Source organism: Hyperolius riggenbachi, chromosome 2 (genome assembly GCF_040937935.1).
Source record: "Hyperolius riggenbachi isolate aHypRig1 chromosome 2, aHypRig1.pri, whole genome shotgun sequence".
Classification (NCBI taxonomy): domain Eukaryota; kingdom Metazoa; phylum Chordata; class Amphibia; order Anura; family Hyperoliidae; genus Hyperolius; species Hyperolius riggenbachi.
The window spans coordinates 555,834,562-555,978,740 of NC_090647.1; the positions used below are offsets into that span (position 1 = coordinate 555,834,562).

The 144,179-nt window shown below is 46.9% G+C and overlaps 1 long non-coding RNA gene across 1 annotated transcript; it reads right to left on the reverse strand.

Moving 5' to 3' along the window:
• Positions 1-9,994: 9,994 nt before the first annotated feature.
• On the reverse strand, positions 9,995-51,101 carry LOC137545131 (uncharacterized). The gene is made up of 4 exons (XR_011026001.1): positions 51,035-51,101; positions 26,720-26,799; positions 12,352-12,452; positions 9,995-10,060 (listed from the first exon to the last, which is right to left on the reverse strand). It is a non-coding gene; the product is annotated as an uncharacterized lncRNA (long non-coding RNA).
• Positions 51,102-144,179: the final 93,078 nt, after the last annotated feature.

Below are 144,179 nucleotides of genomic sequence, written 5' to 3' on the forward strand. Positions count from 1 at the left end.
ATCTCAAAAAGTTGTGAGGTATGCACTTGAGGGCCCGTGCCTATAGCGGCACCTTGGAAGCAGCACACACTGCTCAGCTATGCGTACATTAAAATATAGCGCCACAAAAATGGCACAGGAGATGTGTCCTAAAACGTTAAACAACCTGAGTAACAAGATGCCATTATCGCCATATGCATTATACATTACCTGCCAATCACGTCTTCTCCTCCACTTCCTGGTTAGTACTTTGCAGGAGTCCTGCAGTTAGCCAATCACCATGCGGGAACGGCAGATGCATGGTGATTGGCTGGCTCCACTAGGAAGTGGAGGAAATGCGATAACTCGGAACCAGGTAATGTATTCATTCACCCCTCCGTACTCTCACACTGAACCCTCCCTCTACCTATGCCTAACACAAAGACAGCAGATCGACCTACATTTTCCATCCAGTCAGATAGATCAAATCGATCATAATCGGCCACAAATCGATTGATCGGCTGATTCGATAGAATCGATTTCCAATCGATCGATGGCGGAAATCGACCAGCGTATGTGCCCCTTTATAAATGCCAAAGCTGTAAAACGACATCTGGCACATGACTGTCACTTGTGTCATTATTCCGATCCTTACTATAAGGAGAGCAATGAACGATACACACAGCAACAAATCTCTCTGCATGAATGGAACAGCAGAAAGCACAGTAGTCTGAAGAGGCCCCATCTCTCTGTGAGATCAGACATATGTCTGACAAGCAGCACATACCAGCTATTCACAATACACATTTGTTTTCTTTTGTTGACTGTTCCGTGGGTAGTCAGCAATGGCAGACATATGCTGGGAGGTAATTTGTATCCAATTTATGGAGATGGAGACATACTGTGTACTTATAGCACAGGTTGGAAATCTTGCTAGCTCTATGCAATCATTGAAGAATCTTTGTTTGTTGTTTTCTTGTAAAGTTTGTTGCTGGGAGATCAGCAGAGCGGATGCCAACATGATGATCAGGGCGCTGGCAGTAAAAAATGGTCCCCCCCAATCATTTGCATCGGATTAATACTATCCCTAATGTAACTGTTACCTGGAACCAAAGGTGGCCATACATCCAGGGCCGGATTTAGGCCAAGGCCACCTAGGCCATGGCCTAGGGCACCGCAGGAGAAAGGGCACCAAAGCAGCAGGCTAAACTGGTGCAGGATTTGCAAGCTTGGGAGATCAGGCGAGCACCTGACCGCGGTACTCTGCTGCTAGCCTCCTGTACAGCAGACACCTTGCTCTCTGTACACATTTGCATTGTGGCCGGCGGCTACGGACTTGGTCAACATTGGAGTTGGAAAGGAAGAGGAAGCTTCTGCACTGGAGATGAGCTGAGAAATGAGTGACACTGATGGCTGCTGCGGTGCAAAGGCGAGCTGGATGCCTATACTGAAGGGGGGGGGGGGGGGAGGGATTAAGGGAGCCATATGGCTACCTATACTGGAGGGAAAGGGGGAGGGGTCATCTGGCTACCTATACTGGGGGGAGGGGTCATCTGGCTACCTGTACTAGAGGGAAGGTGGGGAGGAGTCATCAGGCTACCTATAGCGAAGGGGGCAGCTGGTGACAGTGGCCTTGGGCGGTAAAGAGTACAAATCCGGCCCTGCATACATCAATAGATTTTGCCGCCCAACTGACCCTCCGATTCAATCATTTTATCATATCGGATAAGGATCTGTGTCGCAACAAGCATGCTCAATCAATAACAACAGATTTTGGTTCAAAATTGGCCGACTGTATCAATCAAGCAAGCTGCTGGAAAATCTCAGGCCGATTTGTTTGATCAGTTTCGGTGAAAGTTGGATTACTGCAGTCATTTTATAAAATTAGATTTCTGATAAACGTGATAAAATTATCGAATTAGAAGGTCGATCGGCCCGCAATATCAAGCGATATATGGGAATCCTAACCTTTGTGTGTTCTTCTTGATAAGCGATTATCAGATGGTTTGTTTAGATCTCTGCCTTGAGTTGCACTTCTAATAAACCGTTTTATCGATCCTGACACAAGTAAGCTCAGTCCCAATCAGAAAACCCAAGCTACTCTCACAATGGAAATCTTATTACAATCAGACGCCCTCCAGTCCTCCCCGCTCTTTCGGACGCACTTTTTTTCCCCCTGATAGAATTAAAAGTTGAGATCCAGCGACATCTTCGAGTTTCCTAAATTCATTAAAGAGCTTAATTGGCATGTATTCATTTCCCTCCTCCTGAACTGTGCTGGTGGCCTGACAGGCCTGGGAGGCCGCATCAGAAGCAGATGTAATTACCGTGTGTGCTTTGGTCCAGAGATGTGACATTAATGAGGGATCCCTAGATAGGGACGGGGATTCTCGCTTACTCCAAGCGGAACACGTTTGTCTCGAGATTGGAGATTGGAGACAAGGGCACAGGAAGCGGGCGGCTGTCAGGGAAGGAGCCGCTATGTAACGGTGTGTGGAGGAGACAAGGGGAGGATGGTTTAGGGTGGCCGTGTATCTCTCTATCTGCCAGTGAATCAACCTTTCAATAGATCCTGCTCTGATCAAATCTGATCAGAGGGATCTATTGCTGCCCACACACAGCACAACGATTTCCAATAGACTTCAGTGTTCATCTATTGCAAATCATCCTATATCCCATGTAATGTGTCTACCCTCCATGCCCTAGAGATGGATTAAGATCAATGGGCATAACAATAGACCCTGCAAGGGATGCAGCCGCAGGGGGACCCAGAAGTCACAAAGGGCCGCATGGGGGGAGAAGTTTCTTTTCCCTGTCCTAAGAGACTGACAACTAAGGGCACAGAGAGAAAAAACTTTCTGCTGTCTGCACAATTGTTCTAGTGACGCATCTGATTAGCCACTGATAAAGAATCATATAAAGTTTTGCAGGCAAATATTTGTAGACAGTCCCTATTTGGTGTGCAGCAGGATCTTGTGTACAGCGCCCAGCCCCCAACCTCTCTAACCCTCCCCTAGTGCTGTGTACTGTAGTGATACTGGAGAAGTCTGCAGAGCCAGTTCTGCTCCATCAGAGATGGACAGAGTGAGTGTAATAGGCTGAGGCTGGGAGCACACTCGTCTGTCTGTTTTCTGTATGCGTTTTCTGCACATCATGTGTGTCTGTAGGTGGGAAAACATGCAAGTTTTATCACAGACGCTAATGTAAATGATAGAGAGAATGCCTGCAGTGCTTCACTGCTGTCTGTTTTTATCTGCATGGGGAAAACACATTCAAGTGTGCACCAGCCAATTGAATAACATTCGTTCTCAGTTTACCTGTGCAGAAAGCAAGGCGGGGGGAGGGGGCCCCATCCAAAATTTCGCAGGGGGGCCCAGTGAATTCTCCTGATTAAGATGTAACGGGGCCCTAGGCATGGTAATAGATGTGGGGCCTCCTTGTGGTCTTTTTGGTAAGTTGAAGTGGAGAGAGGTCAGAGAAGGTGGCAGGTGGGTCCCTTGACACCCACTAGGCCCCAGGCACCTGCCCAGGTTGCCTGGTGGATCATCCTGCTCTGCATGCCCATGCGCAGTGTAGAGGAAAGCTGGAACCCGGCAAGGAAGTCAAGCCCCGCTGCTGTATCCAGCTTATGTGGGTCTGTAAAGGCTTGTTAACACCTTGGGCATTTTCTGTATTTTTTTTTAACGCTGGCGATTTCAGAAATCGCCCTAAAAGCGGTGGGCAATGCTTCTCTATGAGAGAGTTCACATCTGAGCAGTTCCGATCCGCTCACCAAAGAGCTGCCTGTACCATTTTCTGGGCGATTTGCCTATAATGGAAGGTATAGGGAAATCGCAAAGCGCTTTGTATAGTGACTTCCCAAACGCTTTCATGAATGAATACATTGTATTTATTCATTGTCACTTGAAAGAGTTCACTTCCTGACTGATGTCAGGAAGTGATAAAAAAAAATCCTCTGCAAAAGCGCTTAGAAAAAAAAGCACTTAGAAAGCGCAGGGAAAGGTAATTAAAAAAGACCCGCAAAAAATAGCGATAGCGCTGGGAGATTTATAATGTGAACAAGGCCTAAGAGGGCTTTCCACCAGCCTGGCATGCCGCCTGTGGTCGCCTTTGGGCCGTCACTGCACTGACCTGCAATCCCGCAAGTTTTTCTCTCAGCAGTAGAAGGAGGACATGGGCAGGATTAGTTCTGTGCATACAGGAATAGGATGGTATGTGGCCAACCCCACCCCAGATCCTTCCTAATTACCTGAATGATGATGAAATGAGGGAGGAGTGTGGACAGGCAACTGTCCAATTAAATTATCAACAGGAAATGGACTTACAGGTTACAGTAAGCCAGGTAGTCACAGTATACACTCACCTAAAAGATTATTAGGAACACCTTCAATTCAATTCAATTTCTCATGAATGCAATTATCTAATCAACCAATCACATGGCAGTTGCTTCAATGCCTTTGGGGATTTATGGGTGTGGTCCTGATCAAGACATTCTCCTGAACTCCAAACTGAATGTCAGAATGGGAAGGAAAGGTGATTTAAGCAGGGCCGGATTTGTGGGAAGGCCGGCATAGGCACGTGCCTAGGGCGGAGCCAAGGAAGGGGCGGGTTGAAAAACAAGCAGTCAACCTTCCAAACGGAGTCGCTGCAGTTGCCGACTCCATTCTCCACACATTGGGTATCATTCATAAAGCATTTCCGCATGCGGAAATGCTTAACACCGGTGACTTTCCCGACCACTCAGCATAAGCCCCATTCATAAAGGCTCTTTCCGCATGAAAAAGTGACAGAGCGATACATTTCCGCCTTGTGCAGAGTTTTTCTAGATTAATCTAGAAAAAGTAACAAACACATCCATTCATAAAGATTAGAGCAAGCGGTATCCGGAAGGAAAATACCGCTTGCTCGACAGTAGCGATAGGCGGGCGGAATACATATAAATGAATGGGAGGGACCTCCCAAGCAGCATCAGACAGAGCAGCGCAGGGAGGGAATCGGGCAGCTTTTAAGTTTCCGCATGCCTACCGCCACGCTGCCGCCAGCTTCCTCCAGAAAACCTCCGCACTTCTTCCGCAACAGGCAGACTTCTTTATGAATGGCCACCCAGAAGTCTTATATACCGGTTGCGGAGAAGAACGGTGTTTTCCCGCACTACCGACAGCCTGTTTATGAATGATACCCATAGATGTATTGCCATTATGCCACTCCCCGCACATGTACACAGCCTCCCCGCTTTGCTCTGCACACAGTAGCATGTCTGTGTGTGTGCAGTAGCAGCGGCTATAGACAGGGACAGAGCGGGCAGTTTATACTTGAGTGTGTGACAGCAGGAGAAGCGGCTGTATCGCTGAAGCCCTGCCTGCTGTCATTCTCTTAGATTAGAAGTAAAATGGTAAGGCTGCCCCGCCCCCGCTTCCTCCCCCTTGCTTGTGTGCCCGGCAATTTCAAGCATGCAAGAAAAGCTCTCCGTTCCAGCGGACATGAAAGTGACAGGAGGCTCCACTCCTCTCCCTCGTTTCCACATGGCTAAACCTGCAGAAAATGTACAGCTGCCGGTGCTCCGAGTCCTGGTCTCACATTCAGCTGTAAGCGTGAGAGGGAACTTCATGATTCAGTGGAGGAGGGGACCCAGGACAGTGAAAGTTGATGAGACCTAAAGCCTAAAAAAACAAAACTCCACAAACAGGATTTACACATTCCTAGCTTCTTCCATCCCCTCACCCCCATAGAGTTCTTGCCCTCAGCTCCTTAGGACTCCTCTCTGTCATATAGCTGTCACCCCTCTAAAATAGCTGCCACAGGGCACAGTCACAGCTGTGGCACATACATGTACTATGTACACAGCACCTCCTCAGTCATGCTTTCCAGTGACTGTGTGCGCAGTAGCCAGCCAGTAAAGTTCTGTGCATGTGCGATTTGGATTATTTCCGAACTATGCATGTGCAGACAGCCATGGCTGTCTTGCCTTGTCACATGGAAGCATAATGGAGGAGATTGCATGTACCACAGCTGTGACTGAGGGCCAGTTGCAGCTTTTTAAATGTGGCTACAGAAGATGGAGAGGAATGTAAAGGAACTGAGGGGCCAGGAGCAGTGTTCCTTCCCCTTTCCCTCCTGCTGAAAGAAGCACCAGGTATGTGTATTTCCTGTCTTGTTTCTGCCTAATTCTGATTGTCTGGAATTTTTTTTTTGTTCTTTAAAGTACACCTAAGCTGTGCTTAAAACTATGCACTTTTACTTACCTGGGGCTTCTTCCAGCCCCCCCCCCCCCCCCCATAGTCTGTGAGGTCACACAGCAATCTCTGATCCCCCTCCATTCTCCCACTCGCAGCCCTAAGTTTGGTGACTGGGACTCCAGGCACTCCGACTGCGCATGCACGGTACCATTCATGCACCTTTCTCAAGTGGTCCCTTACCCATACTGTGGCCCCCAGATTTGGTGCTCCTGTCCCCCTAATGCAGGGGTGGGAGAGGTGGGTCATCTGGCTACCTAAACTGAGTGGAGGCAGTCATCTGGATACCAATACTGCTGTCCAAAACTTTCCTCGTTTGTGGCTGCACTCTCGTCTTTATACAAGCACAAGCGTACTGGGCATGTACAAGTACAGTCCACACATGCCCAGTAGCACAGAAACCGCTTGTGCAAAGCGGAAAAAGCCATAGGCAAGTAGCTTTGTGTTACTGGGCATGTGCAGACCATACTCAAGCATGCCCAGTACATTTGGTCTTGTACATAGAGGGAAGCACAGCCTCAAGGAAGAAGAGGGTCCCGAGAAGCAGTGGTGGGGTCTGATTATGCTCAGAGGGTCCCAGCACTGGAACAGTGGGCCCCAGGGTTTCTACTAAGATAATTTGCTTCAGGTTCACTTTAAGATTATATGCTAGGGTGGAGAAGTGTGTTTAATTGGTGTGTGTGTGTGAGGGGGGGGGTTGGTTGGTTGAGATGCCGTTAGATTGGTCAGGGGGCGGCTGGTTACAGTGGGCCTTGGGCGGTAAAAAGTAGAAATCCGGCCCTGGATTTAAGCAATTTTGAGTGCGGCATGGTTGTTGGTGCCAGATGGGCCGGTCTGAGTATTTCACAATCTGCTCAGTTACTGGGATTTTCACGCACAACCATTTCTAGGGTTTACAAACAGGGCTGTGGAGTCGGTACAAAAATCCACCGACTCCAACTCCGACTCCTCAGTTTAGGATTCCACCGACTCCGACTCCTCGACTCCGACTCCTCTAATTTGCATATTACAATTTTGTTGATTAAAAGTATGTAACATGAAATTCGTCTCTTAACTGCCAACGCTTAGGAATTTTACAAGACAACTGAAGTGAGAAGGATATGTAGACTACTATATTTATTCCCTTTAGACTAAAACTAGTCCTTGGTAAGAGTACTTGTAAAAGGTACAAACCGGAACAGAGAACATCTATCAGGCCCTAGGCAATGTAAGTGTGGGTACATGTAAGAATGATGTGCAGGTACTCTGCAGGGGAATAAGGAGATTGTAAACAGACAACACCTCTGTGTTCAATGTGCACAGCATTCTCAGTGGATTCCCTGCAGCTCTGTGGGGAGTGCATATGTAGAGTATAGTACTACTGTGTAACAAAGTAAACCTGAGACAGATGAAATTAAAGTTTTATACATACCTGGGGCTTCCTCCAGCCGCCTTCAGGATAATCAGTCCCTCATTGTCCTCCTCCACCACCTGGATCTTCTGCTATGAGTCCAGGTACTTGAGCCAGTCGGGCGTAGTGCGCATGCACACACTCCGCCGTCAGGAGCATACTACACCTGTGCAGCACTATTGCGCAGGTGCAGAATGTTCCTGGCTGTGGGAGCGGCATGCGGCCGGACAGTGCTGACTGGCTGAATTACCAGGACTCATAGCAGAAGATCCGGGTGGTGGAGGACAGCGAGGGACTGATTAGCCTGAAGGGGGCTGGAGGAAGCCCCAGGTATGTATAAAACTTTACTTTTCATCCGTCTCAGTTACCCTTTAATTTGTATCAAATTATTTGATTTCATCAGCAAAGGGAGTGCATACATTTTCATAAATCAGCATCAATGCAGAATTATTTCCATCTCGTTGACCATCTCTATTAGTGACACAGCTACACATCAGGCTTTATTCTTACAGCATAGATGTTATTTAGTGTATATATAAGAGATTCCTGTGTACACATCATATATACAGTCACAATCAGATATGTATATCTGACCTTAAAAATATGGGGACTGCTTTATTGAAGCAGCACAAGTAACTAATTTTGATTGGTTTATTTCATTTTTGTGGACTAAGCACAGCTATTACTGTATATATACTGTATATATACATTATTTTTAATAGAACATTTCATCATATTTTCTATTTTAATTACAGTTACAAATTCATTAGGAGTCGGAGTCGGTGCCTTTTTTCCCGACTCCGACTCCAAGCACCCAAAATTGCCCGACTCCACGACTCCGACTCCGACTCCACAGCCCTGTTTTACAAACAATGGTGTGAAAAGAAAAAAACATCCAGTTTGCGGCAGTCCTGTAGGCAAAAATGCCTTGATGATGCTAGAGGTCAGAGGAAAATGGGCCGACTGATTCAAGCTGATAGAAGAGCAACGTTGACTGAAATAACCACTCGTTACAACCGAGGTATGCAGCAAAGCATTTGTAAAGGCACAACACGCACAACCTAGAGGCGGATGGGTTACAAAAGCAGAAGACCCCACCGGGTACCACTCATCTCCACTACAAATAGGAAAAAGAGGCTATAATTTGCACGAGCTCACCAAAATTGGACAGTTGAAGACTGGAAAAATGTTGCCTGGTCTGATGAGTCTTGATAGAGTCAGAATTTGGTGTAAACAGAATGAGAACATGGATCCATCATGCCTTGTTACCACTGTGCAGGTTGGTGGTGATGGTGTAATGGTGTGGGACAGGGGTCAGGAACCTTTTTGGCTGAGAGAGCCATAAACGCCAAATATTTTAAAATGTATTTCTATGAGAGCCATACAGTATGTTTCAATGCATGCGCAGCAGAGGGCTCACATCCCTGTTGCCATTGTGAGGTGTACACAGTTGATCCTCAGGGCAGCGGAAGTGTCAGACACCTCTTCAGCTTTCAGCAACATCACCAATTTCCCTGAGAGCCAGATAAGAGAAATACTGACTGTGACTAACAGCGTGTACAATTAGCTAGCTGACTTGGGGATTGATTCACTTTGTAGGACGAGATCCCTGCACTTTGGCCCAATTGGCTGCCTGTCAAGTGACAGGCAGCTTATTGGGCCAATGCAAATGCAAGGATCTCGTCCTACAAAGTCATTGGACCTGACAGGATCCAGGGTGGGACGATTGGAGCAGCTGTTAGTTTTGGGGTAGCGCGAGTAAGTTAGTAGTGCAGCTACAGCAGTAGTGTGCCTACGTTGAAAATTTTACTTGCGCTGCCACATTAAGCTGCGCTGCTTGAGCAGTGTAGCTTAGTAAATCAACCTCTACTGATTTGTCTGGGAGCCAGATGTAGCCATTAAAAGAGCCACATATGGCTCCCGAGCCATAGGTTGCCTACCCCTGTGGGAGATGTTTTCTTGGCACACGTTACACCCCTTAGTGCCAATTGAGCAACGTTTAAATGCCACGGGCTACCTTAGCATTGTTTCTGACCATGTCCATCCCTTCATGACCACCATGTACCCATCCTCTGAAGGCTACTTCCAGTAGTATAATGCACCATGTGCCCGGGCCCACTTTCCAATAAAGCCAAATACAGACTATTGCATGGGGACAAAAAAAAAAACAAGTTTACTATAACCAATGTTGTGTTATATCCAGGTTTACTATACCCGGTGTTACACCTGTTTACTTATATGAACATTTAGTTTACTATACCCAAAGTTCTACAATATTGCAATTATACTGTATACATATTTTTTTAAAAAAAACTTAAGATTGAAGGAGGACTTAAAGATGAACTTTAACCCAGGATTGCACTTCATCCCAGTCAGTAGCTGATACCCTCTTTCCCACGAGAAATCTTTACCTTTTCTCAGATAGATCATCTGGAGGGGGTTCTGTCCACATGCTCTCTGACACTCCACGGAAGACGTGCTGTATAGAAAGTAAGGCTTTTTATGTCTTCTAGCTTTGTAGACTGAATCAGTTACACAAGAAAAACAACATAAAAGTGTAACTGTTATTACAAGAAAATGTACTCATCCTTTATTGCCTGAGCTTAATCTCTGAAATAAGTCTTCCTATTAATACCTTCATTAAACTAAAAATGATACAGCAATGAAGGTTAGAGAGGGAAGGCGTTGGTAGAACCCTCGGTTGTGGCTTCCAGGCCAGGAGATGAGGAGCGAGTCGGTTTCTGACAGAATCCTCATTCTAATTAAACCCTCCTCTGACAATGTGTTTCATCTCCAAAGTTTAATTACAAGAGTTGGTTAAGTGCTAATCTCCATTCGGCCTTCTGTCTGTCTGCTACCTGAGGCCCAGGGGCGGCGGGCTTTTCTGCAGTTCTTTTAATTAGCATTTGACCTCCATGTTGAAGTCATTAGAGGGGCAGATGACTTCTGCAGGTACTGAAGCGATTCTGATATCCCCTCGCTGGGAACTGGGGGAGCCTATTCCAAATGCACTTATGTTAATAATTTCTGTCCCCAGGGTTTTCACTCCTTAGATAACGGTGTTTTGCTGTATAACTGCAGTATTGTAGTCAGGGCCGGTTCTAGACTTTTTGGTTGTAAGGATGCCCACCCCCCCCCCCCCTCCTCCTCATTTGAAATGATCGCACAGCACCTGACAATTTACTCTGCTTCATTTAGTGTTCTCACATGACATGCTGCAGCTCAACACAATAGCACACTGGCTGGCTGTGAGTCTGTGACAAACTGCTCACCCTCAGCCACTCCATTCCTCCCCCGAACGGCTCCCGACCGCACGGCCCGGGTCGGCTCTCCTGCCTGCACAAAGATGGCCACCAGAGCTGGTCACGGCTGCGCAGTCCGCATAGCCGCAAGTGCGGCTGCGCAGCTCCAGGGCCAACCCCCCGATCCACGTTTCCTGTAGCGTGGATCAGGGGGTTGGCCCTAGACTGATGCAGGTATCTAACTTTTTTTATTTATTTTTTTTTTAAATTTGGCCTCGGAAGTCCTTTAAAGGGACACTTAAGTCAAACAAAAAAAAATGAGTTTTACTCACCTAGGGCTTCCTCCAATGCTTACATCTGAAAATGACGCCTGAGAATAATGGCGCAGTGTTGCCGCTAATCCGTTTGCCGCTTATCGCTATTTAATGTTAAAGCCTTATTGCTATTTAGCGTTAAAGCCTTATTGTTATTTAGCGTTAACACACAGAACCCTCTCTGTACCTATCCCTAACCCATAAACCCCCCCTGGTGGTGCCTAACCCTAACCACCCCCCTGGTGGTGCCTAACCCTAAGACCCCCCCTGGTGGTGTCTAACCCTAACCACCCTCCTGATGGTGCCTAACCCTAAGACCTCCCTGGTGGTGCCTAACCCTAACCACCCCCCTGGTGGTGCCTAACCCTAAGACCCCCCTGGTGGTGCCTAACCCTAACCACCCCCCTGATGGTGGCTAACCCTAAGGCCCCCCCCCCCCCCTGTGGTGCCTAACCCTAACCTTGACAGTGTTACATGAAATCCATTCACCGTTTTGCAGTTAAATAACGTCTGCAGTTTGGCTTATGTAGGGCGCTATTGATAAATAACATTAGTGTGTGCCACTATTGATAAATAACGTTAGTGTGTGCCACTATTGATAAATAACGTTAGTGTGTGCCGTTTTTCTTCTTTTTTCCCTGTGCGCCATTATTATGCAGTACTAACGATAAATAGCGATAAGCGTATCTTTTTAATGCGGCGCCATTTTTATGCATAGGCGCTGTGTGCCATTATTCACTGATCCGCTTCCAATAGCCCCCTGCAGCTGTCCGGTGCCCTCGCCGTCTCCCTCCGATCCTCCTGGCCCCGCCGGCAGCCACTTCCTGTTTCTGTGACAGGAGCTGACAGGCTGGGGACGCGAGTGATTCTTCGCGTTCCCAGACACATTAGCACCCTCTATGCTGCTATATGGTATATGATATATGCTATAGCAGCATAGATGGCGCTATTGAGGCCAGGAACGCGAAGAATCACTCGCGTCCCCAGCCTGTCAGCTCCTGTCACCGAAACAGGAAGTGGCTGCCGGCGGGGCCAGGAGGATCGGAGGGAGACGGCGAGGGCACCGGACAGCTGCAGGGGGCTATTGGAAGCCCCAGGTGAGTAAAACTCTTTTTTTTTTTTTGACTTAAGTGTCCCTTTAAAAACTCAAAGCACAAGCAACCATCGCATAATACCATTTAATAGCTAAAACAATTGTACAGTAGTGCACTCACATTGAATAAAAGTTAATGCGCATATAAAAGTCCATAGGACGTCCTCACTGCCGCTGCTGCGAGATCAGCTTCTCCACCACCGTGCCTGTAGTGTGTAAAACCTGATATATGAAAACAAAAGCCTGTCAGATAATCTGTTTCAATATTACACTGTTCTTAGCATGTCAGGTTGCAGAGATTCTTACAGATTCACCTCTGCAAATGAGACATTCCAAATGTAGCTAAAATCTACACACAATGATTTACAGCTTTTGCCTCTGATATTTAACATGAATAGTAGGAAAATGTTTACACAGCTACTGAGACATTATTTGTGCATTGTTATTTTAGAACATATGGTTTGATAGAGTTCATTTAAGGCTTACTGGTTTTAAAGTACTACTGAAGTGAGAAGAATATGGAGGCTGCCATATTTATTTCCTTTTAGTACAGTAACAGTAACAGTACCAGTTGCATGCCTGGCAGCCCTACTGGTCTATTTGGCTGCAGTAATGTCCAATAACACCTGAAACAAGCATGCAGCCAGAGTCGGGACAAGGTCCTCCAGCACCCAAGGCTGAGACACCAAAGTGCGCCCCTCCATCCCTTCCAGCCGTCACACACTGATAGACTAAGAGGCGCCCCAGGGCCCACAACCTCCCCAACACCTTAATATCTAGTTATATGGCTTGCAGTCACTGCTATGTACCCCCTTTTCTTATTTCTTTCTGCTTCAAACACAATTAGGAATGACAGCTGAATGAATTCTGCGCCCCCTCCTACACTGCGCCCTGAGGCTGGAGCCTCTCCAGCCTATGCCTCGGCCCGGCCCTGCATGCAGCTAATCTTGTCAGATCTGGCAATAATGTCAGAAACACCTGATCTGCTGCATGCTTGTTCAAGGGCTATGGCTGAAAGTATTAGAGGCAGAGGACCAGCAGGATAGCCAGGCACCTGGTATTGCTTAACATGAAAAAATATGGCAGCCTCCATATACCTCTCCTTACAGTTGTTCTTTAAATAAACCACGTTTTCCTCCGTAATGAAGTTTGGCTCGTCTCTCCCCAGAATCGCCGTACAGTTTTCTGGATTAACAGAGATTGACGGTTGCCTCCAGCATAAATCCTCCGCGCAGTGATATCCCCCTTGTACTGCGTGATGTCCGCTGTCCATGCCTGACCTTTCCTGGAATCAATACTGACCCGACCCCTGGCATATATCACTAACATTTATTTTTGTCTGTTCAATATTTTAAGCCCGGGGCAAATCCTTAAAGAGCGACTCTGCGACGCAAGCAAAATGAAACGTCAGGGAAAATTAACCCCCTCCGTGAAGAAAATCAATGCAGACATGATGCTCAGTCTTGTTTTACAAGACATTTCATGTGTAACTGAGCGATCGTGGTACTACAGCCATCAGGCAAATATTACTTTCTAAAACTTTTTAAAAAGTTTAATTTAAAGAGAACCTGAGGTGGATCTTCAGTGGGCAGATGGCACACGGAGGCATGTTCTCTGCCTAATGACATGGCTCTGTGTCCCCCAACCGCCACTCTCTGCCCCTGAGTTTAGCAACAAGATCTGAGGTTAACTCAGAGGTAAACACAGGGGAGAGGAATTCCCTGTTCAGAGCCCAGGGGCGTTCCTGCAGGGTTCCCTGAGCTGCCATTGAGCAGCTCTCCGCCCCATGGCCACGCCTCCTGCAATGCCCCCACCCACCCCCCTCCCTGCACGCTATGATAAACAAACAGTCTCTCAGTGCAACATCATGACCTATAAGGCACAAAAGTGAAAGTGGGCCATTGTGGCCCACAGGAGCGTCGGGTAGAGTTTTTGCGGCTACCTGATCCACTCAGCCCTGCGGATCAGATAGCCTACTTTCTTTTCCTTTTTTGAGCCCACCTCAGGCACTGTTTAAAAAAAAAATCAAACTTCCAAATCACAGGGAGGCTGCACTGTCCAGTTTAAACCAGTCCTCTCTTTCCCTGCTCGTATCATTGGTCCTCTGCTTTCCCAGAAACACACACAATGCAGGAAGCATCTAGAAAACTGCATGTATGTTTATGGTACTTTTTATAACCAAAGTGGTATTTCCCCTTCAAGAACAACTGTAGTGAGAGGTATATGGAGGCTGCCATATTTATTTCCTTTTAAACAATGCCAGTTGCCTGGCAAACCTGCTGATCTGTTTGACTGCAGTAGTGTCAGAATCACACCTGAAACAAGCATGCAGCTAATCTTGTCAGATATGCCAATCATGTCAGCAACACCTGATCTGCTGCATGCTTGTTCAGGGGCTATGGCTGAAAGTAACAGAAGCAGAGGATCAGCAGGGCTGCCAGGCAACTGGTATTGCTAATGAGGAAATAAATATGGCAGCCTCCATATCCCTCTCAATTCTGTTGTCCTTTAGAGGCCCACAACAGTTTCCTCGTCCTACGCGGGCCTTTGGTGGCAGAGCTGTGTAAGAAGCTTCCTGATTAATGTCAAATGAATTCACTGGTCTGGAGACCAGACACTGGCTACTTCCTGATCCACAGACTGGCTGTGCTGTAAACTGCAATCTTTCTAGAGGGATTCAGTCTGTGCCCCCTGACTTATTTATATATGTGTACTTTTTACTGATAGGTACTTGCGTTTGGATAGCATTGACCTGAGGAAGCAGGTAAAGCCAGCGAAATTCGTTGTCATACTCTTGTTTTTCGGTATAAATAAATTGTCTAGTTTAAAGTGAATGAGAATTGTTTAAAAAAACAAAGCCAGATACCTAAGGAGAGGGAAGGCTCTGAGTCCTAATGAGCCTTCCTGCTCCGCTCTCGGTCCCCGTTCCAGCGCTGGCGCCCTCGTAGCAGTATTCGACCAATTTGCTCAAATACTGCTGTGTCCGCCACCAAAGCCACCAAAGGGAGCCTTCAGAAGGCCTGAGCGCTCCCGAAGACATGCTGCTCCATACTGCGCAGGTGCGAGCGCCCTTCCCCCTCATAGGGTAAGTATTCCCCAGAGGGTTTTTTTTTTTTTTTTGGCTTGCGTAATCTCTTTGAGGCTCCCTGCACACTGCAAATCCATTTCTGTTTCCGATTCCGATTTGCAATTCCGATTTTCCTTGAATGCTATCAACAGAAAAACGCAGAAAAAAAACGTAGCATGCTGTAACGATTCAAAATCGGAATCGCAAGTAAAAAAACGATAAAAAAAATCGGAATCGCATGCAGTGTGCAGGGAGCCTCAGGCCTTGTTCACATCTACAATTGAAATCGCTGACGCCAGCGTGTTTTGATTTTTTGCTCGATTTTTTTTTCCGCCTCCCGGCGCTCACCTGCGCTCTGCGATTTTTTTATAAAGCGCTTTTGCACAGCGATTCTGTTTGTTCACTTCTTGACGTCAGTCAGGAGGTGAACCCTTTCACCCGGAAATGAACAAATACAATGTACATATTCATGAAATAGATCGGGGAGGTCACTATACAAAGCATTTTTGGTGAGCGGATCGAAATTGAACCGCTCAGATGTGAACACTCTCATAGGGAATCATTGCACAAGCTCTTTTAGGGCGATTTTGAAAATCGGCAGCACTTAAAAAAGGCGTAAAAACGCCCTAAGTGTGAACAAGCCCTAAATGATGTACTTAGTGCCTGATGACAGTGGCATAGCTAAGGAGCTGTGGGCCCCGATGCAAGTATTACAATGGGGCCCCCCAAGCACTCTCTACATAACAATTGATATGGCGCACCAAACCTGCCAATGGCAACTACAGTGTCAGAGGTGCAAGAAGGGGATGGGGAACTGTTTGTTAATGATTACCACTATTCAAAGTATCTATAGAAGTGATTTTGAGCACAGGACCAATAGAGAGCTAATACTGTAGTTCAGGGAGGGCCCTTCGGGGCCTCTTTGGCTCAAGGGCCCCGATGTGGTCGTAACCTCTGCAACCTCTATTGCTACGCCCCTACCTGATGATAATGAAACTGAAACCTACACATAGCCATAAATACTTAGATTGCTTTCTATACAGCCTACTGTGTTCTGTTTAGTGATGGGAATTCCGGCTCTTCTCAGAGAATCGGCTCTTCTGAATCGGCTTCCATTAAAGAGCCGGCTCTTATGGCTCTCAATCGGCTCTTCATTAAATATCACTGGACACCACTCAGAATCGGAGTAAAAGCCCCGCCCCCGTCTCCATGACAACTCCAGACTGCTTCGCTGACTGGGGCAATCCCTCCTGCTACTGCTCTGCTCCGCCCCATACACTCCTACAAGCTGCAAGAGGAGGACTACATCTCCCAGCATGCCTCAGCGCCCTTTATTGCAGAGCTCTGTGGGGCGGCTGAGGCATCGGCTCTTTTAAAACTGAGAGCCGGCTCTTGTCGTTCACAGCAAACGACCCATCACTAGTTCTGTTCCATCTATGGCCTTCACAATCCAGCAAGGTACGAGCTAAAGGCCCCAGAGCACCCCGACATATCACAGCCGCCCCGGGTCATAAATAAAGGAGGGACAGGAAGGAGCGGTCCTTGTTATACAGGAAGGGGGGACGGTCGGTGAAGCCTGAGAATGATGGAGGCGCTTAGTCAGCTCTGAAGCCAGCTGACACCTGACCCCATCAATTCGACAAATTGAAACAGTCTGTCATCGGCGGAATCAATCCATACAGAATACTTGTTGCAGCATTTTTCATTCTCGGCTGAAAACACATCAAAGCCGAGGCGAAAAATGAGCCGTTTTTATGAAGTCTCCAGCTGAGACATTTCCCACCTCTTGTCTGAGATACAGAGGATCCTATCAGTTTATTAGCAGTGGCGATCAGCGCAGTAAGCCTAAAGGGGCCCATACACTCAGCCGATTTTCAGCCAATCGATCTATTGAAATCGATCAATCGCAAATCAATTGACCAATCGATCGATTTTCGGACGATTTCGATCGATTTCAATCGATCTGATATGTTGGAAAATTTAGGCTTATCTCTTGGGATAACTTACTATTTTGCATTGGACCTAATGGAAATCTGATGGCAACAAAATGCCATCAGATCGATTTTCAATAGATTTCATACTGAAATGTTCCTAAACACATCAGATAGATCAGAAAATCTACTGATGATCTATCTGCTGCTAATCTAACGAGTGCATGGCCACCATTAGAACGACATGCAAAGTGCAGGCAGCCAATCATAGGACACAGTACTGTGGTGAGACGTCACATCTGATTGGTAGCTGTGAGTGATGACACTTTGTACTGTATCATTGCACTTTGCATGGACTTAAAGAGAAACCGTAACCAAGAATTGAACTTCATCCCAATCAGTAGCTGATACCCCCTTTCCCATGAGAAATCTTTACCTTTTCACAAACTGATCATCAGGGGGTCTGTATGGCTGATATTGTGGTGAAACCCCTCCCACAGTGTGATGTCAGGACCATGGTTCTGACATCACACTGTGGGAGCCTTATTGCATTGTGGGAAATAACAGCTGTTTCCAACTGCCAAAAAAGCAAGCAGCATCTCCTTCCACTGACATCACCTACCAGCAGTAAAAATGTCACCATGTGATAAATGTCAGACTATAAATCAGGGAGAGGAAAGAATTTACAATGAGCAAACACTGACTAAATCATTTATACATAATTATTATAAAAATTAAGCACTTTTTTATTACATTATTTTCACTGGAGTTCCTCTTTAACAAGTTACGGCACTGCGGGCAGTATAGCTACGCCCTGCAGAACTTCATCTGAAGTCCCAGGCACGTAGATTTTAGTCTATTGCTGCGATCGCCGCTGTGCACGCTCCCGTTTGGCCGCACGCGCAGTTCTCGTCGCCGCCCGTTAGTGCTGGGATCAGTGAATGGGAACACAGTGCTCATTCACCAATCTAAGGGCCTGGGATAAATAAATACCGGCATCAACAAGATGCCGTGTTCATTGACTAAAATGAAAGTATAGCATAAACGCGTTAATTCCTGTAACATTATTATTATTATTATTTAGTATTTATATAGTGCCGACATATTACGCAGCGCTGTACAGTGTATATATATATATATATATATATATATATATATCTATATATATATATATATATATATCTTGTCACTAACTGTCCCTCAAAGGAGCTCACAATCTAATCCCTACCATTGCCATATGTCTATATTATGTAGTGTAAGTACTGTAGTCTAGGGCCAATTTTTAGGGGGGAGCCAATTAACTTATCCGTATGTTTTTGGGATGTGGGAGGAAACCAGAGTGCCCGGAGGAAACCCACACAGACACTCTTTGCAGATAGTGCCCTGGCTGGGATTCGAACCAGGGACCCAGCGCTGCAAGGCGAGAGAGCTAACCACTACGCCACCGTGCTGCCCCGTAACATGTGAATGCAGTGAAAAGTAAATAATCAGAATAAAGTGTGGAGGACATCTAGAGCCAAAAAGTAAAATTACTCGGACAAACTTCCCAATAAAAAATAATATACTATCCCATTAATTAACCCCTTACCTCTCCTCCTATACTGTAGATAACAAAATAAAACACTTTGATATAAAAAAGGGACATTTACAAAACAATACATAAATAGTTACCTTAGGGACTACATTTTTTTAATATGTATGTCAAGACTGCAAAACTGAAAAAATACACCTTTATTTCCAAATTAAATATTGTCGCCATAGATTGTGATAGGGACAGAATTTAAATGGTGTAATAACCGGGACTAATGGGCAAATAGAATACGTGGGTTTGAATTATGGTAGAATGTATTATTGTAAAACTATATTGGCTGAAAACTGAGCAATAATTAATGTTTTCCATTTTCTTTTCTTATTATTCCTGTTAAAATGCACTTAAAATAAAATAATTTGTAGCATCATTTACCACCCAAAGAAAGCCTAATTGGGGATGAAAAGTTATTGGGAGGAATGCTGTAAAGTGAAAATTGCTCTGATCCTTGAGGCTTCTTTCCCACCAGGACATTGCGTTTAGGGGACGTTATAGGGCACATAACGTGCCCCTAACGCAACGCCTGGTGGTGTTGGAGCAGGACGCTACCAAGAGCCGCGTTACAAGCAGCTCTTGGTGCGCCTGCTCTGTCGGAGGCGCTGCGGAGACCATGTGAGCGGAGCTCTCCACATCACGTGGTCCCGCCAGCCAATCAGCGGCCGCTCCAAGAAGTAAACACTGCAAGTGCAGTGAATGGCAAGTAGCCATGTGCCTGGCTACGTAGCGGCCTCTCCTCGCCTCCTCTCCGCCCCTAAAATAAATAAAAAAAAAACATACTGAGCATGTGCAAACAGTCTAATGCGGCTTAAGCCGCTAGAACGCATAGTACGCTGCACTTTAAACAAACGTGCAGCGTTACTGTGTAACGCAACGTGGGCACTGTGAACAGCCCATTGATTTTTCATTACTGTGAGTTGGGCTGCGTTACAGGCTGCACTAACGTGCGCCTGTAACGTCTAACTGTGAAAGCAGCCTAAAGGACAACTGAAGTGAGAGTTATATGGAAGCTGCCATATTTATTTCCTTTCAAGCAACACCAGTTGCCTGGCTGTCCTGTTGATCCTCTACCTCTCATACTTTTAGCCATAGACCCTGAACAAGCATGCAGCAGATCAGGTGTTTCTGACATTACTGTCAGATCTTACAAGATTAGCTACACGCTTATTTCTGGTGTTATTCAAAATCTACTTCAGCCAAGTAGACAAGCAGGACTGCCAGGCAACTGGTATTGTTTAAAAGGAAATAAATATGGCAGCTTCCATATAACTTTCACTTCAGTTGTCTTTGAAAAACAAAAGTTTGCTTTCCTAAAACAGAAAGAATTTGCGATAATTCAGGTTGGAGTGAGCTTGAGATGTCTCCCAGTGCAACACTGCTGAATATATGCAAATTAACCATTCAGTTGTCCTTTAAGGGGGAAAAAAAACCCTAGTGGTTAACTAGTTAATGAACAACCATCACAGAAAAATGTTAAAATATAAAACACATACATATAAAATATAGATTTCACCCAAAGTAAAATGCACTATTAATTACTTTTTTTTCCTATGTTGCTGTCATGTACAGAAGCTAGTGAAAATCTGACAGGTTTTGGACTAGTCTATCTCCTCACGGGGCATTCTCAAGGTTCTCTTCCTAAATAAAAACACTTACTTGAACAGCAGTTGCTCTCAGTCTAACTGCCAAAATAGTGTGCAAATCAGTAGAGATATCTTTTTATAGATCGTTTTCAGGAAGTGCTATTGTAAAGAATAAAAGTAATACTGATAATCCCCCATATGAAATGGCCTAGTCAACAATCTGATAGGTCTACCAGCTTTTGAATACCTACTGACAGTGACAGCAACACGGGAAAAAAAAGTAATTGATACTGGTGCATTTCACCTGGAACGCTGCTCCCTAGTGGAGACAAGCCCTAATGTCAGCATATTATGTTATTAATCACCACCTTTCTCCCAGCCTGAACTACATCTTGCGGTGGACTCTACTCCCCCCAGACTTGGGTATGTGCATTACTATTTATTACACGTACAGCCACCAGCTCATATGCTGGCCTGTTAATCATGTTATAGGATCATACAGTGTTCACAGGTTTATTATTAAATTGATTGCTCATCATGAGCACATGCTGTTGCATTGGTACTTTATCTTCCTTTCTTGTGATACATTTGTTTTTTCTTCCTTGCACGCTGTTTATTTTAGGTACAACATAGGACCCGGGCAGAGCAGGATCATCCAAAAGACAACGTAGGCAGGTGCCCGGGGCGAAATCTGTGTCAGGGGGCCCAACTGCCACTTTTTTTTTGAGCCTCAGCATCAGGCTTCCTGCCTTGTCTCATCTTACGTTGATGCTTCATCTTCACCTTCCTGGAGATGCATCATTATTACCAGGGCTGGTTGTAGAAAGTTGTGAGGATGCCCCCCCAACTGTACCCCCCCTCCCCCCCCCACACACACACAATCATATTTTGCCTCCCTCATATCCTCCCACTCACACAATCCAAAGCGCCTGTTCAGCACTTTCAACTCCTTTCTCTGTCCACCCCTTCCTCCTCCTTCTTCATGCTTATCAGCTGAAGAATTGGCAACATACTTTACAAATAAAATTGCCAAAATCCATAGTGTGTTTTCCATGCAGGCATCAAACTCCATCTCCACTCCTCTTGTTGACTGCTCTCTTTCCACTTTCTCTCAACTCTCTGAACATTCTCTCTCCTCTCTTATCTCCAAATCGCATCTAACCACCTGTTCTTTGGTTCCTATCCCATCCCATCTTATTCCACAGCTATCCTCATCCCTGATCTCTGCCCTAACATCGCTGTTTAACCTATCCCTCTCCACTGAAATTTTTCCATCCTCACTCAAGAATGCTGTTGTAACACCACTACTTAAAAAAACATCTCTAGACCCCACTGAACTTGCTTACTACCGCCCAGTGTCACTTCTCCCATTTGCATCTAAATTACTTGAACTTAAATTAATGCTAAACTAAGTCAGTATTTATCTTCAAATTTCCTGCTTGATCAGTTCCAGTCTGGCTTCTGGCCAAACCACTCCACAGAAACAGCCCTCACCAAAGTAGCTAATGATCTCCTCACAGCTAAATCCAAAGGCTATTATTCCATACTCATCCTTCTAGATCTGTCATCAGCATTTGACACTGTCGACCACACTTTACTATTCATCTTTACTATTTACTATTTCATCTTTACTATTCATCCTATTCATCTATAGGAATAAAGGATCTCGCTCTGTCCTGGATATCTTCCTACCTCTCTGGAAGGTCTTTCACTGTTTCTTGTTTAGATTAGGCCTCCTCTTCACATCATCTGTCTGTAGGAGTACCTCAAGGCTCTGTCCTTGGTCCCCTCCTCTTCTCCATCTACATGCGCGGTCTTGGTAACTTAATCAACTCATTTGGTTTTCAATACCACCTATCTGCAGATGATACACAACTGTACCCCTCTGCCCGAGACCTTAACTCCCTCCTCACACGGGTTCCCGACTGCCTTTCCGCTATTTCATGTCCTCTCGCTTCTTAAAACTTAATATGAATAAAACAGAACAAATAGTCTTTCTACCATCTCTGTCCACTTCTTTGCCTGATATTACAATAAAGGTTTTAACACGCCTATAACTTCAGTTCCCAAAGCACGGTGCTTAGGGGTAATATTTGATTCTTCTCTCTCATTTATTCCTCACATTAACTCCCTAACCAGCTCCTGTCATCTCCAACTCAAAAACATAGCACACATCCGACCTTTTCTCTCTCATGACACAACCAAAATGTTAGTACATTATATCTTGTTTGGACTATTGCAATATATTGCTTGGTGGACTTCCAACTAACCGACTATCACCGCTCAATTCTGTACTGAACTCTGCTGCTCAACTCTTTCATCTCTCCTCTCGCTCTTCCTCTGCTGCTCCTCTCTGTCAAGCTCTTCACTGGCTACCAATCAACCAGAGGATCCAGTTCAAACTCTTAACCCCAACCTACAAAGCTCTCCACAATCTCTCTCCCCTGTACATCTTAGTTTCCAGATACCAACCCAACCACAATCTCAGATCTGCACACGAGCTTCTTTTATCCTCTTCTACAATTACCTCCTCACATTCACGTATACAAGACTTCTCACATGCCTCACCCCTCCTCTGGAATGCCCTTCCACAGCACATCCGCCACTCTCCCACCTTTGAAATCTTTAAACGCTCCCTCAAAACCCACCTTTTCCGACAAGCATATTCTCTAGCTTAGGCCATGCACCCTTCAACCTTGCGTCTACATTTACTCCTTACTAAATAACGTAATTACGCACCGCCTGTACATATACTGTATACTTCCCCTACCTCTTGTTTCCACCCCATTCCTTTAGAATGTAAGCTCACAAGGGCAGGGCTCTCACCCTTTTGTGTCTTGGAATGTTATTAATTTAATTGCTTACACTCTGTTGTTAGTCATCATGTTAAATTTGCTATTGTAATCACCAGTTCTGTATTTTGTACCAGTGTTTATATTTGGATGTATATCATTGTCTGTTACATTATGCATCCCTTGTTTGTTTTATTACCTTGTACAGCGCCACAGAATATGTTGGCGCTTTACAAATACATAATAATAACAGAGTGCATCCTAGTCATGTAGACTGTTTGGGCCGTGGCAGCGAGCTGATCCCGCTAGGAATGTGACCGCAATGATGCAGAATGCGGCGTCTTGCATGTGCGACGTGTGTAATAAAGTAAAGAGAACCTCGCATTAGACGGTGACTCATCGCTACAGACCTCGCTGTTTACAAGGCTCCCGAGACCTTCAACACTTTAATCTCTGGCAATATAAGAAACGCCAAGGCGAGCTCAGGCTCTACGCCGCTGCTCCCTGGGCTTCTGTTGCCATGGATACCAGTATACGGTCACTTCCTACTCAGACTAGTAAATGAAGTTGGTAGAAAAAGGGCATCATGTTGACAGGGCCCTGATATTGCTTCCTGGCCCCTGGAAATAATATAGCCTATATTTCTGAAGCAGCAACACTCTATGGCATCTAATTTGTATGCGAAGGGCGGTGATGTCAGGCTTGTGAAGTGTAATGTATACATGTGTAAAAGCAATGTCATTCCTCAACATCTGAAATATATAGAAAATTGGAAAGAGGACCTGTAGTGAAAATAACAATGAATTAAATTGCTTTTTTTTTTATTTTTATCTTTTTACAATCTTTCCTCTCTCTGAAATTTATCACAATGGCAGCATCTTTAGAACTGCCAGGTGATCTCTGTGGAATGTTTGTTAAATGATAGTTCTAAAGCCAGTAAAAAAGATCTCTAGTCTCCCAGAATTCCCAGACTCACTGGATGTTACTGTGAGCAGCGCTGTACACAGAGCAGCCTGGCGGCACATGAAAATCGCCTGGAGCCCAGAAGGTGAGTTATTACTAACACCACGCCCCCGCTGCCAGACATTTCTTCAATGAAGGGGGAGTATGGAGGGGGACCCGAGGAGAGGGAGGGAGGAGTCGGGTCCCCTGCCCCCCTGGCTTAGTCCCATTGTGCTGCTGCTACCTCCTCCCCCCCCCCCCCCTCCTTCGCTGTAATCCCACGGCCTACAGGGGAAACATATGGCTGGTTAACCAATACTGGGGCACCTAAGACTGGCTAACTTGTACTGGGGAACCTATGGCTGGCTAACCTATACTGGGGAACCTATGGCTGTCTAACCTGTACTGGGGCACCTATACTGGGGAACCGAAGGCTGGCTAATCTATACTGGGGCACCTAAGGCTGGCTAACCTATACTGGGAAACCTATGGCTGGCTAACCTGTACTAGGGCACTTATACTGGGAGGCTAAATATCGCATCATCAATAACATTTTCGAGCCCATGGGGGCAGGGAAAGGGGGCACAATTTTTACACCCTTGCCCTCGGAGCAATTTAGCCTAAAAACTGCCCCCTGGCTGCAGAAGATGTCAGTGCTATATAAATACATAATAATAATATGGTAGGACATTAGACTATGACTATGGTAGGGATTAGATTGTAAGCTCCTCTGCGGACAGTCAGTGACATGACTATGTACTCTGTGAAGTGCAACAGATGTCAGTGCTATATAAATACATAATAATATCATGGTAGGATATTAGACTATAACCATGGCAGGATTAGATTGTGAGCTCCTCTGAGGACAGTCAGTGACATGACTATGTACTCTGTAATGTGCTGCAGAAGATGTCATTGCTATATAAACACATAATAATAATAATATGGTAGGACATTAGACTATGACCATGGTAGGATTAGACTGTGAGCTCCTCTGAGGACAGTCAGTGACATGACTATGTACTCTGTAAAGTGCTGCAGAAGATGTCATTGCTATATTAACACATAATACTACTACTACTACTACTACTACTAATAATAATAATAATAATATGGTAAGGCATTAGACTAGGACTATGGTAGGATTAGATTGTGATCTCCTCTGAGGACAGTCAGTGACATGACTGTGTACTCTGTAAAGTGCTGCAGATGTCAGCACTATATAAATACGTAATAATAATACGGTAGGACATTAGACTATGACTATAGTAGTATTACACTGTGAGCTCCTCTGAGGTCAGTGACATGACTATGTGCTTTGTAAAGTGCTGCAGAAGATGACAGTATTTCAGGTGACAGCACTTCTCTATGTCTCTGATGGGGCTTGAGAAGAGACAGGGTGGATTATGGGATGTTATGCCTTGACAAGGCTGTAATTCTGTGGCTGTTGGTTGCCCGTGGTGAGCAGAGCGGTGTCACTGTCACAGCTACGCTGCCTTCCCTTGTATAGAGACTCCCGGCTGAAGACATGACTGCCAGCACTTTTGTCTCCTGCGTGATGTCTGCACCGTTTCCCCCACAATGCTCTGTCTTTCCTGTGATGAGTTATATTGTGGCTGCGGCGCTGCTATCTCCTCGCGCGGTGACATCTGTCACTGAGGACACTAGTGATCAGCCTTATCTGTCACCAGCAGGGACAGCAGAGTGATGGAGGGACAGTGAGTGCCAGCTGACAGTCACTGCTCTCTGGGTCACAGCAGGAGGCAGAATGACAGTAATGGGGCACCTGTAGGCCAGGCAGAAAGCAGAGCGTGGCTTACTGCACTCTGTGCTGCCTCCTCTATGCTGGCCCCAAATATTCATAGAAAACCAACTTCCCATGTCTATAAAGATACATTGTTCTATTCAGTGGCATGACCGGGGTCGGATTTAGGCCAAGGCCGCCTAGGCCACGGCCTAGGACACCACAGGAGCAACAGCATCAAAGCAGCAGGCTAAACTGGTGCAGCATTTGCAAGCTTGCAAATGCTGCAATGAAGGGAGATCAGGCTAGTGCCTGACTGCGGTACTCTGCTGCCAGCCACCTGTGCAGCAGCCACCTTGCTCTCTGTGCACGTTTGCATTGTGGCCGGCGGCTATGGACTTGGTCAGCATTGGAGATGGAAAGGAAGAGGAAGCTTCTGCACTGGAGATGAGCGGAGAAATGAGTGACACTGATAGCTGCTGCGGTGTAAAGTCGAGCTGGCTACCTATACTGAAAGGGAGGGGGGAGGAGGGATTAAGGGAGTTATCTGGCTACCTATACTGGAGGGAAAGGGGAGGAGTCATCTGGCTACCTATACTGGGGGAGGGGGTAATCAGGCTACCTATACTGAGGGGGGAGGGGTCATCTGGCTAACTATACTAAAAGGAGGGCGGCTGGTGACAGTGGCCTTGGATGGTAAAGAGTACAAATTCGGCCCTGGGCATGACAATAGCCCTTGCAACCCTGGCAGTCACATTGGGGGGAAGGAGGGCAGAGGCTGAGGCAGCCTGGTCCTAACTATCCTGGGGTGCATGGTAGCTTGGCAGTGGAGCTTCATACTGTACCTAGTTCCGTTGGCAGGACAAGTCCTCTTTACTTCCTCTTCAGTGTAGTCGCCGTGAAGTCACTTCTTGTAGCAGAGGTCCTACCAGACAAAGAGACAGAGTCTAAAATAGGGTAGTATTTATCACAGATAGCTATTACAGAGGCACTGTAGTGATATGTAGTAGAATGTAGTAAATTATTTAGGATACACGCTTATATGGACGTCAACCAGCGCGTGTGTGATGTCACCCTGCGGGGGAGTGCCGAGAACTATGGGTTTGGCAGGGGACTGGCATAGCTGAGGGTGACTAGATCCGTCCAGTGGATCACTTGGAGGACGCCAGCTGTCGTACACACGCCTGATTATCGTCATTATCGGCAAAACCAACTTAAAAACGGGGGCAGCAGGCATGTTTAGTGGGCTCTCCTCATGCTCACCGCTCCCCCCATTCTCCTCCATCCCCAGGGGCGTAGTAATAGGGGTTGCAGAGGTTGCAACCGCATCGGGGCCCTTGGGCCAGGGGGGCCCCGAAAGGGCCTCCCTCAACTACATTATTAGCTCTCCAGTGGTCCTGTGCTTATAATAATCACTTATAGATACTTTGAATAGTGGTAATCAGTAACAAGCTGTTTCCCATCCCCTTCTTGCACCTCTGACACTGTAGTTGCCATTGGCAGGTTTTGGTGCGCCGTATTAATTGTTATGTATAGAGTGCTTGAGGGGCCCCATTGTAAAACTTGCATCGAGGCCCACAGCTCCTTAGCTACGCCACTGTCCACCCCCCTCCGTTACCACATACTGATCCCCTGAACAGACTTCCGGGTCAGGGTAGCCGCGGATGACTGCGCAGGAGCTGCGTTGGTGACAGGCGTTCTTGCTCATGCGCCCACTGATGGGAGCGCCCTACACATGCGCACTATGTCACAACTATGTAGTGCACATGCACAGAGCACGCCTGGCCCGTTTTTAAATTAGTAAGGTATCCTTTAAGTCATGCATGTGTACAAGGCTTTAGCAATTTTATCCATCAAGTTATTTTTACAATAGGTCCTCTTTAAATCAGCACTAATCTCTAAAGCGTCACATCTGTGTCATCCGCTACAACAGTTTAATAGTCTAATTCTCTGTGTAAGGAACATCCTATCAATCTGCATTACGCGGCATTACTCTCCCCATCTCACGCCTCTTCTTCCGGTTATAAAGTCCCTCCCCAGACGCGGGAGGCGTTCTGCCGCCAGTAATCGTCGTGATCTCAGCGTTTGTCAGGGGAGGAGAGAGTAAGCGAAAGTATCGGTGACTAATCCGAGCTGCCCTGGGAATAGACCGCCACCAGCAGCCCAGATCCGGGATAATAATGAGTACATCTCGCTTCCACATTATTCCTGGAATTAATTGGCAGGGAATGAAATAACGCCGCGATGTGTACAGAACCGGCTTCTGAGGACAAGAGAGAAACAGGAAAATAAAAACAAGTAACAAAGGCAGGCATTATCTGTCATCAAGTGAAAATGTAGGACAAAAATGTAACAAAATATTTTTGAGCCTAAAACGAGGTGGAATAAAAGTTTTATACATACCTGGGGCTTCCTCCAGCCCGCTCCGCGCAGATCGCTCCCTCGTCAGCGTCAATATCCTCCTAGACGCTCGGGTAGCAGACCCATTCTACGCGGCCAGTTGGCACAGGCACAGTGTGGCCAAGCCCGCTTCCCCGCCTCACTCCTGGCGACAGGAGCGCGCAGCCATGCTGCACATGCGCAGTACACCCGACTGTCCACGGAGAACAGGGCTGCTACCAGAACGATTTGTGCGTAGGGGGCTGGAGAAAGCCCCCGGTATGTATAAAACTTTTATTGTCTTTTTTTTTGAGGGACCATGTACCCAGAAAGCGATGGATGACCTGCTGATGCAGGAGAGATAAACGTACAGATTCTTAAAGGATACCCGAAGTGATATGTGACATGATGAGATAGACATAGGTATGTACAGTGCCTAGCACACAAATAGCTATGTTGTGTTCCTTTTTTTTCTTTCTCTGCCTGAAAGAGTTAAATATCAGGTATGTAAGTGGCTGACTCAGTCATGACTCAGACAGGAAGTGACTACAGTGTGACCCTTACTGATAAGAAATTCCAACTATAAAACACTTTCCTAGCAGAAAATGGCTTCTGAGAGCAGGAAAGAGATATAAAGGGTTGATAGTTCATAGATTTTAGCTCTGGCATACTTCAATGAATGAGTCAATGAGCAAAAACAATAAAACAGTTAAAACTTAAAAAGTACATAAAATAAAACTGTGGAACATTTTAAAAAGTCATCTTTACGAGAAGGAAGATAGATAAAATAATTTATTTAATTAGTTTATTTTTGCATCGGGTGTCCTTTAAAGGATACCGTAGCGCAAAAAAAAATTAAAAACGGATCAGTCTGCGTTCAGGTTGATCCATTTTAAAAACCTGAATGGACGGTCCAGATTTGCAGCATTTTCCCGGACCGTGATCGCTCCCGCATACAGGAGGGGTAGTGAAGGGCAATGTAAAAATAAATCCCCCTCTTTGCAGGCAGTTTTGGACACAGAAAGGGATCCGTTTCTGTCTCACAGCCTGTGGGTGGGGAGGGGGCCACCATGCCGTAGGGGAAGCAGCCAGGACGGGGGTAACAGCGGTCATCAGGGAGGGGTTTTCCCCTACCCTCACCTGCGTCCCCCGCTCCCCCTCCAGCTATTTGTGCAAAAGGTGTTAAAATGTAAAGTATGCGGCGAGTGGGGAGCTTACCTTCTCTCCACTTCCTCCACTCGCCACGTCAGTTCCTGCAATGCTGCCCTCCGAAGTATAGAGGGCAACATTGCAGGAAGTCGAGCAGCGAGCGGTGGAACGCAAGGAGAGAAGGTAAGCTCCCCGCTCGCCGCATGCTTTACATTTTAACAAGTTTTGCACAAATAGCTGGAGGGGTAGCGGGGATGGGGGACCGACCGCTGTCACCCCCGTCCTGGCTTCTTCCCCTCCAGTTCGGCGCCCTCCCCTGGGCATACGTTTCCACAGACTGGAAACGTATGCTCTAAACATATTTAAAAAGTTAAAAAAGGAGGACAAAAAAAAAAATACCAAACCAGATCCGCTTCAAACAGATGCGATCTGTAAACGGAGTAGTGTGGAACTTACCTAATGGAGGGGGACGAAGGAGAAGGGGGGGGGGAGCGTTAGGCATGAAAAGAGCCCACTACACATGCCTGCTAGTGCTCCCCCTGTTATTAAATTGTGTTTGGGCTAAGTTATGCTTTAAAGGAATACTGTAGGGGGTCGGGGGAAAATGAGCTGAACTTACCCGGGGCTTCTAATGGTCCCCCGCAGACATCCTGTGCCCGCGCAGCCACTCCCCGATGCTCCGGCCCCGCCTCCGGCTCACTTCTGGAATTTCTGACTTTAAAGTCAGAAAACCACTGCGCCTGCGTTGCCGTGTCCTCGCTCCCGCTGATGTCACCAGGAGTGTACTGCGCAGACACAGACCATACTGGGCCTGCGCTGTGCGCTCTTGATGACATCAGCGGGATCGAGGACACGGCAACGCAGGCGCAGTGGTTTTCTGACTTTAAAGTCAGAAATTCCAGAAGTGAACCGGAGGCGGGGCCGGAGCATCGGGGAGTGGCTGCGCGGGCACAGAATGTCTGCGGGGGACCATTAGAAGCCCCGGGTAAGTTCAGCTCATTTTCCCCCGACCCCCCTACAGTATCCCTTTAAGTCTTGTACACTTGCTTAATTGAAGCAGTTGGAAAACAAATTAATTATTGTATTTGTAAAGTGCCATCATATTACGCAGGACAAATAAATACTTATAATGGTACAAAGGAAGACAGGCGTAACACATAACAAGGTTAATCAACATAGGACAAAGCTGTACAAGGGAATCAGTACAACATATATGATCATGTGATTTGGGGCTGGTTAGGTAGGTCCAGTAATACAAGTATGAGGCTGTCATAGGAAAGGAGCACACGACCATGTAGAATTCACTAGGGAAGGGAGAGGGTACAAGATACATGATCATGTGATTTGGGCTGGTTAGGTAGGTCCAGTAATACAAGTACAAGGCAGTCATAGGAAAGGAGCACACAATCATGTAGAATACACTAGAGAAGGGAGAGGGTACAAGATACATGATCATGTGATTTGGGCTGGTTAGGTAGGTCCAGTAATACAAGTATGAGGCAGTCATAGGAAAGGAGCACACGATCATGTAGAATACACTAGGGAAGGAAGAGGGTACAAGATACATGATCATGTGATTTGGGCTGGTTAGGTAGGTCCAGTAATACAAGTACAGGCTGTCATAGGAAAGGAGCACATGATCATGTAGAATTCACTAGGGAAGGGAGATGGTACAAGATACATGATCATGTGATTTGGGCTGGTTAGGTAGGCTCAGTAATACAAGTACGAGGCTGTCATAGGAAAGGAGCACATGATCATGTATATTACACTAGGGAAGGGAGAGGGTACAAGATGCATGATCATGTGATTTGGGCTGGTTAGGTAGGTCCAGTAATACAAGTACAGGCTGTCATAGGAAAGGAGCACATGATCATGTAGAATACACTAGGGAAGGGAAGGGTACAAGATACATGATCATGTGATTGGGGCTGGTTAGGTAGGTCCAGTAATACAAGTATGAGGCTGTCATAGGAAAGCAGCACACGGTCATGTAGAATACACTAGGGAAGTGAGAGAGTACAAGATACATGATCATGTGATTTGGGCTGGTTAGGTAGGCCCAGCAATACAAGTATGAGGCTGTCATAGGAAAGGAGCACACGATCATGTAGAATTCACTAGGGAAGGGAGGACCCTGGCAGAGGCTTACAATCTAAGAGGAGGGGGGATGGACACCCTATGTAGGGCGGTAGAATAAATATTCAGCAGATAGTTAATGGGCTTATTTCACAAAGCGGTGCTAACTGTTAGCACGCCTTGGAAAAGCCCCTTAGCACGCCTAAAAGAGGTTTTCGCGCACTAATTTGGGTGCGAACCGCATCGCGCGCAAAGTTATGCGTGCAAAACTTTACGCGCGTAAACCTTTATGCGCACAGTAAACCTTTATGCGCGTAATTTGCGTGCGATTTCTTAAAGCTTTGTGCGTGCTAACCACTTAGCACCCTAGTTAGCACGCCCAAAGCCTTTAGGCGGTGCTAACTAGGTTAGCACCGCTTTGTCAATCGAGCCCATTGTGTGGTAGGGGGTGGGTAGGCCATCTTGAAGATGTGGGTTTTGAGGGCTTGCTTGAATGTGTTAAAAGAGGGGGCAAGTCTTATTGTGCGGTGGAAGGGAGTTCCTAAAGGTGGGGACGGCTCTTGAGAAATCCTGCATGAATGGTGAATGACCGACAAATGATAATTGATAAAATTTCATTGCAAATTAGCACTGAACAACCCTGATAAACCACGGTTATTATCAACTGATTCAGCCTGATGGATCCATTCGGACAATAATCACTAATATTGGGTAGAAATCACAGGTATCGAATAATGATGAATGATCATTCCATTCAAAGCCTTCGTACTACTTCCAATTCCTCTGCTTGTAACTTCTGCTTAACAATCGCTTGGTAGACCATCGTTATGCCGCCAAGGGGGGGAGGTGCACAAATTAGTGTTAGGGAATGGGGGAGGGGTAAGTTAGATGGGGGGAGAGAAAGGAAAGTGAGATAGATCGGCTTGAATTATATTACATACGTAGAACAGGAAACTCTAGTTGTCCTTTCCCGGAATTGACTCGCACATGCACAGTGATGAGGTACAAAGAATGGAACTGAGAGACATTCAGCTGAACATAAAGGAAGCTGCGACATTACAATGTGTCCAATAATGGAGACATGACAGAGGGAAACGCTATTAGCGGATTACAGGCCGGTTTATGGCTTCACAGGGCCTCTGAGTCTCCACAGACACGTAAAACCCATATGAGATTCTATAAATGCAGTAACAGCCATTCTCGGGGGGATCATCAGCTTTACGTTTACTTTTCACGTCGGTCTCGCCAGGAAGCGGACAGAGGCAAAACATAAAGATTTATTTTTTTGCAAAGTGAGGTTTGAGTTTCTTTAAAGGGAACCAGAGATGAACGATTCACACAAAATAAACATATCAGTTGATAGCTTGTAAAGAATAAATGCTCTACCCGATAATTTCGCCACTCTGGTGTGCCTTTTTGAGTGCTTTTTATCCATTATTGCTCCAGGAAACATCCAATATGGCCGCTGGCTCATATCCCTTTGCTTCCAGGTTATGAGGTGTTCTGGATGTGCTGTCTAGGCTATATGAGACTATAGACAACCAGGGCTGCTGCTGCAGCATTTCATCTGTGTGCTTTCAACTTCATATTCTGGAATGCTGTGTGGCTGCCTGTAGGAAGTGTCTCTCATAGTAATGAAACTGCATACAGTAGATAATAATGATGACAGGCTGCACAGACAGAGCACACAGATCACACTTGTCTGTTAGACAGAGATTTTTCCTGCAGCAGCAGCCCCTCCCATGTCATCAGAGCTCTCAGTATGTAAAGCAGGAAATCTGAGCCAGGAGGTGGCAGGCTTGGGCTTGAAAAGACTCCACAAAAGAGTGACTCAGCTATAATGATTCCAGGTCAAACCTCGACTGACTTAGTCAGGGATTCTTATCACAGCTGATTATAGACAGATTAAGCAGGGAAGATTTAAACTAAAAGCAGGGTAGGTGTTTACTGTCATGTTCCCACTGATAAATGTAATAAAATACATGAGGGTGCTTCGTCTCTGGTTCTCTTTAAGACCCCCTAGTGGTTCACCAAGGATGTCTCCCGATACCATGGACCTTCTGTTTCCTGTGTTCAGTGTCATCTGAATAGCAGGGTTGGGGTTTTACATGTGTATGTTGGCAACCGATAAGGAAAATATCCATCATGGCACTTTCTATTTAAAATTGACCCCTACAGAGTCTAGATTTTAAGGTAATCAACTATCATGTCTCCAGTATTTCTCTAGATCAATCCCTTGCCCCCCAACACCTCCTTCCCCGTCTCCTTGTCTTTTCTTCATTCCGTCAATTTCCTTCTCACTCCTTCCACTCTCCAACTCCCTAATCTTTCTATTTTTCCTTCCCTCCTTCCTAACCTGTTCCATCCTTTGTCCAGCCACCCCTCCTCCATCAATTCTTCTAGCCTTGTCTCCTTCCTTCCTTCTGTTCTTCCTTCCTTACCTCTTCCACCAGTTGTCCTGCCTCTTCCTCCCCTGCCAACCATTCTAGCCTTTTCTTCTATCTACCTTCTTTTCTTCTTCCATTCCTTCCTTCCTAACTTCTGCCATCCTTTGTTCTGCCCCCCCCCCCCCCACACACACACACACACACACACACACACACCCTTTAAGCCTTCTTTTTTTTTCCTTCCTAACCTCTTCCATCCTTTGACCCACCCTCCTTCCCACCCCCTCCCCCACCAACCCTTCTAGCCTTCTTTCCTCCTCCCTTCTCTACTTTTCTTCTTCCTTCCTTCCTAACCTCTTCCATCCTGTGCCCCCCCACCACCTCTCCTCTGCGAACCCTTCTAGCCTTCTCTTCTTTCTTCCTTCCTAACATCCATCCTTTGTCCCACCCCCTCTCTCTCACCTGCCAATCCTTCTAGCCTTCTGTTCTCTCTCTCTAACCTCTTCCATCCTTTGTCCCCCGCCCAACCACCTCTCCTCTGCCAACCCTTCTAGCCTTCTCTTCTTCCTTCCTAACCTCTTCCATCCTTTGTCGTCAGCCGCCCCCCCCCCCCCCCCCCACCACCACCACCACCACCACCACCTCTCCTCTGCCAACCCTTCTAGCCTTCTTTTCTCCCTTCCTTCCTAACATCCATCCTTTGTCCCACCCCCTCTCTCTCCTCTGCCAATACTTCTAGCCTTCTGTACTCTCTTCCTAACCTCTGCCATCCTCTCTCTTGCCCTCCCCCAACTTACTCTACCAATCCTTTTGGCCTCCTCTTCTTTTTTTCTTACTTCTTCCATCCTCCCTCCTCTCCATTCCATCCTCCCTCCTCTCCATTCCTCTGCCAATCCTTCCCTTTCTTTTATACTTCCCTTCGATTTCTTTTCTGTAATGTTTTCTCTTATTCCTTATTTCAATGTTTTCTCTTATTCCTTATTTCCATTTCTTTTCTTTTATGTTTTCTTTTTCCTCTTCCTTTCTCCTGTCATTCCTTCGTGTCTTCCCTCCCCATCTCTCACCCCCAGAATGATGTGGGAATCCTCCATCCTATTCTTAGCAATGCCAGTGCCCCCCCCCCCCCACCCCCTCCAGGCTTCCGGCACCCCCTCCGCCTCCCCTGCGTTCAGACGCAAATACTGATTTATGTTATTGAGCTGTATTCTCATTTTGCTGGGTAATTACTTTGCCGGCGTGCTGGCGGTTCGCACTCGATGCTTGGCACTCTTATCTGCGAGGATATTACTGATCTCTTTCCCAGGTAGATAGATCGCTGGGGATTACACTGGCTTTGTGTCTGGAAAAAGTCGAGTCTATATGGGGAAGCCATTAGCGATTTAACACAGCGCTTCAGAAAGGCCGCACACTCCTCTTCCATATCGCGTCTCCCTGGAATTATTTTCCACTTCTCCTCTAAATCTGCTTACGGCCTCAAAGTATTTAAAGGAAAGACAATCAGAAATTACAAGTCGGCTGATATAAAAGGAGGTTTCAAAAACAAATGACCCAGGTTATCTGTATCCATTAGAGCAGGAGGGGCGTCAAACTTAAAGTGTACCCATAGGTTCAGCAAGATGGCCCATTTCATTCCCTTGGACGGACTCCCCACTGCACAGGAATTGGCGGAGCTCTTCATCCACCACATTTTTGGATTACATGGGATTCCAGAGAATGTGGTGTCAGATAGGGGAGTCCAGTTCGTTTCCAGATTTTGGAAGGCCTTTTGTCATCATTTGGGTATGAATCTATCATTTTCCTCCGGCTACCACCCACAGACAAACGGGCAGACCGAAAGGGTTAATCAGGCTCTAGAGCAATTTCTTAGGTGTTACGTGGCAGAGGCTCGGATGGATTGGGTCAAATTTCTGCCCTTCGCAGAATTTGCCCACAATAATTTGAAGTGCGCTTCCTCGGGATTCTCCCCTTTTCAGGAGAGAAACCTTCTGTTAAATTGGGTCCTAAATTTATAGGGCCATACTCTGTATCCAAGAAAGTCAATAACGTGACCTATGTGGTTGCACTTCTGCTCAGCATGAGAGGTGTCAAAACTTTCCATGTGTCCCTTTTGAAACCTGCCGTGCATGTGGATATCTCCGGTGTGTTTTGATCTGGGACAGGGGTCTGCAACCTTTAAGACATAAAGAGCCACTTGGACCCGTTTCCGAAAAGAGAATAAAACTGGGAGCCGCAAAACCATATGCACAAATCGTTAGCAGATATGACCCCCATATGCACAAATCGTTAGCAGATATGACCCCCATATGCACAGATGGTTAGCAGACATGACCCCCATATGCACAGCTCGTTAGCAGATATGATCCCCATACGCACAGATCGTTAGCAGATATGACCCCCATATGCACAGCTCATTAGCAGATCTGAAGAAAAAAAAACATTTACTCACCTAGTCAGGAGACCTCCTGTCACGATGTCCTCCTGTCCCGACCTCCGGTCCCGACCTTGTGGCGCGCAACTCCCACGATCCTCCTACGTCACGTCCTGCCTGCCTGCATTACACTGCAGGGCTACGGGAAAATGGCCGCCCAAAGCCCTGCACTGCACTGGTCCGGCGGCCTCTTTGATAGGCTGCCGGCCAGCGACAGCACACGCGTCACACGTGCGCCGCAGCCAGTCAGCCACTGACACCGGAGCCGCGGCGAAGGTGGAAAAGAGCCGCATGCGGCTCCGGAGCCGCGGGTTGCCGACCCCTGATCTGGGAGGAAACCAGGGATTTCACACAAGACTAGGATTATTGCCTTATTGTATTATTGATACTCTGTGTACGTACGACTCTAGCATATCTCTGAATCTGATTCTGCTCTACGTTTCTGTACTTCTGCCCATCTGATCTAAGTTGCCGAACCTCTGCCTGAATCATTACTATTCTCTTGCCTTCTGATTTTGTACTGCACCTGCCTCTCTGTTGCTGAACCTTGCCTGTCTGACCCTTCTACTCTCCAGTGAGCCCTTGTCACTGGAGAGGTGCTCTGATAGTACCCACCAGCTCCTCTGGTGAGGTCTAGCTAAACTATCTAGTTATTATCATTGATAGTACTCACCAGCTCCTCTGGTGAGGTCTAGCTAAACTATCTAGTTACTATTGTTGCTAGTACCCACCAGCTCCTCTGGTGAGGTCTAGCTAAACTATCTAGTTACTATTGTTGGTAGTACCCACCAGCTCCTCTGGTGGGGTCTAGCTACTATTTAGTTACTGTTGCTGATAGCGCTCACCAGCCCCTCTGGTGTGGGCTCCTAGTTACCCAGCTTCTATCTTGGCTAGTACCCTCCAGCTCCTCTGGTGGGGCCTAGCACAGATTGGTTGCAGATAGTACCCACTAGCTCCACTGGTGAGGTTTAGTCAAACTATCTGCCATTTCCTCTGGTAGTTCTCTCCAGCCCCTCTGGTGAGATCTACCCTCTACTGTTGCACCAAACACTATTGTCACTACATCACTGCTTTCTATACTTGCATTATTGGTGATACTGCAGATCACCACATAATCAGCTATAGAGTCTGCATTATTGGTGATTCTGCAGATCACACAATAATCAGACGTCTGTGTTGCTACACCAATACATTATACAATCGTTACAGCTTTATTTTGCTCCCTGAAAGAGTTAATTTCTAGGCATGGAAGTGACAGCTTCTGTCTTGTCGGGAATATAGTCAATACCACTGATAAGCAAATTACAGCCATTACAGTTTTCCTGGCAGAATACAACGTCTGAGGGCAGGGAGAGATAAAATACATGAACTATTGACCTTTTTCTCACTCTGGGACACTTAATAGGCTGCCGCTGATTATAGACAGTAAAACATTCAACCTACTTTGTAAATGTGTCAATGTAAAATAAAACCATGCGATAACTAAAAAAAAGGTCATTTTTAGGAGTGGAGGATAATTATAATTTTTCTTTATCTCATCTGTTTATTTTTACCTCGGGTTCACTTCACTGAGTGTAAAGCCACCTTCCCCTTCCCCAAAAAAGTCAGATACTTCGATACTATGTCTTGTACCCCTCATTCCACCCAAGTTTAATTTGCCACTTGCCAGAGTACTTCCAAAGGCGGGGGGCTCCATAAAGCGCATGCACGAGTGCGCGCTCCCGCATGCACAGTACGGAGCTGCTCATCTTCGGAAGCACTCTGGAACACGAGAGCTTCTGAAGCATCCCGAGGGCTCACAGGCGTGTATTAGTCTGACTGGTCGAGCACACACAACGAGGGTGACAACACTGGAAGGAGGGGTACAAGAGAAGACAGGGAAGGCCCTATAGGATCCAGAGCCCTCCCTGTTCATATGTAAGTATCTGACCTTTTTTTTGCTGGCATTACATTTACTTTAATCACATAAGGGGCCAAAATCAGAAACACCATCTTATTTGTGGACCATATTGTTTAATAACATTTAATGGGGGGTCTCTGATTCCCGTCGGTCCATGAATGAGCACGGCAACACACAGTGCTCAGACGTTTACACTTACTGCGTCTCCCATAGACTTTCATTACCCCAAGCACTGTGCGTTATGTGCAGTGCTTGCGGTAACGCACTGCAGCCCTTGCGCCGGATTGGAGACTTCCAGCACACCGCAACGGTCAGCAATAGGTGTGAAAGTTTCCGTAGACTTTCATTGCTTTTGCGGCCACTTGTAGTAAAATAGGGTAATGCATTGCAGGTTACACCTACAGGTGTAAAGGGGCATACCTCCCAACTTTTTGAGATAAGAAAGAGGGACACTTAAGCCACGCCCCTGCCACACCACTGACCATGCCCCGGTCACACCCCTAGTCACGCATACCATAAAGATTTCATAAGAAAAATTATGTTGTTTTTTAATTCAAACCACACTGGTCCTTTCTATCCTGGTTCATTTACCTTCTTATAAACATTTGATTATAATAAATCAATTTAAAAGGTGAGAATAACGTTTATAGTCAATAAACCCTTTTGGGACCGGCCGTCTAACCCCCCTTAAGGACCAAGCTATTTTGCATGGGGGTGGGTCGTGTTTGGGGGGGGTCAGGTACGGTGACCATACGTCCCGCTTTACCCGGGACGCGTCCCGCCTTTGGGGGGCGCTGTCCCAGGCTGCATGAGGTCCCGAGAAACGTCCCGCTTTTAGCAGCGGGGCGTCCCGGCCTCGGGACTCTGGCCACCGTACAATGAACTAGCCGCAGCGTCTACTAGACGCTGCGCTAGTTCATTCCCCGCAGCCCCGCTCCAGCCTGCAATGTTCTCCTCCGGCAGGCACAGGCAGAGCAGGGCTACGGGAAGATGGCGTCCGGAGGCGGAGCCCTGTATTGGAGACTATTTGTCTCCAGTACAGGGCTCCGCCTCCGGACGCCATCTTGCCGTAGCCCTGCTCTGCCTGTGAGAGCGGCTGAGCGGGAGATTGAAGATCATCCAGGCCAGGGGGAGCTGCACCTGAGGCACCAGAGGCCGGCTGCGTGAGGGGACGTCTTCTGCCAGGTGAGTAAATGCAATGAAGTGTTTGCCCACATTGTGTACATTTTGTACTGACATATTTGCCCAAATTGTGTACATTTTGTACTGACATATTTGCCCAAATTGCGTTTATCTTGTACTGACATGTTTGCCCGCAGTGCGTTTATCTTGTACTGACATGTTTGCCCGCATTGCGTTTATCTTGTACTGACATGTTTGCCCGCAGTGCGTTTATCTTGTACTGACATGTTTGCCCGCAGTGCGTTTATCTTGTACTGACATGTTTGCCCGCAGTGCGTTTATCTTGTACTGACATGTTTGCCCGCAGTGCGTTTATCTTGTACTGACATGTTTGCCCGCAGTGCGCTTATCTTGTACTGACATGTTTGCCCGCAGTGCGTTTATCTTGTACTGACATGTTTGCCCAAATTGTGTTCATTTTGTACTGCCATGTTTGCCCGCAGTGCGTTTATCTTGTACTGCCATGTTTGCCCGCAGTGCGTTTATCTTGTACTGACATGTTTGTCCGCAGTGCGTTTATCTTGTACTGACATGTTTGCCCGCAGTGCGTTTATCTTGTACTGACATGTTGGCCCGCAGTGCGCTTATCTTGTACTGACATGTTTGCCCGCAGTGCGTTTATCTTGTACTGACATGTTGGCCCGCAGTGCGCTTATCTTGTACTGACATGTTTGCCCGCAGTGCGTTTATCTTGTACTGACATGTTTGCCCGCAGTGCGTTTATCTTGTACTGACATGTTTGCCCACAGTGCGTTTATCTTGCACTGACATGTTTGCCCGCAGTGCGTTTATCTTGTACTGACATGTTTGCCCGCAGTGCGTTTATCTTGTACTGAAATGTTTGCCCGCAGTGCGTTTATCTTGTACTGACATGTTTGCCCGCAGTGCGTTTATCTTGTACTGACATGTTTGCCCGCAGTGCGTTTATCTTGTACTGACATGTTGGCCCGCAGTGCGTTTATCTTGTACTGACATATTGGCCCGCAGTGCGCTTATCTTGTACTGACATGTTTGCCCACAGTGCGTTTATCTTGCACTGACATGTTTGCCCGCAGTGCGTTTATTTTGTACTGACATGTTTGCCCCCATTGCGTTTATTTTGTACTGACATGTTTGCCCCCATTGCGTTTATTTTATGCTGACATGTTGCCCGCAATGCGTTTATTTTGTGCTGAAATGTTGCCCATTGCGTTTATTTTGTGGTGTCTGGGGTAACTGTTGCTGCATTTATTATTTAACCAGCTGAGCGGTCTGGACGAGCTCAGCTCGTCCAACACCGCCAGAGGCTGCCGCTCAGGCCCTGCTGGGCAGATTTTCACCAAATAAAAAGCAGCACACGCAGCCGGCACTTTGCCAGCCGCGTGTGCTGCCTGATCGCCGCTGCAGCGCGGCGATCCGCCGCGTGCAGCGGCGAAAGAGGGTCCCCCCCAGCCGCCCGAGCCCAGCGTAGCCGGAACAAACAGTTCCGGCCAGCGCTAAGGGCTGGATCGGAGGCGGCTGACGTCAGGACGTCGGCTGACGTCCATGACGTCACTCCGCTTGTCGCCATGGCGACGAGGTAAGCGAAACACGGAAGGCCGCTTATTGCGGCCTTCCGTGTTACTTCTGGCCGCAGGAGGCGATCGGAAGAACGCCTCCGGAGCGCCCTCTAGTGGGCTTTCATGCAGCCAACTTTCAGTTGGCTGCATGAAATAGTTTTTTTTTTATTTAAAAAAAACCCTCCCGCAGCCACCCTGGCGATTTAATCAGAACGCCAGGGTGGTTAATGGTCATAGTTGGCTGTGTTTGCTGCTTTGGGGTTATGGCATACTATTAAATAGCATCACACAGTTTCTGCACACCTATGATGTGAATCCACGTTTGACCACATCACGGCGTAAACACTGCTTTCTTATGCCTCGCTGTTGCATCATTACGTTAGCTCCGCCCATAGAATGTCATGGCCACACATTTTTTACCCCATGTTTTTCACCAGCCGCCCGCACCCCACCCCCCCCCCCCCCAATTCCCCCCGTCCCAGGTTGAGCCTACAAAAATCTGGTCACTCTAGGTCAGGCAGCCAGATCCCTGGTAGGGCTAGCTGGGCGTGGTGTCCCCCCTGTAGCCCGGGAGTCACCCCCTGTAGCCAGCAGCCTTTACTCACCTCCCAGGCTCCAGTGATGAGCAGCTGTGGACCCCTCCGCTCTGGCCAGCATCCTCGCTCGTACCGACGCTAAGTTCCGGGTCGCGGCTTGATGATGTCAGCAAGCCGGGACTCGACACTTAACGCAGAGCGAGTGGGGATGCCGGCCAGAGCGGAGGGGAGCGACAATCGCCGGGGGAACGGCAGGAAGGTGAGTGGATCCTCTTCTTCCCCTCCTACTGCTGCTGCTCTAATGGTGATCACTACGATCGGCCAGCGATCATAATGATCACGTGATCGGGAGCCAAGCGTGATGTCAGCTGTTATATGACAACTTAATCTCCCTTCTTGGGTGCGCACGATCGCGTTGGGAGTGGAAACGGCAGGCTTCATAAATCCTATGCTGCATCAGGCTTAAGCCCCCTCTACACCATTCAATTCCTGGAGCGATTGTTTGAATTCGATTGGATTGAATTTGATTAGATCGGTTAAATCCGACATGTCGCGATTCGATCAATCGCGTGATCGATTTTGGCTAGTTTTCAATGCAAATTGATCACACGCTCGATCGAATCCCGATCGGACATGTTGGATTTAATCAATCTAATCAAACTTAATCCAATCGAATTTGATTGATCGCACATGGAATTGAATGGTGTAGAGGGGGCTTTAGACAGCCACAAGTGCAGTGTAGGATTTACCTACGGCGGTCCCCAAATAGTTAAAGGGGAACTGAAGTAAGAGATATACAGAGGCTGCCATATTTATTTCCTTTTAATCAATACCAGTTGCCTGGCAGCCCTGCTGGTCTATTTCTCTGCGGTAGTATCTGAATAACACTAGAAACAAGCATGCAGCTAGTCTTGTCAGATCTGACTTTAAAGTCTGAAACGCCTGATCTGCTGCATGCTTGTTCAGGGGCTATGGCTAATAGTATTAGAGGCAGAGGATCAGTAGGGCTGCCAGGCAACTGGTATTGCTTAAAAGGAACTAAACATGGCAGCCTCCATATACCTCTCTCTTCAGTTCCCCTTTAAACAAGATTGTAGAAAAAGATACATATGTTTACATAGATCTGTACATCAGTCTTGAAAGAGGGACTGTCCCTCCAAAAGAGGGACAGATGGGAACTATGGTACTAAAAGGGGCCTAAAAGTAATTTATTTAGGAGCCTTCGAAGTTATAAAAACAGGCTCTGCACAAAAGTACGAGGCCCTGCGTGTCTAGTGTTTCCTGACATGACGTGCGCAGAACATGTATGATCAGTGACGTGTAACTGAAACGCAGCTATCTGTCAGCCATTTACTGCAGGAATGAGATGATTGCAGCAGAGAGCAGCATTAGGTTCTTAGCTGCACCTACTGACTACGGAGTGCATGTTTGTGGTCACAGAACTCTCCGCGGTATTGATCCCCTCCTGGCTGACGACACTTGCTCTGCATTTCTGGATGCAATCACTACAAAGCCTTTTACTTTAAGTATAGATAAAAGCAGCAAAGCAAACCGCAAGCAAGCTGGAACATCCTGCGGAGGGGTGTCGCTACAAGAAGCTGCGGCGAGTTCCTGGAGATACGGAGATATCGAGGAATGCTGAGTCTACTGACCAGATTCCGGAGGCAGATTCCCCGATCACAGCCGAGAAACTGATCACCCCCAGCTAGATTGTATGACAAACATCCAAAGAAGACGTCACATGTCTATCGTGTCTTATCAGAGTTAACACACCTTATTAGCGTTAATACATCTTATCAGAGTCTACATGCCTTATCAGAGTAGCATAGCGAGCGCTACGAACTTATGCTTGCTAATTGTCCCAATCAAAGGCTGCGTGTCAAGTTTCCTGTCAAGCGACAGGCAACCTTTAAAATGATTGGACCCGCAGGGGCTCAGGGCAGGATGAGTGGAGCTCTCGTCATTGCCAATTAGCAAGCATAAGTTCATAGCACTCGCTATGCTACTCTGATAAGGCGTGTTAACTCTGATAAGGCACGCTATTTGTTATAGTGAATCAACCCCACTTACATAATTTTAAGGAACTGAAACTGAAGTTTCTCTACACAGGATACAAACGTCATTGCACATATTATACAGCAAGCATACTGATCCATAGGTAAATGTTACCAATATTTCACTACAACTAAACCTAACCCTACTCTCACACAACATAAATCCTAACCTTAAACCCCCCCTCTCTCTGACGCCTAACCTTAAAACCCCCCTTCCTGAATGCTAAAACCTACTTTCCAGATGCCTAGCCCTTCTTCTTGTCGCCTAACCCTAAAATCCCCCTTCCTGGCGCCTAACTCTACTTCCCCCCTTCTTGAAGTCTAACCTGAAAACCCCCCTTCCTGACGCCTAATCCTAAAACCCCCCTTCCTGACGCCTAACCCTAAAACCACCCGTCCTGATGCCTAACTCTAACCCCCCTTTCTTGAGGCCTAACCCTAAAATCTCCCTTCCTGACGCCTAATCCTAAAGCTCCCCTTCCTGACGCCTGTCCCTAAAACCACCCTTCCTGACCTCTAACCCTAAAACCCCTTCCTTCCCTGCGTCTAACCCTAAAACCATCCTTCCTGATGCCTAACCCTAAGTCCCTCCTTCTTGAAGCCTAACCCTAAGACCCCCCCTTCCTGATTCCTAATACTAAAACTCCCCTTCCTGACCTCTAACCCTAAAACCCCTTCCTTCCCTACTCCTAACCCTAACCCCCCCCTTCCTGATGCCTAACCCTAAAACACCCCTTCCTGACACCTAACCCTACACCCCCCTTCCTGATGCCTAACCCTACACCCCCTTCCTGATGCCTAACCCTAAACCCCCCCTTCCTGATGCCTAACCCTAAAACCCCCCTTCCTGATGCCTAACCCTAAAACCCCCCTTCCTGATGCCTAACCCTAAAACCCCTTCCTTCCCTATGCGTATCCCTAAAACCGCCCTTCCTGACACCTAACCCTAAAATCCATCTTCCTGATGCCTAACCCTAAGACCCCCCTTCCTAAACTTATACTTTTCAAATTGATACATTTCAAAACAAGTAACTTTCCTATTTTTAAAAATGATAAAAATTTCAAAAACAATAACATTCTATTGTTCTCAAAATGATAAAAATTTCAAAGACTATTACATTCTAATTTTCTAAAAGATATTTATTGGGCGCCCAAATTTCTTGCTTTCAGTGCCCAATAGCCGATATCTGCATTAGCGCCTATGGGGTGCCCAAATCCTCCATGAGCCGCCGCCGCCCATATTTCCTGCTTCCTTTCACCAAACCAATCAACCAGAATGTGATTAACGGCAAAGTGCAGATGTATCACTATGTAGATGTTCCTGCTCCATCAGAGGAGCCAGGCTGTTCCCAGCTGCTCAGTGACCCCGAAACGCCATAGATCTCCCCTCCGGACAGCTTCCAGTCAAAATATTATTGAATGGGAGCGGCAGGAGATTCCCTGATATTTAAACCCCCCATTAATCACCTGTGTGACGGCTTTCTTGTTGTGATCAGGTGTTCCTGGAGATTTATCATTCCCCCGGGTCTCGCAAAACCACATTAGTCGGCAGATCCCTCAGTGAACCGTCAGGTGAAGATTCACGCTTTGTGCTGATTAAACATTGGCATTGTCATACCTGTGGAGGTCAGGAGGGCGCGGGGGGTGGGGGTGGTCTGGCGTACGTGTGGCGGGGGTGGGGCCGGTTCTCTCATGAAGCAAGGTGAAACATTTGCATCAGGCGCAGAGATTTCAGGGGTGGCATTTTTGTACTGTGTGTACCTTTCTGGGGAGGAGGGGCTGAGGGTGAGCAGTTTGTTTGTCACAGACTCACAGCCAGCCAGTGTGCTATTGTGTTGAGCTGCAGCATGTCATGTGAGAACATTAAATGAAGCAGAGTAAGTTGTCGGTGCGATCATTCCAAATCTTCCAAATCCGGGGGGGGGGAACCCTCACAAGTTTGCCTCTGGCAGCAAAAAGTTCTGGGCAGGGGGCAGGAAGCTGTGTGGCGGGGGGGGGGGGGGGGGGCAGGAGGCCGTGTGGTGGGGGCAGGAGGCTGTGCAGTGGGGGGCATGCAGCAGGGGGCAGGAGGCTGTGTGGCGGGGGGCAGGAGGCCATGTGGCAGGGAGGCAGGAGGCCATGTGGCGGGGTGAGCAAGAGGGCATGCAGCGGGGGGGGGGAGGGCAGGAGGCTGTGCCTGGGGGGGGCAGAAGGCCATGTGACAGGGGCAAGGAGATGTATAATGCAGGGAGCTGTGTGTTGGAAGAAGAGCTTGCAGTCAACAGTGCGTCACTTTGAACCAAGGCCGGGTCATGGCTGATTCAGACATGCTTCTGGTGGTGTCTCGTTTAGCCATTGCTTAACGCTTTTCTGCTACCGAGCAAAAAAGCGGTCGGTATTGGTTGCCGGTGTTTCATCGTGGCGTCACATTTGAACCCCTAGGGGAAAACAAACGCGGACGCAGCCGATGTTGGACACTACATGTAGCATCCAAGATGAGACGATGGGATCTACTGCAGAGTTTGCGTGAATGATGACAAAAATTATCACCATTATTCATTTGAATAGAGCACCGGTCGATCACACCTAAACAATTAATTGCTTCCATTGCCCCCCGAAAACGCCCTGTTTACCGCCCATGTAAAAATAGAAATAACTCAGAAGTACTTGGCCAGTCAGAGAATGCAAAAAATTACCCCCCCCCCCCCCCCAAATTACTGCGACTCTGTAATTTTAGGCCAATCATAGAACTCGCAAGCATTGGACCAATCAGAAAATGCAGAGTCAACTCAGAAGTATATGGCCAATCAGAGAATTTAAAAAAATTACTATTGACCAATGAAAAAAAAGCAAAAAATAACAAAAAAAACTTCTGGGAAATGGTAAAACAGAAAATCCAAAATCCACAGAATCGGTTATTGCATTTCCAACCATCCCTAGTGAACAAGCCCCTAGGCCAACTTTTTGTGCCCCCCCCCCCCCCCCCTCCTTCATTTGCAGTTAACAGCATGGCTATAATGAAATTGGATTTCCCCTTTAACAATGCCATATACAGGATGCGCAGGACGTAAGGCGTGAATCAAGCTGTTTCAGTAGATTTCTACTACATTCACATCTGCACGCTGCAATAATAAGGGAGGAAAGTGTATAAGATCGATAGAAATCACATTGTACATAACAGCCATTATCAGCCTCCTCGTCTCCAATCTCCACTCGCAGACCGTCTGATGAAACGCATCCTACACGGCTAACTGCAGCGCTATTCCTCAGAGTGCTAAATGCTTTCTCTTCCCTATAAGACGAATTCCCACATTTCACTGTCAGGGCCAAGGCATGGAGAGCCAGTAGGGGGTGCCGTACTGTCAGGGCCAAGGCATGGAGAGCCAGTAGGGGGCGCCGTACTGTCAGGGCCAAGGCATGGAGAGCCAGTAGGGGGCGCCGTACTGTCAGGGCCAAGGCATGGAGAGCCAGTAGGGGGTGCCGTACTGTCAGGGCCAAGGCATGGAGAGCCAGTAGGGGGCGCCGTACTGTCAGGGCCAAGGCACGGAGAGCCAGTAGGGGGCGCCGTACTGTCAGGGCCAAGGCATGGAGAGCCAGTAGGGGAAGCCGTACTGTCAGGGCCAAGGCATGGAGAGCCAGTAGGGGAAGCCGTACTGTCAGGGCCAAGGCATGGAGAGCCAGTAGGGGGCACCGTACTGTCAGGGCCAAGGCATGGAGAGCCAGTAGGGGAAGCCGTACTGTCAGGGCCAAGGCATGGAGAGCCAGTAGGGGAAGCCGTACTGTCAGGGCCAAGGCATGGAGAGCCAGTAGGGGGCACCGTACTGTCAGGGCCAAGGCATGGAGAGCCAGTAGGGGAAGCCGTACTGTCAGGGCCAAGGCATGGAGAGCCAGTAGGGGGCGCCGTACTGTCAGGGCCAAGGCATGGAGAGCCAGTAGGGGAAGCCGTACTGTCAGGGCCAAGGCATGGAGAGCCAGTAGGGGGCGCCGTACTGTCAGGGCCAAGGCATGGAGAGCCAGTAGGGGGCGCCGTACTGTCAGGGCCAAGGCATGGAGAGCCAGTAGGGGGCGCCGTACTGTCAGGGCCAAGGCATGGAGAGCCAGTAGGGAAAGCCCTACTGTCAGGGCCAAGGCATGGAGAGCCAGTAGGGAAAGCCGTACTGTCAGGGCCAAGGCATGGAGAGCCAGTAGGGGGCGCCGTACTGCCAGGGCCAAGGCATGGAGAGCCAGTAGGGGAAGCCGTACTGTCAGGGCCAAGGCATGGAGAGCCAGTAGGGGAAGCCGTACTGTCAGGGCCAAGGCATGGAAAGCCAGTAGGGGAAGCCGTACTGTCAGGGCCAAGGCATGGAGAGCCAGTAGGGGAAGCCGTACTGTCAGGGCCAAGGCATGGAAAGCCAGTAGGGGGCGCCGTACTGTCAGGGCCAAGGCATGGAGAGCCAGTAGGGGGCGCCGTACTGTCAGGGCCAAGGCATGGAGAGCCAGTAGGGGGCGCCGTACTGTCAGGGCCAAGGCATGGAGAGCCAGTAGGGGGCGCCGTACTGTCAGGGCCAAGGCATGGAGAGCCAGTAGGGGGCGCCGTACTGTCAGGGCCAAGGCATGGAGAGCCAGTAGGGGGCGCCGTACTGTCAGGGCCAAGGCATGGAGAGCCAGTAGGGGAAGCCGTACTGTCAGGGCCAAGGCATGGAGAGCCGGTAGGGGGCGCCGTACTGTCAGGGCCAAGGCATGGAGAGCCAGTAGGGGGCGCCGTACTGTCAGGGCCAAAGCATGGAGAGCCAGTAGGGGGCGCCGTACTGTCAGGGCCAAGGCATGGAGAGCCAGTAGGGGGCACCGTACTGTCAGGGCCAAGGCATGGAGAGCCATACAAACACACACCTTTTGCAGCAAGCTGCAGCAATCTGTTTTGGGCCCGGAAGTCATGTTGGTCTGTGGCGATGCGTGTTTCTTTAAACATGTAGGCGTTGCGACGCCTCAGCACGCATGCGCGGAAGCGTATTATAACAATACGCTTCCACATACCCAAAGCAGGAAGTGACGGCAAGCGTGCGTCAAGCACGCATCACTTCCCGCTTGGTCGGTGGCCAGACAGAAAACACCGAGCGATAGTGCAGTGGTCCTTGAAGGCCTGTTTTTGGCGGTGTGATGCGGTGCAGCGGGCGCAACGCACCGCTAATGCTGGTTTCTAGTGTGAAACCAGCCTCAGGGGTAAGATGCCATTCGGCTGCCAGCTATTGCCAGGCTGAATTGCACTGTTTTTATTTTTCGTAATTCGGGCTCTGTCTTTTGCCAGTGCCCAAATTGCTCTTTGAGCGCTGCGATGGCTGTAATTCACATTACAGCCTATGGTGGCGCTCAAATGTCCAGCGCCTGTCTCATGAAGGTAGGGGCGATCCTGATGGGGGCAGGGGGTGAGCCAGAGAAGTCCTGGAGCCCCGCCAGTGAGCAAATGACATAAGGGGGTGGGGCCTCACATACAGTGGGTGGAGCTAGCAATTGTGCATTGTAGTAAGCTAGGCTAGTGCTTTCTCCCCAACTATATTCAGCAACTATTGTAGCGTTTGTCTGCTTACTATGAACACACACTAAATAAAAATAAATAAATCCCATACACAATGTTATTAGGAAAACAGATCGAAAACATTTATTGATTTAATTCTGTAAGAATATGAGGAGGCACCAGCGACCGTAACATCACTGAGAAACGGCACTAAATGTACAGTTATTTTATGTACATAATAAAATATTTATTAGCCGAGGGTGGATGATGGAGGGGAACGTGGCGTAAGGTTCGACGGTTTTATGGGCGTTTTACTAGAGAAATGCTTAGAAACATATCTTCATTTTATGCTTTAAAGAATCCACTCCGAATCAAACAATGAAGATATGTACACAATGTATATTTGGTTGTGATGAATTTGCTGTACTCGGGGGAAATGGAGGAAGTGTGTTACCAGAATTGGAAAAGTGTTGGGGTGGAGGCGCTCGGAGTATTGGATAATAGTTTTCTATTAGCATAAAATAATAAAATAAAGAGATATAAAGCAGAAAACTGAGAGCCCAATATAGTGTAGTATGTACTGGATAAGGCCCTGTTCACACGGTTCCGATCCAGATCCGGTCAATTTGCATCAGGCATGCATCAGGCTGCCATCCGGATCCGTGGGCAAAAAATAGTTACATTTAAAGAAAAAAATGTTGGGGTCAGCAGAAGGTGCACCTGGTGCACCTGTAGAATCAGGTTCCTCTGCTGTAGGCCTCACCTCCACCTCCGACATACTGCCAAAACAGCTCCAGCACGTCTGTCACTGCTGCTCCACTCCAGACATGCTGGGCCCATGTGTCCCCATCCAAAATGGCCGCTTGGATACGCATAGGAAGTGGGGTAGAACGTCAGGTGTTTGTAGGCAGTGTGTTCTGTGCCTTCCGTTCCCCATTGGTTTCTGTGTTCCTGATGGTGCTGTCAGGCTCAGGTCCGGGTGCGTGGGCCGGAGATCCGGACCCAAAAAATAGGGCATGTTGGAAAACTGTCCGGAGTCCGGATCCGATCCGGCTCCATACTGTACAGATGCAAAGGCTATGTGAACGTCCGCATAGCCTTTGCATTGCTATGCGGAACGTACGTTCCGTTTGTACAGTATGCGGTCCGGATCAGATCCGGAAAATCCGGATAGCGAACGCTAATGTGAACCGGGCCTAATGGGCGAGAATATTGAACGTAAGTATTATACGTACAAACCAGGGTTACCTCCAAGGCAACCACTGTAAGGGCAGGTGGGGAGTACAAGCCTGTCCCCACTCAGGAATAAAACGTCGCTCTCTGTGGATAGAAGAAAATAGGGTGTGACACCCTTCCACCAAGGGATGATATCTTAATTTGTAGAGATATACAGAGGCGGCAGAAGGATAAAATTTGCTAAAAACGTTTAAACCGTTCGGGAGGCGGTGGTGGACCAACCAACCCAAAACAGACACAATGCTGTCGAATTAAGTACAAAATAAATGTATTCACATACTCCCAGAACAATTGGCAACGCGTTTCGCAGGCAGAATCACGCTTCATCAGGCAATAAACAACTGGAGTATCACACAGCTAAGGGTCCAATCTGAGCTTGGCGCCTCTGAACAATTGACCATTTTTATCTCGTTCCTGCTCTCAGAAGCCATTTTCTGCTAGGAAAGTGTTTTATAGTTGTAATTTCTTAACAGTGAGGGTCGCACTGCAGTCTGACCCAGTCCTGACTCAGACAGGAACTGCCACTTACATACCTGATGTTTAACTCTTTCAGGCAGAGAAAAAAAAAGGAACACAGCCTAGTTATTTGTGTGCTAGGCACTGTACATACCCATGTCTATCTCATCATGTCACATGTCACCTCTGTATCCTTTAAGCTGACAATTAACTCCTCCATGTCTGAAAGAATTCTACCGTCAACAACAGTTAAAGCTTAGCTCGAAAGTGGGTTATATCATACAACAGGACAAATTTAAAAACTATGTGGAATGAACCGATTTCACCAGAAAAGAGTTTTGTTCAATTGAAACAAATATAACTAACCTTTTTGGCCATTACTGTATCTGGAGATATACTGAAAGTCATGTGGCCTTGGAAAGGCTTTCGCTGTGATAAGGTAAGGCGTGTGCTTCAAATCTAAGAAAAAACAAAAAGGAGAACCACTAAGTGTAGCAACAATGAAACAAAAGTGAAGGAAAGGATTGATGGGTAACTTCCGGGGCTGTGGAGTCAGAAACCAAAATGATCTGACTCCTCAGTTTATGAAACCACCGACTCTGACTTCAGGTACCCAAAAATTACTCTGACTCCGACTCCTCTCTGAATCTGGTACTCTGAGAGAGCTCACCTGCAAGGCGACCAAACACGAGGTGGATGTGGACTACAAGCCCATCCACACTCGGGTCTGCAGGGATAGCTGAAAGCTGTCGCACTCCCAAGTAAAAGGTGAGGGTAAAAATTACCCAACTTGCCACCAAATGTGGGTAAGCGGAATATAATATGCACAGGTACCTAAAAATGCATAAAATTATTCAAAACATCTCAATGGAAATGGTGGACTAACCTCCTCCATATACGACAACTGTGTTGGCCCAGAATATATCTTTATTAGGCTGTGTTCCCACATGTGTCAGACCACGTGTGGCCAGTGGAAGTGGACAGTGTAGTGTCTGCTCCGATGGTCCATCGTGGTCTAACTGTAGCCTGGAGCAAATGCGTTACCCCTAGAGGCAAAGCATCTGCCTACCCAGGAGGATTATGGGTGACTGCACAGAAGTGCGGACTGCCTACTGCAACAGATCCTTTGCAAACTGAAAAGTGTGAACGGTTCCTATATACTGTATATAAAAAAGGAGCCTTCACTGTCAGTTTAGCAATGAGCAGAGATCTGACTAAAAATGTCCATTCTCCGCCCAAGTGGGAACACAGACATACCACCCAATTTTTTGAGATGAGAATGAGGGACACTTAAGCCACGCCCCGTCACGCCCCATCACACATACTATACAGATTTCATACGAAAAATATGTTGTTTTATAATTCAAACCACACTGGTCCTTTCTATCCTGGTTCATTTTCCTTCATGTTAACATTTTAAAATTAGTAATATATCAATTTAAAGGTTGGGAATACAGATTAGAGTCAATCAAACACATTTTTTAGTAGAGAAATATATTTACATAGAAGGAGGGACAAATGAGGAGGAAAGAGGGACAGAGGGACAGGGCTGCCAAAGAGGAACTGTCCCTCCGAAAGAGGGACAGTTGAGAGCTATGCCTTGATAAGCTGGCTGTAGATCAGACGAAGTGTCCAATTATCTTTTCTGCATTGCAGAGATAAACACACTAGTTTATTGTATTGCATCATATTTCTTTCACATCATTGGAAAAGTTGTTGTTTTTTTTTTCTTCCAGTAAACAGTGACTCACTCCGAGCTCCTCCAGTAGAACGATGATTCACGGATCCACAGCTGTCAATACTTCTGGTAATTGGCCCGCTCTCCTGCTGTAAGCAGGTGAAGCCTCAGAAGAAGAGTCATCCGGGCCAGAGGAAAAAGTGAAGCTCCCAGTCGGAGGGCACAGAACGCTGCTGCAGAAGGTGGGCGGCAGAGCAAGCGACGGTCTAAGGCCCGGTTCACACTTGCGGTTGTTTGCCAAACGGACCGGATGACCTGACCGGATCCGGACCGGATCCGGATCGGAACCGTACGGTTCTGATCCGGATCCGATCCGGATCCGGTCAGGTTGCATCAGGTGTCCATCAGGATGCGATCCGGATCCGTTTGGCAAAAAAACGTTAAAAACAAAAAAAAATGTTGGGGTCTGGGAGGTCAGCAGAAGGGGGACCTGTGGAATCAGGCCCTCTGCTGTTTAGCACTCACCTCCACCTGCGACATGCTGCCAACATCTCCGGATCCGGATCCAGCTGTGCTGCTCCACTCCAAAATGCTTGCCCATGTGTCCCCATCCAATATCGCCGCAACAATCCCCATAGGAAGTGGGGTAGAACATCCGGATTTCTCAGCCAGTGTGTTGTGCGCTCTCCGGTTCCCATTGGTTTGTATTGGCCGGATGGTGCAGTCCGGCTCCGCCCCGGATACGGCTGCCGGAGGAGCCGGATGAAAAAATAGCGCATGTTGGAACGGAGGCCGGAGTCCGGATCCGGCCCGGATCCGGTCCGACTCCGGTTCGGCAGAACGGACGCATGTGAACGGACGCATAGGCTTTCATTGCTATGCCGTGCGTCCGTTCCGTCCGTTCTGCAAGCGGTGCGGCTCCGGCACGGCGATTCCGGAGGGCCACCGCAAGTGTGAACCGGGCCTTAGGTTGTACTCCGATATACTTTCCTATGCTGGGAAGTGGACCTGATTGTTTACTAGGTTGGCCTGGTTCAGATTAGAGGCTGTGGAGCTGACAACAAGAAGGGCTCTTTCACACCAAGTCCGTTACTTTGTGAAAAGATTGCAAAGCAAAGTAGGTGAAAAGTCGCATTGCGCAGTAACGTTGCGGTCCGACCATAAAGTATGCCTCCCTGCCTGTGCAGTAGAGCGGGCCTGTTTGCAGTGTCGGACTGGGAGGTGAAAAAACTGAGGAAATCCACCTGCTGGCCAAGCAGCAGTAACCCTGTGTTATCACACCCAATAGAAACCTGCAACACCTGATTACTGCTGCTTGGCCAGCAGGTGGATTTCCTCAGCTTTTCCAGCTCCCAGTCCGACACTGCCTGTTTGGGTTCGGCTATTTCTGCCTGAGCCCGATCAGAAGCCACTACTGTGCCTGCACTGGCGCCGGGGAAGGTAAATATTGCAGGCGCCGTTGCACCTGCGCCTCATCCGACATCCTTGTTGGCTCTGGTTTCAGGGGAGCCAACGCTGGGTCGCCAGGATGGAGGACAGGGGAAGCCTCATTAGGGTCCAGAAGCATTCAGTCCTGAGGTAAGCATCTCCCAGGAAGGGTTTTTTTCTTACAGTTTTCATTTAAAGTAAACCTGTCATGAGGCATACATGGAGGCTGCCATTGCTGGCCACTAAGAATGGTCAGAAAATTCAGTCAGAATGCAGATTTCAGAGTTTCCTATTGGAAATTAGCTTTGTCGCTAAAGCCTTGTCGCTAATGGAGGGCTACGCTCAGCAACGGGGGACATCAGAGCAGCAAGGGAAGCCTCAATGGGATCCTGAAGCTTATTTTTAGGTAAGTATCTCATTTTGTGCCCAAACTTTGACCTGGAATAGCCTGGAATAGTTGCCCCCAGTGTAGGTAGCCTGGAATAGTTGCCCCCAGCGTAGATAGCCTGGAATAGTTGCCCCCAGTCTAGATAGCCTGGAATAGTTGCCCCCAGCGTAGATAGCCTGGAATAGTTGCCCCCAGTGTAGGTAGCCTGGAATAGTTGCCCCCAGCGTAGATAGCCTGGAATAGTTGCCCCCAGTGTAGGTAGCCTGGAATAGTTGCCCCCAGTGTAGGTAGCCTGGAATAGTTGCCCCCAGTATAGGTAGCAGTATAGGTAGCATGGAATAGTTGCCCCCAGTATAGGTAACCTGGAATAGTTGCCCCCAGTATAGGTAACCTGGAATAGTTGCCCCCAGTATAGGTAGCCTGGAATAGTTGCCCCAGTATAGGTAGCCTGAAATAGTTGCCCCCAGTATAGGTAGCCTGGAATAGTTGCCCCCAGTATAGGTAGCCTGGAATAGTTGCCCCCCAGCATAGGTAGCCTGGAATAGTTGCCCCTAGTATAGGTAGCCTGGTATAGTTGCCACCAGTATAGGTAGCCTGGAATAGTTGCCCCCAGTATAGGTAGCCTGGAATAGGTACAGCCAGTATAGGTAGCCTGGAATAGTTGCCCCCAGTATAGGTAGCCTGGAATAGTTGCCCCCAGTATAGGTAGCCTGGAATAGTTGCCCCCAGTATAGGTAGCCTGGAATAATTGCCCCCAGTATAGGTAGCCTGGTATAGTTGCCCCCAGTATAGGTTGCCTGGTAAAGTTGCTCCAGTATTGGTAGCCTGGAATAATTGCCCCCAGTATAGGTAGCCTGGAATAGTTGCACCAGTATAGGTAGCCTGGAATAGTTGCCCCAGTATAGGTAGCCTGGAATAGTTGCCCCCAGTATAGGTAGCCTGGAATAATTGCCCCCAGTATAGGTAGCCTGGAATAGTTGCCCCCAGTATAGGTTGCCTGGTATAGTTGCCCCAGTATAGGTAGCCTGGAATAGTTGCCCCAGTATAGGTAGCCTGGAATAGTTGTCCCCAGTATAGGTAGCCTGGAATAGTTGTCCCCAGTATAGGTAGCCTGGAATAGTTGCCCCCAGTATAGGTAGCCTGGAATAGTTGCCCGCAGTATAGGTAGCCTGGAATAGTTGCCCCCAGTATAGGTAGCCTGGAATAGTTGCCCGCAGTATAGGTAGCCTGGAATAGTTGCCCCCAGTATAGGTAGCCTGGAATAGTTGCCCCCAGTATAGGTAGCCTGGAATAGTTGCCCCCAGTATAGGTAGCCTGGAATAGTTGCCCCCAGTATAGGTAGCCTGGAATAGTTGCCCCCAGTATAGGTAGCCTGTAATAATTGCCCCCAGTATAGGTAGCCTGGAATAGTTGCCCCCAGTATGGGTAGCCTGGAATAGTTGCCCCAGTATGGGTAGCCTGGTATAGTTGCCCCCAGTATAGGTTGCCTGGAATAGTTGCCCCGGTATAGGTAGCCTGGAATAGTTGCCCCGGTATAGGTAGCCTGGAATAGTTGCCCTCAGTATAGGTAGCCAGGAATACTTGCCCCCAGTATAGGTAGCCTGGTATAGTTGCCCCCAGTATAGGTAGCCTGGAATAGTTGCCCCCAGTATAGGTAGCAGTATAGGTAGCCTGGTATAGTTGCCCTGAGTATAGGTACCCTGGAATAGTTGCCCCGGTATAGGTAGCCTGGAATAGTTGCCCCCAGCATAGGTAGACATGCACAGTATACCTCCCAACTTTTTGAGATAAGAAAGAAGGACACTTAAGCTATGCCCCTGCCACACCCCTAGCCACGCCCCCGGCACACTAGTCACACATACCATAAAGAATTCATAAGAAATATGTTATTTTAGAATTCAAACCACACTGGCCCTTTCTATCTTGGTTCATTATTCTTCATGGAAACATTTAAAAAGAAGAAATACATCAATTTAAGGGATGAGAATATAGTCAATTAAACACATTTTTAGTAGATAAATTATATATCTTTACACAGATCTGTACATCAGTCCTGAAAGAGGGACAAATGAGGACGACAGAGGGATCGGGTTCCCAAAGAGGGACTGTCCCTCCAAAAGAAGGACAGTTGGGAGCAGGGCCGGATTACCGACCAGGCAACAAAAGCAGTCGCTTGGGGCCCCATTCAGAGTCAAAGGGGCCCCATTAGCACATAAACCAGCCCTTGCCATCCTGTCAGCGGTGGCTGGATCGTATAATGGTTAAAGGGACTCTGAGCAGTGCAGTAACTATGGAAAGATGCATATCATTTTAAAGCTCTCTTTCTCCTCTTTCCAATGATATCTAAACGGCTGCTCTATGCCTTTTAGTTTTCGATATTTTCGCGATTGAAATCGCGGCCACAGGACGACTTTTCTCCAAAGTCAGCCGTGGCTGGACGGTATAATGGTTAAAGGGACTCTGAGCAGTGCAGTAGCTATGGAAAGATTCATATCATTTTAAAGCTCTCTTTCTCCTCTTTCCAATGATATATAAACAGCTGCTCTATGCCTTTTAGTTTTCGATATTTTCGCGATTGAAATCGCGGCCACAGGACGACTTTTCTCCAAAGTCAGCGGTGGCTGGATGGTATTATGGTTAAAGGGACTCTGAGCAGTGCAGTAACTATGGAAAGATTCATATCATTTTAAAGCTCTCTTTCTCCTCTTTCCAATGATATATAAACAGCTGCTCTATGCCTTTTAGTTTTCGATATTTTCGCGATCGAAATCGCAGCCACAGGACGACTTTTCTCCAAAGTCAGCGGTGGCTGGATGGTATAATGGTTAAAGGGACTCTGATTCATATCATTTTAAAGCTCTTTTTCTCCTCTTTCCAATGATATATACACGGCTGCTCTATGCCTTTTAGTTTTTGATATTTTCACGATCGAAATCACGGCCACAGGACGACTTTTCTCCAAAGTTGGCAGCTCGATTCAGCACAATGCAATGAAATATAAGGAACCCAGGGGATATAATTACAAACATCATGCTGGTAGGTGTGAGGATGTAATGAATTAGTTGTGGGTATGCTTAAAGGCATATCCACAGGCACTGCTTGGAGTCCCTTTAAGGGCTCTGCCGCTGACACAGGAGACCAGGGTTCGAATCTCAGCTCTGCCTGTTCAGTAAGCCAGCACCTATTCAGTAGGAGACCGTAGGCAAGTCCCTCTAACACTGCTACTGCCTATAGGGTGCGTCCTAGTGGCTGCAGCTCTGGCGCTTTGAGTCCACCAGGAGAAAAGCGCGATATAAATGTTATTTGTCTTGTCTTGTCAAATGATGCCGTGCGCTGCTGATTGTCTTCAGAGCCAGGCTCTCCTCCTAGGTCCCCCTCCTGCTACTGTGCGCTCTGCCGCTGCCCACTCCACCCTCCCTTCCCACAGAGAACCACAGCTGCAGCAAGAATGATAGCAGTAGATGGCAAACGCTCACTCACCTATCCATGATCCAAGCAATAGAGATCCCGTCATCTGAAACCCATCTGTCTCTTCTACAGTGCAGCTGCTCGCTCTGAACTTCCTGATTCTCAGATCAGACATGAAGTAGGAAGTAGTAATAGTAGTAGTAACAGAGCGGCAGCACTCTAGAGGAGACAGATGGGCTCCGGATGACGGGACCTCTATTGCTTGGATCGCAATAGGTGAATGTGATTCATCTGGTGCTGTCATTCTCCCCCACTGCGGCTGCCTTCTCTGCTGGACTATCGTATTCACTGGGATGGAGGCTACATGGTGGCTGTCTAGTTTGGGAGGAAATCGGTTATTTGGTGGTGGGGGTGGTTATGTAATTCTGTCTGGGGAATGGCTTCCGGTTTGGCAGTGTCCAGAGCTTTCTGCTATTGCCAGGCTGGAGATGCAGGGGGAAAGTGCTGCTGCTGTAATATCTGGCGCCCTCTTCACAGGGGTGCCCCAGCCCCTGAGTGCAAATGTCCCAGCCATTCATCTCTCACTCTGCACTTTGCCGCTGCTATTCCCTGCATTGTGCACCCACAGAGGAAAGCGGGCTGTTGCCCATAGCAACCAGTAGCTCGGCTGCCCGGTGTGTGCGACATATTGCTGTGCAGCTGCATCTTCTATTTCTATTACGACATGATGGGGGGGGCCCAAATCAGTTACTTTGCTTAGGGCCCCATTTAGCCTTAATCCGGCTCTGGTTGGGAGTTGTGATATAAAGCAAGGTGGAAGATGTGCCGTTATCTTACCTGCGCCCTGGAATCCACCTGCAGACTTCCTGTCATTGCTCAGCTCTCCCCTACTGCCTGGCGCTGCTTCCTGCATCACATGATTACACGCATGCACATACCTCCCAGACGAGAAAGAGGAACACTTAAGTCACGCCCTGACACACCCCTGATCACGCCCTCAGCACACCCCTAGTCACACAAACCATAAAGAAAAAAGAGAAAAATATGTTGTTTTATATTTCAAACCACACTTGTCCTTTCTATCCGGGTTCATTTTCCTTCATATTAAAATTTGAAAATTAGTAATATATCAATTTAAAGGAAGGGAACAAAGTTTAGAGTTAATCAAACACATTATTTAGTAGAGAAATATATATATTTACATAGAAAGAGGGACAAAGTCCTGAAAGAGGGACAAATGAGGAGGAAAGAGGGACAGAGGCACAGGGCTCCCAAAGAGGGACTGTAGGGAGCTATGCATGCAGCAAGCAAATGCCAGCACTAGGGGGAGAGCCCAGCGGTGACAGGAAGTCTGACATCACTCGACTCCAAAAGCCGGTGAGCAGGGCCGGCCCTAGACTTTTTGCCGCCTGAGGCAAATTTATAAAAAAAATTGTCGCTCCACTGACGTCACCTCCTGCATTGCCGCACACTGTATTGTAAGTGGACGGCGATGCAGGAAGTGACGTCAGTGGAGCGCACGCTGGAACGCGGATAAGGTGAGTCCTCCCCGCCTGTGCCTCTTACGATTGGGCATCAGCTGCTTCCTATTACAGCTGGAGGGGAGCGCAGATCGGGGGACCCAGGCGAGGGAGGGGGGGGTCCGACCCCCCTCCCCACCGCTAGGCCCAATACCCCCGTCCTGCCCGCTACCCCTCCGGCTCGGCGGCCGGCCCACCGCACCCACGGACGGGCGGGTGCCGCCCCTAGAAGTTTGCCGCTCGAGGCAAATGTTTCACCCTGCCTCATGAGCGGGCCGGCCCTGCCTGTGAGTTAACGGCAAGGGGGCGGTGGCGCCGGCCGGAACACTCCAGCTGCAGGGGGCAGTTGTTACCCCCACCTGCGTGCCGAGACCCGGAGTGAGCTGCTCTATGTGCTGCCCCCTTCATACACCACTGAGTAGAATGCAGTAATTTCTCCTAGATATCCACTTTTACAATAATTATCATGGTTTCAGCATCAGAAACACTTCCAATATCTACATACAATAACAAAACATTGGTGCACACTCATGCAGCACTGTGGTGTAAAGGTTAGCGCTCTCGCCTTGCAACTGGATTCCCGGTTCGTATCCCAGCCAGGGCACTATCTGCATGGAGTTTGTATGTTCTCCCTGTGTCTGTGGTGTTGGAGACAGAGTCGAAGCAGTTTGGGTACCCGGAGTCGGAGTCGGTGGTTTTATAAAATTCGGAGTTGGATGATTTTTGCACTGACTCCACAGCCCTGTGTCTGTGTGGGTTTCCTCCGGGCACTCTGGTTTATTCCCACATCTCAAAGACACACAGATAAGTTAATTGGCTTTCCCCTAAATTGTCCCAAAACTACAATACATACACTACAAATATGACTATGGTGGGGAATAGATTGTGAGCTCCTCTGAGGGACAGTTAGAGACAAAACAATACACTCTGTACAGCGCTGCAGAAGAGGTCAGTGCTATGTGAATACTAAATAATAATAAGAAAGCACTTTTACCCCGTAGGACCAAAAGCGCATAGACTTGTCTCAGATCAGTACATAGTGATTTGCTACAGGGGAAAAAGTTATGTGATCATAAATTCCAGAATATAGAGATGACTTTTCAGTTTTGATTTAAACACCAGCGGGGTTGGAGCTGCATACTGAATGTTGCTCTGCACTTCCATTGATGCTTAGCCTAGGCTGATTAGTTATGCGAAATTCTCCCCATTCTGGGAGACCAGGTATATTTTCTACTGGCTTTGGAACTACCAGAGCCCAAACATTCCACAGAGCTGCACCTGACAGGAGTCAGTTAACCATCTGTGCTAAATCTCAGAATGTAAATCAGGGCGAGGAAAGAATTTACAATGGAAAAACACTGGTGACATAATTTTTAAATATAATTTAATGGGCTCGATTTACAAAACGGTGCTAACTTTAGCACTGGCCCTTAGCACGTCTAAACTCAGTTTAAATGTGAGAAGTAGTGATCGTGCGCAAAGTACCGCACGCAAAGCTTTGCGCGCGCACTGCACAGAGCGCAGGGCGCTCCGCGCGAAGTGCCCACCAAAGCCTACGGGACTTAGCGCGCACATTGGACTTTGCGCGCGCAAAACTTTGCGCGCGGTACTTAGCGCACAATCTGATTGAGAAAACCGGTGCTAACCTACTTAGAAGACCTTAGACGTGCTAAGTAGGTTAGCACCGCATAGTAAATCAAGCCCAATATTGTAAAAAGAACAAATACGGTAAGCAATTTTATTCATCACATTATTTTCACTACAGTTCCTCTTTAAGGATCTATGGGTGGAGGGATTGTTTAGTGTCAGAAATGGCCCTGAAGGGTTCCCAGGGAAACCTGATCTAAGGACTTCCTGTTCTTTACATGCGTTGGACGCTGTGACGATCATCGTTTAACAAATCCTTACTGAACTGAATAGAAACGTCAATGCACCTCTCAGATCATTGCTCATGCAGGCAAGTGGCATGGGCCTCTGGGGGAAGTATCGAAATGACTGGAATTATGGGTAATTATTTACGCCTGCGGGATATATTTTAAGCCACGAAGGTCAATTTAATAAACGGTAATTTTTAATTAGACGGCCCACATCGCAGATCGCTCCCGCAGTGTCACGGATGATGCAGAACCGCTGTGTTTAATATTGAAACTATGGCACCCAACAGAGCTGCTGTCGGCAGTCGGCACCTTCGCAAGTCCCAAAAATAATGTTAAAAAGAGCCATAAAGAAATTTAAAACACAAGCAGTTTTTTTTTTCTTTATAGTCTTTTATTTTATTTTTTTCACTTTTGCAAGAAAATCTCATAAAGGTGCCCGTACATCTAGCAATGTATGGGCTGATCGACCAAGAGACATGAGAGCGTGAAATCTCTTGGGAATCGGCCTCATGGCGCTGTCTCCACCGCCTGGCTGCTGTCTCCCCAAATGTGAATGTGCCACCGACCCCACCGACTCTCCCCGGGGCCTGCTCTCACCTGCTCCAGCTGCCATGACTGTTTAGCTGCTGCGGGTCTTGTCCGCTACTACATAAGCACCACTGTCACACACAGCCACCACATACCAATACACGGCAATATACTGTATAGCTATAGGAAATGTTTTTGATGCTAAAGTCAGGATAATTACCATATATACTCGAATACAAGTCAACTCCAATATTCAACCCTCTTAAGCTGGAATTTGTTATTGACTCAAGTATAAGTCTAACCAGAAAAGTTAATGGCTGCACTTGGGGCTCAGGAGGGGTTAATGACTGCACTGCATACAGTATTGCAGCCATTAACCCCTCCTGTCCCTTAAGTGCAGCCAATACCTCCTTCAGGCTACCCAAGTGCTGAAATTATTCACTCCCTTTTATGCAGCCCGGTATTTCCTCCCGGCCCTTTTCCTTGTTAGTTGTTGTGGCCAGGACTTTCAGACCTGTGTTTTCCTGGCATTTACTTTCCTCAAAGTATCACTTACCACTGGGTAAATTGCTGCAAATGGGAATGTCACTATTACCGTAGTACACACATTACTCAGTGTGCTCAGTGTTTCCCGTGACTCGTGTGTAAGTCGACACTTACACTTTTATGAAGTGAATCAGACCTACATTTCTAGACTTATACTCGAGTATAAACAGTACCGTTAAAGAGAACCCGAGGTGTGTTTAAAGAATGTTATCTGCATACAGAGGCTGGATCTGCCTATACAGCCCAGCCTCTGTTGCTATTCCCAAACCCCCCTAAGGTCCCCCTGCACTCTGCAATCCCTCATAAATCACAGCCGTGCTGTGAGGCTGTGTTTACATTTGTAGTGTCAGTCTCAGCTGCTCCTGCATAGCTCCGGTCCCTGCCCCCATCCCTTCCCTCCAATCAGCAGGGAGGGAAGGGATGCAGGCGGGGACTGGAGTTCTGCAGGAGGCGGGGAGAGCAGCAGACTGACACTATAGAGATAAACACAGCCAGCTCTGACAAGCTGTTTGTCAGCAGCGTGGCTGTGATTTATGAGGGATTGCAGAGTGCAGGGGGACCTTTGGGGGGTTTGGGATAGCAACAGAGGCTGGACTGTATAGGCAGATCCAGCCTCTGTATGCAGATAACATTCTTCAAACCCACCTCGGGTTCTCTTTAAAGTGGTTATCCTGAATAATTTACTGCATTCTGCTATAGGTCACTACAGGGCTTCTTTAAAGCAGAACAAGAACCGGATAAGTTAGATGCTTACCTAAGCAGAAGGAAGCCTCTTTTTTGTCTAGAGGCTTCACGTGTTCGGAGGCCACTGAGGTAAGTACGGTATATAACTAATTTAAAAAAAAATTACCTCAGGTTCTCTTTAATTTTTGTGACTTTACCTGTTAATCGAAGAGTTTTGCTGAATTCCAGTGATGGAGAGTAATGATATATTAGTCATAGACAACATAGAAAAGCATATCCAATTAATATATAAGCCTTTAAAGTGTAACCGAGCTGAAGCTTGGGTACAAATTAAGATACTTACCTAAAGAGAGAGAAGCCTCAGGATCCTATTGAAACTTCCCTCAGTGCACTGATGTCCCCTGTCGCTGAGTGCGGCCCGCTGGAAGATTAGCGATAAGGCATTCCTCCAGTGTGGCTGTGCAACAGTGGTGCAAGCCTGCCCACACATGCGCAGTAAGCCAGAGCCATGGGCTCCGTGTTACTGCACATGCGCGCCTTGGCTCGTATGGCTACTACGTGGCCACGCTGGCTACTGCGTGGCCATGCTGCAAGAAGAGGAGCTGCGCTGGCCCGATGTGGAGAGGGTCCGCACTCAGCGACGGGGAGTATTGGAACACTGAGGGGAACCTCAAAGGGATCCTGAGGATTCCCTCTCTTCAGGTGACTATCTTATTTTGAACCTGAGCTCCAGATTGGGATTGCTTTTAGCTGAATATTCACCTTGCGACCCAGGAAGATGGACGTCCCACAGCAACAAGCGCTCCCAGACCCATCTTCCAATAGGCAGGAACGATAGTTCAAGAGATTGCGGTACTTTGAGCAGGAGTTGTCGGGGAGCTTAAAGATCCGATCCGCCATGACAGTCATCACGGGGATGACTGTCATGGCAGATCGGATCTTTAAGCTCCCCGACAACTCCTGCTCAAAGTACCGCGATCTCTTGCATGGAGCATGGCTAAGCATCGTTCGCGTAATCACGTGCCTGTACCCACGGTGCGAGATTGCAGAAAAGATCACTTGTCACTCAAAAAAATCGCCCGTTAATGGAAAAATTTATTAGTAGGTACAGACTCTCACTTAACTTCAAACGTTGGATTGTCAGACGGTGCATGGTGAAATTTGCCTTCTCAAAGGATACCCGAACTGACAAGTGACATGATGAGATAGACATGTGTATGTACAGTGCCTAGCACACAAATAACTAGGCTGTGTTCCTTTTTTTTCTTTCTCTGCCTGAAAGAGTTAAATATCAGGTATGTAAGTGGCTGACTCAGTCCTGACTCAGACAGGAAGTGACTACAGTGTGACCCTCACTGATAAGAAATTCCCCTTTTTACCTCTTTCTTGCTCTCAGAAGCCATTTTCTACTAGGAAAGTGTATTATAGTTGGAATTTCTTATCAGTGAGGGTCACTGTAGTCACTTCCTGTCTGAGTCAGGACTGAGTCAGCCACTTACATACCTGATATTTAACTCTTTCAGGCAGAGTAAGAAAAAAAAGGAACGCAGCCTAGTTATTTGTGTGCTAGGCACTGTACATACACGTCTATCTCATCATGTCACATATCAGTTCGGGTATGCTTTAAAACAGAAGGAAACTTGCAATATTTCAGCTGTAAGTGAACATTTGTGGTTACCCAAAATGCACCACTACTGAATATGCAAATTATCTCTTTTCGCCCCTGTAAGCCAGGCAAGCATCCAGAACCGCTGGTGTAAAGCAAGCGTATAGCTTTAAATATTACACAGCCACATCAACCCCACATGTAGACAGCCTGTTTCGGACTTGTGGTCCTCATCAGTACATGGCACGGGGGTTTGTCAGACGGTCAAACAAAGATGTTCAATGTAAACAGGAGAAATCTGCCACTCTGCAAGTATATTCGGCAAGGACAAACAAACACATTGTCAGATTATATGGCCTCTTGCAAAACCCATTACCAAGCGTTAAAGTGTGTTTTCCAAGATCAAATACAGCCAGTTATTGCAATGGGTGTTTGTTAGGAATGACAAACAAGGTCAGATACGGTTTAGCAGGATGTCTTTTATTAAATTGTTTGGAAAAGGCGATCAATACAGGCAGGTAAACCGACATTCCCCTGTACAGTGCGTGTTGATAAGAATACACACCTAAAGCAATGTAAACAGATGATTCTATAGCAAGCATGTCAACCTCTGGCCTGCGGGGCAAATCTGCAGGCCATGCAGGTGTGTGCACAGGGCGCATGTATATACATTGTAGCTCCCTTGTGGGATTAGTTTGAAGCACCATCTGTCCCAAGAGAGGACACCAGGATTTGTGCTCCTAATCCTTAAAGAGAAACTCCAACTTAGAATTGAACTTTATCCCAATCAATAGCTGATACCCCCTTTTACATGAGAAATATAATGCTTTTCACAAACAGACCATCAGGGGGCGCTGTATAACTGATTTTGTGCTGAAACCCCTCCCACAAGAAGCTCTGAGTACCGCGGTACTCTGGGCAAACTGCCACAATGTAACAATGTTCACAGACAGGAATTAGCTGTTTACAGCTGTCTCTAACAGCCAAAACAGCTAGCAGCAGCTATATAACCTGCCCACAGTAAAAATGTCACCATGTAATACATGTCAGAATGTGAATCTGGGAGAGGAAAGATTTTACAATGAGCAAACACTGACTAAATCATTTATACATAATCATGGTAAAAAATTAAGCACTTTTTTTACTACATTATTTTCACTGTACCCATAGCTCCCAACTGTCCCTTTTTCGGAGGGACAGTCTATCTTTGGGAGCCCTGTCCCTCTGTCCCTCTTTCACCCTAATTTCTCCCTCTTTCAGGACTTTGGCCCTCTTTCTATGTAAATATATATATTTCTCTACTAAAAATGTGTTTGACTCTTAACTTTATTCCCAACCTTTAAATTGATATATTACTAATTTTAAAATGTTACTATAAAGGAAAATTAACCAGGATAGAAAGGAGCAGTGTGGTTTGAATTATAAAACAACATATGTTTCTTATGAAATCTTTATGGTATGCGTGACTAGAGGCGTGGTGAGGGCAAGGCCAGAGTTGTGGCAGGGGCGTGGCTTAAGTGTCCCTTTTTCTCATCTCAAAAAGTTGGGAGGTATGCATGTACCCACCCCGTGATTTGTCAGCCAATTTTTGAGCAACAAGCAGTCGTTTACACGATCTCGCAATGTGGGTACAGGCGCATGATCACGGGAACGACGGTTAGCGCCGCCCGGCGATAATGTCCCTCACAGCAGATCAGATGTTTAAGATCCCCATGCAAAGTACAGCGATTGCTTGAAGTCTCGTTCACGCCCATAATATAACGCCACATGACGTCGCGGCTGCCCGCTGACCGGAAGATGGATTGGGGAAGTGCTTGTCAGTACATAGTTGTAGATACATTCAGTGGCGTAGCTACGGAGCTATGGGCCCCGGTGCAAGTTTTGCATTGCCCCCCCCCCCCCCCCCTTCCCCCCAGCACTCTATACATAACAATTGATATGGCACACCAAAACCTGCCAAGTACAACATAGTGTCAGAGGTGCAAGAAGGGGATGGGGAACTGTTTATTAATGATAAATACCATTCAAAGCATCTATAGAAGTGATTATTGCAAGCACAGGATTAATAAAGAGCTAATACTCCGGTTGAGGGAGGGCCCTGTGGGGCCCCTCTGGCCCAAGGGCCCCCTGCGGTCGAGACCTCTGCAACCCCTATTGGTACACCATTGGATATGTTGATGCATTGTATGTTTGCATATTGCACTATGCAGGTTATAGGGCCAGAGTTAGGACTCATAGGAACTGTACCACGTACATGACTATGCAGGTGAATGTATTCTTTCGTAACCAAGACCGCGGCTTCTAACTTAGTTAGCAGTAGGGACAGTGGCGTGTTTGATTTGCATGCGAGCGTGCAAAGGGTTAACTGATTTTGCGGCATGAAAACTCAGGCAATTGGGTTTTCTTCTCTGAGCAAAAGCCGAATCTCACTTTTATGAGCAGACTAGGGGCTTGATTCACAAAGCCGTGCTAACTGTTTAGCTAAACGGGCGTGCTAAACAGTTAGCACGTGAAGTGCCGTTCGCGGACTTTTGCGCGAACAAAGTGCTTTTGCACGCGAATCGCAGCAATTTGCATGCGCAAAAGTCTTTGATCGTGCGAATCGCGGCACTTTTCGCGCGCAAAAGTAACTGTTTAGCACACCCGTGCTAAACAGTTAGCACGGCTTTGTGAATCAAGCCCCAAAACTTTCAACCATATGAAAACTTTTAACATTTAGGGCTTGATTCACAAAGCGGTGCTAACTGTTAGCACGCCTGTGAAAAGCCCCTTAGCGCGCCTAAAAGAACTTTTCACGCGCTAATTTGCGCGCGAAACGCATCGCACGCAAAGTTATGCATGCAAAACAGTTTACGCGCGTAAAGTTTTGCGCGCAAAAATTTGCACGCGATTTCTTAAAGCTTTGTGCGGGCTAACTACTTAGCACCGCTTTGTAAATTAAGCCCTTTGTCTTAACGGGCTATCATCTGTTGAGCGCATTCCTGCCTTCCTCCCAATGAGATAAAATGCGGGCGCGAGGTGAGTGACTGGCGCCATTTGCCCCCCGCGAGTCCCCCGTCTCTCACCAGCTTATTAATTTCATGGAACGGATTCATCAGCGCACAATGCAGCCGCGACCTCGCTAACACTTCCGCCAGCGTGTTTACACACTAACAGCAGCCTCAGATATTGGGAGCGCGGCAGCGGGGGACGTGCGGGGGAGGCGACGCACGGTAAATACCACAACCATTTTAATTAGATTTGCCCTCTGCGGAGAAGAGGGGGAGACAATAGAAGACGAGAACTTCAGGCGAGAGGGAAAAAAATTACACAACGGCTACTGAAATATCGCTAAACTCATTGTTCAGCTGTGCTGGGCATAGCCGCCTCCCCGAAACTACTGTTCAGTTTAGTTCCTGCTTACCAGCTGAAATTCCAAATCAGGCACGGATGAGGAGCATGTGCAAGACTTGGCCATAGAGTGAAGGAAAATTAGCAGAGAACAGGAGTGAGAGCCTAATCAGATCTGTGATTTTTGTGTGGTTAAAGAGAGTCTGAAGTGAAACTGTAAAAAAAAAAAAAAAAAAAAAAACAGATACTAACCTAAAGAGAGGGAAGGCTCTGAGTCCTATAGAGCAGAGTTCCCCAACCCTGTCCTCAAGGCCCACCAACAGTACATGTTTTGCAGAAACCGCAAACATGCACAGGTGGGGCAATTAGTGTCTCAGCAGAGCTGGTTACCAACCTGTGTGGATTTCCACAAAACATGCACTGTTGGTGGGCCTTGAGGACAGGGTTGGGGAACACTGCTAGAGCCTTCCCATTCTTCTCACGGTCCCCACGTTCCGCCACTGTCTCGCCGTTAGCTGTCGGAAGTCTTTGGAAGCCCGAGTGCTCCCAAAGATGGGCCGCTCTGTACTGCACATGCGCGAGCACACTCTCATGCACACTCACGCATGCGCAGTACAAAGCCGACCATCTTCCAGAGCACTCGGACTCCCAAAGACTTCCAAAGCCTCCCACAGCGGAAGATTTGAACCGGGGAGCCAGTGCTGGAACGCAGGGACAGTGAGAGGAAGGGGAAGTCTCATTAGGACCCAGTCACCCAGAGTCTTCCCTCTCCTTAGGTAAGTATTTTTTCAATTTCCACTTCAGATACTCTTTAACCCCTTCACCTCGAAGAGTTTTTTCCCCTTAAAAAAAACAGCAATTTTCACCTGTCAGCGCTCCTTTTATTCATTTGCCTATAACTTTATTACGACTTATCACAACAAAATAATCTATATCTTGTTTTTTCGACACCAATTAGGCTTTCTTTGGGAGGCACTTTTTGCTAAAAATGATTTTTTTTTTCTAAAAGTGTTTTTACAGGAAAAATAGGAAAAAATTGAAAAAAATCATTATTTCTCAGCTTTCGGCCATTATAGTTTTAAAATATTACATGCTAACGTAAATAAAACCCACACATTTTATTTGCCTATTTGTCTCGGTTATAGCAACATTTACAATTTTTCCCTAGTACCATGTATGGCGCCAATATTTTATTTGAAAATAAAGGTGCATTTTTTCAGTTTTCCCTTATTACAAGTCCATAATTTATAAAGTAATGGTAATATACACTCTTTACATACATATTAAAAAAAAAAGTTCAGTCCCTAAGGCCCCTTAGGATCCTATTGATGCTTCCCTCCCTGCTCTCCTCTGATGTCCCCCGTTGCTGAGGATGGCCCCCAGAAGATTAGCTTATAGCCACAAGGTATTGTCAGTAATCATATCACGGCTGCACACCTTCTCTTACTTCAGCGTGGCTGCGCAGTAGCTGCATGAGCACATCCATGCATGCGCAATAAGCCGTAGCCGCGGGCTCCGTGCTACTGTGCGGCATGCGCAGCTGTGCTCATGTGGCTACTGTGCGCCCGAGCTCGTAGCAGAGGAGGAGCGCAGCAGGGCTCAGCGATGGGGGACATCGGACCACCGAGGGAAGCCTCAATGGGATCCTGATGCTTCCCTCTCTTCAGGTTAATACCTTATTTTGAACCTGAGCTGCGGCTCGGGATTGCTTTAACCTCCTTAGCGGTAACCCCGTGCTGGACACGGGGTAAGCCGCCGGAGGGTGCCGCTCAGGCCCTGCTGGGCCGATTTTCATAATTTTTTTTTTTGCTGGACGCAGCTAGCACTTTGCTAGCGGCGCCAGCACTCTGATCGCCGCCGGCCCCCGCCCGATCGCCGCTATCTGATGCGGCGCGCGCCCCCCCCCCAGACCCCATGCGCTGCCTGGCCAATCAGTGCCAGGCAGCGCCGAGGGGTTCTTCGGGACTCCCAATGACTCGCGGACGTCGGTGACGTCATCTCGCCCCGTTGCCATGGCGACGGGGGAAGCCCTCCAGGAAATCCCGTTCTTTGAACGGGATTTCCTGATCGCCTATCGCCGGAGGCGATCGGCGGGGCTGGGGGGATGCCGCTGAGCAGCGGCTATCATGTAGCGAGCCCTGGGCTCGCTACATGATTTAAAAAAAAAAATAAAAAAAACTGCTGCGCTGCCCCCTGGCGGAATTTTTCATACCGCCAGGGGGGTTAAAGACAGATGCGCATTAATTCATTTTGCAGCTAGTTGTGGTTGCCGCAGTACAAAGTACAACAGAAGACTCCGACTTCTTCTGAACTTAACTCTGCGCTTCCACAACTTCTCAATTATGGATGTTCTGGCTATTTTTGTTCTCAGTGCCATTCTTCTCCCCCGCCCCTCTGGTTTCCATGACGCAAACGCAATGTCACACCGACCTCTGCTGCTTTATGCCAAGTTATTCGGTTATATTTACAGAAGGCTAGCAGTTTCGGGGTTACCTGTCTCTATTTGTACTCTGAAACCCCCACCAACTGGATCAGGTCATTTTGGCACGGAGATTGGACAGCGCCTTACAGGCACCTGTGTTAGAGGATACCCGAGGTGACATGTGCCATGATGAGATAGACGGGTGTATGTACAGTGCCTAGCACACAAATAACTAGGCTGTGTTCCTTTTTTTCTTTCCCTGCCTGAAAGAGTTAAATATCAGGTATGTAAGTGGCTGATTCAGTCCTGACAGGAAGTGACTACAGTGTGACTCTCACTGATAAGAAATTCCAACTATAAAACACTTTCCTAGCAGAAAATGGCTTCTGAGAGCAGGAAAGAGATAAAAAAGGGTCAGTAGTTCATAGATATTAGCTCTGGCATACTTTATTGAATGTGTCATTGAGCAAAAACAATAAAACAGTAAAAACTTAAAAAATTTGTTTTAAACATAAAATAAAACTGTGGAATATCTTAAAAAGTCATTTTTAGGGGAAGGAGGATAGATTTTCACATTCCCCGCTCCATACTTTGCTGTTACATGACACACATCACACCCCTATTACTCCTCACATTCCCCGCTCCATACTTTGCTGTTACATGACACACATCACACCCCTATTACCTCTCATATTCTCTGGTCCTGTTATTACCAATCTATTTCTCCATATATAGATAGGATATACGGTAGATAGGATATAAAGTGGTTTGCACACCCCTTTAAAGGACCAGCTCTCAGTATGCTTTGTCCTGCTATGAAAATGAATTAATAAATTACTGTTTGCCTGTGTGGACTTGAGCACATGATCTAGCAATGTATTCTAATAAGGAGCTTTTATTCAACATCTGACTCCTATCCCTCTTTGGTTATGCATTTCCCATCCGTGTGTCTGCGCCATCTGTTGGCCAAAACAGAAAACTGCATCCATACATGCTTTAGGCGTGTCTCCGACATGTATGTCCCTCAGGATGGTTCTACAGTATCGCCATAAGCAGGGCAGCCATCAGGGGGGGAGGGGGGGCAACTGACACTGCAGTGAGGGGCCCAGGGCTTCTGGGGGCCCTGGGTCCCCCTAAAGTGCTGGAAGGACCGCATGTGCTGGCTGCGGGCCTGTGGCTCACTAACCAGCACACCGCGTTTCAGTACTGAGAGAAGAGTGACATCAGCACTTGAACAGCAGATGAGTGAGCCTGCTACAGCGGACCTTCTATACTGGGGCACCACCTATATCTGGCTACCTATACTGGGGTTGGAACCACCTTTACCTAGCTACCTATACTGGGGAACTATCTATACCTGGCTACCTATACTGGGGAACTATCTATACCTGGCTACCTATACTGGGGGACGAGCTGAGACAGAAGGGGACAAGAGGTAACACAGGGGGATAAAAGAAGCACAGGGGAAACAGAGGCGGACAAAAGAGGCCCAGGGAGAAAAGAGATGAGATGGGAACATGAGGTCACACAGAGGGACAGAAAAGAGGCACAAACTAAAGTGAGACAGAGGGGGACAAAGAGGCACAGGAAGAAAAGAGGGGGACAAAAGAGAACGGATAAAGGATAAGAACGGACCTACAAGTCCTTATCTCATTTGTTAACCAGGGACTACCTGTATTTTGCTAGTATTTGGCTCCACCCACAACATGCCATGGTAACGCCCACTTCTTGCCACATCACGCTGTGCATGCCGCTTTCTTCAGTGTCGGAGCCATGCACATTTTTCGCCACAGCGCACTTTGCGCATGGACACAGGGATGGGGTGGCTAGTGGGCGGGCACAGCAACTAGTGGGTAGGCCCAGGGAGGGGGGGTCCAGGCCTGATGCTGTGTGAGGGGCCCAAAAATTTCTGATTGTCACATGGCACTTGCCATGTGTCACGTGCCACTTGGACGCTGCCTCTCATCCGTCCTGCTGTGGTCGCCGCCTCTTGGACCGCATCGTGGGAGGCGCCGAGGGACGGACCGAAGAAGATGTCAGAGAGGTAAGATTGATCCCACCCACCCCGCACAGGTTTACTGGGAGATATCCAGATAGAACTATCCGGATGTCTCCCGGATTCGGATTTGAGCAGCCCTACTAGCGATTGCCAGCATTTAGCGGTAAATGGCCGCTAATCGCCCTAGTGTGAATGGGCCCTAAGAGGGGTGGGACGGCAGGTCTAGCATTCTCGAGAGCTCACTCATTTATGAAGTTTGTTGAACTTCATCCCAATCAGTAGCTGATACCCCCCTTTCCATGAGAAATCTTTTCCTTTTCTCGCATAGATCATCAGGGGGCTCTGTATGGCTGATATTGTGGAGAAACCCCTCCCACAGTGTGATGCCAGGCCCTAGGTACTGACATCACACTGTAAGAGCCTTGTTGCGTTGTGGGAAATGACAGCTGTTTCCAACTGCCAAAAAAGCAAGCAGCATCTCCTTCCACTGACATCACCTGCCAGCAGTAAAAATGTCACCATGTGATAAATGTCACAATCTAAATCAGGGAGAGGAAAGCTTTTACAGCGAGCAAACACTGACTAAATCATTTATACATAATTATTGTAAAAATGAAGCACTTTTTTATTACATTATAAAAAAGTTTAAAAAAAATGTTTATCTATATATATATAAAATCGTGTGTGTGTGTGTGTGATTTGAACGAAATGGGATAATAGGTTCTGGGGGTCTCGCGGCCCCCCTGCACACGTGGGCGGAGCTACAAACAGCAAATCAGATTTCACCCATTCAAGTCAATGGAAAAAATGTAAAAGGCTGCCATTCTCACAGTGATCAAGCCAGAGTCCCCACACTTGGCACAGTTGGTCACTTGGTGACCGAGGTTACAAATCCAGGAAAAGTGGGCGGAGCATAAAACAGCCAATCAAATTTCAGCCATTCATTTTAAATGGGAAAATGTAAACTGCAGCCATTCTTAGAATGTTAATCACAGGGTTCTTAAACTTGCCACAGTTGGTCACTGGGTGAATGCGATTAAGATTCAACAAAGTGGGTGGAGCCTACAACAGCCAATCAAAATTTAAACTGCTGCCATTCTTACAACTGTTAATGGCAGAGGCTTCAAACTTGCTACAGTCGGTCTTTGGGTGACTGGGGGTCAAAATTCACAAAAGGGGCGGGGCCACAAACAGCCAATCAGATTTCCTTGGTGGATAAACTGCTTTCATTCACACATTTTTGATGCCAGGAACCTGAAAGCTCACAAACTTGGTCACTGGGTGACTGTGTGTTCAGGTTACAAAAAGTGGGCGGAGCCAAAAACAAATTTTACTGGGAAAATATAAACTGTAGCCATTCTTACACCGTTAATGGCAGTGTAAACAAACTTTGCACAGTTGGTCACTGGGTGAATGAGATTAAGAATTTGGAAGGTAGGTGGAGCCTACAACAGCCAATAAAAATTCACCTTTCGGTTTTCAAAGGGAATATTTAAGCTGCTACCATTCTTATACTGTTAATAGCAGATGCCTCAAACCTGGTACAATTGGTCACTGGGTGATTAGGGTTCAAATTCAGAAAGGGGGCGGAGCCACAAACAGCCAATCAGATTTGTTTATTTTTCAATGGGAATATACAAAGTATTGATACCAAGGACCCCAAAGCTGATAAACTTGATAATTGAGTGACTGTATGTCAAGGTTAGAAAAAGTGCGCGGCGCCAACAACTTTATTTTTTACATGGCAGGGTTCCCAAACTTGACACAATTGGCCACTGGGTGACTGGGATTAATATTCAGAAATGTGGGTGGAGCCTAAAAACAGCCAATCAAAATGTACCTATTGATTTTCAAGGGGGAACATTTACATTGCTACCATTCTTACACTGTTAATGGCAGAGTTCTCAAACCTGATACAGTCAGTTATTGGGTGACTGGGGTCCGAATTCACTAAAGTGGGTGGAGCCACAAACAGCCAATCTGATTTTTAAGATTGATTTCAGCCATTCTGTTATTGGCAGGGTTCTCAAACTTGACACAGTTGGCCACTGGGTGACTGGCACTAATATTCAGGAAAGTGGGTGGAGCCTACAGCAGCCAATCAAAATTAACCTTTTGATTTTCAAGGGGAATATTTACATTGCTCCTATTCATACACTCTTAATGGCAGAGGTCTCAAATCTGGTACAGTCAGTCACTGGGAGACTGGGGTTTAAATTCTGAAAAGGGAGTGGGCCAAAACAGCCAATCGGATTTGTTTAATTTCAATGGTAAAATGCAACTTATTGATGCCAAAGACCCCACAGCTCATAAACTTGGTCATTGAGTGACTGTATGTCAAGGTTAGAAATAGTGGGCGGAGCCAAAAACAACTAACTTTTTACATGGGAAAATATAAATTGTAGCTATTCTTACACTGTTAATGGCAGGGTTCTCAAACTTGATACAATTGGTCACTGGGTGACTAGGATTAATATTCGGAAAAGTAGGTGGAGCCTACAAGAGCCAATCAAAATTCACCTATTGATTTTCAAAGGGAATATTGAAACTGCTGTCATTCTTACACTGTTAATGGCAGAGGCCTCAAACCTGCTACAGTCGGGCGTTAAGTGTTTGGGGTTCAAATTCACTAAAGGAGTGGAGCCACAAACAGCCAATGAGATTTGCTTTTTTTTGGATAAACTGCTTCCATTCACACAATTTTGATGCCAGGAACCCAAAAGCTCACAAAATTGGTCATTGAGTGACTGTGTGTCAAGGTAACAAAAAGTGGGTGGAGTCCAAAACAGATTTTTCTGGGAAATTGTAAACTGCAGCCGTTCTTCGCTGTTAATGGCAGGGTTCTCAAACTTAGCATAGCTGGTTACTGGGTGACTGGGATTAATATTCAGAAAAGTAGGTGGAGCCTAAAAATGCCAATCAAAATCACCTGTTGATTTTCAAGGGGAATATTAAAAATGCTACCATTCATTGCACTGTTAATGGCACAAGCCTCAAACCTGGTACAGTTAGTCATTGGGGTTCAAATTTAGAAAAGGGGACAGAGCTACAAACAGTTTCATTTCTTGGGAAAATACAAATTATTGATGCCAAGGACCCCAAAGCTCACAAACTTGATCATTGAGTGACTGTATGTCCAGGTTACAAAAAGTAGGCGGAGCAAAAAACAAATTTCACTGGGAAAATGTAGACTGCGGGCCTTCTTACACTGTTAATGGCAGGTTTCCCAAACTTTGCCCAGATGGTCACTGGGTGACTGAGATTAATATTCAGGGAAGTGGGTGGAGCCTATAATAGCCAATCAAAATTCACCCTTTGATTTTCAAGGGGAATATTTAAATTGCTGCCATTTTTATACTGGTAATAGCAGATGCCTCAAACCTGCTACAGTTGGTCATTGGGTGACTGGGGTTCAAATGCTGGAGAGGGGCAGAGCCACAAACAGCCAATCTGATTTGTTTAATTTCTATGGGAATATACAAATTATTGATGCTAAAGACCCCAAAGCTCACAAACTTGGTCATTGAGTGTTTGTGTGTTAGGGTTAGAAGAAGTGGGCGGAACCAACACAAGTCAAATACCTACACAGGCAACGCCGGGCAATCAGTGGGTGGAGACAAATACAAATTTCACTGGGAAAATGTAAACTGCAGCCATTCTTACACTGTTAATGGCAGGGTTCTTAAACTTTGCACAGTTGGTCACTCAGTGAATGGGATTAATATTCAGAAAAGTGGGTGGAGCCTAAAAAAGTGTATTAAGCTTCACCTATTGCTTTTCCAGGGAATATTTAATTGCTACCATCCTTGCACTGTTAATGGCACAGGCCTCAAACCTGGTACAGTTGGTCATTGGGTGACTGAGGTTCAAATTCAGAAAAGGGGGTGGAGCCACAAACAGCCAATCAGATTTTTTCATTTCAATGCAAATTATTGATGCCAAAGACTACAAAGCTCACAAACTTGGTCATTGAGTAATTGTGTGTTAGGGTTAGAAAAAGTGGTTGGAGCCGACACCAGCCAAATACATACCCGGGCAACGTCGGGCAATCAGCTAGTTACTTTATAAAAAAAGATTTTCATTGCATCTCTGTGAAATGTTTGATTGCTGAGAGATCCAAAGCCATTGAAACTAAAAGAAAGCTCTGGGAGGAGAATTCCACAGAGCTAAACAGCCTAGGCTAAGCATCACTAGGGGGGCGGGGCTACATACAAAGATATAGGACGTATTTCTATCGCTGAAACCAAGATAAAGTTAAAGTGGGTATCATGAATGCATTACTCCATTCTACTATATGCCATGACAGGGCCTCTTTAAAATTATCCATTTGAAACATTTTAACAATTGGCCATCCCAGAATTGGGTTGAATATATCATGACTGATGAACTGGATAAAAAAAGAGGTCTTTTGCTACCACTGACACTTTTGTCAGGCATCAGCCTTGATGAAGTGGTGATTACGCCACGAAACATGTTGTCACATGCTTCCAGGTAATTGTCTGCGGCCCATATTAAATGACTCATCATTTCAGTGCTAGTCCATCAAATAGACCTGAGGATGTTCAGAGCTAAGACCACACATTATACAATCAGTAGCACTGTGAAGTGCAGTAGGGTGGATTTTTTCCTGTCTCATGCTACGAATACTGCTCCCCTTCCCTCCCGCTTCCTCTCCCCACTTGAAAGAGCTTGGAAACAGCGCTGTCACCGCAATGCAGCGGGGAGCAGCTGAAAACGGTGCTTTGTAAAACTGCGAACCATCCTTTTTTTTTCCTCTGCCCGCATTCCTTCTCCCCTCCCAAAGGCTTGGATGCAGTTGCCATGGAGACGCTACTCTGAGTCAGGACCATTAAGAGTTGCCATGGCAACAAGTGCTTCACTTACAGAAAGTAAGACAGAGTTTAATCGAGGATGCTTGCGCCATAAAATGGGAGGGAGGAGAGAGAAAGGAGCATGTGAGACTTTGGATTCTCTCATCGACTTTTGCGAGACGCATGCAGCCCGGCTGGCCTAAATCCAGATCAAAGACCGGCAGAGAAGAGGCGAGAACAAACAAAAATATACCCGCAAAAACACAAAAAAAACTTAAAGCGGAACTGAAAGGTCAAAAAAACCCCAAAGAGTTTCACTTACCTGGGGCCTCTGCCAGTCCCGTGCAGCCTTCCTGTCCCGCGCCAGGCCTGCACGATCCTCCCTTCTCCTGCCCCCAGCTACTTTCGGTTCCGTCAACTCGGCAACTGCACTTGCGCGCCCCGGCCACACGAAGCCCCAGGTAAGTGAAACTCTTTGTGTTTTTTTACATTTCAGTTCCGCTTTAAGAAGAAGGCCTTGCCTGGAGAGCTTGCAATCTACAGCTGATGGGCAGAGGGAAAGATTAAGAACAGAAGAACCAATAAATAACTGTATCGCTAATAATTATAACACAATAAGTATGAAGGATTTATTTAGTGAATAGATGCAAAAATCACACAATGCGACTTTTCCCTAATTTACTAAAATGCGCAGAGCCAGTTCACAAGAGTCGCTTTACAACAAGTCCAGAAAATGAATGTAACAGCTAGAATACAGCAAGGATAAAAATGTGCTGCTGTTTTTACTGATGTTGGTTAACCTCCCTGGCGGTAACCCCGTGTGTGACACGGGGTAAGCCGCCGGAGGGTGCCGCTCAGGCCCTGCTGGGCCGATTTTCATAATTTTTTTTTTGCTGGACGCAGCTAGCACTTTGCTAGCTGCGCCAGCACTCTGATCGCCGCCGGCCCCCGCCCGATCGCCGCTATTTGCTGCGGCGCGCGGCCCCCCCCCCCCAGACCCCAGCGCTGCCTGGCCAATCAGTGCCAGGCAGCGCCGAGGGGTGGCCCGGGACTCCCAATGACGTCAGTGACGTCGGTGACGTCATCCCGCCCCGTCGCCATGGCGACGGGGGAAGCCCTCCAGGAAATCCCGTTCTATGAACGGGATTTCCTGATCGAAGCGGGCGGGGGGATGCCGCTCAGCAGCGGCTATCATGTAGCGAGCCCTCGGCTCGCTACATGATTAAAAAAAAAAAAAAATTTTTAAAAACTGCTGCGCTCCCTCCTGGCGGTATTTTTCATACCGCCAAGGAGGTTAAAGGACCACTCTTGTGAAACAAGTAAGCAGTTAAATTCTGACAGAACCAACAGGTTGTGGACTAGTCCATCTCCTCATGGGGGATTCTTATGGTTTTCTTTTCAAAAGCATTTGCTGAACGGCGGTTTAACTGCCAAAATAGTAAGGCTCTGGTTCACACATAAGAGGGTGTCCATTCCCGTCCTGTCAGTTTTCGATAGTTGGCATCAGTTTTGTATGTGTTTCTGTGGCTGTGTTCACACATAAAAGTTGTAAATTTCCAGTCCGGTAAAACTGATAGAAAATTGATGCAAAACGGACAGGACTGGAAATGTACAGATTTATGTGTGAACCAAGCAAAATACGAGCCAGTCTCCCTATTCGCTTGCATACTATTTTGTCAGTTAGACTTAGCAACTCCCATTCTGAAAATGCTTTTTGCTTTTGAAAGCAAAGAAAACCAGGAGAATCCCCCATGAGGAGATGTAATAGTCTAAAACCTGTCAGATTTTAACTGCATACTTTTCTCACTGGAGTGGCCCATTAATGATGAATGTTATTACTGTATCTGTTCTTTACTTTGATTTGGTAGTGCTTTTCCATTGGACCTCCTAGTTCTCCGGAGTCCTCCCGGGTTCTCTTCCACTGAATCCATGGTAACTTAGGGCTCTTTTCCTCTGACCACAATTCAATCAGTATTATCGTAAGAGAACAGAGGCGCCAGCAGGTAAAGGTAAAAGGTAATAACATTTTTTTAATTTGCTGGGAGGCAGTGGTGGACTTACCTCTGGAAAGCAGATTCAAAATACTGTCTGAATTAAACAAATACATTTATTATTGATACCCCAAAAGATGCAACGCGTTTCGCAGGCACAGCCCTCTTCATCAGGCAATAAGATAGGGGACAAACAGTAGCTCGTCAGTAGCACGAATCGCGCCACTTCTTCTATGATCCTCATGCCAAATATCTTCTTTCTCCTCCAGTCCCTTCCATTGCATTGGTAACAGCGACCCCTTGTGGTGACATACAAGCATTTCACCACAGGGGGCACTTACCAATGCAACGGAACGGAGGGAAGGAGGAAGAATTGATTCAGTGGACCCGCCTACCCCTAAAACCAGGGCTGTAACCTATTACACATTTTGCAGTAACTCACTGCATGCAGTGCATTACAATACCGCACGCTGTTATACCGCAACACACCTGCTGCACTGTGAACGCAAGCCGCCAAGTGGCAAGCCCATTACAATATAAAAAGGGTGAACAGGTGTCCAGAATGGATAAAATTTCATGAAAAAGCAAATAAAATATGCTATTACTCAGTTACTGTATGTTACCTAAATGTACGGCCAGCCTTGTTCCTGCTGAAGTATAGCAGATCGCATTATTCCTGCACACAGAGGGCGTTGAGGACACGACTGTCACATGACCCCAATGTTATCCCCGCACTCTCGTCACCTCTCTTTCTCGATCTCCCAGCCTGGCAGACGCAGCTAATTGCATCGGGCAGACATCTGCCACAGACTGGTGACGGCAATACCAGCTCATTACAAGCGACAACAAGTCTCCGCAGCCGCCCACCAGTTTACTTCGCAGATTCTGGGCAGGCGGCAGAACATCCAGGCGTCCTCCAGCTGGAACCGGTAACACGCCGGCAACAGATCAAATCTGCTGTTATTTATTCTGTTTTCTGTGCGTCCGTCTGTCACGGATCCTGATCATCTGACCCGAAGCGCAGCGGCGCCGCTCCCGGACACGGAGAACTGCGGAGTGTGACTGACGGGGGCTGTCCCTGTGGGAGCGCTGATGGGGGAGAAGCTGCCATATTAGCTGGTCTACATGAAGGGAATGTCACACATTATTTGACTTTGGCATTGAGAAGTCTGCGCCAGTTATTGTCACTATAGATGAGCTGTAACTTTGTGGTTTTGTACCAGGGCCGGGCAGAGGCGAGAGAGGCTCCAGCCTCAGGGTGCAGTGTAGGAGGGGGGGGGGCGCAGGGCGGAGGCAGAGGCCAGAGAGGCTCCAGCCTCAGGGCACAGTGTAGGAGGGGGTGCAGAGTGGGGCAGAAGCGAGAGAGGCTCCAGCCTCAGGGCGCAGTGTAGGAGGGGGCGCAAGGCGGGGCCGAGGCAAGGGAGGCTCCAGCCTCAGGGCACAGTGTAGGAGGGGGCGCAGGGCGGGGCAGAGGCGAGAGAGGCTCCAGCCTCAGGGCGCAGTGTAGGAGGGGGCACAGGGTGGGGCAGAGGCGAGATGGGCTCCAACCTCGGGCGCAGTGTAGGAGGTGCACACACAAGGCTGGGCTGAGGCAGAGGTGAGAGAGGCTCCAGCCTCAGGACGAAGTGTAGGAGGGTCGCAGGGTGAGGCAGAGGCGAGAGAGGCTCCAGCCTCAGGGCGCAGTGTAGCAGGGGCGCACAACTCACTCAGCTATCACTCCCCTATTGTGTTTGAAGCAGAGAGAAATTAGAAAAGGGGACACATGGCAGTGACTGCAAGCCAGATAACTAGAGATGAAAATGTTGGGGGCCCTGGGGTGCCTCTTAGGGCCCGTTCACACTGCACGCGTTTCCAGCCGCGTTTTGGAAACGCGTGCAGGTGGCCAAAACGCACGACATCAGACATTGCATAGAGTGCAATGTCTGATGTTCACACTGCATGCGTTCCGGACCTGTGCGGTCCGGGAACGCATGCTGCACGCAGATTTTGCAAAAACGCGTGGCTGTCCCATTCACTTTTCAGTGATGGGATCAGCCACGCAACGCACACAAACGCGGATGGCCATGCGTTCGTACGCGTTGCGGTCCGCACGCGTTCCGCACGCATAGCCATCCGCATTTCTGATCTGAACGGGCCCTTAGTCTAATAGCAATCAGTGAGTGACGGCTGGGGTGGGAGGGATGGAGGGGTGCACTTTGGCGTCTCAGCCTTGGGTGCTGGAGGACCTTGTCCCGGCTCTGAGGACAACGCAGTGTCAGTGGTGCAAGCAGGGAATGGGGAACAGTCTGTTAATGATTATTATTATTATCATTCAAAGCATTTATAGAAGTGATCATAACAAGCACAGGACCAATAAAGAGCTAATATTGCGGTTGAGGAAGGGCCCCTCTGGCCCAAGGGCCCCAGTGCGGTCGAGATCGCTGCAACCCCTATTGCTACGCCACTGCTGAGGGTCATACTGAAAAGTGTTAGGAACTGGATGAGGGTGTCGGGGACCCCAGGCCAGCAGCTGAGCACGGAGCTGCGGCGTGGGACATGTCGGCTGCAAAGGGCAAGTAGATGGGTTTTTGGACCCCCTAAAGAAAGCTGACTAGTGTACTGATTTGAGACAAGCTTATGCGCTTTGGGTCCTCAAGAAAAAAATGGCTTTACAAATATTTCTTTGTTGTTGTTGTACAGAGGACAGGTCCTCTTGACAACTCATCAGATATCCCTATTAACCTCCAACATGTTTTTGTATTTGCTGGTGAGTCACAGATCACCTCTCTGGGGTCACAACAAGCACCCTCCAGGGGGGTTGGGAGGGGGGGGATCAGAGGAAAGACTCTAAACACTGAACCACATTTTCCTACACACGTCAGGATGATTTCTTGGAAGTGTAAAATAGCCTGTTAGGAACGGTTTGATAAGGGCAGGCGGCGGGGGAATTACCCATCTGCGCGCTCAGGTTTCCTCTCCAGCAGAGTGCAGCGTGGAGGCGGCTTAATTGCTGACAAGACCCTCCAGAGCAGCAGAGAAGATTCCGGAAACGTCAATATTAGCGCTGGGTAAACTTTTCACTCGCCGATTGTGTAAGACGGAGAACTTTCAGAAGTCTGCGCGTCGATTGTTAAATTGCAACCGTGCCGGGAACCGGAGCCGGCGTATAAAGGCCAGTTAATCAAACGCAAACCTGAGCGCCAGATGACTGACAGTACTGAACAGGAGAGGCGTCAGAGGAGGGGGATAGCCAACTAGGCCTGCAGTGGTGATTACATTTATACAGCAAATAAAGGATCATGGCGGTTTTTGTTGAAGCGGGATTGTCATCCATAAAATCAAATTCCATTTATCCACTGCTCTGTATTTATTATGTAGTCTACATGCTATGTAGAGATGGGCCAAGCCTCCGATTTTAGATTCGCGAACCCAGTTCGCCAACCTACCACGAAAGTTCAGTTCGTGCAAACTTTTGCACACCGCAATAGACTTCAATGGAGAGGCGAACTTTGAAACTTACAAAAAATTATCCTGGCCACAAAAGTTATGGAAAAGATGTTTCAAGGGGTCTAATACTTGGAGGGAGACATATTTAAATGGAATACACATCAAAAGTTCTGGAAAAAAATCTGTATTTGACACAAAGCAGTGTTTTAAGGTCAGAAATCTCATTGAATGTTCAATTGCAGGCCTACACTACTTTACAACATCCGGAGGGAGAAGGAGGGTCTTGTCTTCCAGGGAATTGTAGGATTTCAAAAGCCAGCTTACATACCTTGGCCGGGAATTGAACCCAGGTCTAGTGCTTGGTAGGCTGCTCTCCTCACCACTATACCACCACCAACACTACATGTTAATCCAGCCTAGCATGTACCATTATGATATATCCAAAAGAAAAATGAGCTTGCTTAGGGATTTGTAGTATGTCAAAAGCCAACTCACATACATTGGCCAGGAATCGAACCCAGGCCTACCACGTGGTAGGCTGCTATCCACACCATTATAACACCAACACTACATGCAGAAACTTCTTGGAGCAGACTTACTTCCTCCCTCCAAAAGACACACATACATCCCCATAAAATCATTCAACAGCAACTGCGTGCACAGTCTTTTGGTACAGAGTCTCTGTGGCACAATTGGTTAGCGTGTTTGGTTAACTGAAAGGTTGGTGGTTCAAGCCCACCCAGGCATGGTCTTGCCTTTTGTGTTCAACAGTTGTCCGAAGAGAACCCCAGATAGCCATGTAGATTAATTTCTCTCTCTCTCTAGTAGAGATGGTCACCGCTTTCCGCGTAATTGTATTTTCCGCAATTTTGGGTGGAAATTGGTCATTCCGTTCCGTTTGGTCGGAACGGAATTGCTTTTTCAAACCGGCAGAATTCCGAAATTGCCTTTCAAATTCTGCCGGTATCCGTTGATGGTGAGAGAGAGAGAGAGAGAGAGAGAGAGAGAGAGAGAGAGAGAGAGAGAGAGAGAGAGAGAGAGAGAGAGAGAGAGAGAGAGAGAGAGAGAGAGAGAGAGAGAGAGAGAGAGAGAGAGAGCTGGGTATAGAGAGCTTGGGTATATCATAATGGTACATGCTAGGCTGGCTTCAGCATGTAGCATTGTAGTGTGTTGTGTTGGTGGTATAATGGTTAGGATAGCAGCCTACCACACGGTAGGCCTGGGTTCGAATCCTGGCCAATGTATGTGCGTTGGCTTTTGACATACTACAAATCCCTAAGCAAGCTCATTTTTCTCTTGGATATATCATAATGGTACATGCTAGGCTGGCTTCAGCATGTAGCATTGTAGTGTGTTGTGTTGGTTGTATGATGGTTAGGATAGCAGCCTACCACGCGGTGGGCCTGGGTTTGATCCCTGGCCAATGTATGTGAGTTGGCTTTTGACATCCTATTAATCTCTAAGCAAGCTCTTTTTTCTCTTGGATATATCATAATGGTACATGCTAGGCTGGCTTCAGCATGTCACATTGTAGTGTGTTGTGTTGGTGGTATAATGGTTAGGATAGCAGCCTACCACGTGGTGGGCCTGGGTTCGATTCCTGGCCAATGTATGTGAGTCGGCTTTTGACATACTACAAATCCCTAAGCAAGCTCATTTTTCTCTTAGATATATCATAATGGTACATGCTAGGCTGGATTAACATGTAGTGTTGGTGGTGGTATAGTGGTGAGGAGAGCTGCCTACCAAGCACTAGACCTGGGTTTGATTCCCGGCCAATGTATATAAGCTGGCTTTTGAAATCCTATAATTCCCTGGAAGACAAGACCCTCTTACTGAGGAGGAGGGAGAGAGCTGCTGTGGGGTGCAATATAAGGAATAACAATCAGCCTAGGAGCAAGCTAACAAGCCTAACTAAGCTCTCCCTAACAGAGTCTGTAGCAGCTGTCCCTTAACTAATTACTGTGGACAGACGAGCGAGTAAAACGGCTGGAGAACCTTGCCTTTTATAAGGGGGGGGGCTCCTGCAGTGAGTGTAGTCTGATTGGTGACAATGTGCCTGCTGACTGTGATGTAGAGGGTCAAAGTTTACCGTAATGGAGCATTATGGGGTGAATCGAACTTCGGTAAAAGTTCGCCTTCGCTGGCGAACGCGAACCACCCAAAGTTCACCTGGAGCCGTTCCCGGGCGAATCGTTCGGCCCATCTCTAATGCTGTGTGCATTGGCATATGGATGCAGCTAGCCATAAGTAGACTTACATTTTTGTACAACAGGCGATATTGGCAGCGCTTCCAAATACAGGCTGCATCTGAGTTGACCAGCTGCATAGATGTGCTGAGTCCACACACGGGCAGATTACACAACTTGCATTCAAAACAGATGCAGCAAAGGAGGACGTTGGCTTGCCTTACTAGATTCTTCCACGACGATGACGTGCCCTCTCGGAAGAGACCTAACCACTGGCTAACAGTTAAAACATGAACCTGAGGCTGATAGCCATAAATGGTCTACACATTTTCTAAAGATCAGGGAAAAGATTATCAGTGCTCAATCAGGCTGCAACTGAAATGAAACCAAAAAAGGCATGCCCTCCCCACCCCCTTCCGGTCTTAAATTACACACTTTGAATATAAATCAGATGCAAAACTATGCACTAAACCCTAATCTAAATATCTATGCTTGATCTTTGCTGTGCTCACATGTGTTAACAACGCAAGCAAGATTTAAGAGTGCAATTCTACAGAGCTCAGTGGGAAGGAGGGCTGGCTGCTCGGATACCCCCGATCACGGATTCAAATAAATCCGGCCACGGCAGTCCCAAAATCTGGATAAGCCGTCATTGTGATCAGGAATTGAAATTGACTGATGAAATTTACTCAGATTTTATCCGTGATTACGGGTTCGTGATCCGGATTTGACTTTAACGTTAATAGCAAAGCTCCCATACATGCCCCAATCCCCAGAATTGCATGGATTATAAAGGTGATCAGTGGCTACAAGTTAAAAAAAAATTACAAAAATACCTTATAGTTTTTGAGAAAATATAATTTAAAGTATTCGTGATTAAATCCTGCCAAAACCCGCCAACTTTAGTGGTTAATAGCAAAGCTCTCTTACAGTATATGCTATAAACACCAAATTTGCAGGACATGTTGAGTAGAACAGTAGGAACAAGGGGAAAAACAATCCAAAAAGACCTTATACAGTAGTTTTTGAGATAGTCAATTTTAAAGGTTTAAAGGAAATTTCAAAGGAAAAAAGTGTACATGTAAATGCGGTAAATACATCAACTGTCATTTACCCCATTTAAATGTATACTATTTTCCTTTGAACCTTTAAAATCGATTATCTCAAAAACTATAAGGTCTTTTTGGAAAAAACAAAATTCTCTTGTTCCCAATGTTCTACTTAAAGAGACTCTGAAGCGAGAATAAATCTCGCTTCAGAGCTCATAGTTAGCAGGGGCATGTGTGCCCCTGCTAAACTGCCGCTATCCCGCGGCTAAACGGGGGTCCCTTCACCCCCAAACCCTCCCCCGCAAAATCTACGACCAACTTGGTCATAGATTTTGCTCTTCCTGGAGGCAGGGCTAACGGCTGCAGCCCTGCCTCCAGTCACGTCTATCAGACGCGCATCGCCGCCTCTCCCCCGCCCCTCTCAGTGAAGGAAGACTGAGAGGGGCGGGGGAGAGGCGGAGGTACGCGTCCGATAGACGCGCGTGAGGCAGGGCTGCGGCGGTTAGCCCTGCCTCAATGCGGAAGAGATTCCGCTCGGCACGGAGGGGGATTTGGGGACATAGGCACATATGCCCCTGCTATCTATGAGGTCTGAAGCGAGATTTATTCTCGCTTCAGACTCTCTTTAATATATCCTGCAAATTTGGTATTTATTAGGGTTAATCGTAAGTGGGCAACTACGATTACGAAAAATGATGCGTATTTTTCTGTGATTACGCGTAGCTCAATTACGTATGTGTAGTTAGCTTTCACCCATGGATGTCGAATGTAACTATACGTTAAATTACGAAATTACGCGTAAGCCAAAATGTAGTTGAATGCCGACGTTTATGCCAGTATGCGGAAAATTGTCAGCAATGTTTACCGTTTCCATGCATACATTTCCCTTCCCAATGCATAATTTCGTACGCGTATATCAGCTAATATCACCAATGCGCCAGCCCAATGCGATAATTTCATCCGTACACGTAAAAATATTTGCGTTTAGTACATTCGTAGTTGACTTCGCAATATACATGTGTACTACGCGTAACAGCTGTAATTATGCATACCGGTACATTGTTACGCGTATTTCCGTAAGCGTAATTTACAAACTTTGCATTACAATTACGATACGTAATTAGGAATTACGATGCGTAATTACGTTTGGGCGTAGTTTCTGCTCATCCCTGGTATTTATTTCATGTAAGGGGGCTTTTCAGCTCATAATCACGGCTATTTTTTCCGTGATCACAGGCCGAATACGCAAAATAACATGATTGAATTCCGTGATTGATTTCCAATCACGGATTCGGATCACGATATTGGATAGTGAAAAAATGCTTGTGATCACGGATTGTATCCGAGTAACACTGCTAGCAATGCATACACCAGGCAGAGGAGAGAGGAGAAAAAAAAAAGAGTAAAGTCACATACACAAGCTCAACAAAAGTCTTTTAAATGCACGATTATCAAACAACTTTTGGACGTTGGACAACTTTTGTCAAGTAAAGTTGGACAACTTTTGTCAAGACAACAAGGCGTTATCACTGATAAGAGGTGACCAACGACTGATAAGACGCAGCTCAAGTCAATCCAACTGTCGTTCGGTGATCACATCACATTTTGAGCCCTATAGGGGGACAAACAACCACTGAAACCGACCACCACGGGACCCTACATACAGCATCTTGATCAACTGCCATGTTCCCCCAATCTCCAGCTATCCCTGGTTAACGCTTTGAGATGAACGCTGCCATTCATCTCAGTTCGATCCCGGCGTTAAATGACAAAGACAGATGCTGGCTTCCATCCATCTAAACCAACTCTTTTTTATTGTTTAAGGTTTACGTTCAGGGCCGGATTTAGTGCAAGGCCTCCTAGGCCATGGCCTAGGGCACCACAGAAGCAAGGGCACCAAAGCAGCAGTCTAACCGGGTGCAAGCTTGCAAATGCTGCAATGCAGGGAGGTCAGACGAATGCCTGACCGCAGTACTCTGCTGCTAGCAGCCTGTGCAGCGGCCACCTTGCTCTCTGTGCATGTTTGCATTGTGGCCAGTGGCTATGGACTTGGACAGCATTGGAGATGAAAAGGAAGAGGAAGCTTCTGCACTGGAGACGAGCGGAGAAATGAGTGACACGGATGGTTGCTGCAGTGTGAAGACGAGCTGGCTACCTATACTGAAAGGAACAGGGGTGGGAAAAGGAGGGATTAAGGGAGTCATCTGGCTACCTATACTGGAGGGAAAGGGGGAGGGGTCACTTCGCTACATATACTGGAGGGAAAGGGGGAGGAGTCACCTCGCTACTTATACTGAAGGGGGCGGCTGGAGACAGTGGCCTTGGGCAGTAAAGAGTACAATTCCGGCCCTGTTTATGTTAAAGAGAGCTAAAATCAGTAAGAATGCATTGCATTACTGACCAAAGCCTCATTTTTACATAGTTACATAGTTATTTTGGTTGAAAAAAGACATACGTCCATCGAGTTCAACCATAGAACAAAGTACAACTCCAGCCCGTCCCCCACATACCCCTGTTGATCCAGAGGAAGGCGAAAAAAACCCCACATTTTAAAATAGTTTAACCATAATTAAAGGAAATCATAGTTATCTTTCCGAATTCAAACGGCTGAACCCATAATACAATTGTGCTTTTTTTTTATCTTTGTCAATTTTTTTGTGTCTAAATTTGACACTCAAGAAAAAAAAAACATTTGAAGTTTTTTATCTAATTTACAGCACAGAAGCTCCCCCACAGAGGTAACGAGTACCTAACGAACGCTTACCCAGCATTCCTGTCAGCCCATCAATCAGGAGTCTCACCCTCGGCCTATGTTTAGCAAAGCCACCTGATTACACCAGGACATGTGACATCCTGCCTGTGTCACATGAGTCATGACATGCAGCCATTATCATACATATATTGGTTAGAGAGGGGGCAGTACTATTATTATCCCAGTTTACCTCGCAGCGGGAGGGTTGTGTGACTGATGGGTAATAAAGGGGTCTTCCACAGGCAAAGCCGAATTGTTATTATAATGCCCCGTGAAGCTGTCCCAATCGCAGCATAAATTTAATATCAATTCCTCCACCTGATCTGGGGTGACCTGGAAGATTTACAAGTACATTTAAAGAGGAACTGTAACCAAGGATTGAACGTCATCTTAATCAGTAGCTGATGCCCCCTTTCCCATTAGTAATCTTTACCTTTTCTGGAATAGATCATCAGGGGGGTCTGTATGGCTGATATTGTGGTAAAACCCCTCCCACAGTGTGATGTCATGACCATGGTCCTGACAGGTTAATGTGTAACCTCGTTGCATTGTGGGAAATAAAGGCTTTTTCAAACTGCCAAGCAAGCAGTGTCTCCCTCTGTGCATAGAACTCTCAGTAACGAACATTCTGTACAGATCACCTGTGACGTACCTAAAGGTGGCCACACACCATACAATTTTTAAAAAATCTGTTCAATTTAAGATTTGCAATCAATTTTTCTGACTGATTGTAACATTTCAAAAACATGACCAATGTACCACACACCTGTGTTCAATTTTTCCCCAATTATGATAAAAATGATTGGAAACTCTGAGAAAATTGCTAGTGTGTGTATATTAATAAATTGACAATCTAACACACACCATACAATCTTTAGAAAGATTGAAGAAAAATATCTGGCATTCCGGATCAATAAAAATCGAAGAAAGCGGGAAATCCGATCGGATTTTTCAGTCGAATGAAAAAAAAGCTTTCGATTTTTTCGGGAGAGCCGATTGTTTTTATCGAATTGCTGTAAAATCGGATCATTTCGTTGTATGGTGTGTAGTCACCTTTAGAAGTTGGAGACCAATGTGCTGAGGACAGAAACTCCTGCAACTTACTAGCTGAGTGCCCTGAAGTGAGGACAGGGCCCTACAGCTAATACTGGGCAGGAGCGCTAGGCTATCCCAGCCTGCATGGGGGACAAGGGGTTAAAGAGGCTCTGGAGGGGAAACCCCATGTCATTTATTTTTTAATTTCCCACACTCTGAACAAAAAAAAAAATTTAAAAAAATAGGTAAAGTTGCCAGGGATTTTTATACAGCCATATTGCGGCTGTACAGCGATCCCTGGCCAAAGCATTGCCAGCCACTTGCACTGGGTTTCCAGGGGGTCCATACGCACCCCCTGGAAACCTTGTCATGAAATTAATTGCTCTTTCTTTTGATACAGTATATGTAAATTAAATTTACACTAAGGTTTGCTACATTAACTGTCATTTACCACATTTTAGGCTGCTTACACACCAAGACGTTACAGGCGCACGTTAGTGCGCCTGTAACGCTCCCCCAACGCACAGCAATGTAACACAAGTGGGCTGTTCACACAGCCCACGTTGCGTTACATGTAACGCTGCACGTTCGGTGCAAAGTGCAGCATGCTACGGCGTTGGAGTGGCTATAGCCGCGTTAGACTGTTTGCACATGCGCAGTGGGGGGCGGAGAGGAGGCGGGGAGAGCCAGCTACAGTAGCCGCGCACATGGCTACTTAATATTCACTGCACTGGCGGTAGCTGATTGGCCGGCGGGACCACGTGATGCGGAGTGTCTCGCTCCGCATCACGTGGTCCCGCTGGCCAATCAGCGCCACTCTGGGAGACATTATAGGAATCGAGCCGCCGAACGCGGCTCACTCTACCGTCGGCTTTTGCAGCACCATACGTTGTGTTAGGTGCACGTTATGCGACCTTAACGTAGCACCTAACGCAGCGTCTTGGTGTGCAAGTAGCCTAAACCTATACTTTTTTCCTATGAAACTTCAAAATGGATTTTCTCAAAAACTTTAAGGTTTTTTTTCCCTCTTGTATACACTGTCCTCCTCCATATACCCTGAAAATCTGGTGTTTCTTCGTAAGGGGGCTCTGCTATTAACCGGTAAAGTCGGTGGCTGCTCACCTGCCATTAAAGCCTATGGGAAAAATTTGACCGGAATTCGACTGGAAAAAAACTCGAACAACCCTTGTTCACTGCAAAACTGTTCACCGGTGAACTCTGCAGCCCATCTCTACTTGGCTTTGCCACTGGCCCCGAGAGTTGTAGGTTCTGCACCCTTAGGGCTCTTTCACACTAGAGCCCGTTTTTGGCATTTCAACGCAAAGTCAAAACTTTGCGTTAACCAAGGTAAAATAAAAGTGCATAGACCTTCATTTTACCTTTCACACCCAACGCTGCGTTTCGATGCATTGCGGTGCCGAAACTCAACCGGGAGCTTTTTAACTTCGGGAATTGGCATTTTCCCATCAGGTTAATTACTACCGCCGCTACTCAGCGTCGCATCCTTTTCAACGCATGTAGGAAACGGCTCCTGCACGTGTTGTCTAATGTGAAAGAGCTCTTAGTAGATACATGTTTGTGTTTCACCCACAAACCAACCTGGTAACATTCTGGAAGGCCAATTGGCTTCCACCTCTAAAGAGCAAGACAGAAATTAGAATTTGGAGCCCCTCTGAAGGGCAAGTGAGATGTGAAGTTAGCTCAGTGCAGAACATGCGTCCCACACCATGCTGTGCAAATGGATGAAAATAAATAAGCTCAGCAGGGGATGCTGTGCAACTGAGATCGCTGGCAGCGAAATTCCCTGGCCACCGACCAGCAGCCCTCCAACCAGCCAGGAGATGCAAAAGCACCGCGTACAAGTGGGAAACCATCGCACGACCCGCCCTACATAAACACGCCACGTTCATTAGAACTGGGCTTCCATTCTTTAGGCCTCGTTCAGATCATTTAGCGCAGATGGCCGTGTGATCGGAACGCAATGCGTACGATCGCACGCCATCTGCGCTACTATGCGCTGCGCTGCAGATCCCATTCACTACAGTGAATGGATCTGCGCTGTGAATCCTGAAAAATGCAGCCGCAGTGCGATAGCACATCACACTGCTGCGCAGTGCATACGATGGGAACAGTAGAAGGGCTGTCTATGCCTTTCTACCGATTTTGCGCGTTGCACACTAAACGCACTGCCAAAATGCGCACGACATCGCGTATAGTCTGAACGAGGCCTTATCATTTCTCTCCTTCTACATGTTACATAAAATGAAAGTAGTTATTGTTTAGATAGAAAATCATCTCTTAGGTAGAGACATAAACTTTGATTGAGGCCTTTTTCCCACCAGGACGTTGCGTTTTATGGGACGTTATAGGTCGCATAACGTGCCCCTAACGCAACGCCTAGTGGTGTTGGAGGAGAACGCTACCTAGAGCTGCGTTATGCAGCTCTTGATGCGCCTTTTGTGTCCTATGCGCTGCGGAGACCACGTGATCGGAGCTCTCCACATCACGTGGTCCCGCCAGCCAATCAGCGGCCGCTCCAGGAAGTAAACACTGCAGTGCAGTGAATATTAAGTAGCCATGTGGTGGCTGGCTACAACTCTCCCCGCCTCCTCTAAGGCCCAAAAATAAAAAAAAAACAACATCACTGAGCATGTGCAAACAGTCTAACGCAGCTAAAGCCCAGTATAATGCACAGCATGCTGCACTTTCCCAGAAAGTGCAGCGTTACAATGTAACGCAACGTGGGCACTGTGAACAGCCCATTGATTAATCATTGCTGTGCGGTGGGCTGCGTTACAGGCTGCTCTAACATGCACCTGTAACGTCCCACTGTGAAAGCAGCCTAAAGACAAATAAAATATAAAGAGTTGGCTTACCTCACAGGCTGACACTGGGGGCCTCACTCAATTCACTTTTTCTCCTAGGTTATATTTTCAAACCTTATTAATAAAATGCCTTTTAAAGCGGACCTGAACTCAGAACTTCCTCTCTGCGATAAAAGATAAGCAACAGAATAAAAACCTTTAAATGAAAACATTTCTTTGTTACAGCTGATACAAATCCTGCAATAAATCTGCAGTGTGTCTACTTCCTGCTTTCATGGAAGCAGACATTTTGTTAACATCCTGTGTTTACTAGCTGACGTAGCTGAGAAATAAAGTTACAGTTGCGATTAGTCACAGATGAGGGGGAATTAGAGAGGCTAAACTCTCTAAATACATACAGGGTGCATTTCTCTATGTTTCCTTCTGCCCTGTGCAAGAGTTCAGGTCCACTTTAAAAGGATCAAAACAAGAAGTATGCAGTGCCGGCACTACAAGGATCACAGTCTCTGTATTAGCAGAGGGGGAGTATAAGTGATGAGAGAGGTTTGGGTCACACACTTTTTCACCTCAGTTCAAATTCCTGCGTGCTTATGATTTGAAAAGCAATAGATGCATAACATGGATCATTGAAGTCAGAACAACGTGCAATCAGACACTGCAGTAACATCAGGGGCGTAACTAGAAATCACTGGGCCCCCCTGCGAATATTTGGATGCCCCCCCCCTGCCACCCCCACCCCCATAGGTGCCAAATAATCGTAATGGGGCAGCGTTTCACTGTAAATTAATTGTGAAGTGGGCAGCATTTCACCAGACAATCGTAATGTGGGCCAGAAAATCATAATGTGGGCAGAGTTCACCAGAAAATTGTAACGTGGGCAGCAGTCACCAGAAAATTGTAACGTGGGCAGCACTCACCAGAAAATTGTAACGTGGGCAGCACTCACCAGAAAATTGTAGTGTGGGCAGCAGTCACCAAAAAATTGTAATGTGGGCAGCAGTCACCAGAAAATTGTAACGTGGGCAGCAGTCACCAGAAAATTGTAATGTGGGCAGCACTCACCAGAAAATTGTAACGTGGGCAGCAGTCACCAGAAAATTGTAACGTGGGCAGCACTCACCAGAAAATTGTAACGTGGGCAGCAGTCACCAGAAAATTGTAACGTGGACAGCATTCACCAGACAATCGTAATGTGGGCAGCGTTCACCAGAATATCGTAATGTGGGCCAGAAAATCGTAATGTGGGCAGAATTCACCAGAAAATCGTAATGTGGGCCAGAAAAGCGTAATATGGGCAGAGTTCACCAGAAAATCGTAATGTGGGCAGCGTTCACCAGAAAATCGTAATGTGGACAGCGTTCACCAGAAAATCGTAACGTGGACAGCATTCACCAGACAATCTTAACGTGGGCAGTGTTCACCAGAAAATCGTAATGTGGGCCAGAAAATCGTAATGTGGGCAGAGTTCACCAGAAAATCGTAATGTGGGCAGCAATCACCAGAAAATCGTAACGTGAGCAGCAGTCACCAGAAAATTGTAACGTGGACAGCATTCACCAGACAATCGTAATGTGGGCAGAGTTCACCAGAATATTGTAATGTGGGCCAGAAAATCGTAATGTGGGCAGTTCACCAGAAAATCGTAATGTGGGCAGCGTTCAGCAGAAAATCGTAACGTGGACAGCATTCACCAGACAATCGTAACGTGGCCAGTGTTCATGAGAAAATCGTAATGTGGGCCAGAAAATCGTAATGTGGGCATAGTTCACCAGAAAATCGCAATGTGGGCAGCAGTCACCAGAAAATCGCAATGTGGGCAGCAGTCACCAGAAAATCGCAATGTGGGCAGCAGTCACCAGAAAATCCTAATGTGGGCAGCAGTCACCAGAAAATCGCAATGTGGGCAGCAGACACCAGAAAATCGCAATGTGGGCAGCAGTCACCAGAAAATCCTAATGTGGGCAGTAGGCACTAGAAAATCCTAATGTGGGCAGCAGTCACCAGAATATCGTAATGTGGGCAGCAGTTACCAGAAGAAAAAAAAATGCCCCTGTAAAAAGAAAAACAATTCACTTACCTGTCAGGAGTCTCTCCTGGCCTCTGGTGCGCAGCTCCCCGATGATCCTCCTGTGCACTGCAGCACATCTCCCGCGCTGACAGGCAGAGTGCAGGGCTACGGCAAGATGGCTGCCGAAGCCCTGTACTGGAGACACAAATAGTCTCCAGTGCAGGGCTTCTTCGGCAGCCATCTTACCGTAGCCCTGCTCTGTAGTGATAGGAATTCCGTCTCTTCTTGGAGAATCGGCTCTTCTGAATCGGCTCCTATTAAAGAGCCGGCTCTTACGGCTCTGAATCGGCTCTTCATTAAAATTCACTAGACACCACTCAGAATCGGGGTAAAAGCCCCGCCCCATCTCCATGACAACTCCAGACTGCTTCTCTGACTGGGCAATCCCTCCTGCTACTGCTCTGCTCTGCCCCATACACTCCTACAAGCTGCAAGAGGAGGACTACATCTCCCAGCATGCCTCAGCGCTCTTTATTACACAGCAAATCAGAGCTGTGTAGGGCGGATGAGGCATCGGCTCTTTCAAAACTGAGAACCGGCTCTTGTCGTTTGCAGCAAAGAGCCGGCTCTTAGAGCCGGCTCGTTCGCGAACGACCCATCACTACTGCTCTGCCTGCCGGAGGAATATGCAGGGCAGGCTGCTGGAGCGGGGCTGCGTGGAATGAACTGGCGCAGCGTCTATTAGACGCTGCGGCCAGTTGAGCACCTTGTGTGGGGTCCAGAATCGGGGGAGCAATAGCGCTCCCCCGCGCACAGTGAGCGGGCCCCAGAGCGGCCCCGGGCCCCCCTGCGGCTGATGGGGTCGCATCCCCGGTAGGTACGCCGGTGAGTAACATCAAATGTATTCAAAATCCAGATGATTAATAAGGCATAGCATAGTGGTTGCTGTGTTCAATGGTAGTTGCATAAGCCACAGATAAAGTACAAGTGCAGCAGTGACATACATTGGCAGTTGATAAAGTAGGTGTCCTACCATTTCTGAGGCGGGTGCAGGGCAAAAACGGGCAGCCTCCCGGCCGTTTCGTTTACATCGGCCCAATCCTGATGTCATTTCCTCCCTAAAGGCCTCGTTCACATCAGGGCCGTTTTCACAGCGCACTGCCCTGTGCGTTCAGCAAGGTATTGATTTTCCCTTGTAATTAAATGTGCCTCGTTCACATCTATGCGCTGCGCTGAGCAGTGTTACAGAAACGTAGTGTTGCATGCATTTCTGTGCGTTGAGCTGTAAAGCGCACATCAATGCAAGTGAATGGGTTTTTAAGGGCATAGAAGCCCAAGTGCATAGAAGCGCATGTGTTTTTTACCCCTATTTGGGAAAAAAATACATTTACATAGAAAAACAAAGCTTTATTGACAACTGCTACTGCTACATTAAGCAAAACGTGCCTTAAAGAAGCACAGCCAAAACACAGAAACTCGCACTAAAGCACGCACAAGCGCATGCGTTTTTTACCACACGCTTTCACACGTTTCACAGCACAGCAGATGTGAACGAGGCCTTACTCTCCTCTGGCTGATTGTGTAAGCATTGCCCGCCCTCCTACCAGTCTTCAGGCACTCCCACCCAGCTCTGCAATAGAAAGTGCATTGTCTCAGCATGAGAAATATTGGCCAATCAGAGAGGAACAGAGGTGTGGGAGGGGAAAACGGGAGGGAAAGAGGCTTCAGCCAATCAGGCTGCCTTAGGTAAGTCTGCGAGGAAAGTAAAGAAGCAAAAAAGGACAACCCAGCATGCCCTGCAACATCCTTTTTGCAGCAATGTACCAAATAAGAGCCAGGCAAACTGGGGAATGATCATTTATCAACAAGAAAAGTAATGGTGATTGTAACTTTTGGATTGCCTGATTAGCATCCTTATTAATTGTTTACTAGATAAAAATAAAGAATTGATTTTTTATTTTATGCCCGACAGTTACACTTTAAGTAAATGGGATGAGCACCTGCATTTAACAAGAACCCCGCTCCCCATTTATCACTATAGGGTTTGGTATACAGAGAGATAAAGCGAAACGCACAGCGGCTGCCTGACTCTCCAGATAAGAGAATATTGTCCTTACAGGGAAGTCATCTTAGTTATTCCACTTCCAGCTAAACAAGTGTTATTGGGCAGATTGCCTCTCTCCCTGTTCTTTGTAATTAAATGCACAGCTGCTCCTGCATAAGCCACAATTGCCTGAATATCCGTATCCATAAATGCTCCAGGACTATATTTATGTCCCTAGAAGATCGCTGTGTATTCCTCTTCCCACAACTCTCTTCTGCAGAGTTCTGGGAAATTAGGAGTAACTCCGCACTTCTCCTCAGAGTGCGTGTAATGTGTACAGCATTGGATGGAAAGCCTCATCTCCGGGGAGAGATGTTGCCTAGTCAGAGCATGTTCTTATCTGCATAGCTTCTTCATTAGCTGATGGAATATTCCTTATTGGACAGGAGCTCCTTCAACAGCCATGTTTTTGCAACACAGGCTTCAGACTGTTAAAGCGGACCTGAACTCAGAATTTCCTCTCTGCTCTAGAAGATAAGCAACAGCATAATTACCTTTAAAGAAAACCATTTCTTTGTTACAGCCAATACAAACCCTGCCATAAATCTGCTGTGTGGCTACTTCCTGCTTTCATGGAAGCAGACATAAGGTTAACATCCTGATTTTACACAATAGCTGCTCTGCTGTGGCAGAGGAGATTCCTGAGCTGACACAGCTGAGAGATCAAATTACACTTAGTTTAAACCGGAAGTAGCGTGGGGCAGTTAGAGATGGAGGTATGTGTTGCTGCCCGCCGCTGCTGCCATTGTGATTGATGCAGGATGAGGAGGGGGAGCGCTGAGAAGAGAGTTCAAGGTGAGGGAGGGGGGGGGTGGAGTGTCCCCCCTCTCCGCCGATGTCCAATGCTCTCCCCTTATGCTGCAACCCCTCCTGACCCCCAAATCGGCCCTGAGCGAGCACCCGAAGAGGGGGGCATCCAAATTTTTGCGGGGGGGCCCAGTGATTTCTAGTTACACCCGTGCAAGCACGCCTGAACACCAGCCTAATTATATTTTAGGTTGAACACAGTGGCGTAGCTAAGGAGCTATGGGCCCCAGTGTGAGTTTTACATTGGGACCCTCAAGCACTCTATACATTGAAAAAACCTGCCAATGGCAACTACAGTGTCAGAGGTGTAAGAAGGGGATGGGGAGCAGCTTGTTAATAATTACCACTATTCATAGCATCTATAGAAGTGATAATTACCAGCACAGAATCAATAAAGAACTAATACTGCGGTTGAGGGAGGGCCCCTTTGGCCCAAGGGCCCCGGTGCGGTCGCAACCTCTGCATTCCCTATTGCTACGCCATTGATGTACACCAGAGGTGGGACAAGGTCCTCCAGCACACAAGGCTGAGACACCAAAATGCGCCCCTCCATCCCTCCCACCCCAGCCGTCACACACTGATTGCTATTAGACTAAGAGGCGCCACAGGGCCCACAACCTCCCCAACACCTTAATATCTAGTTATCTGGCTTGCAGTCACTGCTATGTATCCCCTTTTCTTATTTCTTTCTGCCTAAAACACAATTAGGAATGACAGCTGAATGAATTGTGCGCCCCCTCCTACACTGCGCCCTGAGGCTGGAGCCTCTCCAGCCTATGCCTCGGCCCGGCCCTGTTGTACACTACCTAATTACATTTCAGAGACACTTCCTAATCATATTTTGGGATCACACTTCTTGGCCATATTTTGGTGGTATACTACCTAACTAGGGATTTTGGGGCACACCATCAAATTATATTTGGGGTGCACACTGTCTAACTATGGTGCAGATCATGCCATGGTCTCTCAGGACTGCCGGGCCCCATAACCCTCCCCCCTTCCCTTGTCATATTCATTATTTCGTTTTTTACACCTTTGCCTCCAATTTTTTCCTCATTCTCTTACTCTTTGCCTTCCCCATTTTTCTTACTCTCCCTCTCTCTATATATGCAAAGGGATAAAAACTGGGAACACTAAGAGCCCCAATAGTGTAAGGGCCTGTACACACTGAAAAACGCAAGCAAAATCGCAAGCGCAGCAGTGTGTACAGGCCCTAATACTTACTGGATAAGGTGGCAATAAATTCGTACTAGCCGACCCGCGGCGTACCATACGCCGCATAAGAGGGTAGAGGGCAGGAAGGGGGTATTGGGCACAGCGGCAGGGAGGGGGGTTGGACCCCCCCTCAACTGGGTCCCCCATGTGTGCTCTACCTCCAGCCTAAGCTCAGCAGGAACCCCCCCCCCCCCTCACCTGGGTCCCCCATGTGCACTCCCCCTCCTGCTTAAGCACTGTAGCAGCCGCCACTATTAGTAAGAGGCAGTGGGCGGGGATGACTCACCTCTTCCGTGTTCCATCGTGCGTTCCAATGTCGTCACTTCCTGCAATGCCGCACACTGTATTGGTGTAATTTGCCTTTTTAAAACAGAAGGAAATCTGCAATAATTCAGCTTTAAATGAACATTGGTGGTTACCCACAGTGCACTGCTACTAAATATGCAAATTACCCCTTTTCCCCCTTGGTAAGCCAAGCAAGCATCCAGAGCCGCTGGTGTATAGCAAGCATATAGCTTTAAATTTTACACAGTCATATCAAACCCACATGTAGACAGCTTGTTTCAGACTTTTGGTCCTCATCAGTACATGGCAGGGATTGATACAGCTGTATGTGATAGGGCTTGGACCAGTACAACAGAGTAACCAAGCAGCTCAGGGTGACCCAAACCACTCGGAATGTATAGGGGGATAAAAGGGACCAAAAAGACCTCCTACTAAAAAAAAAGCAAAGCTTGATGTAATTTGCCTTCCTAAAACAGAAGGAAATGTGCAATAATTCAGCTATAAGTGAACATTTGTGGTTACCCACAATGCACTGCTACTAAATATGCAAATAATTCCTTTTCACCCTTGATAAGTCAAGCAAGCCTATAGCTTTAAGTTTTACACAGTCATATCAAACCCACATGTGACAGCCTGTTTCAGACTTTTGGTCCTCATCAGTACATTGCTTGGTAAGCAAAGCAAGCATCCAGAGCCACTGGTGTATAGCAAGCATATAGTTTTAAATTTTACACAGTCATATCAAACCCACATGTAGACAGCCTGTTTCAGACTTTTGTTCCTCATCAGTACATGGCAGGGATTGATACGGCTGAATGAGATAGGGCTTGGACCAGTACAACAGAGTAACCAAGCAGCTCAGGGTGACCCAAACTACTAAGAATGTATAGGATGATAAAAGAGACCAAAAAGCCCTCCTACTAAAAAAAGCAAAGCTTGGTGTAATTTTCCTTCTTAACCACCTGAGCGGTCTGGACGAGCTGAGCTCGTCCAACACCGCCGGAGGTCGCCGCTCAGGCCCTGCTGGGCCGATTTTAATCAAATAAAAAGCAGCACACGCAGCCGGCACTTTGCCAGCCGCGTGTGCTGCCTGATCGCCGCCGCTCTGCGGCGATTCGCCGCGAGCAGCGGCGAAAGAGGGTCCCCCCAGCCGCCTGAGCCCAGCGTAGCCGGAACAAAAAGTTCCGGCCAGCGCTAAGGGCTGGATCGGAGGCGGCTGACGTCAGGACGTCGGCTGACGTCGATGACGTCACTCCGCTCGTCGCTATGGCGACGATATAAGCAAAACAAGGAAGGCCGCTTATTGCGGCCTTCCTTGTTTATTCTGGGCGCCGGAGTCGATCGGAAGATCGCCTCCGGAGCGCCCTCTAGTGGGCTTTCATGCAGCCAACTTTCAGTTGGCTGCATGAAATAGTTTTTTTTTTATTCAAAAAAAACCCTCCCGCAGCCACCCTGGCGATATAATCAGAACGCCAGGGTGGTTAACAGAAGCAAATCTGCAATAATTCAGCTATAAGTGAACATTTGTGGTTACCCACAATGCACTGCTACTGAATATGCAAATTATCCCTCTTTGCCCGTGGTTTGATATGACACTACTTCTTGCTTGGACCAGCCCCTTCTTCTTGCTCGGACCAGCCCCTTCTTCTTGCTTGGACCAGCCCCTTCTTCTTGCTTGGACCGGCCCTGGGGGCAGGGCGCTACTTCTTCTTTGAAGGTTGAGACACTTACTCTATTATATAATTACTACTATTCCCCCTCCAGGCCGCCATGGATAGTGGGGGAATGATATAATTCGGTTTCCAGCGATTGCTGGAGGTCGAATTATTGTGTTTTTTAAGCAACTTCGGCTCCGTCTTCTGACGGCGCCGACGTTACTCACTGAGCGCCGCTATAGACTGATTCCAATTACAGTCTATGGCGGCACTCGCTGCGCCCAAATCTAGCAGTGCTGAAAAGCACTGCTCCACGACCGCTTTGCAGTATTGGTTTTTTGACCCTGCATAGTTTGACATGCGAAAGCAAATGCATATTTGCATGAGCATTGCCTCATGAATAGTCAATTAGGCCAGATTTGCAAAGCCAGACTTGCTAGGGTTAAGCCTCCTTTCCACAGACTGTTGATAGGCAGTGAAATGCCTCTCAAACTCTCTCAACTGCTCACTGCTGCCTAGTAACTGCTCACTGCTGCCTAGTAACTGCTCACTGCTGCCTGGTAACTGCTCACTGCTGCCTGGTAACTGCTCACTGCTGCCTAGTAACTGCTTGTTGCTGCCTGATAACTGCTTGTTGCTGCCTGATAACTGCTTGTTGCTGCCTGATAACTTCTTACCTGTGTCTGGTAACTGCTTGCTGAGCACACAGCTCAACAGTCCGTGGAAAGGAGGCCTCAAACTTGGTCTTTGAGCACGCATAAATTTTCTCATGCAAAGTACTTCTTCTTCTTGCTGGACGGTTGAGGCACTTACTGAATTATATATATAGATTGCTAGATACTCACAAGTCAGGGTCACCAGCAGGCAACCACTGTAAAGGCAGGTGGGGAGATTGCGTACGTACAAAAAGGGCGCCTGGACAAAAAGGGCGCGGGGTGTAAACTCTAAATAATAATTAATCATTAATAGGGTTTATAAATGTAGTGTGCTATATTTCGTTTACAAATAATGTTTAACAAAATAATAAATCATTAAATAATGTTTATGAAATCGGAAATTGTGAAAACGTTAATCTTCCCTGTTTCAAAAGTTAAACTTATAATTACGTTTATAAAAAAACCAATAATATATGTTTAATTGTTATAATTGTATATTATTGTGAATAACAGTCATTTATGGTTTGTTCTTATAATAAAATCTGAAAATATTGTTTATAAAGATGATATAAATATAACTACGTTCGTAATAAGTGTTGTAATACATTAGTAATTATTACTAAAATTTTACTAAAACTATACCTAAGCCTACTCTTACACAGAACCCTACCTGTACCTATCCCTAACCCCTAGACTCCCCTGTTGGTGCCTAAACCTAAGACCCCCCTGTTGGTGCCTAAACCTAAGACCCCCCCTGTTGGTGCCTAAGTAACCCTCCCTGTACCTACCCCTAACCCCTAGACCCCCCTGTTGGTGCCTAAACCTAAGACCCCCCTGTTGGTGCCTAAACCTAAGACCCCCCTGTTGGTGCCTAAACCTAAGACCCCCCTGTTGGTGCCTAAACCTAAGACCCCCCTGTTGGTGCCTAAACCTAAGACCCCCCTGTTGGTGCCTAAACCTAAGACCCCCCTGTTGGTGCCTAAACCTAAGACCCCCCTGTTGGTGCCTAAACCTAAGACCCCCCTGTTGGTGCCTAAGTAACCCTCCCTGTACCTACCCCTAACCCCTAGACCCCCCTCTTGGTGCCTAAACCTAAGACCCCCCTGTTAATGCCTAAACCTAAGACCCCCCTGTTAATGCCTAAACCTAAGACCCCCCTGTTGGTGCCTAAACCTAAGACCCCCCTGTTAATGCCTAAACCTAAGACCCCCCTGTTGGTGCCTAAACCTAAGACCCCCCTGTTAATGCCTAAACCTAAGACCCCCCTGTTGGTGCCTAAACCTAAGACCCCCCTGTTGGTGCCTAAACCTAAGACCCCCCTTTATTATGTGGATAATTATGTTTTACTAATTGTGGATTAAAAAAATATTTTGCAATTTACGTTACGTACTGATCGCTTTATTTTGTGAATAATAATGTTTTACAAACAGTAAGGGATAAAACTTTAAATAATGTTTTAATTATTTAAATAAGATAAATATGTTTAGTATTTTCATAAACGTTATTCGGCACGGGTGCATTTTATAAACGTAAATCACCACAAGTTCAGTTATAAATCATTAAACAGCTCCGGGCGCCGTTTGTAAACTTTATTTAGCTCCTGGCGCCGTTTATAAACTTTATTTAGCTCCGGCGCCCTTTTTTCCTACCCGGCGCCCATTAAACGCTATTTATTATGGGAGTGAATGGCGGCGCCCTTTTTGTCCACTAGCGGCATGCGCCCTTTTTTCCCAGCTCCGGGGAGATTGTCCTGACCGCACTCAGGATTAAGAAGTCGCTCTCTGTAGACAGGAAAAAAGGGTAGCAACCCTCCACCAAGGGTGGACTCGAAACTGTATACACAGGGCCGGCCCTAGACTTTTTGCCGCCGCCGCCGAACTGGATGGGCAGCGGGCAGGGCGTGGGTATTGGGCCTAGCGGCGGGGAGGGGGGTCGGACCCCCCCCTCCCTCACCTGGGTCCCCGTCCTCCGCTCCCCTCCAGCCTTAAATACATCAGAACTAGCGCAACTCGTAAGAGGCAGTGGGCGGGGAGGACTCACCTATTCCTCGCTCGATCCAGCGTGCGCTCCACTGACGTCCCTTCCTGCAGCGCCGTCCATTTACAATACAGTGGGCGGCGTGCAGGAAGTGACGTCAGTGGAGCGCACGTTGGATCGCAGCGAGGAAGAGGTGAGTCCTCCCCGCCCACTGCCTCTTACGAGTTGCGCTAGTTCTGATGTATTTAAGGCTGGAGGGGAGCGGAGGACGGGGACCCAGGCGTGGGAGGGGGGGGTCCGACCCCCCTCCCCGCCGCTAGGCCCAATACCCCCGCCCTGCCCGCTACCCCTCCAGCTGGGCGGCCGGCTCCCCGCACCCTCCGACGGGTGGATGCCGCCCCTAGAAATTTGCCGCCTGAGGCAAAAGTTTCACCCCGCCTCATGAGCGGGCCGGCCCTGTGTATACAATGAACAGAGGCGCCAAAAGTATAAAATTAGATTAAATGAGCTTTAAAACCAACTCAAATGGCAAAAATGAAGGAGGAAGTGGTGGTCTTACCTCCCTCAAGCAGACACGACAACGACTGCGATTCAGACAGTCAAACACATTTATTAGAAACTCCCTAAAAAAATTTTGCAACGCGTTTCGCAGGCTCAATCCCGCTTCATCAGGCAATACAGGGAGGAGTATTAAGCGATCTGCACAAGGATTCAAGTTAAGCACCACAGAGGTGCTTAACTTGTTGTCTGTTTTCTCTGTATCCGCCTGATTTTAAGGCTCTTCCTGTAATGTCATCCCAGCACAGACGCACCATAAGGTCTTCAATACGGAGAAATGGCACACTGGAGAAGTATTCTGACACAGCAATGAAGATAGTCCCATCATTGTTTGTCAAACAACAAACAAAATCGATTCCATCCCAACAAATTGCTGCCCGGGTTGTTTTGAAACACATAGGGAGGGCGCACTTCTTGCACTCTGTCTAGATCAGCACTTCAGACTGCCACACCTCTGACAGGTTCACTTAAAGTCCGAACAAAGAACAAAACTTTTGCATTACCGTCTGAGGATCACGTAAGGACAATGGACTCACCAAGTGAAGGCATCTCAAGCCATGGAAATACTGTCAGCAACATTCTGCAATCAAGTGAAATGCATTGAGAGGTTGGATGTTTTTTATTTTACGTCTCTTAGAAGCGTACGTATTAGTACGCCGCCAGACAGCTGGGCTGCCACTCCAATCTGCGATGGCGTTAAATACTCTTCCCCCTCCGATCATCACAACTCGGCGGGACGATATAATACGGGGTCCAGGGATGGCTGGAACCCTGAATTACCCTTACACAGCCCGCCCAACCTTACGACCGCCTAACGCCGAAAGGCCTCAAGTCCTGGAGGCGGAGATTAGCAGGGAACAATTGTGTGCATGTGCGATTGTTCCCGATCGTGGCTAGCTGGCTGTTAGAAAACAAAGGTCTCTTGAACTGTCCTGAAAATCTTAAAATTTAAAACACATACAAATAAGAAGTACATTTCTCCAAGAGTAAAATTAATCATAAATTACTTTTCTCCTATGTTGCTGTCACTTACAGTAACACAGCACCGACAGGTTTTGGGCTAGTCCACCTCTTCATGGGGGATTCTCAGCATGGCCTTTATTCTTTATAAAGACATTCCCTGAAAATGATTAATACAAAGATGCTGGCCAGCCTCCCTGCTCGCTGCACTCTATTTTGGCAGTTGGATGGAGCAACTGCCATTCATTAAGTGCTTTTAAAAATAAAGAAAACCCTGAGAACCCCCCTATTTGAAGATGGGCTAGTCCAAAACCTGTCGGTAATGTCAGATTTCTACTACTTACTGTAAGTGACAGCAACATAGGAGAAAAGTAATTTATGGCTCATTTTACTCTGGGAAAAATGTATTTCCTATTTGTATGTGTTTTAAATTTTAAGATTTTTACAACAGTTCCTCTTCAGTCTTCAGCACTGTTTATTGTAAAGCTATAATGGATGTAAATGGAGAAATAGTGTGTTTTTTTCCCCTTATTATCCCTTTAAAGTGCATAGAAAATAAGGTAATTATTACTAAACAAAATTATCACACACTAAAAGCCTAATTTGTCCTAAAGAAATATACAGTGGGATGCGAAAGTTTGGGCAACCTTGTTAACCTCCTGAGCGATAATCCCGAGCTGAGCTCGGGGTATGTCGCGCAGGAGGATTTCTCAGGCCCCGCTGGGCCGATTTGCATAATTTTTTTTTTGTTACACGCAGCTAGCACTTTGCTAGCTGCGTGTAACTTCCGATCGCCGCCGCTAGCCGCCGATCCGCCGCTACCCGCCGTTCCGCGCAGCCCCCCCCCCTCCCCAACCCCTTGCGCAGCCTGGCCAATCAGTGCCAGGCAGCGCTGAGGGGTGGATCGGAACTCCCTATGACGTCACGACGTCCATGACGTTGGTGACGTCATCCCGCCCCGTCGCCATGGCGACCAGGGAAGCCCAGCAGGAAATCCCGTTCTGAACGGGATTTCCTGCTCACTCTGATCGCCGAAGGCGATCGGAGTGGGTGGGGGGATGCCGCTGCGCTGCGGCTATCATGTAGCGAGCCCTGGGCTCGCTACATGATTTAAAAAATAAAAAAAATTAAAAAATAGTGCTGCGCCACCTCTTGGGCGATATAATTGTATCGCCCAGAGGGTTAATAAGCATGATTTTCCTGTATAAATCGTTGGTTGTTACGATAAAATATGTCAGTTAAATATATCATATAGGAGACACAAACAGTGATATTGGAGAAGTGAAATGAAGTGTATTAGATTTACAGAAAGTGTGCAATAATTGTTTGAGCAAAATTAGGCAGGTGCATACATTTGGGCACCACAAAAAAGAAATTAAATCAATATTTAGTAGATCGTCCTTTGGAGAAATTACAGCCTCTAAACACTTCCTGTAGGTTCCAAAGAGAGTCTGGATTCTGGTTGAAGGTATTTTGGACCACTCCTCTTTACAAAACATCTCTAGTTCATTCAGGTTTGATGGCTTCCGAGTATGGACAGCTCTCGGAATGCTGTGTTCTTTTTTCTCCATGCATAACGCCCCTTGTTATGCGTTCCAATCCAGCGTCACGTGACTATACACTTCCTCCTTCAACCCGGAAGGAGGAAGTGTTTGTAATCACGTGACTGCCGGATTGGAAAGCAGCGTGGGAGGCTCCGAGGGACGAGCGAAGCAGACGGCTGATGGGTAAGATTAACCCCCCCTCGCCCACCCGCACAGGTGCTGCAATTAGCAGGATGAAATTGTAGAATATGTACAACAGTTAATGGACGCCCTTGCCTCCTGGCCAGCTGGCATGCCACCCAATGACTACCGTATATACTCGCATACAAGCCGAATTTTTGACCCCAAAAAAGTGCCCCAAAGGTGGGGGACTCGGCTTGTATGCGAGTCAACTTGTGTAGTATGTGTGTGCTCATGCCTCCCGATGGGTCTGTGCCCCCCCTCCTTTGCAACATCGTAAGTAGGGCGATAGGATGACTGCTGACCTTCTTGCTGCCTGGTTATGCTGGCTTCAGTGGAGGAGAAAGCAGCGACACCATGTGCATTAGTCCACTCAGTGCCAGGGATCCGCTTGTCTCTTTTTGTACATCGGCTCGGTTCCGGGTAACCCCTTGCCTCTCTGTGCGCACTTAGTCCAATCAGTTCTGGGGATCCCCTCGCCTCTCTAACCACAAGGCTTTGTACGCGTCACCTGTCGGGAATCCCCTTGCCTCTTTGTACACATCCTTGTGTCTCAAATCTAAGACGACATCTAGTGGCGCCTTAAAACATAGTGAGCGGGACGGACCGGCAACTGGATCCTGACACATGACGCAGACACAGCCGTGCGGAGACAGCGGCGAGGGGATCCCCGGCAAATGACGCGGACACAGCCATGCAGAGAAAGTGGCGAGGGGATCCCCGTCACATGAAGCCAACACAACAATGCGGACAGAGCGGCAAGGGGATCCCCGGCAAATGATGGGGACACAGCCATGCAGAGAGAGCGGCAAGGGGATACCACGCACATGACGTGGACACAGCCATGCGGACAGAGCGGCAAAGGGATCCCAGACACAGAGTGTACAAATGATGCAGACAGAGGCAAGAGGATCCCAGGTGCTGCTGAGCTGACAAATGATGCGGATGGAGAAGTAAATTGCATATGATGCCGCTGCTCTCTTCTTCACCTAAGCCACCATAACCAGGCAGCAAGCAGGTCGCCAGTCATCCTATTACCCTACTCACGATTTAGCATTAACACATGTTGCTATAGGGAGGCTTGTTTCCCCATAGAGAGGGGAGCTGCCTAATACTGGGGGAACATCTGGCATTTATACTGTGAAGGGGGGGGCTACACGGGGGGAGGGGCTTATATGCGGGTCAATCACTTTTTCCTGGTTTCTGAGGGAACCGTTGGGGGTCGGCTTATATGCGAGTATATACGGTAATCCAACGTTCCTGGCTTGAGGAAGACCAGGAAGACCCCCCACTCCGCCCATAAAATTACAAACCCCTGCAGTCAGCTTTCCCAGCCTCCCATGCCCAGGGATGGGCTCTGATGAAGGAACGGCAATGGGTTGTATATTTTATTCATGTCTCAACCATCTTTAAAAGATGCTGTTAATATTTAATTTCCCCATCTATAAAATAATATGAGAGATGCATCCTAATCGTTAATCAACACCTTATTGAGACTTCAGCTTTCACTTACAGGCTGATGGCCGAGAACTATGTATAGCCATACATTATTAATTACAGCTTCACACATGTAGACCGGCTGTTTTTGATGTCAGTCGAACCGCGGCATCATTTGCACCAGGCTAGTGTCTTAAAGGACAACTGAAATGAAAGGTACAAGGAGGCTGACATAAGCTATCTATCTATCTATCTATCTATCTATCATCTATCAGTTTATCTAAAGGGGCCTATACACTGGTCGATTTCAGCCATTGATCGATCGATTCCATGGAATCTATCCATTAATTGGAAATCGATTCTATCAAATCTATCGATTGATCTGCGGCTGATTTCAGAATTTGATCTATCTGACAGGATGGAAAATCTGGGTCGATCTGCTGCTGGCCCTTAGAGTTGCATTGGATCTTATGGTCCAATAATGCATTTACATCGATTTCCAATAGATGTAATTCTGAAATCTATTGGAAATCTGTCCCTAGTGTGTGGCACACATCAGATAGATTCCTGTCAGATTGGACTTGACAGGCATCTGACAGAAATCTGATGGTCGAATCTGCTGCAAATCTATAAATGTATGGCCACCTTAATCAATCTGCCTCTAAATTTACTGCAGTTTTTGCTCTCGAAATGTCCCCAGCATTATCATGAAGTTCTGTAGATGTCCCCCCCACCTTGGTTAGGAATGTTGCGCTGTCAAGGCGGGGACACTTAGCAGCAGAGGCCTCACCAGTACTGCTCTCATCAGGCTGAAGGGCTGTAAAGAGATGTTTATCCAGGGAAAGCTGTGAGCCAGACAGAGATAAATGGGATGCCCATGTCTCCCCAGAGGAACCTCCCATTACAACAAGGCATGCGATGACCCGTGCAATGACCCTCAATTATCTGATGAGCCAAATGGCTTTTATCATGCTGTAAATGTGATTAAGCTCCAGTCTTCCTGAGACGGAGGGGCACGGAGGTGCCAGGCCGTGGCACTGACTGATATCCGGGCTTCTCTCTTCTGCCACCGAACAGAAACGGAAGAAATTGAATTAAAGATAAAAACAAATGGACCATATGTCAAAAAAAGCCACAGCTTTCTTTAACCACTTGAGAACCGCGGTGTTAAACCACCTAAAGACCAGGCCACTGCGCTGTAGCTTTAAGGGCTCGCTGCAGGGCCGCACAACTCAGCATACAAGTGATTTCCCCCCTCCCCTTTTCTCCCCACCAACAGAGCTTTCTGTTGGTGGGGTCTGATCGCTCCCCAGCTGTTTTTTTTTTTTCCCAGGTCCCTCCCTCCACCTGCCTATCACAGCGATCAGCGGTAATAAGCTTCAGCCTATCACCGCCGATCACTTCTATGTCCCCCAGAGGGACAGCTGTCTCACACGGCTGTCCCCAGTACAGCGCTGCCATAGATCGCATCGCTGTACAGCCTAATTAGACGGGGTCTAATTCGCCGTCTAACAGTCTCCGAGCGTCGATCGCCGCTGGGAAACTGAAGGTGGAGCAGAGCTCCGCCTTCCAAACGGAGATGCACGCGCATCGTCGCCGGCGATCTCCAGCTAGCCCCATAGAAGACCGTTCACGGCAATCGGCGTGGAGCGGTCCTAGGGCTACCGCCGCGTTCACACCAATTGGCGTGGAGCGGTCGGCAAGGTGTTAAAGTGAATCTGTAAGAAAAAAAAGCCTTGGGAGGGGGAAGCCTCCGGGATCCAGCGCTGGCAGCCCCTGAAAAATCTGGCACAGTAGCGCCTGCAATATTTACCTGCCTGCTCCAGCATAGGTGCAGTAGCGGCTTTCCGATGGGGTCTGGTGGAAATTGCTGAGCCCGATCGGGTCCACTCTACTCCTCAGTCCTACATACAGTATATGGGAAGTTTTTCTGATGCTGAAACCAGGACAATTGATGTAAAAGGGAGGTATCCTGAATAATTTACTGCATTCTACTGTATGTCACTACAGGGCCTCTTTAAAGTGGACTCGCCAAACCAAAAAAACTAAAAACCAGAAGCATGTGAGCAGCCTTTCTGTCCCTAAGTTCTGCTCCCCAGGCCTCTTCCATGCAAGGGGACCCCTCTCTATGGTAAATACACTGTGCTTGTATATCAAGTCAAAACTTTTGCTTGTCTTGTAAAGCACTTGCAAACCAAGTTACTAGCGGTTCAAGGTTTTACTGTGTTAGCAGCAGCTGCCTAGTTAGCATCTGATTTGTCACATGGCCTTCTGTGCACTTTAAATAGGAACTGTAGGTAAAATAACATAATTAATAAAGTTGCTTATTTTTTTTTTATTTTTTTTTTACAATATTATTAAAATTTATAGATTTCAGTATTTAGTCAGTGTTTGCCCATTGTAAAATCTTTCCTCTCCCTGATTTACTTTCTGACATTTATCACTGGTGGTGACATGTTTAGTCCTGCCAGGTGATCTGTACAGAATGTTCGTTACTGAGAGTTCTATGCACAGAGGGAGATGCTGCTTGCTTGTCAGTTGGAAAAATCCATTATTTCCCACAATGCAACGAGGGTCACAGACAGGAAACTGTCAGGACCATGGTCATCACATCACACTGTGGGAGGGGTTTCACCACAATATCAGCCATACAGCGCCCCCTGATGATCTACTTGAGAAAAGGAAAATTTCTCTCCTGTGTCCTGTTTGTCCACTGCGATCAATGGAATTCTTCTCCTCCATTTTGAAAATAGCCATTACCTGATAACAGCTTCCTGGCCAGGGCACTGTTAAACTGTAATATCACCCACTTGAGCCATAGGGAAACATGGACATTACCTTGCTCATCAGTTGTCCTCAGTTATAACTCATATTTAACTGACAGCAACTGATATATTTCAGTTCTGACAAAATATTGTCAGAACTGAAAGGGATCATTGTCAGAAGAAAATGGTGAGCTTCTGAGAGGAACTGGCGGTGAGGTAAGTATGTTGATATAGATGCAGGTACATCATGTGTGTATTTTAAATAATTTTACTCAGTTCAGTTTCCCTTTAAACCTGACTGGTAGAATACTATACTTGCTGTTTGCAATGTGCTGGACCCCACAGCTACTAAACGCAGCTGTCACTAGCTAAGGGAAATGTTGAGCTTCAGCACTGTGGACAGCGCTACAGCCTGAAAATGCAACAGCAGCTTCCTGGAATCAGAAAATTACCTCATTACAAGCAGAAATGGGACTTCCTGGACAAGTCTGAGTGTGAGAGAATGCTAAAAGAAACAAATCTGAACCGTAAGCCAGTAAAAATATACCTGTTCCCCCAGAATGCTCTGGGGAGGGGAGAATTCCACATAGCTAAACAGCCTAGGCAGGGTAGGGTTACATACTGATATAGAATAGATAGATATAGGAAGTGTTTCTGAAACCAGGAGAATTACCATACAAGTATGTATCCTAAATAATTTACTGTATTCTACTAGTACTATAAGTCACTACAGGGCCTCTTTAACACACCCTTCCCTCCATTTTAAATGCGGAAACCTAATTGCAGTAACATCTTCCTCTGTATCCTGACAGGGTGAAAGCCTCCATTTTTTAATATTGTTTTGAATAATCAGCCAATTTTTCACGCAATAATGTGCTCTATTAAGCCATTAGCCGGGACCCCCCGCCGGCTACACAAGAATGTAATTGCCCAGTTGTAGCTTCCCAGCCTAATCATATTGCGGATATAAATTGCTTCTGTGCCAGCTCCAAACAGCCACTTCCTGGTTCACAGCATAACCATAAAATCACTTATTGGCCTTTACAACAGTAAAACAATGGGATGCCTACCTGATTACTCCCCCTCCTTGCTTCTGTTCCTTCTGCAAACTGCTAGAAAATGCACAATTATCGCACACATCCCCAGAGAGGAATTCCTTCTCACAGCTTTTAAAGGCCAACGCCACATCCAAATATATTTATTATAATAGATCTGGTAGCATGATCAGTCTTACTTTTTTCTTTGTTTTGTGTGTGTGTTAAAAGAGGCGTCCGCACCTAAAACAAATAAAATAAAATCTTGTTGTAGTAATTTGGTTATGCATGCCTCCCAACTTTTTGAGATAAGAAAGAGGGACACTTAAGCCACACCCCTAATCACTCCCCCTCCCAAACTTTTTGAGATAAGAAAGAGGCACGCTTAAGCCACACCCCTGCCATACCCCTATCACCTCCAGCTCCCACCCCACACACACACACGCACCTCCACGGCAAATCCCTAGTCACGCATACCATACAGATTTCATAAGATAAATATGTTGTTTTATAATTCAAACTATTCTGGTTCATTTCTCTTTATACCTGGATCAATTTAATCAATGTGATCGGATTGGTTAGATCTTCTCCCAGCAGTGGCCCCCAAACGATCGTCCAGGGGATTGTATCGTAAATGGCCACCTTTAGAAAGGCGATCGCAAATACGATGTGATCGCATTTCTCTGTATTTTCCGCTACCGCAATTTCATTGGCTGTACGGTGCATTTGCATTTGCAATTTACCCAGGAGAAAAAAAATGAATGGTAAAATATTTGAATTCTCACCTGACCTGCCAGCATGACTCCTTGCTCCATCTGCCATTACCCCCGTGTCAGTTGTTCCCTGGAGCGCCCCCACATGGTGCATGCACCACATAGGACATGTGTGTCATCACACACGCGCCTGATGCCACACTGGGAAGATGTCTTACTTTGTCTGCTTATGCCTTGATAAAGGGGACCTGATTAGCCCCGAAACGATCGTTGGCTGAGACGATTTGGTGTGTATTACACTGTATGTGTGCATTGGAACACTAAAAGCACGTTGTTCCTTGAAGACTGTGTGCGGATCCCTCTTTTGACTGCTGGTACGGGTTCCAGCAACTGATCGACCACGTCAAACCGAGATTTTCCAGCATGCGCAATTGATACATTTGATCGATTTCGACCCAAAATTGATCGAATTGTCATTCGGCCATGCTTTCTGCTGTGCTGATTTTCCTCAGATTCTATAAAATTATCAAATCGGATGGTTGATCAGGCCGCAAAATCCGTCTTTTAGACTGTCTCTGAGTCCTTTTTAGGCCTCTTGCACACTACATGCGATTCCGATTTTTTTATCTGATCCGATTTTTGATTCCGGTTAAAAAACGTACTGCATGCTGCTACATTTTTTTAATCGCCATAAAAAATCGGATGTGTAAAAAAATCGGAATCCCATGTAGTGTGCGAGAGGCCTTAGCTGAACCCTTCTCACCAGAAGTCAGAAATGATACTGTATACCTCATCATAAGAGCTTTTAAGGTAAATATGCATCTCTTATTTGTTTATAACATTGTCCAGCGGAGCTATCAGATGGCAGCTGCCACGCCCAATCGCCTTGACAACAGAATATCTTCATCTCTGGATCCTCTTGCCCAAGGCTCCTCAGATGCATTATATATTGTGGTTACATCTTCAGCCGAGGAGATCAATCATTCTCTTCAGACACAAATGTGTTTAAAAAGGGCTTTAAACGTATCTGTTCAGCAAATCGGCAGATAGCGCACCACGTGCGTCTCCCACTGTGAGGAGTCAGCAATCTGGAAACTGGGTAAAGTACGCCCTCTACTGGGCACATCGTCCATTAACTCTTTGTAGCCTACAGCAGTCGCTCACCCAAGCAGTTGAAAAGGCACAGGCATAGCTCTGAACTGTCCCTCTTTTGGAGGGACAGTCTCTCTTTGGGAGCCCTGTCCCTCTTTCCTCCTCATTTGTCCCTCTTTCAGGACTGATTTACAGATCTGTGTAAATATATGTATTTTTCTACGTAAAATTGTGTTTGACTCTAAATCGTATTCCCACGCTTTAAAGAAAACCAGTAACTAACAAAAGTTCCACTGGGGGGTACTCCCCTCTGTGGGGGGAAGCCTCCGGATCCTAACAAGGCTTCCCCATCCTCCTGTGTCCCACGGCGGTCTCGCACTGGCCCTCCGAACGGCGGGGTGTAAATATTTGCCTTCCCGGCTCCAGCGCAGGCGCAGTATCGGCTTCTCTTAAGAGATAGGTGGAAATAGCCGATCGCTGTCTGACCGCTCTCCTGCGCCTGCGTAGTAGAGCGGACCTGACGGAGAATGGCTATTTCCGCCCATCTCCGTGCTGAGAGCCGCAACAGCGCCACCCGCTGGAGCCAGGGAAGGTAAATAAATGTAACTTCTCAGGCTTGTGGAGCCTGCATTGCCGGAGACTTCGGGGGAGCCAGCACTGGACTGCCTGCAGCTACAGCAAAGGGGGAAGTCTCATTGGGACCCTGAGGCTTCCCCCTACCGAGGTGAGTACCCCCCAGGGGAACTTTTTTTTTGTTACAGGTTCACTTTAAATTGATGTATTTCTTATTTTCAAATGTTAATATGAAGGAAAATGAGCTAGGATAGGAAGGACCAGGGTGGTTTTAAAGGGAACATGAGACGGGGGATATATAAAAATATACTTACCTGGGGCTTCCTCCAGCCCCCTCCAGGCTGATTGCTCCCTCGCTGTGCTTCTGCGCTGCCTGATCCTCTGCAATTCGGCCCGGAAAGTCCTTTAGTCTGGGACATACTGTGCATGCGCCAGGAGCATTCTGTGTATGCATGACTAGGGAAGTATCGGGGGCATGATTAGGGGTGTGGCTTGAGTGTCCCTCTTTCTCAGCTCGAAAAGTTGGGATGTACGCGCAAGTCACACCTTGTTTAAAATAGCTCCTGCTATCATGGCGAGTGCCGGGCTGCCTGCAATGGGGATCATAGATACAAATATTTGAAGCCACAGTCTGCATAGCGGCTGGCTCTGGCGCCTGCTATGATAATGGCCGCAGGCGTTAAGGGGGAGGGGTGTGTTAGGGTTAGGTGCAAGGAGTTAAACTTAGTTGCTCAGAGGTGGGGGATTAATATTAGGCACTAAGCAAGAGGGAATTTAATGGTTAGGCACCATTAGGGAGGAGGTTAAGGGTTAGGCAACACCAGGGGGGAGGTTAAGGGTTAAAGTGAACCAGAGACGAAGCACCCTCATGTATTTTACCATATATATCAGTGGGAATATTAGAGAAAACACCTACCTTGCTCTCTGTTTCATCTTTCACTGCTCAGCCTGCTTCTAATCAGCCCTGATAAAATCCCCGACCGAGCATTCAGTCTGGCTTTGCTCAGGAACCATTATAGCTGAGTCATTATAGCAGAGCCAGAAGGGGGCAGGCTTGGGCTTGAAAAGACATCAGAGAAGACAGACTCAGCTATAATGATTCCTGAGCAAAGCCAGACTGATTGCTAAGTCTGGGATTTTATCAGGGCTGGTTAGAAGCAGGCTGAGCAGTGAAGAATGAAACAGAGAGCATGGTAGGCGTTTTCTCTAATGTTCCCACTGATATATATGGTAAAATACATGAGGGTGCTTCATCTCTGGTTCACTTTAAGCACCACAAGGGGAGGGTTAAAGGTTAGAAATCACTGGGGGAGGGTATTAAGGGTTAGGCACCATCAGGGGAGTGGGTAAAGGGTTAGGAGCCACAGGGGGGGAAGGAAATGAAGGGTTAGGCACCACCAGGGGGGTGGTTAAAGGTTAGGCACCACAAGGGGGGGTTAGGAGTAGTGTTGGGCGAACAGTGTTCGCCACTGTTCGGGTTCTGCAGAACATCACCCTGTTCGGGTGATGTTCGGGTTCGGCCGAACACCTGATGGTGTTCGGCCAAACTGTTCGGCCATATGGCCGAACTAAGAGCGCATGGCCGAACGTTACCCGAACGTTCGGCTATCGCTGTGATTGGCCGAACGGGTCACGTGTAGTGTTGGGCGAACATCTAGATGTTCGGGTTCGGGCCGAACATGGCCGAACTCCGAACATAATGGAAGTCAATGGGGACCCGAACTTTCGTGCTTTGTAAAGCCTCCTTACATGCTACATACCCCAAATTTACAGGGTATGTGCACCTTGGGAGTGGGTACAAGAGGAAAAAAAAATTAGCAAAAAGAGCGTATAGTTTTTGAGAAAATCGATTTTAAAGTTTCAAAGGGAAAACTGTCTTTTAAATGCGGGAAATGTCTGTTTTCTTTGCACAGGTAACATGCTTTTTGTCGGCATGCAGTCATAAATGTAATACATATAAGAGGTTCCAGGAAAAGGGACCGGTAACGCTAACCCAGCAGCAGCACACGTGATGGAACAGGAGGAGGGTGGCGCACGAGGAGAAGGCCACGCTTTGAGACACAACAACCCAGGCCTTGCATGAGGACAAGAAGCGTGCGGATAGCAATTTGCATTTTGTCGCCATGCAGTCATAAATGTAATACAGATGAGAGGTTCAATAAACAGGGACCGGAAACGCTAACCCATCACAGATGTTCATTGTTCATGTTACTTGGTTGGGGTCCGGGAGTGTTGCGTAGTCGTTTCCAATCCAGGATTGATTCATTTTAATTTGAGTCAAACGGTCTGCATTTTCTGTGGAGAGGCGGATACGCCGCCGATCTGTGACGATGCCTCCGGCAGCACTGAAACAGCGTTCCGACATAACGCTGGCTGCCGGGCAAGCCAGCACCTCTATTGCGTACATTGCCAGTTTGCGCCAGGTGTCTAGCTTCGATACCCAATAGTTGAAGGGTGCAGATGGATTGTTCAACACAGCTATGCCATCTGATATGTAGTCCTTGACCATCTTCTCCAGGCGATCGGTGTTGGAGGTGGATCTGCACGCTTGCTGTTCTGTGTGCTGCTGCATGGGTGTCAGAAAATTTTCCCACTCCAAGGACACTGCCGATACCATTCCCTTTTGGGCACTAGCTGCGGCTTGTGTTGTTTGCTGCCCTCCTGGTCGTCCTGGGTTTGCGGAAGTCAGTCTGTCGGCGTACAACTGGCTAGAGGAGGGGGAGGATGTCAATCTCCTCTCTAAAGTCTCCACAAGGGCCTGCTGGTATTCTTCCATTTTGACCTGTCTGGCTCTTTCTTCAAGCAGTTTTTGAACATTGAGTTTGTACCGTGGATCCAGAAGGGTATAAACCCAGTAATTGGTGTTGTCCAGAATGCGCACAATGCGTGGGTCGCGTTCAATGCAGTCCTAGGCCGAAGAGGTCATAGCCTAGGGTCACAAAACCTGTTTATTTGGGGAATTTCAATGGTGGCGAGTCTGACGTACATAAATCGCAGCAATGGCCGTTAGCAACGTCTGAATCTCACGAAATGTCTCATGCAGGTAGAAGACATATTGTTAGACTTGGGCTCCAAAGATGGGTTCCCTACATCTCTGCAAACCAGAGTTACAGGGCTCCAAATTTGGTAAAATCCCCCATAGGCTTTCATTGGGCCTCCTATTTACAGTTCCAAAATCTCACATCTTTTCAAAGGGCAATTACTCAGCAGTGGCAAATTTTCTAGCATTGTAGGGACCCTTAGGGGGAACATGACTGGTGAGTTTCGGGCCCCTAGGCCAAAGAGGTCATAGCCTAGGGTCACAAAAACCTGTTTATTTGGGCTATTTCAATGGTAGTGATGGTGACGTACATAAATCGCAGCAATGGCCGTTAGCAAAGTCTGAATCTCACGAAATGTCTCATGCAGGTAGAAGACATATTGTTAGACTTGGATTCCAAAGATGGGGTCCCTATATCTCTGAAAACCAGAGTTACAGGGGTCCAAAATTGGTAAAATCCCCCATAGGATTTCATTGCCTCCCTATTTCACTTTCCAAAATCTCACATCTTTTCAAAGGGCAATGGCTCAGCAGTACCAAATTTTCTAGCAGTAGGGACCCTTAGGGGGAACATGACTGGTGAGTTTCGGGCCCCTAGGCCGAAGAGGTCATAGCCTAGGGTCACAAAAACCTGTTTATTTGGGCTATTTCAATGGTAGTGATGGTGACGTACATAAATCGCAGCAATGGCCGTTAGCAAAGTCTGAATCTCACGAAATGTCTCATGCAGACACCTAAGGGTCCCTACAATGCTAGAAAATTTGGTACTGCTGAGCCATTGCCCTTTGAAATGGTGTGAGATTTTGGAACGGTAAATAGGAGGCCCACTCACCAGTCATGTTCCCCCTAAGGGTCCCTACAATGCTAGAAAATTTGGTACTGCTGAACCATTGCTGCTATTTATGTACGTCACCATCACTACCATTGAAATAGCCCAAATAAACAGGTTTTTGTGACCCTAGGCTATGACCTCTTTGGCCTAGGGGCCCGAAACTCACCAGTCATGTTCCCCCTAAGGGTCCCTACAATGCTAGAAAATTTGCCACTGCTGAGTAATTGCCCTTTGAAAAGATGTGAGATTTTGGAACTGTAAATAGGAGGCCCAATGAAAGCCTATGGGGGATTTTACCAATTTTGGACCCCTGTAACTCTGGTTTGCAGAGATGTAGGGACCCCATCTTTGGAATCCAAGTCTAACAATATGTCTTCTACCTGCATGAGACATTTCGTGAGATTCAGACTTTGCTAACGACCATTGCTGCTATTTATGTACGTCACCATCACTACCATTGAAATAGCCCAAATAAACAGGTTTTTGTGACCCTAGGCTATGACCTCTTTGGCCTAGGGGCCCGAAACTCACCAGTCATGTTCCCCCTAAGGGTCCCTACAATGCTAGAAAATTTGCCACTGCTGAGTAATTGCCCTTTGAAAAGATGTGAGATTTTGGAACTGTAAATAGGAGGCCCAATGAAAGCCTATGGGGGATTTTACCAAATTTGGAGCCCTGTAACTCTGGTTTGCAGAGATGTAGGGAACCCATCTTTGGAGCCCAAGTCTAACAATATGTCTTCTACCTGCATGAGACATTTCGTGAGATTCAGACGTTGCTAACGGCCATTTCTGCGATTTATGTACGTCAGACTCGCCACCATTGAAATTGCCCAAATAAACAGGTTTTGTGACCCTAGGCTATGACCTCTTCGGCCTAGGACTGCATTGAACGCGACCCACGCATTGTGCGCATTCTGGACAACACCAATTACTGGGTTTATACCCTTCTGGATCCACGGTACAAACACAATGTTCCAAAACTGCTTGAAGAAAGAGCCAGACAGGTCAAAATGGAAGAATACCAGCAGGCCCTTGTGGAGACTTTAGAGAGGAGATTGACATCCTCCCCCTCCTCTAGCCAGTTGTACGCCGACAGACTGACTTCCGCAAACCCAGGACGACCAGGAGGGCAGCAAACAGCACAAGCCGCAGCTAGTGCCCAAAAGGGAATGGTATCGGCAGTGTCCTTGGAGTGGGAAAATTTTCTGACACCCATGCAGCAGCACACAGAACAGCAAGCGTGCAGATCCACCTCCAACACCGATCGCCTGGAGAAGATGGTCAAGGACTACATGTCAGATGGCGTAGCTGTGTTGAACAATCCATCTGCACCCTTCAACTATTGGGTATCGAAGCTAGACACCTGGCACAAACTGGCAATGTACGCAATAGAGGTGCTGGCTTGCCCGGCAGCCAGCGTTATGTCGGAACGCTGTTTCAGTGCTGCCGGAGGCATCGTCACAGATCGGCGGCGTATCCGCCTCTCCACAGAAAATGCAGACCTACTGACTCAAATTAAAATGAATCAATCCTGGATTGGAAACGACTACGCAACACTCCCGGACCCCAACCAAGTAACATGAACAATGAACATCTGTGATGGGTTAGCGTTTCCGGTCCCTGTTTATTGAACCTCTCATCTGTATTACATTTATGACTGCATGGCGACAAAATGCAAATTGCTATCCGCACGCTTCTTGTCCTCATGCAAGGCCTGGGTTGTTGTGTCTCAAAGCGTGGCCTTCTCCTCCTGCGCCACCCTCCTCCTGTTCCATCACGTGTGCTGCTGCTGGGTTAGCGTTACCGGTCCCTTTTCCTGGAACCTCTTATATGTATTACATTTAGGACTGCATGCCGACAAAAAGCATGTTACCTGTGCAAAGAAAACAGACATTTCCCGCATTTAAAAGACAGTTTTCCCTTTGAAACTTTAAAATCGATTTTCTCAAAAACTATAAGCTCTTTTTGCTAAAAAAAAAATTTCCTCTTGTATCCACTCCCAAGGTGCACATACCCTGTAAATTTGGGGTATGTAGCATGTAAGGAGGCTTTACAAAGCACAAAAGTTCGGGTCCCCATTGACTTCCATTATGTTCGGAGTTCGGGTCGAACACCCGAACATCGCGGCCATGTTCGGCCTGTTCGGCCCGAACCCGAACATCTAGATGTTCGCCCAACACTAGTTAGGAGGCACCACCAGGGGGGAGGTTAAGGGTTAGGCACCACAAGGGGGGCTTAGGAACCACAGGGGTGAGGGAATTAAGGGTTAGGCACCATCAGGGGGGAGGTAATGAGTTAGGCACCATGGGGGGTTATGAGTTAGGCAACAATCGGGGAGGGTGTTTAAGGGTTAGGCACCACCAGGGGGGATGTTAAGGGTTAAGTACCATCGGGGACAGTTAAGGGCTAGGCACCCCCTGGGAGAGGGTTTTGTATTAGAGTAAGGAGAGGTTAGGTCATATTAAATATTGGTAAATATTATTTATACTTTACTATATGGATGTAGTAGAATACCGTTTTGGGCTTCGGTAGATTTTGGGCGGTGGAAGGTTTTGGGCGGCAGTAGGGTTTGGGTTGTAGGTGGCAGTTGAAGAGAGCACGCGCTGGTGCATTGTTTAGTATATAGGATGATTTGTGATTCTTTTAAGAATGGTGGGTTTACTGGTTAAACTGAAGTCTTCAGGCCAACAGTAACACCGCAGGCACACACCATACAACAAAAGCAAAGACTTATAGTATGGGTGACAAATATTTAACAGGTTAAGTCATTTCTGTCTTGAGCAGAGCCGGTTCTCTCATGAAGCAAGGTGAAACATTTGCATCAGGAGCAGAGGTTACAGGGGCAGCATGTTTGTACTGTGTTTACACTAACAGCATGCAGTCAGAGCAGGAGGAGAAGCGAGAGGAGAGCGAGGTGAAGAGGTCATCATTGGGGAAAAGCAGCTTGTTGTGCTGTGTGAGGAGTCTGACAGTGAGTGAGGAGGGGGGAGGCAGGAGAGCATCATTGGGAAAAGCAGCTTGTTGTGCTGTGTGAGGAGTCTGACAGTGAGTGAGGAGGGGGAGGCAGGAGAGCAGCAGTGTTTCATTTGACTTGCACAGCAGAAGGGAAGAGGTGGCACTGCTGTCCTGACTGTGGAGGAATGGAGTTGCTGAGGGCGAACAGTTTGTCTCAGACTCACAGATAGCCAGTGTGCTATTGTGTTGAGCTGCAGCATGTCATGTGAGAGCATTAAATGAACCAGAGTAAATTGTCAGATGCTGTGCAATCATTTCAAATTGGTGTGTGTGTGTGTGTGTGGGCGGGGGGGGGGCATTCTCACAAATTTGCCTCAGGCAGCAACGAGTATAGGTCCGGCCCTGGTCTTGAGAAGCACTCAATATATACAGTGGGATGCAAAAGTTTGGGAAACCTTGTTAATCGTCATGATTTTCCTGTATAAATCGTTGGTGGTTACGATAAAAAATGTCAGTTAAATATATGATATAGGAGACACACACAGTGATATGTGAGAAGTGAAATTAAGTTTATTGGATTTACATAAAGTGTGCAATAATTGTTTAAATAAAATTAGGCAGGTGCATAAATGTGGGCACTGTTGTCATTTTTTTGATTCCGAAAACATTTAGAACGAATTATTGAAACTCAAATTGGCTTGGTAAGCTCAGTGACCCCTGACCTATATACACAGGTGAATCCCCAATTATGAGAAAGAGTATTTAAGGGGGTCAATTGTAAGTTTCCCTTCTCTTTTAATACTCTCTGAAGAGTAGCAAGATGGGGGTCTCAAAACAACTCTCAAATTAACTTGAAGACAAAGATTTTTCCCCATCATGGTTTAGGGGAAGGATAGAGAAAGCTGTCTCAGAGATTTCAGCTGTCTGTTTGACGTTATGAACATACTGAGGATGGAAGACCACAGGCTCAGTTCAAGTTAAAGCTCGAAGTGGAAGACCAAGCAAAATCTCGGATAAACAGAAGCAATGAATGGTGAGAACAAGAGTCACCCCACAGAGCAGCACCAAAGGCCTACAACATCATCTTGCTGCAGATGGAGTCACTATGCATCGAGTGATGCCCACAGCCGAAATAGAGTCGCTTGAGGTATGCTAAAGCACATTTGGACAAGGCAGCATTTTGGAATAAGGTGCTGTGGACTGATGAAACTAAAATTGTGTTATTTGAGCATAACAAGGGGCATTATGCATGGAGGAAAAACAACACAGCATTCTAAGAAAAACGCCTGCTACTGTACCTACAGTAAAATATGGTGGTGGTTCCATCATGCTGTGAGACTGTGAGGCCTGTGCAGGGAATGGGAATCTTGTCAAAGTTGAGGGACGCATGGATTCCACTCAGTATCAGCAGATTCTGGAGACCAATGTCCAGGAATCAGTAACAAAGCTGAAGCTGCGCCGGGGCTGGATCTTTCAACAAGACAACAACCTAAAACCTGCTCAAAATCCACTAAGGCATTCATGCAGAGGAACAAGTACAACGTTCTGGAATGGCCATCTCACTGCCCAGACCTGAATATAATTCAAAATCTGTGGTGTGAGTTAAAGAGAGCTGTCCATGCTCAGAAGCCAACAAACTTGAATGAACTAGAGACAGGGGCGTAACTAGGCCCCACCGGGCCCCCCTGCAGATTTTCTGAGCGGGCCCCCCCCCCCCCCCCCCCCGGGGCCCGCTCGCGGCCGTTTTGTGGGTGCTGGAGGGGTGGCAGCATGAGGGGAAAGCCTTGCCCACAGTCGGCGGGGAGAGGGGTAGTTCCCCCCTCTCCCTCACCTCGGGGCTCTCCCCTCTGCGCTCCCCTCCAGCTCGTAAGTGTCTGTGGGGCTGTGGTGGGCAGCGAGCGGCGGGCAGATACATACCTGCTTCCATCGGAGACTTCTCCCTCTAGCGGCTGACGTATGCACTTGCCTAATTTTGTTTAAACAATTTTTACGAACTTTCTGTAAATCCAATAAACTTCATTTCACTTCTCAAATATCACTGTGTGTGTCTCCTATCTATATATATAAAATTGGATGTGTGTGTGTGTGTGTGTGTGTGCGTGCGTGCGTGCGTGCGTGAACAGTTTGTCTCAGACTCACAGATAGCCAGTGTGCTATTGTGTTGAGCTGCAGCATGTCATGTGAGAACATTAAATGAACCAGAGTAAATTGTCAGATGCTGTGCAATCATTTCAAATTGGTGTGTGTGTGTGTGTGTGGGGGGACATTCTCACAAATTTGCCTCAGGCAGCAACGAGTATAGGTCCGGCCCTGGTCTTGAGAAACACTCAATATATACAGTGGGATGCAAAAGTTTGGGAAACCTTGTTAATCTTGTTAATCATCATGATTTTCCTGTATAAATCGTTGGTTGTTACGATAAAAAATGTCAGTTAAATATATGATATAGGAGACACACAGTGATATTTGAGAAGTAAAGTAAGTGTGTGTGTGTGTGTGTGTGTGTGTGTGTGTGTGTGTGTGTGTGTGTGTGTGTGTGTGTGTGTGTGTGTGTGTGTGTGTGTGTGTGTGTGTGTGTGTGTGTGTGTGTGTGTGTGTGTGTGTGTGTGTGTGTGTGTGTGTGTGTGTGTGTGTGTGTGTGTGTGTGTGTGTGTGTGTGTGTGTGTGTGTGTGTGTGTGTGTGTGTGTGTGTGTGTGTGTGTGTGTGTGTGTGTGTGTGTGTGTCGCGATCACGCAAAAACGGCTTGACCGATTTGAACGAAACTTGGTACACAGATCCCTTAATACCTGGGATGATATGTTCTGGGGGTCTCGCGGCCCCCCTGCACATGTGGGCGGAGCTACAAACAGCTAATCAGATTCCACCCATTCAAGTCAATGGAAAAAATGTAAAAGGCTGCCATTCTCACAGTAATCAAACCAGAGTCCCCACACTTGGCACAGTTGGTCACTTGGTGACCGAGGTTACAAATCCAGGAAAAGTGGGTGGAGCATAAAACAGCAAATCAAATTTCAGCCGTTCATTTTACATGGGAAAATGTAAACTGCAGCCATTCTTAGACTGTTAATCACAGGGTTCTCAAACTTAGCACACTTGGTCACTGGGTGAATGCGATTAAGATTCAAGAAAATGGGTGGAGCCTACAACAGCCAATCAAAATTCACCTATTGATTTTCAAGGGGAATATTTAAACTGCTGCTATTCTTACATTTTTAATGGCAGAGGCTTCAAACCTGCTACAGTCAGTGGGTGACTGGGGTCCAAATTCACTAAAGGGGCGGGGCCACATACAGCCAATCAGATTTCCTTGGTGGATAAACTGCTTAAAATCACACATTTTTGATGCCAGGAACCTGAAAACTCACACACTTGGTCACTGGGTGACTGTGTGTCAAGGTTACACAAAGTGGGCGGAGCTAATAACAAATTTCACTGGAAATTATAAACTGCAGCCATTCTTACACCGTTAATAGCAGGGTTCTCAAACTTTGCACAGTTGGTCATTGGGTGACAGATTAGGATTTTGGAAGGTGGGTGGAGCCTACAACAGCCAATAAAAATTCACCTTTTGATTTTCAAAGGGAATGTTTCATCTGCTACCATTCTCTTATACTGGTAATAGCAGATGCCTCAAACCTGGTACAGTTGGTCACTGGGTGACTAGGGTCAAAATTCAGGAAGGGGGCGGAGCCACAAACAGCCAGATTTGTTTATTTTTAAATGGGAATATACAAAGTATTGATACTAAGGACCCCCAAAGCTGATAAACTTGATGATTGAGTGACTTTATGTCAAGGTTAGAAAAAGTGGGCGGTGCCAACAACTTCATTTTTTACATTGCAGGGTTCCCAAACTTTACACAATTGGCCACTGGGTGACTGGGATGAATATTCAGAAATGTGGGTGGAGCCTACAACAGCCAATCAAAATGTACCTATTGATTTTCAAGGGGAATATTCACATTGCTACCATTCTTACACTGTTAGTGGCAGAGGCCTCAAACCTGATACAGTCAGTCATTGGGTGACTGGGGTCCAAATTCACTAAAGGGGTGGAGCCACAAACAGCCAATCAGATTTGTTAGATTAATTTCAGCCATTCTGTTATTGGCAGGGTTCTCAAACGTGACACAGTTGGCCACTGGGTGACTGGGACTAATATTCAGAAAAGTGGGTGGAGCCTACAGCAGCCAATCAAAATTCACCTTTTGATTTTCAAGGGGAATATTTACATTGCTGCCATTCATGCACTCTTAATGGCAGAGGCCTAACATCTGCTACAGTCACTGGGAGACTGTGGTTTAAATTCTGAAGGTAGCGGGCCAAAAACAGCCAATCAGATTTGTTTAACCACTTGCCGACCGCCTACTTCATATTGGCGGCGGCAAAGTGGCAGCCCCAGGACCACGTAACGCAGAATGGCGTCAGGTCCTGGGGCACTCTTTGGCCGGGGATCGCGCGCTGGGATGCGCGCGCAATAGGCTCCGCCCACCCGCGACGTCAACCCGCCGGCCAATCGGAAGCGCCGGCGGGTTGTTAACCAGACGATCCCCGGATAGGAAGCGTATAATACGCTGTGTAATGTTTACAAAGTGTATTATACAGGCTGCCTCCTGCCCTGGTGGTCCCAGTGTCCGAGGGACCACCAGGGCAGGCTGCAGCCACCCTAGTCTGCACCCAAACACACTGATCTGCCCCCCCCTGCCCCCTGATCGCCCACAGTACCCCTCAGACCCCCCCTGCCCACCCCCCAGACCACCATTTGCACACAATCACCCCCCTAATCACCCATCAATCACTCCCTGTCAACGCTATTTTTTTTTTAGTCCCTAAACTGCCCCCTGCTCCCTCCTGATCACCCCCCACCCCTCAGATTCTCCCCAGACCCCCCCAGACCCTCCCCCCCCTGTGTACTGTATGCATCTATCCCCCCTGATCACCTGTCAATCACCCGTCAATCACCCGTCAATCACCCCCTGTCACTGCCACCCATCAATCAGCCCCTAACCTGCCCCTTGCGGGCAATCTGATCACCCACCCACACCAATAGATCGCCCGCTGATCCGACATCAGATCACCTCCCAAATCCATTGTTTACATCTATTCTCTCCTCTAAACACCCACTAATTACCCATCAATCACCCATCAATCACCCCCTATCACCACCTGTCACTGTTACCCATCAGATTAGACCCTTGCGGGCACCCAATCGCCCGCCCACACGCTCAGATTGCCCTCAAACCCCCCCTTATCGATTCGCCAGTGCATTATTTACATCCGTTCTTCCCTGTAATAACCCACTGATCACCTGTCAATCACCCCCTGTCACTGCCACCCATCAATCACCCCCTGTCACTGCCACCCATCAATCAGCCCCTAACCTGCCCCTTGGGGGCAATCTGATCACCCACCCACACCAATAGATCGCCCGCAGATCCGACATCAGATCACCTCCCAAGCGCAGTGTTTACATCTATTCTCTCCTCTAAACACCCACTAATTACCCATCAATCACCCCCTATCACCACCTGTCACTGTTACCCATCAGATTAGACCCTAATCTGCCCCTTGCGGGCACCCAATCACCCGCCCACACGCTCAGATTGCCCTCAGACCCCCCCTTATCAATTCGCCAGTGCAATATTTACATCTGTTATTCCCTGTAATAACCCACTGATCACCTGTCAATCACCCATCAATCACCCCCTGTCACTGCCACCCATCAATCACCCCCTGTCACTGCCACCCATCAATCAGCCCCTAACCTGCCCCTTGCGGGCAATCTGATCACCCACCCACACCAATAGATCGCCCGCAGATCCGACATCAGATCACCTCCCAAGTGCAGTGTTTACATCTCTTCTCTCCTCTAAACACCCACTAATTACCCATCAATCACCACCTATCACCACCTGTCACTGTTACCCATCAGATTAGACCCTAATCTGCCCCTTGCGGGCACCCAATCACCCGCCCACACCTCAGAACGCCCTCAGACCCCAGCCCTGATCACCTCGCTAGTGCATTGCTTGCATCTATTTCCCCCCTCTAATCACACCTTGAGACACCCATAAATCACCTCCTGTCACCCCCTAGCACACCTACCCATCAGATCAGGCCCTAATTTGCCCCGTGTGGGTAGTGTTGGGCGAACAGTGTTCGCCACTGTTCGGGTTCTGCAGAACATCACCCTGTTCGGGTGATGTTCGGGTTCGGCCGAACACCTGATGGTGTTCGGCCAAACTGTTCGGCCATATGGCCGAACTAAGAGCGCATGGCCGAACGTTACCCGAACGTTCGGCTAGCGCTGTGATTGGCCGAACGGGTCACGTGTAGTGTTGGGCGAACATCTAGATGCTCGGGTTCGGGCCGAACATGGCCGAACTCCGAACATAATGGAAGTCAATGGGGACCCGAACTTTCGTGCTTTGTAAAGCCTCCTTACATGCTACATACCCCAAATTTACAGGGTATGTGCACCTTGGGAGTGGGTACAAGAGGGAAAAAAAATTTAGCAAAAAGAGCTTATAGTTTTTGAGAAAATCGATTTTAAAGTTTCAAAGGGAAAACTGTCTTTTAAATGCGGGAAATGTCTGTTTTCTTTGCACAGGTAACATGCTTTTTGTCGGCATGCAGTCATAAATGTAATACATATAAGAGGTTCCAGGAAAAGGGACCGGTAACGCTAACCCAGCAGCAGCACACGTGATGGAACAAGAGGAGGGTGGCGCAGGAGGAGAAGGCCACGCTTTGAGACACAACAACCCAGGCCTTGCATGAGGACAAGAAGCGTGCGGATAGCAATTTGCATTTTGTCGCCATGCATGTCATAAATGTAATACAGATGAGAGGTTCAATAAACAGGGACCGGAAACGCTAACCCATCACAGATGTTCATTGTTCATGTTACTTGGTTGGGGTCCGGGAGTGTTGCGTAGTCGTTTCCAATCCAGGATTGATTCATTTTAATTTGAGTCAGACGGTCTGCATTTTCTGTGGAGAGGCGGATACGCCGCCGATCTGTGACGATGCCTCCGGCAGCACTGAAACAGCGTTCCGACATAACGCTGGCTGCCGGGCAAGCCAGCACCTCTATTGCGTACATTGCCAGTTTGTGCCAGATGTCTAGCTTCGATACCCAATAGTTGAAGGGTGCAGATGGATTGTTCAACACAGCTACGCCATCTGACATGTAGTCCTTGACCATCTTCTCCAGGCGATCGGTGTTGGAGGTGGATCTGCACGCTTGCTGTTCTGTGTGCTGCTGCATGGGTGTCAGAAAATTTTCCCACTCCAAGGACACTGCCGATACCATTCCCTTTTGGGCACTAGCTGCGGCTTGTGTTGTTTGCTGCCCTCCTGGTCGTCCTGGGTTTGCGGAAGTCAGTCTGTCGGCGTACAACTGGCTAGAGGAGGGGGAGGATGTCAATCTCCTCTCTAAAGTCTCCACAAGGGCCTGCTGGTATTCTTCCATTTTGACCTGTCTGGCTCTTTCTTCAAGCAGTTTTGGAACATTGTGTTTGTACCGTGGATCCAGAAGGGTATAAACCCAGTAATTGGTGTTGTCCAGAATGCGCACAATGCGTGGGTCGCGTTCAATGCAGTCCTAGGCCGAAGAGGTCATAGCCTAGGGTCACAAAACCTGTTTATTGGGCAATTTCAATGGTGGCGAGTCTGACGTACATAAATCGCAGCAATGGCCGTTAGCAACGTCTGAATCTCACGAAATGTCTCATGCAGGTAGAAGACATATTGTTAGACTTGGGCTCCAAAGATGGGTTCCCTACATCTCTGCAAACCAGAGTTACAGGGCTCCAAATTTGGTAAAATCCCCCATAGGCTTTCATTGGGCCTCCTATTTACAGTTCCAAAATCTCACATCTTTTCAAAGGGCAATTACTCAGCAGTGGCAAATTTTCTAGCATTGTAGGGACCCTTAGGGGGAACATGACTGGTGAGTTTCGGGCCCCTAGACCAAAGAGGTCATAGCCTAGGGTCACAAAAACCTGTTTATTGGGGCTATTTCAATGGTAGTGATGGTGACGTACATAAATCGCAGCAATGGCCGTTAGCAAAGTCTGAATCTCACGAAATGTCTCATGCAGGTAGAAGACATATTGTTAGACTTGGATTCCAAAGATGGGGTCCCTACATCTCTGCAAACCAGAGTTACAGGGGTCCAAAATTGGTAAAATCCCCCATAGGATTTCATTGGCTCCCTATTTCACTTTCCAAAATCTCACATCTTTTCAAAGGGCAATGGCTCAGCAGTACCAAATTTTCTAGCATTGTAGGGACCCTTAGGGGGAACATGACTGGTGAGTTTCGGGCCCCTAGGCCGAAGAGGTCATAGCCTAGGGTCACAAAAACCTGTTTATTGGGGCTATTTCAATGGTAGTGATGGTGACGTACATAAATCGCAGCAATGGCCGTTAGCAAAGTCTGAATCTCACGAAATGTCTCATGCAGGTAGAAGACATATTGTTAGACTTGGATTCCAAAGATGGGGTCCCTACATCTCTGCAAACCAGAGTTACAGGGGTCCAAAATTGGTAAAATCCCCCATAGGATTTCATTGGCTCCCTATTTCACTTTCCAAAATCTCACATCTTTTCAAAGGGCAATGGCTCAGCAGTACCAAATTTTCTAGCATTGTAGGGACCCTTAGGGGGATCATGACTGGTGAGTTTTGCCACTGCTGAGCCATTGCCCTTTGAAATGGTGTGAGATTTTGGAACGGTAAATAGGAGGCCCAATGAAAGCCTTTTGGGGATTTTACCAATTTTGGACCCCTGTAACTCTGGTTTGCAGAGATGTAGGGACCCCATCTTTGGAATCTAAGTCTAACAATATGTCTTCTACCTGCATGAGACATTTCGTGAGATTCAGACGTTGCTAACGGCCATGGCTGAGATTTATGTACGCCACCATCACTACCATTGAAATAGCCCCAATAAACAGGTTTTTGTGACCCTAGGCTATGACCTCTTCGGCCTAGGGGCCCGAAACTCACCAGTCATGTTCCCCCTAAGGGTCCCTACAATGCTAGAAAATTTGGTACTGCTGAGCCATTGCCCTTTGAAAAGATGTGAGATTTTGGAAAGTGAAATAGGGAGCCAATGAAATCCTATGGGGGATTTTACCAATTTTGGACGCCTGTAACTCTGGTTTGCAGAGATGTAGGGACCCCATCTTTGGAATCCAAGTCTAACAATATGTCTTCTACCTGCATGAGACATTTCGTGAGATTCAGACTTTGCTAACGGACATTGCTGCGATTTATGTACGTCACCATCACTACCATTGAAATAGCCCCAATAAACAGGTTTTTGTGATCCTAGGCTATGACCTCTTCGGCCTAGGGGCCCGAAACTCACCAGTCATGTTCCCCCTAAGGGTCCCTACAATGCTAGAAAATTTGGTACTGCTGAGCCATTGCCCTTTGAAAAGATGTGAGATTTTGGAAAGTGAAATAGGGAGCCAATGAAATCCTATGGGGGATTTTACCAATTTTGGACCCCTGTAACTCTGGTTTGCAGAGATGTAGGGACCCCATCCTTGGAATCCAAGTCTAACAATATGTCTTCTACCTGCATGAGACATTTCGTGAGATTCAGACTTTGCTAACGGCCATTGCTGCGATTTATGTACGTCACCATCACTACCATTGAAATAGCCCCAATAAACAGGTTTTTGTGACCCTAGGCTATGACCTCTTCGGCCTAGGGGCCCGAAACTCACCAGTCATGTTCCCCCTAAGGGTCCCTACAATGCTAGAAAATTTGGTACTGCTGAGCCATTGCCCTTTGAAAAGATGTGAGATTTTGGAAAGTGAAATAGGGAGCCAATGAAATCCTATGGGGGATTTTACCAATTTTGGACCCCTGTAACTCTGGTTTGCAGAGATGTAGGGACCCCATCTTTGGAATCCAAGTCTAACAATATGTCTTCTACCTGCATGAGACATTTCGTGAGATTCAGACTTTGCTAACGGCCATTGCTGCGATTTATGTACGTCACCATCACTACCATTGAAATAGCCCCAATAAACAGGTTTTTGTGACCCTAGGCTATGACCTCTTTGGCCTAGGGGCCCGAAACTCACCAGTCATGTTCCCCCTAAGGGTCCCTACAATGCTAGAAAATTTGGTACTGCTGAGCCATTGCCCTTTGAAAAGATGTGAGATTTTGGAAAGTGAAATAGGGAGCCAATGAAATCCTATGGGGGATTTTACCAATTTTGGACCCCTGTAACTCTGGTTTGCAGAGATGTAGGGACCCCATCTTTGGAATCCAAGTCTAACAATATGTCTTCTACCTGCATGAGACATTTCGTGAGATTCAGACTTTGCTAACGGCCATTGCTGCGATTTATGTACGTCACCATCACTACCATTGAAATAGCCCCAATAAACAGGTTTTTGTGACCCTAGGCTATGACCTCTTTGGCCTAGGGGCCCGAAACTCACCAGTCATGTTCCCCCTAAGGGTCCCTACAATGCTAGAAAATTTGGTACTGCTGAGCCATTGCCCTTTGAAAAGATGTGAGATTTTGGAAAGTGAAATAGGGAGCCAATGAAATCCTATGGGGGATTTTACCAATTTTGGACCCCTGTAACTCTGGTTTGCAGAGATGTAGGGACCCCATCTTTGGAATCCAAGTCTAACAATATGTCTTCTACCTGCATGAGACATTTCGTGAGATTCAGACTTTGCTAACGGCCATTGCTGCGATTTATGTACGTCACCATCACTACCATTGAAATAGCCCCAATAAACAGGTTTTTGTGACCCTAGGCTATGACCTCTTCGGCCTAGGGGCCCGAAACTCACCAGTCATGTTCCCCCTAAGGGTCCCTACAATGCTAGAAAATTTGGTACTGCTGAGCCATTGCCCTTTGAAAAGATGTGAGATTTTGTAAAGTGAAATAGGGAGCCAATGAAATCCTATGGGGGATTTTACCAATTTTGGACCCCTGTAACTCTGGTTTGCAGAGATGTAGGGACCCCATCTTTGGAATCCAAGTCTAACAATATGTCTTCTACCTGCATGAGACATTTCGTGAGATTCAGACTTTGCTAAGGGCCATTGCTGCGATTTATGTACGTCACCATCACTACCATTGAAATAGCCCCAATAAACAGGTTTTTGTGACCCTAGGCTATGACCTCTTTGGCCTAGGGGCCCGAAACTCACCAGTCATGTTCCCCCTAAGGGTCCCTACAATGCTAGAAAATTTGGTACTGCTGAGCCATTGCCCTTTGAAAAGATGTGAGATTTTGGAAAGTGAAATAGGGAGCCAATGAAATCCTATGGGGGATTTTACCAATTTTGGACCCCTGTAACTCTGGTTTGCAGAGATGTAGGGACCCCATCTTTGGAATCCAAGTCTAACAATATGTCTTCTACCTGCATGAGACATTTCGTGAGATTCAGACTTTGCTAACGGCCATTGCTGCGATTTATGTACGTCACCATCACTACCATTGAAATAGCCCCAATAAACAGGTTTTTGTGACCCTAGGCTATGACCTCTTCGGCCTAGGGGCCCGAAACTCACCAGTCATGTTCCCCCTAAGGGTCCCTACAATGCTAGAAAATTTGGTACTGCTGAGCCATTGCCCTTTGAAAAGATGTGAGATTTTGGAAAGTGAAATAGGGAGCCAATGAAATCCTATGGGGGATTTTACCAATTTTGGACCCCTGTAACTCTGGTTTGCAGAGATGTAGGGACCCCATCTTTGGAATCCAAGTCTAACAATATGTCTTCTACCTGCATGAGACATTTCGTGAGATTCAGACTTTGCTAAGGGCCATTGCTGCGATTTATGTACGTCACCATCACTACCATTGAAATAGCCCCAATAAACAGGTTTTTGTGACCCTAGGCTATGACCTCTTTGGCCTAGGGGCCCGAAACTCACCAGTCATGTTCCCCCTAAGGGTCCCTACAATGCTAGAAAATTTGGTACTGCTGAGCCATTGCCCTTTGAAAAGATGTGAGATTTTGGAAAGTGAAATAGGGAGCCAATGAAATCCTATGGGGGATTTTACCAATTTTGGACCCCTGTAACTCTGGTTTGCAGAGATGTAGGGACCCCATCTTTGGAATCCAAGTCTAACAATATGTCTTCTACCTGCATGAGACATTTCGTGAGATTCAGACTTTGCTAACGGCCATTGCTGCGATTTATGTACGTCACCATCACTACCATTGAAATAGCCCCAATAAACAGGTTTTTGTGACCCTAGGCTATGACCTCTTCGGCCTAGGGGCCCGAAACTCACCAGTCATGTTCACCCTAAGGGTCCCTACAATGCTAGAAAATTTGGTACTGCTGAGCCATTGCCCTTTGAAAAGATGTGAGATTTTGGAAAGTGAAATAGGGAGCCAATGAAATCCTATGGGGGATTTTACCAATTTTGGACCCCTGTAACTCTGGTTTGCAGAGATGTAGGGACCCCATCTTTGGAATCCAAGTCTAACAATATGTCTTCTACCTGCATGAGACATTTCGTGAGATTCAGACTTTGCTAACGGCCATTGCTGCGATTTATGTACGTCACCATCACTACCATTGAAATAGCCCCAATAAACAGGTTTTTGTGACCCTAGGCTATGACCTCTTCGGCCTAGGGGCCCGAAACTCACCAGTCATGTTCCCCCTAAGGGTCCCTACAATGCTAGAAAATTTGGTACTGCTGAGCCATTGCCCTTTGAAAAGATGTGAGATTTTGGAAAGTGAAATAGGGAGCCAATGAAATCCTATGGGGGATTTTACCAATTTTGGACCCCTGTAACTCTGGTTTGCAGAGATGTAGGGACCCCATCTTTGGAATCCAAGTCTAACAATATGTCTTCTACCTGCATGAGACATTTCGTGAGATTCAGACTTTGCTAAGGGCCATTGCTGCGATTTATGTACGTCACCATCACTACCATTGAAATAGCCCCAATAAACAGGTTTTTGTGACCCTAGGCTATGACCTCTTTGGCCTAGGGGCCCGAAACTCACCAGTCATGTTCCCCCTAAGGGTCCCTACAATGCTAGAAAATTTGCCACTGCTGAGTAATTGCCCTTTGAAAAGATGTGAGATTTTGGAACTGTAAATAGGAGGCCCAATGAAAGCCTATGGGGGATTTTACCAAATTTGGAGCCCTGTAACTCTGGTTTGCAGAGATGTAGGGAACCCATCTTTGGAGCCCAAGTCTAACAATATGTCTTCTACCTGCATGAGACATTTCATGAGATTTAGACGTTGCTAACGGCCATTGCTGCGATTTATGTACGTCAGACTCGCCACCATTGAAATTGCCCAATAAACAGGTTTTGTGACCCTAGGCTATGACCTCTTCGGCCTAGGACTGCATTGAACGCGACCCACGCATTGTGCGCATTCTGGACAACACCAATTACTGGGTTTATACCCTTCTGGATCCACGGTACAAACACAATGTTCCAAAACTGCTTGAAGAAAGAGCCAGACAGGTCAAAATGGAAGAATACCAGCAGGCCCTTGTGGAGACTTTAGAGAGGAGATTGACATCCTCCCCCTCCTCTAGCCAGTTGTACGCCGACAGACTGACTTCCGCAAACCCAGGACGACCAGGAGGGCAGCAAACAACACAAGCCGCAGCTAGTGCCCAAAAGGGAATGGTATCGGCAGTGTCCTTGGAGTGGGAAAATTTTCTGACACCCATGCAGCAGCACACAGAACAGCAAGCGTGCAGATCCACCTCCAACACCGATCGCCTGGAGAAGATGGTCAAGGACTACATGTCAGATGGCGTAGCTGTGTTGAACAATCCATCTGCACCCTTCAACTATTGGGTATCGAAGCTAGACACCTGGCACAAACTGGCAATGTACGCAATAGAGGTGCTGGCTTGCCCGGCAGCCAGCGTTATGTCGGAACGCTGTTTCAGTGCTGCCGGAGGCATCGTCACAGATCGGCGGCGTATCCGCCTCTCCACAGAAAATGCAGACCGTCTGACTCAAATTAAAATGAATCAATCCTGGATTGGAAACGACTACGCAACACTCCCGGACCCCAACAAAGTAACATGAACAATGAACATCTGTGATGGGTTAGCGTTTCCGGTCCCTGTTTATTGAACCTCTCATCTGTATTACATTTATGACTGCATGGCGACAAAATGCAAATTGCTATCCGCACGCTTCTTGTCCTCATGCAAGGCCTGGGTTGTTGTGTCTCAAAGCGTGGCCTTCTCCTCCTGCGCCACCCTCCTCTTGTTCCATCACGTGTGCTGCTGCTGGGTTAGCGTTACCGGTCCCTTTTCCTGGAACCTCTTATATGTATTACATTTATGACTGCATGCCGACAAAAAGCATGTTACCTGTGCAAAGAAAACAGACATTTCCCGCATTTAAAAGACAGTTTTCCCTTTGAAACTTTAAAATCGATTTTCTCAAAAACTATAAGCTCTTTTTGCTAAATTTTTTTTCCTCTTGTACCCACTCCCAAGGTGCACATACCCTGTAAATTTGGGGTATGTAGCATGTAAGGAGGCTTTACAAAGCACAAAAGTTCGGGTCCCCATTGACTTCCATTATGTTCGGAGTTCGGGTCGAACACCCGAACATCGCGGCCATGTTCGGCCTGTTCGGCCCGAACATCTAGATGTTCGCCCAACACTACGTGTGGGCTCCTGATCACTCGGCCAAACCCTCAGACCCCCTTCCGATCACCTCCCCAGTGCATTGATTGCATCTATTTTCCCCTCTAACCGCCCCCTGAGACACCCATCAATCACCTCCTGTCACCCCCCTAGCACTCCTATCCATCAGATCAGGCCCAATACATCCTGTCATCTAAGAGGCCACCCTGCTTATGACCGTTTCCACAAAATTTGCCCCCTCATAGACCACCTGTCATCAAAATTTGCAGATGCTTATACCCCTGAACAGTCATTTTGAGAAATTTGGTTTCCAGACTACTCACAGTTTTGGGCCCGTAAAATGCCAGGGCAGTATAGGAACCCCACAAGTGACCCCATTTTAGAAAGAAGACACCCCAAGGTATTCTGTTAGGTGTATGATGAGTTCATAGAAGATTTTATTTTTTGTCAAAAGTTAGCGGAAATTGGATTTTTATTGTTTTTTTCACAAAGTGTCATTTTTCACTAACTTGTGACAAAAAATAAAATCTTCTATGAACTCACCATACCCCTAACGGAATACCTTGGGGTGTCGTCTTTCTAAAATGGGGTCACTTGTGGGGTTCCTATACTGCCCTGGCATTTTAGGGGCCCTAAACCGTGGGGAGTAGTCTAGAAAACAAATGCCTCAAAATGACCTGTGAATAGGACGTTGGGCCCCTTAGCGCACCTAGGCTGCAAAAAAGTGTCACACATGTAGTATCGCCATACTCAGGAGAAGTAGTATAATGTGTTTTGTGGTGTATTTTTACACATACCCATGCTGGGTGGGAGAAATCTCTCTATAAATGGACAATTGTGTGTAAAAAAAATCAAAAATGTGTCATTTACAGAGATATTTCTCCCACCCAGCATGGTTATATGTAAAAATACACCACAAAACACATTATACTACTTCTTCTGAGTACGGCGATACCACATGTGTGACACTTTTTTGCAGCCTAACTGTGCTAAGGGGCCCAAAGTCCAATGAGTACCTTTAGGATTTCACAGGTCATTTTGAGACATTTGGGTTCAAGACTACTCCTCACGGTTTAGGGCCCCTAAAATGCCAGGGCAGTATTGGAACCCCACAAATGACCCCATTCTAGAAAGAAGACACCCCAAGGTATTCCGTTAGGAGTATGGTGAGTTCATAGAAGATTTTATTTTTTGTCACAAGTTAGCGGAAATTGATATGTATTGTTTTTTTTTCACAAAGTGTCATTTTCCGCTAACTTGTGACAAAAAAAAAAATCTTCTATGAACTCACCATACCCCTAACGGAATACCTTGGGGTGTCTTCTTTCTAAAATGGGGTCACTTGTGGGGTTCCTATACTGCCCTGGCATTTTAGGGGCCCTAGACCGTGAGGAGTAGTCTAGAATCCAAATGCCTCAAAATGACCTGTGAATAGGACGTTAGGCCCCTTAGTGCACCTAGGTTGCAAAAAAGTGTCACACATGTGGTATCGCCGTACTCAGAAGAAGTAGTATAATGGGTTTTGGAGTAAAAATGGGAGGAAGCGGAAAAAGTCTGGCACTATAGTTTAATAACTGAGAATAGAGCAGTGCAAAAACATGTCCATCAAAGCATAACAACACATTGCTGATAGCTGACAAATGGTGAAACAAGGGCAAAGTTGCATTGCTGGTGCTCAAAAACTGTACCTGGATGGTGGGGGGTAGCAGGTGTGGGCGCCAAAAGGGTGCACGGCCTAAAGTGTAAAGCCTAAAGATGCTCATTGGACTTTGGGCCCCTTAGCGCAGTTAGGCTGCAAAAAAGTGCCACACATGTGGTATTTCCGTACTCAGGAGAAGTAGTATAATGTGTTTTGGGGTGTATTTTTATACATACCCATGCTGGGTGGGAGAAATCTCTCTGTAAATGGACAATTGTGTGTAAAAAAAATCAAATAATTGTCATTTACAGAGATATTTCTCCCACCTAGCATCTGTATGTGTAAAAATACACCCCAAAACACATTATACTACTTCTCCTGAGTACGGCGGTACCACATGTGTGGCACTTTTTTGCACCCTAAGTGCGCTAAGGGGCCCAAAGTCCAATGAGTACCTTTAGGATTTCACAGGTCATTTTGCGACATTTGGTTTCAAGACTACTCCTCACGGTTTAGGGCCCCTAAAATGCCAGGGCAGTATAGGAACCCCACAAATGACCCCATTTTAGAAAGAAGACACCCCAAGGTATTCCGTTAGGAGTATGGTGAGTTCATAGAAGATTTTATTTTTGTCACAAAATAGCGGAAAATGACAGTTTGTGAAAAAAAAACAATTAAAATCAATTTCCGCTAACTTGTGACAAAAAAAAAAAAATCTTCTATGAACTCACCATACTCCTAATGGAATACCTTGGGGTGTCTTCTTTCTAAAATGGGGTAATTTGTGGGATTCCTATACTGTCCTGGCATTTTAGGGGCCCTAAACCGTGAGGAGCAGTCTTGAAACAAAATTTCTCAAAATGACCTGTGAAATCCTAAAGGTACTCATTGGACTTTGGGCCCCTTAGCGCAGTTAGGGTGCAAAAAAGTGCCACACATGTGGTATCGCCGTACTCAGGAGAAGTAGTATAATGTGTTTTGGGGTGTATTTTTCCACATACCCATGCTGAGTGGGAGAAATATCTCTATAAATTGACAATTGTGTGTAAAAAAAATAAAACAATTGTCATTTACGGAGATATTTCTCCCACCCAGCATGGGTATGTGTAAAAATACACCCCAAAACACATTATACTACTTCTCCTGAGTACGGAAATACCACATGTGTGGCACTTTTTTGCAGCCTAACTGCGCTAAGGGGCCCAAAGTCCAATGAGCATCTTTAGGCTTTACAGGGGTGCTTACAATTAGGCACCCCCCAAAATGCCAGGACAGTGAACACACCCCACAAATGACCCCATTTTGGAAAGTAGACACTTCAAGGTATTCAGAGAGGAGCATAGTGAGTCCGTGGCAGATTTCATTTTTTTTTGTCGCAAGTTAGAAGAAATGGAAACTTTTTTTTTTTTTTTTTTTTTGTTACAAAGTGTCATTTTCCGCTAACTTGTGACAAAAGATAAAATCTTCTATGAACTCACCATGCCTCTCACTGAATACTTTGGGATGTCTTCTTTCCAAAATGGGGTCATTTGGGGGGTATTTGTACTATCCTGGAATTTTAGCCCCTCATGAAACCTGACAGGTGCGCAGAAAAGTCAGAGATGCTTGAAAATGGGAAAATTCACTTTTGGCACCATAGTTTGTAAACGCTATAACTTTTACCCAATCCAATAAATATACACTGAATGGTTTTTTTTTTTATCAAAGACATGTAGCAGAATAACTTTCGCGCTCAAATGTATAGGAAATTTTACTTTATTTGAAAAATGTCAGCACAGAAAGTTAAAAAAGTCATTTTTTTTGACAAAATTCATGTCTTTTTTGATGAATATAATAAAAAGTAAAACTCGCAGCAGCAATCAAATAGCACCAAAAGAAAGCTGTATTAGTGACAAGAAAAGGAGGTAAAATTCATTTAGGTGGTAGGTTGTATGACTGAGCAATAAACCGTGAAAGCTGCAGTGGTCCGAATGGAAAAAAAGGCTCTGGTCCTTAAAGGGAACCAGAGAGGAAGCACCCTTGTGTATTTTACCATGTATATCAGTAAGAACATTAGAGAAAACACTTACCATGCTCTCTGTTTCGTCCTCACTGCTAAAAGTGTCTGTTAACAGCAGTCACAAGAATCCCAGACTGAGGAATTAAATCTGGCTTTGCTGGGAATGATTATTGCTGAGTCATTATAGCAAAGCCACAAGGGGGCAGGCTTGGGCTTGAAATAACACCACAGAAGACAGACTTAGCTATAATCTTTCTGTAGCAAAGCTAGACGGAGCAGCCTGACTTCTCAGTCGGGGATTCTTATCAGACGTGATAACAGTCAGATTACACAGAGAACAATGAAACAAAGGGCAGATTAGGTGTTTACTGTCATGTTCCCACTGATTTATAAGGTAAAATACAAGAGGGTGCTTCATCTCTGGTTCTCTTTAAGGGGTTTTATGACTGCAGTCCTTAAGTGGTTAATTTCAATGGTAAAATGCAACTTATTGATGCCAAACACCCCAAAGCTCATAAACTTGGTCATTAAGTGACTGTATGTCAAGATTAGAAATAGTGGGCGGAGCCAAAAACAACTAACTTTTTACATGGGAAAATGTAAACTGCAGCTTTTCTTACACTGTTAATGGCAAGGTTCTCAAACTTCACACAGTTGGTCACTGGGTGACTAGGATTAATATTTGGAAAAGTAGGTGAAGCCTACAAGAGCCAATCAAAATTCACCTATTGATTTTCAAGGGGAATATTGAAACTGCAGCCATTCTCACACTGTTAATGGCAGAGGCCTCAAACCTGCTACAGTCGGGCGTTAAGTGTTTGGGGTTCAAATTCAGTAAAGGGGCGGAGCCAAAAACAGCCAGATTTCTTTGCTGGATAAACTGCTTCCATTAGCACAATTTTGATGCCAGGAACCCAAAAGCTCACAAACTTGGTCATTGAGTAGTCACTGTGTGTCAAGGTTACAAAAAGTGGGTGGAGTTAAAAACAGATTTTTCTGGGAAATTGTAAACTGCAGCCCTTCTTCACTGTTAATGGCAGGGTTCTCAAACTTAGCATAGCTGGTTACTGGGTGACTGGGATTAATATTCAGAAAAGTGGGTGGAGCCTAAAAATGCCAATCAAAAATCACATGTCACTTTTCAAGGAGAATATTAAAATTGCTGCCATTCTTGCACTGTTAATGGCACAAGCCTCAAACCTGGTACAGTTGGTCATTGGGTCACTGAGGTTCAAATTCAGAAAAGGGACAGAACTACAAACAGTTAATCAGATTTGTTTCATTTCATGGGAAAATACAAATTATTGATGCCAAGGATCCCAAAACTCACAAACTTGGGCATTGAGTAGTGACTTTGTGTCCAGGTTACAAAAAGTGGGCGGAGCCAAAAACAAATTTCACTGGGAAAGTGTAAACTGTAGCCATTCTTACACTGTTTATTTCAGGGTTCCCAATCTTTGCCCTGATGGTCACTGAGTGACTGAGATTAATATTCAGGGAAGTGGGTGGAGCCTATAATAGCCAATCAAAATTCACCTGTTGATTTTCAAGTGGAATATTTAAATTGCTGCCATTTTTACACTGTTAATAGCAGATGCCTCAAACCTGCTACAGTTGGTCATTGGGTGACTGGGGTTCAAATGCTGGAGAGGGGTGGAGCCACAAACAGCCTATCTGATTTAATTTCTATGGGAATATACAAATTATTGATGCCAAGGACCCCAAAGCTCACAAACTTGGTCATTGAGTGTTTGTGTGTTAGGGTTAGAAAGTGGGCGGAGCCAACACCAGTCAAATACATACACAGGCAACGCCGGGTCATCAGTGGCTGGAGACAAATACAAATTTCACTGGGAAAATGTAAACTGCAGCAATTCTGTTAATGGCAGGGTTTTTAAACGTTGCACAGTTGGTCACTGCGTGACTGGGATTAATATTCAGAAAAGTGGGTGGAGCCTACAAAAGTGAATCAAACTTCACCTATTGCTTTTCAAGGGGAATATTTAATTGCTACGATTCTTGCACTCTTAATGGCACAGGCCTCAAACCTGGTACAGTTGGTTATTGGGTGACTGGGGTTCAAATTCAGAAAAGGGGGTGGAGCCACACACAGCCAATTAGATTTGTTTCATTTCAATGCAAATTATTGGTGCCAAACAATGCAAAGCTCACAAACTTGGTCAGTGAGTAATTGTGTGTTAGGGTTAGAAAAAGTAGGTGGAGCCAACACCAGCCAAATACATTCCCGGGCAACGCCGGGCAATCAGCTAGTATGATATATTTAACTGACATTTTTTATCGTAACAACCAATGATTTATACAGGAAAATCATGACAATTAACAAGGTTGCCCAAACTTTCGCACCCCACTTTATATATTGACTGGAATTCCTATATATACTCCCGTTGGCGGGATTGCAGTTTAGCAAGATTGTCCCAGAAGAGCGAAAGAATCAACCTCGCACACAATGTTAATGATTGGGTTACCTTTTAAGCTACTGGTATCAGCTTTTCACTGTGCCTCCTCGTTTTAAGGACATCAATCAGTTTACATCAAGAAAGGATTCCGTGGGCACCGCCACCAGTTACTTAGAGCTTATATTCATTCCAGGAGCATATGCAGACTGATGACAAAAAACGATGTAAGGTATTAATACATCACCCTTCCGGGGCTGCAAACATTCACAGAGATGGTGTTCTTGTCTCAAGCGTAACAACATCCGCTTGGTGCGTTACTAGGCAACCTCCCGTAGATACGGAGCGTCCCACTGCGGACAGAGAGAAAAGTGTCCACAGTGCTGGGACGTTTTGTGGAGTTCAGACAATGGGTAACAAATGGAGGAGGGGGCGTAGACCGGACAGAAAAGAGAAGGAGCACAGGCTGCACTAAACTAAATTTATAGGAAAGTTGATTACCTCCCTAGAGGATAGTAACATATACAGTACATAAGCTTAAATACAGTCTATCTATCCATATATACTATGTGTTGGAGATTAAATGTGTGAAGAGAGACCCAGTGACAGAAGAAAAGTTTCCCAAAGGTAGAGACAAGAGAGTCCACATCAGTACTAATATTTTTCCAAAAATACACTAAAATCATTGCGATTATTGAAGCCCAAAGGTCCTAGGGCATCAGATCGACTGATTAGCAACAATTCTCTTTGTGAGAGCAAGTTATCTCTATTACCACCACGTCGTGGGGCTTTCACTAACTCGAGACCTACCATTTTTAAAACGTTAGCATTAGCATCATGCATCTCTCTTACATGATTAATCAATCTTAATGCACCTATTCCCTTTTTGATTGATCGGCGATGTTCCACCAATCTTTCACGAATTGGTCGAGTGGTTTTCCCTATATAGAAATAGGAGCAGGGACAGAAGATGCCGTAAACAACGAATTTCGTCCTACACGTAATGAAATCCTTAATTTGGTGCGAGTATCCACCTATTTGTACATGGTCAGTCCTGACCATGTATTTACAAGTGGGACAGTGTCCACATGGGAATGATCCCCTACAAGGTGATCTATTTAACCAGGTTGAAGTACGGTCAGGGACATATTCACTTTGTGTGATCATTGATCCGATAGTGGGTCCGCGTCTAAAGGAGATGAGGGGGCCCCCCAACACTTTTGGGGAGATACCCTCATCCCTCTCGAGCATTTGCCAATTGTGATCAATTATTTTTCTAATCCTATGGGACATTGGTGAAAAATCAAAAGTGAAAATGAACTTATCTGGTTCTGGTTTCACATCACTTTGCCTATCCAGAAGCGTCGATCTATCCATTAATCGCACTTTAATCGCACTTTATCAAGAGATTGATCCACCATTATAGGATCATAGCCTCTTTTTAGGAAACGCTGACGCATCTCCCGTGCTTGTATTTCAAAATCATCATTCATAGTGTTGTTCCGTTTTAGCCTTAGGAATTGACTATAGGGAATTGCGTTTTTAACATGGTGTGGATGATAACTATTATTATGCAAGACGGAACTCGTTGCTGTAGCTTTGCGAAACCCTTTTGTGATTAGTTTATTCCCCACCACCTCCAAAGATAGATCGAGAAAGGAAACCTTTTCACCTCCCCACTCTCCCGTAAACTGCATATTCATATCATTCTGCTGGAGGTATGTTAGAAATTCGTCAAACTTCTCCCCGGTGGATCTCCATATGACAAGCACATCATCCACATACCTGGATCATGCTCTCAGATAACACCTATAGGGATTTCTTTCCCCATAGATGTAAATGGTTTCCCACCTGGACAAAAATAGATTCGCGAATGTGGGCGCTACCGACGTCCCCATCACCGTTCCCGATATCTGTCTAAACCACTCCCCTCCGAACCGAAAAGCGTTGTTTTCAAGGACGAAATTTAAACAACGACACAAAAATTCACTTTCCAAAATATCATGATGTCCCGTCTCTATGAGGAGGTCGAATATCATACTGACACCCAATCGCTGCGGTATCCTGTTATACAGGCTTACCACGTCGATGGTTGCCAGTCGATCACCCTCGTACAAACTCATTTTCTCGACCTTTTGCAACACATGTGACGTATCTTTCAGATACGAAGGGATTTCAAGGAGGAGTGGTCTGAGAACATGGCCCAGGTATCTGGAAAGGGGCTCAGTTACTGATCCCCTCCTAGAGACGATGGGCCTGCCCGGGGGATCCACAAGGGACTTGTGTACCTTGGGGAGAAAATATATGACTGCCTTCTTTGGAAATTCAGGGAGTAAATCATCACCTAATTTACAACTAAGGTAACCTGCCTGCACCCCACTGCGCAAAAAAGAGCGAAGCTTGTTTTGTATAGATATAGTGGGATCTGATTTTAACTTTATATACGTTGTTGGGTCCTCAAGCTGTCGTCTTGCATGGTCTGGACTGACCATGTACAATTAGGTGGATACTCGCACCAAATTAAGGATTTCATTACGTGTAGGACGAAATTCGTTGTTTATGGCATCTTCTGTCCCTGCTCCTATTTCTATATAGGGAAAACCACTCGACCAATTCGTGAAAGATTGGTGGAACATCGCCGATCAATCAAAAAGGGAATAGATGCATTAAGATTGATTAATCATGTAAGAGAGATGCATGATGCTAATGCTAACGTTTTAAAAATGGTAGGTCTCGAGCTAGTGAAAGCCCCACGACGTTGTGGTAATAGAGATAACTTGCTCTCACAAAGAGAATTGTTGCTAATCAGTCTGATGCCCTAGGACCTTTGGGCTTCAATAATCGCAATGATTTTAGTGTATTTTTGGAAAAATATTAGTACTGATGTGGACTCTCTTGTCTCTACTAGTGTTGGGCGAACAGTGTTCGCCACT